General features: G+C 40.2%; 1 protein-coding gene across 5 annotated transcripts; it reads right to left on the bottom strand.

The window, feature by feature from the left end:
* Positions 1-16,249: 16,249 nt before the first annotated feature.
* Positions 16,250-116,074, bottom strand: BCAT1 (branched chain amino acid transaminase 1). Of its 5 annotated transcripts, none has more exons than XM_011219782.3 (11): positions 115,700-116,074; positions 82,925-82,996; positions 73,338-73,538; positions 63,247-63,357; positions 60,501-60,620; positions 47,168-47,331; positions 39,779-39,921; positions 34,800-34,885; positions 31,978-32,118; positions 29,823-29,897; positions 16,250-22,504 (listed from the first exon to the last, which is right to left on the bottom strand). In XM_011219782.3, exons 1-11 carry the CDS (start codon positions 115,703-115,705, stop codon positions 22,463-22,465), a joined length of 1,161 nt encoding a protein of 386 aa, XP_011218084.1. In that variant the 5' UTR covers positions 115,706-116,074; the 3' UTR covers positions 16,250-22,462. The 5 variants fall into 5 exon arrangements, with proteins under 5 accessions (XP_011218084.1, XP_034502437.1, XP_034502436.1 ...); XM_034646546.1 differs by lacking the exon at positions 115,700-116,074 and adding an exon at positions 84,073-84,658 and having other exon boundaries at positions 47,216-47,331; XM_034646545.1 differs by lacking the exon at positions 115,700-116,074 and adding an exon at positions 84,073-84,469.
* Positions 116,075-144,179: the final 28,105 nt, after the last annotated feature.

The following is a 144,179-nucleotide window of genomic DNA, read 5'->3' on the forward strand; positions in this document are numbered from 1 at the left end:
ACCAAAGGATAAACCAAACCATGTCAGCATTAGGGAGAGTTTCAAATATACTTAAGAGCCTAAATGCATAAAATGTCCATATAAAAATTTCTAAGATCTGTTTCTAAAAATTTTCACTAAATAGTTAAAATATAGAAGCATTTCTAGAGGCATGTGCACACAAAGCCTGAGTACTAAAACTATCAAAAATAATTATAATGTCATATGAGGTGTTTCAAATTGTTAAAATCTAATGTAAAAGATTTAATAGTGGGGCACCTGGGTGGCTCAATCAGTTAAACATCAACTCTTGGTTTTGGCTCAGGTCATGATCTCAGGTTCCTGAAATCAAGCCCTGCATCGGGCTCTGTGCTGGGCATGGAGTCTGCTTGAGATTCTCCCTCTCTCGCTACCCCTCCTCCTGCCTTGGGCACCTGCACACACACCCTGCATACATATGCTCGCTCGCTCTCTCTCTTAAAAATAAATAAATAAATAGATAAATCAATCAATAAAAGATTTAATAGTAACTTTAAGATCATTTAAATGCTGATAAAGAAACAATAAAAGAGAACACACCCATCTTGAAAACTAGCTAGTGGGAGGATTCAGAGAATGTAATTATTTGTGAGGACCACTCTATGCTATTTTTTAGATGTTTAACTGCTTAAAGCAAGAAACATTGCAGCTCATTCTTCAGTCAAATGCAAGAAATAATGCTTTTTTGCACTTAACCATTGGTTGCTTCGAAGATGATTGGTGATTGCATTTTCTTTGGTCAAGTTGTCCTTGTTTCCACCCCAAAGGTTAAGCTTTCTCAAGTCACTTGAGAGGAATGATCTCATCCTTTGAGAATTTGTTTTTTTTATTCTTCTTTTTCTATAAGCTGAGCAATATTATGCAAGTTTGTATATTTATCACCAAATTTAGCTTAAAAATAACCAACTACTAAATCTAAATAAGTACAATTATTTATGTAACACCGTTTTCAAGTTTGAATGAATTTCCATTTGTTTCTATGTAATAGGACAATGGCTATTACATTGCAATGATCACAATGAATGCTTCCTGGGAACCAAAGAGGAATCCTTAATCTTTCCTTAACAATAGTCAAATGGGTTCCATTTTTCTGCCTCTAGAAATTTATCAATGCTCTTGGTGTTTAGTTGAAATACTTCTAAAACTCCCTTATAAACCAATTACTCATTTTAAAAAATAAGGCAAAATTAAGGCCATGAGAACAGAGATAATACATTGATAAGCCCTGGACTTGTTTGCTACCTAGTATGCAAAAGGTACTCAAAAGCAAGTCAAGAAAATGATATGGGCCTTAGGACATGCAAGGAGAGAAGAATACCAAAGAGAGAATTTTTTAATTTTTATAAGTGAGCCACTAAATATCTCAAACAGTGCCTTAGTCAAAACCCATTAGAGAAAATACTTTCTTTTTGAAATATTTATCCACAAAACTTGTGACTTATGGGCATTAGGCAAACATTCTGTGCAAGGATGTACTCTTTCATTTTGCATGGAAGTAAACAGTAATTAGGTTAACACCTAAACATAGCCTAAATTAAGTAAAAATAAAAAGTACCTCCTCTTTGCAATCCATCAACCACTTTATAGAAACATTCTTTTCACACACTTGGCCCGGCCTCTTTGTTACCTATTGCTTCATTCCTCCTCTGCCCACCCTCGCGTCCATTTGTTCATTCTCACCACCTATGTGTGTTGCATGTGACACCTTCTGTGCTCCCTGGTTTACTGCTGAGAATTTCATGTGGAACATCTGTTGCTCAGATGTTCAATTCCTTTCTGTTTTAATCACCTCTCATTCAAACCTTGAAAGAAGAGAGTTCACCTCACCTCACATGAACTCATAAAATCACATTGATAAAACTACATCTTCTGAACCTCTTTGCTTTTCCCAAAGGAGGGGAAAAAATGCACATCCGTTAAACGAGAGGGTCGCCGTATGCAATCCACAGCTATAATCATATCAGTTTCCTCCAGTGCCATAGTAGGACTATAAAGTCAAAATTGATAAATAGAAGAAATTGGCTAAAGAAGTATTCTAATATTGTGAGGAAGTGAGAAATCTCTGGGAAGTTGTCTGTCCAACTATATTCCTGAACTACAATAGTGAAGCCACATAATCTAAGCATTCCCAAATTAATTCTACCCATTCTTAACAAGCTCAGGTAATGTTTGACCTTCTCTAGCGTTCTTTCCTGCATAAAATTATTAGTTTCTTGAGGAAAATATATCATTTTCTGTTTACTAGACTGTAAGAATTCTCAGGGACTTACTGGCAAAGACTAGGACTTGAAAGGTAGAGAGAAGATGTTGAAAGAAGTCACTGATGAGGAGGCCTGAAAATACACAGCAGGAGCAATACTCCTTTGTATTGGGTAGAAACAAGTCAGACCTCAAAGCTAATTTAAGAGAGGAAGAAAAGGCCTACATGGCTTTTTGAAATTAAAAAAGTAATTTGTGTCTACTTCAACCACAACAAAATACCCTATGCAAAGTCTGATGTAAAGAATCACCTTGAGTGATTCTGGCAGCCAAAATCAATGAGGACCACTTTAATAGCTGGAGATAAGACAAATTTTAAACGTTAAGTGAAATGAGTAGGAGTTGGAAAGTGCATTTTATCAGGAAATGTATGCTCAAGCTACTCAAGCAATGAAAATTAGGTTATTTTAGAAAAAGCCAAAATAAGGACAAGATAAAAGTGAAAATAACAGAGGTTGCCTGGAAAGGCTTCAAAATAAAATATTAATTTACACTCTTATTGGAGGAAGGTACAGAAACTATACTCCAAAAAATTGTTCATCATCTTCTTCACATTGAAGAATGCTGATTTCTCTACTAAAGGACCGACTTTGTATGAGGACAGATTTTGCTCTTTGAAGAGAACAAAGTTACTCTTTTACCTTTAAAAAGCCCAAAATACTGAGCCATGAGATAAGTTACAGCAGTACTAAACATGGTACTTTTTAGGACCATGCTGAAAAGCACAAGCGTTTAGGAGCTTACATCCAAAACCAAACTAAACAAATCTAGTAACACTTAATGGGGGGGGGGGCACTTATGTATGACTAACTGTCATACAGCTATAACAATGGATAAATGAGAGCAAGCACTTCAATTAAAGTCATAAGGGCCAATATTAAACAGAGAGAAATAAACCAGTTTATATATTTTTAAAATATTTGCTTGTTTGTTTGTTTATATGGAGGTATAACTGCCTTGGTCCATAATTTTAAAACTACCAGTGACACTCTATTAGGTTATATCTATCTACCTATCTGTCTGTCTATTCATATATTTTAATCCAGGTATTTAGTTTCTAAGTGATACTACTGAAGGGGTGTGTGTGTGTGTGTGTGTATGTAGGGAAAGCACTCAAATTAAATGCCCTCAATGAAAGGATCTAAGAGAAAGCTATAGCACGATATTCCTTACTTTCATCTTCCAAAGACAGATTTACTTTAAAGAGCCATATTTTTCTTAGCATAACTAATGCTGCTGCTATCATTTGGCAATTTATTAAAATCTTTTTAACTTAATGTAGTTGTAAGTTGTACTTTTTCCCTCTCTCAAAGTAATGTTTCATGTTCACTTACTCATAGGAAAAATTATATTTTATTTATCAGAAAATATTTGCCTTCAAGCTCCAATGGGTTTCAAGGTAAAGCAAGCTACAATTTACCAAAATGACTTTAACTTCGTGCCAGGAAAAATTTAAGTTTGGGGAAAGCTAAACAAACTGGGACATTTCAAGTTGAGAAAGGTAATTTGGAAGATAGAAATTATAATTTTTAAACAGATATTAGATGGGATAGTTTTCTGAGTATTCTTCTGGACGAATACTGAGTTGATTCTTAGAACATGGGATCTGAGGAGGACTTGGAAATTACTTGCTTACAAACTCCCTACACTCCCCACTTTTTGTTGGAAGAAGGAAAACTGTGATGGCTAAATCACCTAAACAAAGACCTCCCCATTCTCAGGATGTAGGGAAAAAAACAAAACAAAACTTTAACGCATGAGACAGTTTTATCATTGAGAACAAAAGAGGGATAACCCATAATATATACTTGAAGCTGATTAAAGAAATGATATCAACCGAGAGAAAAACTAAATTCAGTGGCTCAGGTTACTTGTCTGTGATTTAACTGTTCTATTTACTCTATTAAAAGTGACTCCATGAGCGTTCAGAGCTACTACTGGGGCGACAGAGGGGATGGTACCTATCATAAATATCTGATCTGTAAAGCATACATTTAAAAACATATATTATAATTTTTAAAATGGGAATAGAAATACATATATATGTATATTTATACTCAGTGAACAAACCTCACGGGAGCTTATTCTCACATTTGATGTCAAAAGACCCTTAAAATTTTGGTTTAATGTAACAGTTGCAGGAATAGCACAGGCATGTTCATGCTGGTAACTTTGTCAGAAATGATCAAGGAGAGAGAAGTCTGGTTGACAAAAGCTGTTTAGCGAAAAAATGCATACATTTTTACAGTTCTTTGAGCAGACATAGAAACTTCTAAGCAGTGTGAGTCTCTTCAGTAGGTGAAAAGGCATTCCCCAAACTTCCACACTTGGAAATGCTCACATGAATTGCAAGAACTAGAAAGCTGGACAATAAGGAAACTCCCAAGACACAGCTGTTGATGTGAACAAAGTGTTTTACAAACAGGAACATTAAACGCCTCTGCTAAAGTCAAGTCGAAAGGAAGCTGTCTACAATACACAGGCCATCGCTGTGCTGAGCAATAATTACTCATTCATTTCTCTTGTTGGCAATATATGGGTGGCATTTAAATTCAAGGAAGCCGAATGCTCAGTAGGGCCTGTTATTCTGTTTCATATCTGGGTAGTTCCTTTTGGGAGAAAGCCTGCACATGATGTATGATTAATAATCCCTTGTTGAGAATGTGTCCTGGAGAGCTGGTGACCCTCTTAGAGAAAGACTTTTTGTTTGCTGTATCTGAAGGTTTAGGTCTTGGGCAAAATCACGGCCTGCTGCGGCTTATTGAGTCTCTCTCCCAGAAAATTCGAGCAGACACCGTGAGCGTGGCAGTGGTTATAAAACCCTAAAGTGAAGAGTATGTTAGGAGGTTTCCTAGTAATCAGCTTGCCGCAGACTGCAGCTCAAGGCCACGGAGAGTTGAGCAGCTAAATTCATTTTTTCCCCTTCTATAACCATAATACCTGGACCACTCCTAACAAAATTAAAGAAGAAAGTTCCCTAAGAGCATTTAATTCCCATTTCATATTCAAATTTCTCCAAGTTTTCCCAAAGGTCTTGACAGTCAGTCAGTTTTGGTTCCCAGCCAGAGTGTGACCGATCATTCCATGTGACCGTTGCTTTATCTCTAATGTCCTTATAAATCTTCACCAATACCTCCAACACCGCCCCACGTCCCTGCTTTAATTATTCTAAACTGAAATTATTATTATTAATTATTATTGAGATGATTGTAGAGTCACATCCTACATGTAAGAAACAACACAGAGAGATCCTGGATATACTTTACCCACCTTCCCCCAATCATAGATACTATGTTACAATCCTGGGGGATTCGATCACAACCAGGATATTGATACAATCCACTGTGTTTATTCAGATTTTCCTACTTTAACTTGTACTGGTGTGTGTGTGTTTTGGTTGTGTTAAATAGCCATTTCAACTAAAATGTATGGAGTGCCTGTTACCTGCTTGGCACTGTTCTAAATGCTTCGCATGTGTAATCTCATTCAGTACTTATGAAGTACAGTTCTTATCCCCATTTTACAGATGAGAAAGGCTAAATGACTCACCAGTGGCAGAGCAGGGCCAACTTACTTGACTATCGTGCCGTGAGTCTCATTATTTCAGAGCACTTCTTGGTACACAACATACAGCCTGGTACAACTAGACTGATCCAAGGGGAACGAGGCTGGGAACACACTTCTAAAATAGCCATACAGTCACTTTTTCTCACAGGGGATTTTTAGGACTGTGAAAGTATCCCGTATAATACTATATGGTGGATGCATGACATTATGTGCTTGTCAAATCCATAAAACCATACAACACAGAAAGTGAACACCAAGTATAGAGTTTAGTTCATAATAATGTATCAATATTGGTTCATCAATTGTAACAAATGTACCATACTACTGCAATACATTAATAATAGGAAAATTGGGGGAAGGAAGAAGTACATGGGAACTGTAAACTCAGTTTCTGTAAACTCAACACAGCTCTAAAAGAGAAAGTCTAATAATTTAAAATACAGTTTTTAGAAAGTCAATGGCTCTTTCAGATGGACTCAACAAAGTCAGTGAAAATGCTTTATTGTTGGAAATCTCCAAACCGTGGTCACTGAGCATTTATATTTCACCAGCTGCCTTACATTATCTGAAGTGGCAGGAAAATAGTGACAAAAACTCAGGCACTTAAAGGGCACCCTGGGGATACGGGTGGCTTTTTTTCCCTTCCACATCTTCCCCTGCACCAACCTCATCAGCTGAGCAGAACAAAGGCAGACAGAATAAAGCGTCTGCAATTCCCATCCATTCCTGGGCCCTGTGGAATTTGAACTTCTGCTTTTTACATTGTCACTTGAACATTAACTCTTAAATGTCAAAATATTCCTCAAGGCAGAGGGAGGACTTCACCATGGTATCCCCAGATCTCTTTTCCATACTCTTTTTGGGAGCTCTGAAAGAAAATTTTGCTACTGCTTTCAAAAATATTGTTTTTATGTTCCTGTGGAAATTCACAAAGGGAATATTATATTTTATCCTTACCACAAGCAGAAATACTTATTTCTGGTGGAAATAATATTAGACATGAATATCATGGAAAATATTATCTGAACTTTTATATGGAGTAAGATATTTATCTTGCACCTCAAGAGTGTTGTGCGCGTAGAGCAATCAGGAAAATTGCCAGTGACTGCCCACTCTGGAGCTTGTTCCTTTGACAAACATGCTATGCTCTCAGGCAATTGTACCACCACACATTATCATATAAAACCAGAGAGACAAATCAATCTTAGCAGCTATTTGGAGGAAGATAACTGAACATGCCTCACCCTCCTCTGCCCCAAATCACAATCCAATATTAACTCATAATCTGTTTCATTGTCTTTGGTAATTGTACCTTTTGAAGACAATCTATGAATATGCATATGGCCTTTAGGCACTTTAATTGTCATTTCATCCAATTAACAGATAACTACAAATGCTTCATGTGAGTACCTCTCCCCCCCCCCCCCCCCCCCCCCCCCGCTTTCTTTTATCACCAAAGAGTGCTCAGTGCCTGTAAGGATGGCGTGCAGGAAGCGGCCCACATCATGGCAGATGCTGGGCATCTCAGAGGCAAACACAGCCAGCTTCCTTCTATCTGACTTTGTTACTTGACCCTCTAGATTTGGGATTTAATGATCTGCTCTTCTCCTATAACTAGTCAACTAGTTCCCATGCGACTAGTCATGAGATCTTCCCAAAGTGTCAGTGTGTGTTCCTGTAGACATTTTCACGTAGAGTTCATACGTGGATTATTTTCACAGAAAACAAGGAGTAAATCATATTTATGGGTAAACTGGTGGTGATATCCTTTTATAGACACTGTAACCAGGCTTTTTTTTTTTTTTTTGCACTCATCAATGGGAAGAAATGGGCATAGCTAGCCTCAAGAAATAAAACCTGACTTGACAGAATAATCAAATAAATATATTTTAAGGGATTTTTCTGTTCTATAATAACCAAGAGGGACGATGCTAAACTACAATAATATACAACTTCAAATCTCAGTAACTCCATCCAGGTTTATTTCTCATTCATGCAACATGTCCAGCATGGGTCAGCAGGGGTCTCTGCTTACTCTGATCTCCCAGGGAGCTAGGATGACAGAGGCTGCATGCGAACTCATGATCCCATAATCACTGAGGTAGGAAAAAGGCAGTTTGCAGTTGAGCACCACCAATTAAATGCTTCCACTTGGAAATGACATGTGTCACTTCCACTCACATTTTATTGGCTGAAGCAAGTCACTGACCAAGTTTAACTTCAGTGGGGCAGGAAATTGCAATCTTAACAGGGGCGCAGAAGGAGGAAAACCAGAATATTTGTGAAGACTTCTAATTATTACCATACTGCCTATTTCCTGTGACTGACACATAGGAGTTTAAGAATACGATGTACTTTGGTGACGTTTGAGAATTTAGCATTGAGTGTTTCAACTACATGTGAGTGACCCTGAAGGTCTGGGATAAGCTCTAACATCATATGAGGGAGCAATTCAGCCAATGAATTAGCTTTGTGGTTCTCTACTTGCTATTACAATCACTGTAATTCAAGGAAGGTGATTAAAACTGTATCTCTCATAAGCATATTTGGCTGTCCTTTATGAGAACTTTTATTGTTTTAGGAACTGAAAAAGTCTTTGTCTTCCTCTGAAGCGTTGGTATGTTTCCAGTTGTAAATCAGTTAGAATCTGTTCATTTTGCACAGAATCAGGTCACAAACTTTGAATTAGCCGCAAGAGCTAATATATTTTTGTATTTGCCTTTAAACTTGTTTTCGTCTTTGTAATTAATTTTAAAATAACGGCATTATAATTGTCCTTTTCATAAACGACCCCGGGTCTTTTGGTGAAAGAGATTAAGAACGAATTTTTTTGAAAACAAAACAAAACTAAACAAAACCCCGTCACTTTGTTAGAAACAATGCTTTTCCTGGAATTAGTACTGTTTGTAGAGCCCTATGTATGTAAATAAAGCACCAGGAACGGGGAAATCCATTTGTTGATATACAGAGGACAAAATGTAAGTATATTATGATTCTCAGAGCTAGCTCATACTAGTGGGAAGGACACCTTGCTCCCCACATGTTCTCCATCTGCCAAAAATTCTGCTGCAGGTATATACAACTTATTTATTTTATTATTAGAGATTAGGCTTAAATATAATATTTCTTGTAGGAGTAACATTATGACTTAAATTTACATAAAAACTATGTAATGATCTTGAAGAGAGGGTACCTCCTAGGGGTATAGAGGGAATTGCTATATATGAGAGGATATCCAGAAGATTAAACTTTCATGGTAATATCTTATTTATTGAAGTTATGATGTGGATTCAAGAATGATTAAGAATTCATGTTCATAATGTTTTGGATTTTGTGTATTTCTTAAGAGTTTTTTTAAGTAGATGATTACCCCAGAGTCTCTCCTAAGACTCACATTTAAACAAGTAAGCTCTTAAAACAGGGAAATGAAGGAGGAGGGAAGGGATGGAAAAGATCATGGAAAAGACTGAATCCTTTAATGGCAGGTTTCTCAGAATTAAGGAGGCTGAGAACAAGAAGGGACTTTATGGGTCCACTAGTGGAAGCCCTTCTTTTTAGAAGAGTTGATCTGTTTGAGATCATGTAGCCAGTGGAGCTGGTGGAGGACACGGGGGTAAGAATCTCAAATCCAGAACTCCCGACTTCAGTCTATGCTCAGCATCACACAACTTCCTTGAGTTTTCTTTTTGTTTATTCACCGGTGGCACCAAATTTCATTTTTGTGACAAAAGAACATCTGTGAGTTAGAAGTACACCTCAAAATGATGTTTATTGGCAACCTGGGGGATGTATCTTAAACAAGGATGCTAATGGACAATGATTAGGATAACCACCAGGGCCAAAAAGAAAAAAGACACCGAAGAAATAACTGCAACTAGTTACCTAGAAGGAGCAAAGCAATGTAGGGAGAGGAGCAGCATATCGGGAAGTACAAAAGGAAAGGCACTTAAAAGGACTGTGTCCTCTCCACTGACAAGAATGTCACTAAAACTCATTGTCCAGGCACAGAGTTCGACGGGTGAGAGAAGCAGAGAGCTTTCAGAGGCTTAATAGATTAGGCACAAAAGTTGAAAAGAAAACATGAGACACAAAGAGGAAAATTAGAATCTCACTGAGGGAAGAAAAATTGTTGATAGCTGAATAATAATATTATATCACATGGAAGGATGTTATATGGGGAAACTTAGATTTTCTTCAGTTTGTAGATGCCTGTCTGTAGATAGAATATGAAAATGTCTTTGGCATCAAAAAAGGCTTAGACTTTAGAGAAAAAAATTCCTAACACTTCAGACATTAGAACGGTCTCCAAAAAGGGCCAGCTGCTTTTCCTGTTCTGGCAATAGTTATAAAGGAATAAATTCCTCATATCTTACTGGTTCAGATGCAGTCCAGCCCAATCTAAGAATTACTTCTGTTCTACAAATATAAAAAGGAACCACGTTTCTGGTAAGAGCTAACCCTAACTGACTTGATTCTCCACATCCTAATTTCAGAGTCTCGGAAACCTAGACTCAGAACTGGGAAGGCTAACTCCCTGGGATCCCTTGGGCCAAGTGCTATACCTGCAGTGCCTCGCAGGAACACTTGAGTCCCTCGGGTTATCAGGCAACCGTCATTGGCAGAGAACTGACTTTAATATAAAAGGAAGCACTTATCTAGCTTAGTATTCCAAGAAACTTAAGAACAGCTGCAACTTGGCTGGGAATCTTGTTTATCTTTTTAATTGTGTATATATGCCCAGAGGCTCTCCAATGGCTCTAAATATAAAGAATAAATAGTGTGCAGGAATTCAGTAATTAAGAGTCTCCTGTTGTTTCCTGTGTGGTAATTTTCAGAGACCACCATGATAATTTACTCACTTGAGGCCGAGACAGAAAGGAAGTGCCAGGAAAAAAGTCAGAAGGCATTAGCAATTTAGGAGGCACATTTCATAATCAGATCTGTATATGTTGGGTTTTGAGCAAACTCAAGGCTACCTTGAGCATAGTGATGGAAAATCACTTCTTCAGAATGAATGTCTTTCTTTACAAAATTGATTCTGCCTTTTAAATGAATCTTGTTTCTCCCCTTGCAATGATTTCTTAGTAGTAACTCCGTTTGATGTGACTCTGTTCATTGAGAAGTGTTAGGATCAGTGCTTTCAAATTTGAATGTGCGGATGAATCATTTTGTTAAAACGCAGCTTCTGATTCAGTAAGTCTGTGGAGGGGCCTATGATTCTGCATTTCTAACAAGGGTCTAGGAAATGCTGATGCTGCTGGTGGTCTGGTAATGATGCTTTGAGTAGCAAGGCTTTAGATAACTTCTAAACTCATCTGGCAGTTGCTATTTTAGATTTTACAAGACACTCTCTGAAAAAATTAAATGAAATTAGATTAAATTAAGCCCAGGCAACAGGAAGCTGGGATGATTTTCAGTGCTAAATGGTTATGTCTCTTCGGGGCAAGAAGGGAGCTTTTGCAAGTTGAGACCTCAAGAGCAAGCTGGCAGACAAAGCAGTGCCAGGCAAGCCTCTAGCCTGTGGAGGAAGTAGGGATCAGCCTAAATCACCATGCCCAAAGGGTTATGGCAAACTCAGGGCTAATCAAGGCCATTTTTCATAACAAAGAGTTAGTCTGGTTGATGGGGTCCAGCAATAACTGTAATTGAGCCAAGAGGCAGTGATTTTGTTCCAAACGTGTCAATCTATATCGAAACTGGGTTTGTCTATGTTGGGATGGGAAGAGACAAAGTCCAGGCTTGAGATAATAACTGGGCCTGGTCAAACAGGCTGAAGCTGTGAGCAGGGTGAATACCACAGAGAAGAACTATACCAGGGCAGAAATCCAGTTAATCAGGATGAATGGACATGCAGGTTGAGAGTTAAAAAGAAAGTTGACTGGGATCAGGGGTGCATCCAAGAGACACCAGATGCTGGGATCAGGGCAGTAAAGCTAATTTCATGCCCCTGAACTGCAGCTGTAAATGCACTATCAGACACATTCCCAATGAACTCAGGAATTGGTTGAGACTTAGCCTTCAGACAAGAAGTCTTCAATACTTGGAGCTAAGTGGTGCTTTGAGAAGGGAAGGTGTGAAGCTGCCTACTGGATGCTAGGCACCATCCAAGATGCTTAGTACATATTGCTTATGTATGATTAAAGATTTTTTCCTCTGGGAAGATAGGAGAGTGCGTTGTAATCCTTTGAAGAGTTACTAGTCAAGTGGGAGAAGCAAACATTGGCATAAAGAATTACAAGTTCTCATAGCCACCTAGATGAAAGGGGAGGCTTAAATGCAGAGCTGTGGCCTTCATACACTTGACTAAAGGCTAACCATTCAAATGATTAGCAAGAATAATTGTTAAATAGTATCAGGAGGGGGAGGACTATTGCTGTTAAAGAAAGTTTGCATTAGACTTGGGGGTTGGAGGGTGGGGATACCCTTACAAAAAATGCAAACGTTAACCTCACGATTATGAGAAAAGCAAGTCCAAGAAAAATACTGTTCCTTCTCATATGAAATATGAAATCACCTTCTCCTCTGTGAGAAAAACCAAACTGGTGAGGAGCTATTTTGGATGATCTCTGCCCCCATCACTTAACCTCATTTGGCTTCTTATTGCCTTTTAAATTGCCTTGTCAAATCTCACTGGAGAAGCAGACCTATTTATTCTTTTTATTCAAGAGTTTACAGAAATTGTCTTGCGAAATATAACTTTAATATATTGGGAAGATAGGTAAATAAAAGTCCAAGTGACTATAAAAGATGACTCTTAAATTAAGCGTGGTAGTGAAAGCATCAGTAAGTATGGGGTTGAACCTGGTTGCCATGCTGTGTGAAGTCAGCAGGGTCCAGAAGACTCTTGTGATAATCACGGTAGCCATACAGCTATTAAATCTATGAAGCTGTTTTATCATGAGAAGCCTATTTACCTGTCAAAATAACACCATCCCTCAATTATAGCAGACAGGAGTTCTTTCCATCTCCTTTTAGCCATGTTGTATTCTCAGGGCATAGATTCAGGCCAGAAATGCTAAGCTAACAACATTTTATGGGGGCATTTGATGGCCCAACACTCAAATATTTCCCTCCCTGGTGTCTGATGTTTTTCACTTGTGATAATCTGCCTTCATTTAGTTGATTTGGGTTGTGCACCATTGCTCGTCCTGAAATTCTTACTTTCTCCTAAGTACTGTTTGCAATTAGAGCAGGCTATTGTTGACGCCTCACGCGATCAACAATTTTCTCAATGATAGGCACGCCTTAGATACCTGAGTCAAGAGGGAATAATACAACACATGACTTTCTTTCTTAGAAGAAGAAACTTCTAGGGGTGCCTGGGTGGCTCAGTCGGTTAAGTGTCAGACTTTGGCTCAGGTCATGGTCTCAGAGTCCTGGGATTGAGCCCTGTGTCTGAATCCCCAATGAGCAGGGAGTCTGCTTGTCCCTCTGCCTCTGCCCCCACTTGTGCTCTCTCTCACTCTCCCTCCCCCAAATAAATAAATGAAAAAAAAAAAAGAGGAAACTCTAAGAATGTTATTTGTTTTTATATTATTTGGGGTTCTGCAGAGGATCAGAACCCCGAATAAGATATAGATTATTATTATTATATAGATTTTATATTATAATATATAGATTATTCTATATATAGATAATATATAGAACCGATAGAAGTATAATATGCAATATATATTATATATTTTGAGAGATACATCTCTCATGAGAGGTTTATTTTAAGGAATTGGCTCAAGCAATTGTGGGGTCTGGCAAGTCCAAAATCTGTAGGACAAGCTGTTAGGCAGAAAACTCAGGTGAGAGTCAATGTTCCAGTGTTGAGTCAGGCTGGTGACTCAGGCACAGTTTCTACGTTGCAATCTTAAGACTGGATTCCTTCTTTGGGAAACCTATGTTTGCTTGTAAGGCCTTCAACTGGATGAGGCCCACCCACATGGTGGAGAGTAATCAACTTTACTCAAATTTTACCAATTTAGATGTTAATCACATCTAAAAAACACCTTCTGCCCAGCAACATCTGGGCTGGTGTTTGGCCAAATAACCAGGCAAAATAGCCTAGTCAAGGTGACAAAATTAACCATCGTAGTTGTATTCCTATAGAACATGGATCTGAACTTACATTTCTGAAAACTAAAACCATCTAAATACTTCTCAATTTTTCATCAATCGTTGCTTGGTCTAGCCGTGGATTTTACCTCCAGGCTTGACTAGATCACACTTAACTAACCCTAAACAGTCTGGGAAAGATAGATTATGCCGCTTGTCCTGTGCCACTGGTCTGGATCTAGGGACTTTCACCACCTCCCCCAGGCACGGAGGGAAGAACTGATCACTGCACCCTCTTTGTACATTTTTGTGAAGTATCTATTAGCTCCTCCCTGTCTTTGGGTTCACTCATTTATTTTTAATAAAATTCCATTAGCTCACACTTTACACATGAACTGTTGTAAACTCTTTACAATATTAACTCATTAATCCTTACAACCCATGAAGCTGGTACTGCTATGATCTCCTTTTTTTTCATGAATTTAAGTAACTGGTTTAAAATCACAGGGTCAGTTGATGTCCCTTAACCATTCTCTTAATTATTAGGCAACCTGAATATTAATAAAGAGGTTTTGTTACCTTCAGCAATGGCTTGGAAGAAGCCAGAGATTAAAAGTATGTACCACCTCCATTTATGATTGTATCATGAAGATCAAGAAATGTTTACTAGATTGTAGCTCTCTTTAAAACAAATGCAGTTTAGGGGAACCTGGGTGGCTTAGTCAGTTGAGCGTCCAACTCTGGGCTTTGGGTCAGGTCATGATCCCAGGGTGCTGGGATCCAGCCTCGAGTTAGGCTCCGTGCTCAGTGGGGAGTCCGCTTGAGATTCTCTTTCCCTCTCCCTCTCCCCCTGCCCCCGCTCATGCTTTCTCTCTCAAAAAAATAAATCTTTAAAAATAAAACATAAATGCGTTTTAATTGCCTATTTTCAATTCAATCAGTTCAGTTTAAAAATAGCTACACTGCATTTGGGGTACTTTCTGCCTGAATCTTATAACCCTAAAATTTTTTCACGAGTTACTCTCATAGATTTTTCAAAAATCCTATTGATGTAGTGACCACGGAGCCTTAAGTGACTTTGGAGAGAATGACCATGGATTTCAGTCAACACTGTCCCTGTTGCTTATAGATATGACTAGAAAAGAAGCCCAAGGATTGTTCTATATACACGGAAAAAGCATCCTCATCTTGGCTGTGGGTTTTCTGGGTACAAGAATGTGATCCTGCAAGTCATCACCACCATAAATAAAGTCGGGCTACCATAGAACGTCTCATCTAAAGCTAAGTTATCATGGTGGAGGGCGACGATGATATGCCATGCCGTGGAATCAGATTCTTGATTTTAAAAATATGCTTACAATCAAACTGAATCAGCTTAGCAGAAACATATAAAGATTGAAAATTCCCTGTTCCTTCTTTTTTTTTTTTTTAGCTTGTTAGTAAACTGATGTAGCAGAGACTCTTCCTCCCCTGAAGGAGACTGCTGTCTACACTGATAAATCATATAAGCTCCAGTGAATGTATGTCACCACCCTCAGGAATGACAGCGCTATCTTTGTCACTCTTGCGGGATTTGAGCATTGATGCTGTAAGAGAACTTGACTAATAACCTTCACCTGGACCTTCCAAACTCTGCACAGAACTCCTTGATAAAGGCTAGTATTTTCACAGGTTGACAGGGTTGGGAGAAGAGGGTCACTGAACACTTTGACACTTTTAAGTCAGTTTATAGTAACTTGAAAAACCTTAGGTTTTGTTGTACTTGGCAATCATCGGGACAGAGCACAAGAAAATGAGTATATGCGACCTTCAGAACATATTTGGCTTCATTCTCCCAGATAATGTGCATACAAGGGCAGTGTATGCAAGGTCTGGTTTGACTAAAAGGACACATCATTGATGTTCTCTGAGTTTCGATGGAGTGCCTCTCACTTTGTATTTATAGCGTTTTTAATTCTAAAGCTAGTTAGCCACCTACGGGTGTGTTGTATCAATGAGATAGACTCACTAGGACAGTGAATAGAAGCAGCAATCTATTCCCCTTATTCTGTGCAAAATTTAAGAAAAAGCTAAGTTTTACTAAAGACAGATCCATACTCAGAGGAAAGGACAATTCTTAAAAGCATTGTATTTCTATCCAAATGACTGAAAATAGATCTATTTAGACTCTAATCCGGGTGTATGGTTTCGGGTCTCTCTGGTGTGCTCAATTCTTCTTCCGCTCTCAATGTCATTTTGGTTTAAAAATACACTACAAATACATCCCATGACCAAAAGTCTTGGAACATCATGAAAATGGTAATTAAGCGTTATATTTCATGCATCCAACAAATGCCGGTTTCAAGAGACTACACAAACAGGATTCTCTTAAGTTGTTTTATTGATGACAGAAACAAGTGCGTAATTAAAGATTTGATGAGGAATCGGCAAACAATAAAGAATGTGTCTATTGCCAGCAAAATACAATTATTCCAGGTCCTTTAACACTACAAATACAGAGTTCTTTCACACCAGATGGTCCATATGTGACAAAGACGTTTTAGGAGGTTTGATTGTACTTCTACAAAACCTTCAAAGAGTGAGGTAGTTCCCTTTACCCACGTTGCTCTCCACATTTCCACTACACTTCCAATGAGCTTAAATCCTTTCACACAACCTGTAAACAATTTTTCCAGAAGGCCAAGCCTTATTTACAAAGTGTTTCTTTCTTTCTACTTGATTTTTCTTGGAATTTCAAGAACTACTACCCAAGTAGAGAAATTTGAGACAATCAATGGCTGGGCTTTTTCACTGCAATTAGATTTAGATGCAAGAGAACACATTCTAAAAGTTCCGGAGTTGAGCTGATATTCTCCTGTTTCTATCTGCAAACTCTGATTTAAAAACGACTTCCTATAAACTACTTATTTTCTCTCAGCCACCATTACCAAGTAGGTGCAAATTCTTCCCAACAGTGGGTTAGGCTTTCTTTATTAGCTACTTGAGTCACTACACAACCATCATTCATTCTCAGAAGTCACCAGGGAAACATCTGCAGAATTTACAGATACATACAGATTAGCTAGCTTAATTTATGAGACTTCATTCAAAATCTACTTACAGCCATACACTTGAGAGAATTCCTGCACTCTTCAAAAACTCATCAATGAAGTAAAAATTGAGGCAGATATTTGCATTCCTGTGTTAACCCTGAGAATGACTTTGATGACCACTGTGAAATCAACTTCGGGAAACTGCAGCATGATTTTAGTTTAAAACTAAATGCCTATATTCAACTAATTTCCAAATCAGTTAACCTGCACCAAGGAAAAGAGGATGGTGGTAAATTGTATTTCTAAGGGGGGTGGGGGGCAAGAGTCACAATCTACTCCTTGTCACCTGTTTTTTCAGCCTCAAGAAGCTTCACAAATCTTAAATGGTTGAAGAAATGACACAGTAGATCTTACAGACTACTGCAATTATAAAATAAAGTCTTACCTAAATTCGTAGTAATGTGGTTTCCATGTAACAAGACCATCAGATTATTACCTCAAGATCAAGGCTGAATTCTAATGTCTGATGAACTGGCCACTCTATTATCCCCTTCCTAACTGGCATGATTTGTATTTGGCATCCATGTTGAAAGCAGAAGGTGCCTATGGCTGGCACGGTAAGAAAAAGGCTTCTCTGGACAACACAGAAGTATGATCCCCCCCTCATTCCTTCCTGTACCTTCAGTGGTTGTTCTTCTGACATCTCTAACTAATAAAGTTTCTTTCCCCATAATTTAATAATGGGCAACAAGGAACCTAGCCATTGCGAAGTGGATGTGCAGAGAAATCTGTCAATGAAACTGTATTTCAATTCATTCTCATCCCACAGCTTATCGTCAATTCCTACCTGTCCCAACAGTGGATTCTCCAAGCCGAACACTATGCAGCTCAAGTTTCAGGCCCTGTTAATAGGGTGTACAGTGGTATGAAGAATACAGCTCCAGACAGAATACGAGTACTTAAGACTTCAGTCATTGTATCCGGCAGATTTTAAAGACTGCTTCATTTCTAATACTGAATTCCATGCCTTTACCATTCACAAAAGCAAATATATCTACTTATATCTGATCCCAGGGTATTATTTTCCCACAAATGCTATTATATGTTGTTGACCTTTTTTTTAATCAAGTCCCCCAAATTAATATCTGAGAAGTCTTGTCATAAAGTATGTATGCTGAGGAGAAAAATCACTTTCTTCTACCTTTAAATTTTTTAAAGTGTTTTGGCAATGATGAGTAGGATAATCTTGTTGCAATACTCTAAATGGCCTTTCTTTTAAAACCTCAAACCATGAAAAATCGTTGTTATATTAGTCTTCCGCCTATGATTTTCTGAGTAGCTAGCTCCATCGTTTTCAAGCCAACACTCTAAACAGTTTGATTCATAATGGATATTTTCCAGAAAAACACACCCTAGGAACATTTTATTTCAGTAATACCTGACTTTGAGTTTAAGATCAGCAAAGATGATGTAATTTAAGGTGATCTTTTGTTAGATGAACCATGACAAGTTAACATTGCTCCAAAGAAGGTAGTTAACAAATGTACTAGGTAGGTTGGCAGTAAGCGGTAAGCCAAGAGGGAATTCACACCACATAGACTGTGGCTGAATAACCTCTCAATACTAACACCACTGAGCAGTTTTGCACGAGAAAGAAGGAAGGAATGAAAAAAGGGACCAATTTCCTTAGAAAACATGAGATGAAAATGTTGTGATTTCTTGATAAGAGATGTGTTCTGGCTGTCATCTCCTTACTATCTAACTGCATTATTTCTTTTTTTATCTAAGAATTTGCTTACGTAGTAGAGTATCAACTCCATAAATGTGACGTCTATGTACCATTTATTTTCTAAAACTAACTTCGTAATCTCTACTGCTAGTTACGTTAGATACAAATTTGTGGGTACTCAACACCTATCAAATTAACTGATCGAATGAACTATAATCTTTATGACCTTGGTCAGAGGTAATGCTTATTGAAAAGCTGGTACTCTTTGTCTCCTTTGGGGGGAGATATCTGGAGGACAGGTGAACAAATCCTGCTTGTGGTAAAACAGAGTGACAGGTGTTGTGATGTGTCCACCAAAACTATTTGTGAGCTTTACTACTTATAACTTAAGTTTCTGCATATCCACGTAAGAAGAAATCCACATTACAAAGACTTCTTTTCTCCCATTAAGCATCAGAACATGAAATAGGGGATCCTTACCATGCTTCTCCAACCCCGAAGCCCTTTGCTTTAGTCCATCTGATGAATACTGATTGCCCGAAGTATTTTAGAAAAGATACAGTGAACAAGTGTGGTCATTTTCTGCTTACGATAAACGCATTTTCCCAATCGTAACGGTAAACCGAACATAGACTTTTTAAACAGGAACTTTTTAAGGAAAAAGAACACAGTGACTGGGCGCTGAGTGGGAATGGGGAGAATAATAAACTTATTCTGGCAGCTGATCGTGTAGCACAACTCCCCTAAAGTGGAGGGGGCTGATTCTACCACCTTAATAAAAAGGCTCCTACGATCCTTTTGACCAAGATACGCTCATTAATTGCCACAGTGCTCAAGGGCGCTGATGTGAGGAAAGCAAGAGCCCGTTTAGGCACAATTACATCAAGCAGTGAAACGGATTCAATGAGGAATTTTAACCTACGGCGTCTAGCGTAAGGCTCCCCCTAACTCTAGGAGCATGGATGCCGCCTGTCACGGAGGTGGTGGTGCACTGCACTTTCTTGCTGCTACTGGCTGTGACCTTTTTTTTCCGTTCCCCTTATGGTAATATTCTGAGAAAAGAAGAGAGGGTGTGTACCAAGTAGAAAAAAAATGATGATTCCCTAACAAGTTTTCTCTTTCCTTTTCCCTCTTCCTTTGTACTTTCAAAAGCAAAGGTAAAAACAGGTATTAGTGTATTCATTCCTGCCAGTTGCAGGTGCTGGAGAGAAGTCTGCTCAGCCCTCCAGCTGATGCTTCTTTGGGTGCATCGGGATTGGAATCCTTAAAAAATGACTATAACCAAGAAACTTTCTAATTGCAAATATCTTTAGGAAATGCCCAAGTTTTGTTTATGTCTGAACGCTTCATTTTAAAATCGTGGTTTCTCCCCACGTGTTTCGGAAAACGCTGACAGACTTGGTCTGAAATGTAAAAACTGAAAAAAAGTGGGAAGAAGAGAACATGCAAAATAAGTTAATCATTATCATTCTAAGTGCCACCAGTTCTGTTTATATTCATGCACATGTGAATTGTTGAATCTCATTTGATCAACCCAATTAAACATTAAATAATTGCAGCCAATTATGCAAATATCAGCAACAATATTAATTTGTTGATCTTTTTGAGCAGATTAGCCTCACATGTTCCTAATGCTAGACTATCTTACGCCATAAATGATCAATTAGTGTTAGGATAACTAAGTCTTGAAGAATGGATAATTGCCTAGTTATAATGTGTCACTCTTGCTGTATTAATCCACTGCAATTAAACAAATAGTGCACAAGGAAAAAAGATGTGCAGATGTTCCTTTTAAATCTACTTAACAAGTTAGTGTCAAGGTCAATTTTCTGTCTTATTACTTAAAAGAGAATGGCAGATTGTGTTCTCTGTTTTAGGAGACCTCCAGTTTTTTAAAATGTATATCCTTAGTTTTCACTCCATCTGGGAGAGAGGGCTTAAAATCCTCTTAAGGTCTGATGAAAGAAATCAGAGAGACATAATGTCAAGACATATTGTTCTCTAACTTCTAGAACGGACATGTGTTGCCACACTCAATTTAGAGATGCAAAGTATAAAATGTATTTATGGCAAACAAATGATTTCTGTTTCTCACAGAAATGTGAGTCTAGTTATTAAGTGCTACTTGACAGGTTAGAATTACCTTTAAGTCTCTTCTAGACTACTCTATTAAAAACGAGGTCACAGGATTTAGCCGAGGCAAAGAATAGTACTTGATGAATATGTGTAGAGGACAGTTAAAGCACTTGAGCCCTGGAAAGAAAAGACTCTTCCAAGACTTCAGATCACCAATTAAAAGCCCCCTAAAAGATATTTTTTACTATTCCTTTTCATCTTATACTTCTCTAATTTTCATTTTACCATTCCTATCTAAAAGGACCCTATGGCCAAACAAAAGTCTTGAAAAAGAATCAAAGCCCCTTTTGCTATGTGCTGCTAAATGCCTTAAGGAAATTTTTCTAACACATCAAACTTTTAGAAATGTTTTTCCCTTGCTCTGAAGAGAATGAAATATGATCAGCAAGATGAAAGTTATTAGAACTGAGGGAAACCGAAATATAAAGTCTCAGAGTTGACCTTCCAAGGGTAAATGTTTTCTAGCAAGATCTGACTTTCCCCTAGATAAACCAGGATTTGATTTTAACTCACAGCTCCTAAATGAGGAAAATAACATCCAGAATTGCTCTCCCTCTCCTAACCACGTGATCACCCAATCCCCATTCAACAGAAATGAACACCTATACAAGCAAAGTATACACCTCTTTGCTTTCTACCAAAAAGCTAGATATGAGGATTTATTTTGTATTTAACACTTAACATATGTCATTTCCATTTGGTTGGTGTGATATCACAACCTCGCTAGAGCTGTTATTTCAATTCCAAGACAGTCTTCAAATACAAAATAATCCCTCCAACAAGTTATGTCTTTGAGTATCTCTAACGATTTAGCAGTCCCTGGAAAATAAAGGCAATATGAGGTACATGTGCACAACATCAGAATCAACCACGAATTCTAATAAAGAGGTTTCATAATATAGAAACAAAGGTGGTACACTTCTATAGAAGCTAAATGTTCATTCATTACTTAATGAGTATCTATTATGTGTCAGGCAGGGGACTACAAAGATCTCTAAGGCACAAGACCCTCAAGCTTGTATCAGAGCCTGACAAACAGCCAACTACAATACAGTGCAGAAAGAACAAGGGTGGAAATGTGCACAGGTCTTGCTGATGTGCAAGGAGAACTTGGAGCAGACTGTGACATCAGGAAGAAGGGGAGAGATTTACCTTAAGATGGACATAGTGCGGGGGGCCTGCAAAAAAAAAAAAAGTGAAGGGAAGGAGACCAATTTTTGAAGTCTTAATGATAAGAAACCAAAACAAAACCCAACCATTTTCTGAAGATGACGATACATCACAGGAAATGTTACCTATGAAATTTACTCAGATCAGTTTTCAAACACAAACTCGTTTGGTTGAGGAGCAGAACATAATTTATGCTAAGGAATAAACACTTCTGTATCTGAGTAAAGTAATAAGGGAGGCACTAAGATTACTGAGGAAAATTCTATGCTCTATGGCTTACACGATCATCTTTCCAAGAGAAGGTAAAGTAAGTTTCTACCACCAAGTTTACAAAAGACCACTTGATTGCAATTCATTTTCTCTGGTGTGAGGAAACAATGACCCCGGTAACACCGATAATACAAACTACATTATGCACAACTAAAAACAGGTAGCTAAAGAAATCTATCGTAATTCAACTGCAATAGTCAGTCTCCACAGCACACAGATGATAGCCTGCATTTTCCATTCAGGACACTATGATTGTCCAGTTGCTCTCTTCTCTTCCGTACTACAACAAAAAAGCAAGAAAACATGTATAAGTGTAAAAGCTCACAGTGCAGGGATCGCTTAAAAACTCAGTAATACAACCAACATTGTACAAAAGGTATGCTCCTGTTCTGAATATTCTGAATATTAAGAGCATGTTCACATTAAAAATATGATTAGAGACAAACAATCAAATACCTGGAAAGAATCACAAATTTTCTAATTATGGTCTCAAAGTAACGCCTTTTTATTACCATTCCGTATTTAGCTTCTGCTGTCCACATAAAGTATCTGAGTGAAATTTAATTATTGTCTTCTTTACTCTAAAAAAGTGATGCTCAAAGTATATTCCCCAGGTCAGGAGCACCAGCATCACCAGGCAACCTGTCTGACATGCAAGTTCTCAAGGCCTATCTCAGACTTCACTGAATCAGAAAAGTCCAGGGGTGGGTCTCAGCAACCATGCTTCAGCCAACACTTCCAGGGGATTCTGACCTTAGTGTCACTGCTCTAAAAGCTATCTTCTCAAAAGTGTTTTGTGTTTGTGGACAAAAATATTAAATGGACAAGCCCTGTGGCTCTGAACAGCAGCTCTGTCTTCTAAATTACAGTTGTTCCTGTTATGTTAGCATCCCGATTCTTCTCATTCCTTCAAAAGTCATGGAACTACAGTATAACCAGAATTTGATTATTTGCATTAACAAGTAATTTGCTCTCACAAACCGGAATTTTCACAATTAAAACTGAATTAAATGAAGATATTCCAGATGTCAGAAGTAGAAAGCTAGTTCTGATTCATTTGTTCATTCATTCATTCATTCCAACAAACATCTCTGTGTGTAAATGAGCTCCCACTCTTTGAGCAAGTACTGCAGGCTAATGCCATGGTGCCAAGAGCTTTATAGACTTATTACTAAATTGATCCTCATGGTAACCCCAGATAGTAAGTGCCATTATCAATCTCATTTTATGGATGAGAAAACTGTATTAGGGAGATTAAAAAACTTACCCAGGCAGTTAGTAAATAGTAGAGCCTAGACTCTAGCCAAAGGTCTCTCTCACACCAAATTAACATGTTCTTGGCTACTATCCAGAATTCCTGCCACACGTTCACATAGCCATGTGTGTGGAGACAGACTTGGAACGTATCTTCCCTACCACCTTTGTCTGCCACCACGTGCTTGCCTAAATCACTCAGATGATGTCTTCTTTTCACATGAACTGGCCTTTGAGTTCTAATATAACTTCAGCTGAAATTCATACCAAACATTAGAAGTTCTGAATTGGAAAGAACTTTAATGACCATCTAAAATGCAGGGGATTCGGGGCACCTGGCTCAGTCGGTAGAGCAAATGACTCTTGATCTTGGTGTCGTTAAGTTCGAGCCCCATGTTGGTTGCAGAGATAATGTGAAAGTAAAACCTTTAAAAATAAATAAATAAAATGCAGGGGGATGAGTCAAATAAGTGGGGCTCTGGATTTTTACTTCAGAAAAATTCCACTTTGATCGGTTTTGTATGTTAGGATTCCAGGGAAGATTTATTCTGTAGAAAGTTCTGCTGCTTAAAAATCAAGTGTGGGGGCGCCTGGGTGGCTCAGTCAGTTAAGCGTCTGACTCCTATTTCGGCTCAGGTCATGATCTCAGGATTGTGGGATCGAGCCTCCCATCAGGCTCTATGCTCAGTGTGGGAGTCTCGTATCCCTCTCCCTCTGCTCCTCCCCCGCTCACACTTACACTCTCCTTTCTCTCTCATAAATAAAGAAAAATAAAATCTTAAAAAAAAAAATCCAGTGTGAAGAGCAATGAACTTTTAAGCCAAGCTTCTCGTTTTACATATAAGGACATTAAGGCTCTAGAAAACTCTTAGTCCTAAGCCCTCGGCTCTTACTTCTGTTTGATGCTATTTCTCCTATGTTACATTGTCCATGTGCTGTGTTCCTCTTAAAGAGCTTTAAGACCTCAGAGAGTAGAATCTCTCAAATTGGTAAAAAAACCAGAAGCCAAGAATGGTCTACTTACAACCTTCTGGTTTACAGGAAAAGGAGAATGAAGGAAGCCCAATAACTGTAAGTGACTTGTTGAGTCCTTATCAGAAAGAGTTGTCTAAAGAGTGTGGCTTCCCACTATTAACTGTTGATTCACGATGAACGCTGGATAAGACATTCCCAAATTCTGTTTATGTATGGTGCCAACATGACTTAAGCTAAGATAAAAATACGTGTTTTATTTCTTATACTTGGATTCCCATTAATACATTAGACACATGCCATTAATGACAGTTGAGCGTCACCATATTGACATTTCAGCAGATCTACATTATTGTGATTCATGACCACCATAATTTCATCTTGAATCTCATCAGTTGAAGTAAATTTGCTTCCAATTAGTTGTTTTAGTTTTACCAATGGTCAAAAATCAATTCTGGTTACAATGACAGTCATATCACTCTAAGAACCTGCATAATATATATTAGGATTTATCCCTCGCATCCTGTAATTTACGCTTTTATGTAAAATTATAGCATTCTGAGATGCATCCAAGAGATGTGATAATACAGGTAATTTATAATACCTACACCTAGGCAGTTAACCATCAGACTTTTCATTTGGATGATAGGTAATTCGATTTAATTTTTCAAGGCAAAATAATTCAAAGGCAGAGATGACAGATTTTAGTAGAGAAAGAAATTATCTTCTTTCCTCAGGAGTAGGTGTCCAGAGAAGGAGGGGAAAGAACACATGTCTGCTGTGTGAGACTGTCATTATCCCATCGTGAGGGTGACTACAAAACCACAGCAGCAGGCCCACACCTTCAGCATTTGTCAGGTCTTCTCTAAGTCACACTGACTTGACTTTGTTCACTGGAACTGAAGATGAAGTGAAAGCAACGTGGCAAATCAGACTGAGCCTGTGGGGTGATACTCTGAGCCTAACAGTGTGATGTGCAGAAACTGTACCTTTCATGAATTCCAGGAAGAAAACTACACCAAAACACGACTAATGACAAGTTCATTACTTCACATTCAATGCACATACGGCAAATGATTTTACATGGCCTTTGCTAAAATGCCTTGTACCTTCAGCAGAAAGATCTTAGCAACATAAAAGGGCCATCTATGTGTCATGCACTTACTCTCCGCGATGCCAATCAAAATATCATCAGAGCTGCCCACCAGGTAACAATTTGCTATTCTTGTTCTAAATCCTATTCAATGGCCTGCAAAGCTCTGTAATCCTGTAACGTGGAGAAGTGTGTATTAGGAAATAGGAGGGGCTGGCAAGCTGGTCAAGAGACTGAGTCATCAAGGCAATCTGCAATGCTCACTTAGTATGCACACAAAGAGAAGGGTAACTCAGGACGTTAGCAGGGGAAATTGGTGGCGCTCTTTAACTTACGTAACTAAAACCCATCAAGCTGTTCCACTGAAAACAAGAAAAAGGCAAGACCGTTAATGGTCATTTATTCTCACAAAGCTGTAGTTGTGAGTGGGGAAAACAGATTCTTGAAAGAAATTCCATCTGGGGGCCTGCAATCAATACAGATCCCCCTCCTGTCTCACTGGGCTTTCCTTTTCCTAACCTACTTAAGACCTCTCACGTCCTACAATCACTACTTCCCGCTTCCTAAAACTTCAACAGCAGCACTGCTAGTTACACAAACATACTGTCCTGATATCTAAGACCTGGATTCCAGCTTTTATCTGATCCTGATAGCAATCTTGGTATGTGCATTTCACTTTCTTTAAAAGTGAAAAATCAGATCCTCTGAAAGTTTTCTTGAAAAGTAATCTGGCATTACTCAAGAGCTTCCTCCCACCTCTCCTCAGATTGTGTTAATATACAAGAGCAACATGTTTTGTTCTTCAGTATCTGTCTGGTATATCACCCACTTATTCATTCCTTTATTCATTTACGCAAGAAACATCACTGAGCAGGTTCCATAGCCCAGGCCCCGCACTGAATATTGGGGTTACGAGAAGGGAATAAAATAATCCTTACATTCAAACGACCCTGGAACAAAGACAAGTGTGTGACTAATTAAATATAATTTAAAGGCCATATGTGATCATTCCAGGTGCTATGGAAGTTGGAGGAAGAACTAGTATTTGAATGAACGAATAGGTGTTTATACTGGGGGAAAGGGATGTTGTTCCAAAGAGATTTTAAAGGTTCTTCAAGGAGATGTGCCTTGAAGGACAACCAGTAACTTCTCACATGGGCAAACTGTAAAAGGTGCAGAAAGGCAGGAAGAAGCAGCAGAGAGCAGAGAATACTGAAGAACAGAGAAGGCCCCAAATGGCAGGCACATAGGTGAGTACGATGGTGAGTAAACAGATTAGCAAAGAGGCATGGGAGAGAAAAGAAATATTGGCAATATGGCTAATGTTCTCCAAGTTTAAGTTTGGTTAAGTAACATAAAAGTAGTTTTGTTTGTTGCTTAAAAAACAAACAAACAAACAAACAAAAAACCAGACTGTCATTTGAAACGCTCCTCTCCTAAGAGGTATTTGTAGGGCAATCTAAAACCATGGAATTACATGGAAAATTAGCCAAATGGAATGAATGCTTAACCCCAGAGATTCTTACTCAGATACAGAAATACACAAGTTAAACGAAAAGTAAATCTGTGGTTAAGAAGGAATTTCCCCCCTAGGTCACAGTGGCAAGAATCTTGAGGGTTTTTTGGTGGTTGTCTCTCTCCTCTTCTTCAATTTACCAGAGCACTTCGTAGGAAATATCCATGTTTCCATGCAATGTCAAAGAGATCAAACATAAAACATGATGCAATTCTATGCTCTTCTCCTCAATAATCACTTCAGTTATTTTTCTTGGAGAGAAACAGACACCCGTAGCTTCGCTGACAGCACCAATTTGCCATCTTGTAAGAGAATAATTTTGAAACTTTAGGTTCCATGCCCACAGGCATAAAATAATGGAAAAAGGATGTGGTCTTAGATTCTGAATGGATGGTCCTTTGTTACTTAACAATTTGGAGGAGAGATGGTCCTGCTGGTTTGTGGTTTAATTCAGAATCATTGTATTATTTCATGTATCCTGTGACTATCCCTTTGTTTTCTTGTTCCTAGGGAACTCTGAATGTATCAATTTTCAGTGTTACTACCATTATACTTTACTACCTAGGGTAAAAAGAGAAATTATAAATTTCTTCTTAGCCACAATCACTATAGAGAATATATACAGGTAAGAGGAAAATGTTGTTTCTTCTCATTCTCTGCTTCATATATATCTCTTATTTTTGAACATATTCATGTGGTCTCACATTTAAGTTGAATATTTATTTTGTCTTTCTATAGCTTTGACATTTCTAATTTTTTTTATCCCTTTTATCACTATTACATCACCAGGACCTAGAATAGCTTCTTGCATACTGTTTGTGCTCAATACGCATATTTATTGAATGGATTAGTCAAAAACATTCACTTCAGTCCTCATCTTACTTTAAAAAATGCTCTGAGAACTTTTGTAATGGCTTGCTATCTTGCCAAAAAATATGTCTTTGGGCTTCTCTCTTACTTATACGTTAGGGTTCTGATGCATGGATTTTGTCACTATCGCACTGGGGATGACACACATTTCTGCTTTTGCCTGCCCTAGCCAAACCTTCATGATTATGTCCGTCAAACACCTCCACTTAGATCTTTCTTCCAATTCAAATTTAATACAGTTTGATTTTCCCCTCAGCCTAGTTGACTTTTCCTTTTCTTCTAATCCATTACAACCAAATCAAATTAAGTGTAAATTTTCTTATTTCATATAATCTCTACAAGGTGACTCTGAAATCTCTTGTTTTCTGTATTAACTTCAATTGAATGAAACATTCTTTTCTTGTACAACTTGTTCCAGAAATTTTCCCAAAGGGATCTTTTCTTACCACGACACTATCCCCCTTGTTAAAAATCTTTCAACTTCTGTTTTGGTTAAAGGGTTTCATAATCTAGCCAATTATATATTTTTGTTCTATTTACATTTTTTATTTGACCAAAACACTTATAACTTATTACTTTCATCAGATTTACTCAGACAACTGTAAAAAAAAAAAATTCACATAACTAAAACATCCAAATATTTTTCATTAAATTTCTATTTAATTTCTTCCAAATTGTTTCTATGTACAAAAGTAGAAAACAACTCAGTAAATTATATGTCTCCAGTATTAAGAAATTCCTTTATGTCATTTATGGAAGATTCTTTTATAGAAAGCCTTTACTGAAGAGGAGAAGAGTGACAGTTCATTGATTCAAAAACCACAATCATTCTTACCATTTAATATTATTAATTTTGTATAACTGTTGCTGAGTAAGTCTTCCCAAAACATCATTTTTATCAGTAACCTAGGACTTCAGCCCTAGGGGCCTCGAGGGCCTACTGCTTTGCCAACCAACTTTTTTAGCTTGGAGACCTGGCACTGTCAGCTGTCACCTAAACTATCAAACTTTATTTCACATTTCAGTATGAATCTTAGCTTCCCTTGGCTATGTTCAATCACTGGCAATGATGATATGTGGGCTCAACAAAAGCATCCAACAATTTGTGAGGGGTTTGCAAATACAGAACAATCTCTTTTATATGACCAGCATTCATTACCTGGTACTTTATATGCACGCCTAGAAACATGCTTAACTGCCCAATGAGACACTATGTAAACTGCTGCTCAGGAAAACATAAGCAGAACAAGGTTAACAGTATAAAAAAAAAAAAAAAAAAGGTACACACACTCTTTGACCCAACAGTTACAACCTCATGAACTTATCCTAAGGAAATAATCAAAGATTGCATTGTGCGTAACAGTTAAAAAAATGCTAAACAGCATAAATGTTCAATAATAATATCTCTTTAAAAGTTGTGGTGCTGGGTGTTATACGCAACTAATGGAGCATCGAACTTTCCATCGGAATCCGGGGACATACTGTATGGTGACTAACATAATAAAAAATCATTAAAAAAAAAAAAGTTGTGGTGCACCCATATAATGGAATTCAATTACATGGAACTGAGAAATTGATTGATATGAAAAAGCAAATGATTTAGCAGGTTAAAAAAAAGCAGGTAACAAATCATATACGACCCTGTTTTGTTAGAAAAATCATCTAAAAGTATATAAACACAAAATATTGAAAGTTGAGACATCAAAAATTAACAGTGGTTATATCTCAGCATTGGAATCACAGGTAATAATTTTCTTCTGTGCTTTATTCTACAAATTTAATTTGTTAACCTCAAATGGCAGTGTTTACTACTCTCTTCTCTCCACTGAAATATGATTTGGCTTTAAGCGCTGATTGAAATAAGATGACACTTTAAAAGAAAGAAGCCCTTACCTGAATATCAGTCAATTTGTCCAAGATCCGACTTGCAAGCTTCGGACCATTCTCCATAGTTGGGATGTGTACAGTCTACGAAAGAAAACCACATGCAGTGTAATTGGAGGAGATCCATGGAGTCGGCGACAGTAAGACAGACACTCAGCAATTCCAATGAGATAAGGAATGGCCCGACAATGACCTCGTGATGCACACCAGCTCCTTATGCCAAAGACTCTTTTCTGCTCTGAATTTGAATAAAAACAAATGAGCCAACGACAGGTTGTTTTTTGTTCACCAACTAATTTTTAGGGCACGACTGGATTCTATGCCAGTCTTCAGGCTGATAGGAGGAACCAAAGAGAAGCCAGGAGAACCTAAAATAGTAGTGAGACATAAAGAATCCTACCACTTTCAGGATTCTGCAAATCTAGGGGACGAATGATTGGCCTCCTTGCCTAACCCTTCTGCAGGGAATGAAGTCAAAAACATCTTGGCACAAGGTAAAGCAAGTCATTGCAGGAACATAAACTAAAGCAAATCTATGGCTTCACAAAAGGGGTTCTAAACCCCCACAATGCTGGATAGCGTGGTTACACTGGGCACCGAGAGTCTTCATGCCCTAATTTACATTTGCGTCATGCCCATTCCTGCCTCACTGGCTTGCAGGCTTTTGATGGTCTGATTTGAGCACATATAGCCCATGCTGTCACTTTTCTCCTTACACTCTTTAGGTTAACAGGATAAATAGATGTACCCGTTAAATCCGAATGCCCTGTGAAACGAGACTATTAAAAATGCATTGGATTGAATCAACTTCTTATTTCTAGAGGTAAAATAATTGGACTTAAAAAAAGAATCAGACTTAATGGCAGCTTTAGTTCATTAAAAAAGTGGTCCAATAATGCATTTACCTAGATACTACCACAATAAAATGCAAAACAGTAGCTTTATAATCAGTGTAAGTATTGATAAATAATAATTTAATTCTTCTCCCTCGAAACAATCAATCTGTAGATGGAATCATGTCAAAAGCCATTCCTTACCATCAAGTTTGAAAATTTCAAGCAATGAAGCAGCCACTATTAAAATCAGAAAGGAAATCACTGAGGAAAAATAATGATGTTCAATTAAAAAACCAATCAAATTTGTATTAATATGATTAATTAAGCCAATTTTCACCTTGTAAGAATAATAACCACATGCCTTGAAGCTATAAAGTTAGACAATGATGTTAAATATTGGAGTTTGGGGCACCTGGATGGCTCAGTTGGTTAAGAATCTGCCTTTGGCTCAGGTCATGATCCTGGAGGCCCGGGATCAAGCCCCACACTGGGTTCCCTGTTCAGCAGGCAGTCTGCTTCTCGCTCTGCCCCTCAGCCTGCTCGTGTTCTCTCTCTCTCTCTCTCAAATAAATAAATAAAATCTTAAATAAATAAATAAATAAATAAATAAATATTGGAGCTTTGTCATAAAGGGGAAGCCCCCCCCCCAAACACCCAAACCAAACTAAAACAAAGAATCAAACAAACAAAAAAAACCCCACAACCCCTTCCCCTCAACAAGAATGGAAATACAGCACATACAAAATTAGACTAATTTACTGGGAGGGGAAAATTTCTTCCAACCAACTGACTGAATTCGTTTTGGAGGATTTTAGCAGGTGTACCAACCTTGCCAAATAAAAATTTTTCATAAAATGCTCTAAGTAGTAACAACAGCAACAGCAATCATAATAACAATAAATGTAGGAGTTGATCATTCAAATGAATTTCCCATAGCTGTTTGCCATTACTATTCCAGTAGTTTGGGAGTTCTTCTGGAAGCCAGAAACTGAAACCTAACTACCTGTAGAAACCTCTTAGTGAGCTAGTAGAAAGAAATAAGACTGGAACCTCATTGGCACATCTCCAATCCCTAAACTGACATGAGGCAGATGCGATACTTGTCCACGGACAAAGCCGACTCCCCCTAAGACTGGAGCTCATACAAAATCACTGTAAAGATGACAGTAAGTAATTTGGTAATACACGTTCCTTGGGACAAACTGCCAAGTTATATTAAAAAAAAATCCTTTGCATCTTGGGTCCAACTAGCATTTCATTTACACATTTAAAGAATTAAATTATAGGCAAACGCTTGGAAATGACAGGAGGTGAAGAAATAGTCTTACCTCACCCTTGTACAGTATATCAGAAACAGGGCAAACCACGCAGGCTGTCCCAGAGCCAAACATCTCCCTCACTCGGTTCCCCTCCAGGGCTGTTGTCAAGTCATCCATGGTGAGGTACCTCTCCGACACCTTAAATTCACCCTGTTTGGAATATAAAAAATAAACACCTTAATATTTTCAAGGAAAAGGCATGCCAAAGAAAAGAACCCCTGTGGTACTTACCTTCCTACTTTACATTCTGATTGAACTCAAAAAATGTGGGAATCATCCTCTCAGGGAAAGCGGAAGAGAGCACTGCCACCTTATAGGTAAACACATGGAGCTGCTGGGTTACCTACTCGATGTCACAGCATCTCTAAATGAGATGATCAGAGAGTATAAACTAGGACAATCACTGTAAAATACATGGTATATTTTAATAGTTGCCGGCTTTTTTGGCCTTTTATTTGTTGCTATGCCTGAAGTCTCTCTCACAAGGTAAGGCACCCCAGTGCTAATTAATGTGTTCTCTATGTTAACAGTGTCTCGAACCCTACTTATCATAAAAGAGTATATCAAATAATATTAATAATTACAGCTACCATATATTGAGCACCCATTGTGTGCCAAGTTCTCTCACTTTTAAGGTGGGTATTATAATCCCCATTTCACGGATGAGGAAATTAAGGTTCAAAGGGAGGCTAGGTGACATCCCTAAATTCACACAGCTAGTTAAATGGCATCAATGGAACTTGAACTCAGGTCTGATCTGACTGGCTCCAAATTTCCTCCTTTCTCTACCAGGTCTTTCATGGAGTGAAAACACAGACTGAGTTTCACTATCTGAAATATTTCATTATTTTTAAAACATAGAAAGTATATTTGGACTTTGAGAAATTGAGCTGTATATTTCTTTTCTTCCTAAATTCACTGATTCAGCTAACTTCATAGCAGAAATCCTCTTCTTTCTCTTTAGTTCCCCAGTAGGTCAGATTTCATCACAGAATTATTTGCATAACCTCACTGACTTCTGCTAAACCCTTTGAATATTTTATTTGCTTGAAGATAGGAAAGGGAAAAAAATCTGATGTTTTTAAGCTATCTGCTTAAATGATCTGCTTAATACTCATTCTTTAATCTGTTTCATTCTCATTCTTTTACGTTAATGGGTAAAATTCAAAGTCTGTCTCAACTTATTAAAAAAAACAATCCATTCTTTGTTGCTTTTTTTTTAAATAAGATGAGAGTTATTTTTTAAAACTTACAGATCCACAATAGATAAAAATGAAAATCACAGCCCTTGGCAAGATTTAAAACATTAGAAAAAGGCGGCATCATGCTGTAACTATGATTTGGAAGAGTAGGAAAATATGCCTGCATAGAAATATGGCTTTTTGCAAGTTTCAATTTATCTCAGTCTGCAATTGCAATTATGTTGTTCAAAGGTAAATAAATAAATAAATAAATAAATTCCAGAAAATCAGCCAAGTTAACTGAAAACAAGATGAGCTCTGTGTTCTGGAAAAGAAAAAAAAAATCTCTTGTAAATAAACAGAATTGTTTTTACTCTGCTCACCCTTACTTATCTTTGGACAATTTCCCCCGTCTGGCAAGTAATGGTAACCCCCCACATGCCTCTTGGCATTTATGTCTCACTGTTTTAAAATAGCTTTTAAAATAAATTACAGCTAAGGAGTCAAGGAAAAACTTCCTCCATAATAACCTATTTTTCAAGCTAGCAAATCATTAGTGTGGGAAAGCATTTTCACTTGCAACTTGTCATCAAACCTTCTGTACTTGGTTGATTTTTTTCTTTAATAAAACAAAAATTACTGAGCTTCGAAAATACATCTTTCCAACTGCAAACATATTTAGGACAGGGCAAGCTGTTTGAAATTATACCAACAGTTTGTAAATGTCATGCCCAATGTGCCAGCCAGCATGTGGCAGTTGGGTCTTGTCTACTTCAGGGTTTTGTAGAATTATTTATAGCACATTTCCTTTATTTCCAAAGCCTTTTCCAGAGAAACTACGCTAGTCCTCTCCTAGATAATATGAGCATTTCTAAACATTTGTCCTATTAATACTGTTTGACCACAGTGTGTTCAAAGTCTTTTCATGTCCCTTGGAGACCATTTTAACACATGGGTCAAAAGTTCCATCCAAGAATCTTTGCCAGATAACCAACTCATCCAACATTCATCTTGAGTATGTTATAAATGTCATTTCAATACCAAATGGTTTAACACGCTTGCCCATGTCACATGGATCAGAAACTCTACTGAAAACAACTACATTTGCTTGAGTGTTTTGACTTTCCAATAAGCATGTATGGGAATTGGGGAGGACAGGGGGCAGGAAGGAGGGAGAAAAGAGGCAGCCAAACTAATAATGTGATGTTAGTAAACATTTATATGTCAGTAAAACTCCTTAATTTCTCTGACTAGCATGGTTACACTGGAATAAGTAGCGGAAGGGAAGAACTACAAATCACGGCCAATTGGAAAGAAGACACTTCGATTTGAAAAGTTCAGGACTGGCGAAATGGGAGCACATGAAGTACAAGCCAGGTGAGCTGGTAGGAGACACCTGGGAGAGAGTTTGAGATTAGTCGTCACTAGGATAACTCGCCAAACTGTCTTCTCTCCGCCCTTCCTATAAACAATACTTACTTAGTGGTGTTGCCAAGACAGTCCTTCTGGAAGAGTTATTTCCACTCAAGTCAGGATTTAAAGATTAGAGAACACTGGATGGAACTACAGAGTATTAGTTCAACACGACGCTGTGCTTATTTCGATTACTTTCTGTTACATGCTTATGAAGTTCGTGTCTAAGGCACCCACCCACTTGTGTGCCAGGTCCAGAATGCTCCGTCTTGTCACTCCTGGAAGAATGATGCCATCTAGCGGAGGAGTTGCAAGCTCTTCTTCTGTCAATTAGAAACGGGAATATTTTCAAGCTTGAACTACATTAGCCATGCCTTATGGTGACAGCCATTTTTAAAAACTGTTTCTCGCAACTCTGCTAGTAATAGACATGAAGACGGTTTACTGCTCTGCGTTACCTAACTTCCCAACTCAATTCACACTTCGGGTAAATTTTTATTTCAAAAAAGAAAAAAAAAAAGAGGAAGAGAAAGAAAAAAGAAAGAAAGCCACTCATCTAATCATCTTCAATTTACCCTTACCTAGGAAAAACTGAGACGATGTTCCACTAACAAACAGTAAAAGGAACACGTTGGAGTCAAAAATTTACCTCCGTGGATTAACGCTGGTTAGTAGTTAGAATCATGTAGACAGAACATGTAGACAGACGCAGGAACACTGGTCCAACCCTCTAAGAACACTGGAGGAACCCAGCCTCCGGAAGTATCATGCCTGTTCAGGTGGTCACTCCTTCTACACTGCCCTCTACAGACACACTGATCTGTAATGATTTTCAAACCTGGAGGAGTATTCACATCAAATATGGAGATAACTGACTTCACCCTCTGCAATTGAAATGTTAACGGGCTCAGGGTAGGCTCAAGCATGTATGTGGCTAACAAAGAAAAAAGAAAGAAGAAAACAAGAAATCCAAAAAATCAAAACAAAACTCCATGGATGACTGCTGGAGAGCCAAGGCCAAGACATTGGTCTCCTATTGAGATGATCACATGCCTTCCTAACCAACGCGAGGGCAGGTACGATGATCTGTCTTTACAAGAGCCAGCGTGATCGGACAACCGTACAAGCTCTCCTTACAGGAAAAGTCTCTGGTACTCAATATCCCCTTCTCCTGCCCACATCTGGCACCCAGGAGTCTAAATCTAGGGAGCAACTGAAGCCTTAAATCATCACTTTATAAAGATGCTGAACCTTGTAACAGGTGTGCTGCTTATCATGTGTTTGCAGAGCAATAAACAAGGTACACTTGAAAGGATCACCAGGTAGCAAGAACTGTAGAAATCATGCCAGTCTCTGTAAGCTCCCCCAAGCCATTTTAAGCAGCTAAAAAGGACTTCAGAAATCACCCCATGCAATAATTACTTTACAGAAAAAACAGAGGCTCTCTAAACATAAATGACTTGCAAGACTGCGGACACTGGGGGAGAGTCAGAATCAGAACTTAAGTGTCCCAACACTGGGGCCACTGTCCTTTCATTTAGTATCCTGTGGTCGGGGCTCCCTTACTCCACCATGGTTCCACCAGACATCCCCAAAAACCAAGCTGTCTGGGAGACCAAAACTCTACATTCATTCCTGTGTCCCCCAAACTTGGCATTGTGCCTGGCCCAGTGTGGTACATAATAAGTGTTTCTGAATTAAAAAATAAATACATAAATGAATAATCCTTTTTGCTAGGAGACAGAAGCATGATTTTTTTTTTTTTTTGAAGTTTGTTTCTAAAAATCATCTGCTGAAAACTACTTTCTGGAAAGGAGAAAATTTGTTCTTGGCAATGTTCTTAGGGCTACTTTTTGTCATGTTTAGAAGTGTTGATCTCAAAATAAACCTGTGTTTTGCAATAGGGCTAACTAGCTGGATACATAAATGTAGGATCTATGTGTGTGTATGTGTGTAGACCCCACACACAGAGACAAACATACTTCCAGTGCCTCCAAACTGGACCTTTCGTAAAGCCTGCTGAGCTCTAAGACTACATAAAGTTAAATAAAAAAAGAGGCCTTGCATGTGCAAGTGAAGTTTTGTGAAATACACTTAACACCCAAAACTGTAACCACTAGCCTAAGGTCAAGGCACAGAACATCTGTTTCTCTGGTTGCCAGACAGAGATGATGACATGACAACATTTGGGTGAGAAATATTCATTTTCCTCTGCAACCACAAACATGCTTACAAGAGCCAGAACTAGCTCCAGATTGCCCAACATGAGGAAAACAGAGCCTACACATACAACTTGTTTTTGACAAAGAAATCATTTGTAGGAGATGAAGAATTTAGAAGCAGTAACGGCAGAAGTCATCTGTGACATGCCCAAGTCAATTTCCGATAAAAACCAGGAATGTGGGTTTGTATAAGTGCGCAAACACCGTAAGCATAATTACTATTTATTCAACAAATAATGTATTGAGTGCCTACCACGTGCAATTGGCTTATCTATGCACTATGCATAGCGCAGCAAACAACACTTATATAACTCCCGTTTACTTGCTAGGTAGAGGCAAACAATTATTATGTTAAATAGCATGTTAGACTATGGAGGAAAAAAAAAAAAGAAAAGAAAGAAAAGAGGAAGGCAAAGGGAAATGCTAGAGTGACAGGGGAGGAGTCTGCTATTAAGTGGCTTGGAAGGAAAGCCTTACTGAGAAAGGGCTAGGTGGGCAAAGACTTGCAAGCAGGGAGCGAGCCATGCACACATCCCCGGGAAGAGTTTGCCAAACCAAGTCCATAAATGCCTGATGTCTGAGGAGGCTCATGGGACCAAAGCGCACTGAGCAACAGGAACGCGCATTGCCACGATCATTCTCCCCAACGAACCCTACGCTCAGCCGCACAACTGGGTCTTATTCTCGGGGGAGCTCCAGAGTCCAGTGCTAGGTAAACTGGTTTGCTGCAGCTGTAAAGCACAAGCATGTATGGGAAATTACTCAGCAACACAGGAAAGCAGAGAATCAGTGCTGTGCGATCTTGCTCCCAGGGTCGCTGTTACTAGAATCAAAACCACATGAGTTGCAGGCCACATGCCACAGATAGCCATGGTGCATAGCACCGAGCTGGGAACACAGATTATTTACTTTATACACCTTTCTGGAGCAGCCGTTTTGTCCAAAAGGGGCAGTGAGTGTGCTCATAGAAAGATGGCAGGTTTTCACTGAAAGAACTCTACTCATACCTGTGAGGGGTAAGGTTTGTGAAAATCAGTATTTTGTTGATTTTCAACTCATTTTTCTTTGTATTTTCCAAAAGTCACATGGTATAAATCAAAGCTATGGTAGATTCCCTTCAATGTTTTCTTTTGTTTTTAGCCCAAAGGTTATTCCTGACATTCTAGTGACTTATCTCATGGTACTGTCCAAACATTTATTCCACTTCTTTTCCCCATACTTCAAATCTTATTTGCTCTGTTAGGTGAACACCCACATTGAAAAAGCATTAAAACTAAAGCTATCTCAGGCAACCATAATCTGTAGTAACTCTTAAGGTCTGATAAATTTTGTAAGAGCCAAAAGACAAATTCACTCATGTCTACTTTGACCTTTAAAAGTCATGGTGGAAATGGCTCATCATTATTGTTTGGATAAGGGGTAATTTTTCACCAGGACAAGTTTCTAGTGTTTCTGGTTAAATCGTGTAGCTCTGATTCAGACTGTACTTAAACCCTGACATCTCCCATCCATAAATAATGATGGTACCATTTCTGTATGATGTAATTGTTTTTGTGTAGGGTTGGGTTTTTTTTGGGGGGTGTGGGGGTCGGGGGGAGCAGTGGGCAGGTGGAAAGAATGAATTGAATCAATCTATTATCTCCTAAATACAGAGTGCAACACTGGCTGTCATCTTTCAAGCATAGTTTTCAATATATGTCATATGCAATGACTCAAATTTAGAAATCACAAATATTCCAGTATAAATTTTGTTTCTAACCAGTGCAAAGTACAAACAACGGGAATGGAAAAACCAGCATGATCTGCATCTGACTTTTCAAATGTCAAGGATTACCAATGGTCAACCCTAGGACAAGGTGTACTCACCACACCTTCTGTTTATCCTACATCTGACTGGAATATAAGGCTCATCTATTAGTCTCTGCAACTACTGCTCAAATTAGTGCATAGCTCTGAAGTCAGACACATCTGAATCACCATTTTCCTCTATTAGTAGCCAAAAAACAAAAGAGTAATAGAAGTTACTGTAGCTACTTTAAAATAAAATTTCATTTAAAATTTTAATTGAAATGAATACTCAGACTTTATAAGTATTTGGAAACTTATATTTCTAGTCTCTATACTCAGTACTGTGAAATGAACAGCCTAAGAACGTAAACAAGCCTAAAAAGATGTTTTTTTAAACTTCTATGACTATTAAAATTCTAATGGAAATAAATGCATATATCTGTATTGTTCCCCATTATTGGTCATTTCATCTAATACCACAGACATTGCCAACACTTTGCTAATCCCCTATGGTCTCTGCCAACTAACTGAAAAAATAGAAAAGAAAGATAATGAGCATTCAGGATATTTAAGGCAATGAAGAAATACAGACTTTTATAGTCGACACATATTAACAGTCTCGAGTGAACCAGGATCTAAGTGCAATACCAAAATGGACCAATTTGCCCTTAAAAAAAAGTGTATTTTAGTCAAATTGAGCTTCAGAGTAAATCTAGAAGATTTCTGATGTATTACCAAAATATGTAGAAAGGGCAAAACTGTTATACAACTTTTAGCAAGAGAATACACTAAATTTCGTATCAGTAGAATCAGCAGACTATGCTTATCACTACAGCAATTTATACACCAGCCTACGGTGAACGACCACTGAATTGATCTGAGACCTATCTCCCAATGCAAGGGATTTCGGAGAGGAAAATGGGTAAGATGGCAGAGGGGATAAGGCAACAAATCTTCAAATCACGGAGACTTAAATTCCTTAAGTTGACACCTCAATAATAACCATATCTCGAGCCAACCCCCAAAACAAAACCTTTATAAATTCTGTGAATTTAAACGCATTTCTACTTGAACAACAAAAGCACAGTAGTTCTTAGCCTTGGGCTCATGCTACTTAGTCCTTATTCTAAGGTCCTCGTTCTTTTTTCTCCAGCCCTACTGAAAATGATTGACACACTGCAAAGAGCTAAAATCTAGGTGGATTACCTCCATCTTCATTTATCCAGTAAAGAAAAAGATTCATAGTTCCAACTTCTGTTATCTGATCATCCTCTCCATAGAGCCACAAGACCTGCTGACAGCCGTGATCCGCTGCTTCACACTGGGCAAAAAGGGATGAGCCGTAATTCCTTTTAAGAAAGAGGAAACATATTAACTATGAATATACTAATCCCCCGCCATCTTCCATACTGAAATCCTCCGGTCTTTAATCTGTATGTGGATGTAGTCAATGCACCATGCCCTTTATGTGCGTGTGTGCGTGTGTGTCTTCTAGTTAACTGCATGACATTAAAGGAAACTCATTAGACAGACCAAATGATCTAACTGCAGTCACGTGAGAGAGAGAGAGAGAGAGAGAGAGAGAGAGAGAACACAGCAAAATCATGGAATCCTAAACTGAAAAGTAGAGATAATGAGTACAAAGGTAAATAGCCAAGTTAATGATAACAGTTCAAAGTTCTTAGGTATTTTTTCACATTCCAAGCAACTGTCCATGCATTATTTCATTTAAACCTCACGCTAATTCTCTAAGTTAGCCAAACATGTATCAAATTACGTGAAGTAACAGAGCACCAGGGTGTGCTGTTAGCTGAGACCTTTCAACATATCCAAGAAATACATTTTCTTTCTAATGCCCAATGTCTAAATTCTCCAACGGGTGGACAAAATGTTAAAAATGTTTAAAGAAATCCTGATTTTAACCAAAAGTATTCTAAAGTCCCATTTGTCCTCAACCTGCACTATTCATTCTAGATGATTCAAAGTCAAAGGAAGGGAGCACATCTTCCTAGAATAACAGTTCAGTTGAATAACATTTTAAATTTGTTATCTTTTATTAAACTTGAATGAGAAAACTATGGATGAATGTTTCAGATAAAACATGAGTCCTCAAATAAATACGATGTTTGCTTGTCTCCCTAAGCCCCTGGTTGTATAACTCACTTTCCTCGGCTTTCCGAGGACATTAGCAAACAAGTCTGAGAAGCACCACCATATGACAATCCAGGGCTTAGAAAGAAACCCTAAACCCATCCTTGGATTATGACGCCCCCAAACAAACATTCAGAAACAATCAAACATATTACAATAACTCCTACAAAGCATTAATGTCGGCTTCCACAAAATACCCAGCTAGGCCTTTTAAAGTACCACTTTTACATTTGCTCAAGATCAAAATGTCACGTAAAAATATTAAGTTAAGCACTAGAGCCAAATTCACCATGGCTGTCTGTCATTTTCATCTTCAAGGCTCCCCTTCCCACTATCTTCTCTTTGGCCCTTCCTTCGAGCCAAGTCACTCTGCTTGGGTTGACAGTCATTATACCTCACCCTACACAACTGAATTAAAGGGGGGCATGTACCCTAAGCTGCTCATGCGAGCCCTTCTTTGCAGGAGCCCTTCACTCATTCGTTTTAATGCAGGGAACCTGAAAGATGTAACTTTACCCTCTGGGGTAGCGGCAGCGTGTTTGCTGTGACAGAAACCTGGGGTCTACTATGTTCATGATCCCCACCTTTCACAGGAGAAAGCATCTGAAGTAGGAGAGCCCGAGGCTAACACACAGGCAGAAGCTACTCCAAGAGATGGAGGGAAGCGGGAAGGAGAAAGGATAGGGCAAGCGAGAGAGAAGCAGATTGGGGAGAAGGGTAGCGGCTGAGCAGGACTTGTGCAAGGGCAAAGGAAACTTAGCAACAACGACTTGAGCCCCTAGTAGGTCCACTGCTACCATCCTACTTACATGAGCCGCTCAATTCATTTTCTGCTTAAGGTGGTTTGAGCTGGTTTCTTTTTTTTTAATACTTTAAAAAAAATTTTTTTAAGTAATGTCTACACCCCATGTGGGGCTCGAACCCACAAGCCAAAGATCAAGAGTCACACGTTCCACTGACTGAGCCAAGCACCCCTTGAGTTGGTTTTCTGACTTGCAACGCAAAGAATATTGACTAATAACTAAAACATTCTAGAAAAACTATGGGAAATAGGCATTATGTTATATGGCTACAGCAACATGGGTCATGAGGTTTAGTCACATCAAGGTAATGTAAGATTCATTAAAAGACCTTCAAAATGGGGTGCCTGGATGGCTCAGTCGGTTGAGTGCCCAACTCTTGATTTTGGCTCAGGTGGTGATCTCAGGGTGGTGGGATGGAGCCCCACATCGGGCTCTAAGCTCAGTGCAGAGTCTGCTTGCAATTCTCTCTCCCTCTGCCTCTCCCCCTGCTTGTGCTTGCTCTCTCTCTCACTAAAATAAATAAATGTTTAAAAAAAAAAAACCTTCAAAATGCAGATGATAAAATGTAAGTTATTGGCCAATCTAGAGAGGATACAATTCTTTTTGTAGGAGGCTTTTGTTTGATGACCATAAAAAGTTGGACCACCCAGATTCAGAATCAATGGTAAATAAGCAATAATGGAGTTAAAATTAGGAATACTTTTTAATAATGAGAATAAATGAGACTTCAGGGGGGAGTCCCATAGAAAGAGCATGGGCTGGGGGCCAGCAGACCGAAATACAGCTCTCGAACTATTACTATTTGGCTATGTGTGAACTTAAGCAAGTCAGTATTTTCATATTTTTGTCTTTTTTTTTTTTTTTAATTTTTTTTTAATTTTATTTATTTATTTGACAGAGATAGAGACAGCCAGCAAGAGAGGGAACACAAGCAGGGGGAGTGGGAGAGGAAGAAGCAGGCTCACAGCGAAGGAGCCTGATGTGGGGCTCGATCCCATAACGCTGGGATCACGCCCTGAGCCGAAGGCAGACGCTTAACCGCTGTGCCACCCAGGCGCCCCCATATTTTTGTCTTAACGAATTCATCTGGCAAATGCAAATACTTGCCTTATACACTGCATAGGGCTATTTGGAAAAAAAATGAAACAATAACCATAAAAGCTAAGAAATAGTTTATGTGAGCCTCTTATATCCTAATAAAATTAAGTTTTTTTAAAAAAAATAACTATTCTATTTTAATTGACTTTTGCTTAGTTCATAGACATGATCATTGAGATCTTACCATATCTGAAAATAAATAATTCCTCTCATAAAATGCTCTTTATGAAAGGAGAATTTTCATAGCATGAATAATTAGTCTTTCCAAGAAGCTTCTAAGAACACGCCCATACACACTGTTGAGAATGTTAGCTGAAGGAAAATGGTGGTTCCTAAGCATCATGAAGGTACTTGGGCCAGAAAGACAGAGACCTCAACCGTTTCAGTACACTGAAAGAAAAGAGGTTTTTATTTGTTTGGTGCTTATTTGATTGATTAATGACTATATTCCATAGATGGTGTTTTTCCCTAAATGAGTTCTTCCTCAAAATTCTCTCAGGTGTAAACTGTATTATTAATATCCCCAGGGTCATTAATATGCTGATAATATGTTCAGAATATTCAATATCCAGAAAAGAAACACATGATCTTGGGAGAAAGAGAAAAATGAAAAATTTGGACAACCATCTATACAGAAAAACTTTTGTACATGGAATAAAAATCTGGGAGAAGATATATTAAATACATCTGTCCAAGAGAGTAAATTCTATTGTGTGAAATCCAACTGATTGCTCCTAAGGCAGGGTCCAAGAGATGGAATGAGAAAGAAAGAAAGCCTCGTAATATCAACTCTTGTCTGTTGAGAGGGTACTTAGTACTTGCCAGGCAGGGTACTGAGTACTTGAGTCCATTATTTCACCGAATCATCTTAAAACAACACCATACTTTATTATACTTTGGAGGACTCATAGAAAGAGGGTACTTAATTATGTAAGATCACAGAGATACAAGTGTAGGCCTCTCAGATATCTGACTGCCAAGCCCATGCTGTTAACTGCTAGGTTATAGCACCACATGCACTTTATATTATCCTGGTTCATCCTCACAGGTAAGATGGGTATTACTGCCCTAATTTTATAAACGAGGAAACTGAGGCTTAAAGCACTTAAGTAACATCCCAAGACAGTAAGGTTTTAAAGCCAGAGCTATCTGACTTCAAAGCTTGTATTCAAGTACACAATGAGAGTATAAATTAATTAATTAGCTAATTAATTAATTTAGAGTGGGGGCAGGGCCATTCTTTTCATATTAACAATGAAACTAACAAACTGGGAATAAAGATGTTCCTATGATGAAAGACCTTCTTCTAACTCAGTGCTTCTCAACTTTAGCTTCATATTAAAAAATTCTGATGCTCATAGAACTACCCTGTAACCCAGTAATTGCACTACTAGGTATTAACCAAAGGATACAAAAATAGTGATTTGAAGAGCACATGCACCCCAATGTTCATAGCAGCAATGCTCACAATAGCCAAACTGTGGAAGGAGCCGAGATGCCCTTCAACAGATGACTGGATAAAGAAGATGTGGTATAGAAATACAATGGAATATTATGCAGCCATCAAAAAGAATGAAATCTTGTCATTTGGAACAACGTGGATGGAGCTAGAGAGCATTATGCTAAGTGAAATAAGTTAGAGAAAGACAAATACCATATGATTTCACTCTTATGTGGAATTTAAGAAACAGATGAACATAGGGGAAGGGAAGGAAAAATAAAATAAAAACAGAAAGGGAGGCAAATCATAAGAGACTCTTAACTATAGAGAACAAACTGAGGGTTGCTGGAGGGGTGGTGGGTGGGGAGCTGCGGTAACTGGGTGACGGGCATTAAGGAGGGCACATGATGAAATGAGCACTGGGTGGTATGCAATTGATGAAGCACTAAATTCTACCCCTGAAACCAATAATACACTATATGTATATGTAATTTGAATTTAAATAAAATTAAAAAAAAATTTCTCATGCTCACACTATACACCAGACCAAATAAACCAGAATCTCTAGCCGTGGAACCCAGAGAGGAGTAGCTGGTAAAGCTGATTTCAATTTGTAACCACAGGCGAGAACCACTGTGCTAGAACTCTCCTTCAGCTGTGTTCCCTCGTGTTACTTTTCTCACTTATGCATATTTAGATATAAAAGAAAAATATCTCTGATGGCTTCAAAAAAAGGTGAAATAATCTTAGAATAAAAAAAAAATCCTTCTCTCTCTTCCTCAGATTTACTGAGAAAGCAGAAAGTTCTTGAGCTGAGGAGAATCAATAGCTATTTAATAAATGCCAATTGACTACAGAGGTTCTAAAAAACTTGGAAGGTAATTGTGGAATTAATTGGTTTAGAGAGGAAGCAATGATAAAATCTAAAGGAGCTGCCAATGTCTTTGCCAACTAAATAGGTTGGTACTAAATGAAGAATCCTGTTTCCCTCTCACTTCCTTGGTTAGAAGTCCACCCTCTGGGTTACTGCCTTCCCACTTGCCATTTCTGCTTTATTTGTAGGATCCAATATTCTCTTCTCCGAGAGATTTCACGCCAACTTCCACTGCTCATGGTCCACCTGAGCCTAATGAGTCAAAGTGTTAATTTTTTTATAATAGAATTTATTTTTTAAAGCAGTTCTAGGCTCACAGAAGAAGTAAGCAAAAAGAGTTCCCATATGCCCTATCTCCCACTTCAGTTTCCCCCATTAACCTCTCGCATTAGTATACACTTGTCATGACTGATGAGCCAACACTGACAGGCTAATATTAACTCAAATCCAAAGTAACGTTAGGGTTCACTCTTTGTGTTGTGCAGAAAATAACAGTTTTTAACTGGCCTCTAGTGACCATGTATTCTGTTGATACTGCATCATATAATCTTTATAATAAGTAACAACCTGTCCCCAATACTAAAACTACAGATTTCCCTGCAATTTCTCAATGTCCCCCATGTTATCTTTACCCTGAGCAGGTAGGGGGAGCTAGAAAGCAAGATTTAAAGAGCAAAACCAGCTGCTTACTACCTCTTCATCAAGACTGATTTACTGTACCGTGAACTCTGGGGGAAGTTCTAAGGATGGGATACATGCGGTGTCGGGTGCTTATGCTCTGTGAAGAAGCCTGAACAGGTGAAGAAGGTATCAGGAGAATAAACAAGAGTAGTTGTTTCAACCTGGCTAGCATAGCACATGGTCAGGAAGGAGTGCTCCACGCCCAAAGGAAAAGAAAGGGACTTTCTGGTTTATTGGACTTCATTCGGATTTCTCTAGACAGAAATGAGAGAATGCAGTGCTAAAAGTGCAGGGAGGATAGGACACAGAATTTTCTAACCTTTTTTTTGGCAGAAAAGAAAAAGAAAATACAGAAGGACTACAGAGGGTTCAAGGCCAGCTGTCAACATCTCTCTCACATCCTAGCAGCCCGTCACCGGACACTCCCAGGGCTCCCTGAAGCTGCATGTTTCCCCGAGCCCAGACGTTGGCACCGCGTCACCTCCCAGGACTGGGGCCGCCTGCGTATGTGATACATATCAGCACTCGATGGACACAAAGGAAGAGCCCACTGCTTAATCTGGCTATTCTTGCTCACCCGTAGGGGCATTCTCATATCACGGCCAAGTCCACCCCTGAAATTGTCTAACACTTTTCAAATGCTCTTTTATTTCCAGCCAGCTACATATGGCCAATGAGACCGGCCTGACAGAGCCAAAGCAGGGCTGTCCCTCAGCCAGCTGGCAGCAGGTATGGCTACAATCTGTGGCAATGAAGACAGCACTTGAGCGAAGCGGGCACCTTCCCCAGACAGGACTCCTTGGAGCCAACTGAGAGCCTTGGCCCCAGCAGCAGATGCTCTTCAAGGCCACCTGTCCGCCTGCAGCCAGAGCACCAGCCTCCAGGGCCAGTGAATTCAAGCACTAACATGATTCCCGCTTTAGTTACTTATTCTAGCTCTTGCCTCTGTATAACATTCGATGGTTCAGTCACAGGTTATCCTTTGAACTAGTGCAATTTTTTTTAAAGATTTTGAGAGAGAGAGAGTGAGTGCATGAGCAGGGGGAAGGGGCAGAGGGCGAGGGAGAAGCAGACTCTTCCTGCCGAGCAGGGAGCCCGATGTGGGGTTCGATCCCAGGACCCTGCGATCATGAGCTGAGCCGAAGGCAGACGCTCAAATGACTGAGCCAACCAGGTGCCCCCAAACTATCAGCTCAATCTAACACTGAAGAGTCAACAGAAAACCAAAAAAAAGGGCATTTCAACCTGAATATTAACATATGGGGCACCTGGGTAGTGCAGTCGTTAAGCGTCTGCCTTCGGCTCAGGGCATGATCCTGGCGTTCTGGGATCGAGTCCCACATCGGGCTCCTCCGCTGGGAGCCTGCTTCTTCCTCTCCCACTCCCCTGCTGTGTTCCCTCTCGCTGGCTCTCTCTCTGTCACATAAATAAATAAAACCTTAAAAAAAAATGAATATTAACATATGTACTTGGACTGATTTGAGATGGCGATAACTCAATGGTTGTGAGGGACTCTTTCCTTTAGACAGAAACTAATATTCACTTACCCTCCCATCTTGCAGTCCCCAGTCCCACCTTTCCAGGCTCTCACGTACTTCGGATTGGCCCACAGGGACACCGGCTTAAAGGTTCCACTTGAAAAATAAGGCCCCACGGGGCTCAAGATTACAAAGAGCAGGGCTTTGGTAGGCTTCTTGACTCCTAGAGAAGGCTGCGACAGAGTAAAAGTGCACACAACTGTTAATTTAAATGCAGACACCAGTCTTAAAGACTAGAATAGATCCGTAACGAGATCTCCCGATCTCCCGGAGGGGCTGTCTAAAGCACAGGAGCTGCTACTTCTCAAGCTGAGTTACACAAAGCCAGATGGTCTTTTAAGAACAAAACACAAAGAATGCAGTGCTGAGGATTCATTCTGCTTTGCCTTCTGAGTTATGATTTTAGGGGAGAAGCAAATTTTCACAATTTTCTGTGAGTAGGGCTTCGAGAAGAGAAATGTATTTTCGACAACCAGCTATATAACACCTTGCATTGATTGGGAATTGAAAAAGGGAAGAACGCAGACATGATTTTAGTCTTTGGAGAGGAAATGCAATATTTGCTTTTCTAACTTCCCCTTCTGTGTTCACAGATTACTAACCACTTCAAGACATGCCAGGGCCTCCCGCAGGTGGTGGGTGTGGGTGTGCCATTACTACACCTGACGGTCACAGACAGCAGACAGCAAGAGTGGACCTTCACTAGACGCAAAGACACCAGATGAGATCAATATTCCCCCCAAAAGCCAGAGGATAAAGGACTCAGAAACTTGTGTCATGAATGACAAAGATAGAACATGGTCTTTCCCCACAAACACTGGGAAATCATAAGCCAACAATGCAAAACTATGTTTTTGTCTCCAGCACAAAACAGTTATAAGTAAATACTCAGTTGTTTACTAAGGAGGAAAACTGAAAGACTGAAAATTTTGAGGGTTGTGTATTATAAAGGCAAAAAAGGCCACTGTGCTATTCTATGCGATTCAAGGCCATCAAGAATGAGAAAACAAGTCCAGGACTATTACAATGAGAGTCTCAGGCTATATATCCAGTCTTCACCAGAGTCCTGTCTGACTAGACAGTGGTAAGAGTCTGTCACAGTAAGAAGAAGAGACTCAACTCCAGCTGATTTTGTGGCTTTTATTTTGTTTGATGAACTCGCTAAAGTGAGTCTGGGGATATTTTTTTCTGAATTTCATTGTATCTCCCTCTACTAACTATTTGCCCAAGGCCCTCACTCACTACTTATGTCCATGTCATCAAAAATCACGTAGGTAAAATATTCACGGGCATAAAAAAATGTATTTGTATACATGCATATTGATGCCATCTGAAAGGCACGCAACCCTCGGAAAATGGGAAGATGATTCCATTGGCATTCCGTGTGAACATGAGACCAAGAAAGGCTTGGATGGCCAGAGTCAGCAAGCAACAACAGGTTCTGGTTTTTCACTTGTTTGGATTTGTTCTTAGTTGGGGCTGAACAGGACTCCCCTACCAGAAAAGAGTGAAGAGCCTTAAAGCTTCATTTGCCCTTTTTTTTTTTTTTTTAATTTCACTGTTTGGGAGAAAAAACTTCAGAATAATAATACATACCTGTCTTTCTTCCCAGCTTTGATAAAAATTGACTAATTTATCTCTACACTTTTATGTACCTACCAGTTAAGTAAATACAATGGTACTTTTTGTATCAGACGAGCTTTGAAGCTTAATACTTAAAAACAAAATGTTTCTGCACCGTCATATTGAGTAATAAAGAGAAGCTTCCCAGCATAACTTAGAAATACAATCTGCAGCACAAAGCCTCAGTAATTTATCCAGTTTCTAACGTTCTGAATAAAATAGCTTATTTGCGGACAAACTGGTAAGCATTTTATTGGATAGCGCACAAAAGTTGGACTTTTTTCACCCTGAACTCATGTATTTTTCACAACTTGCATTAGGCTAAAAGCAGTAACTCATCATCGTGGAAATTTTGTTGTGGGATAAATTTCATCTACTCATTTCCTTCCCCTGACTTTAATTGACAGGTAAACTTGCATTTACTCCACTAGGTGGTGGTATAGAGAGCAGAGATGGAAAAACGGAATAATATGCATTAAAGCTCTTTCTGGGGAAAAAAACCCAATAAACCTTTAAGTAACACTTTTATTCTTAGCAAGCAGGTAAATTATAGATGAGAAGTTTTCAATGCTGAGAGAAAATGTGTTTATATGTACTAACATTTTATTTTCTGAAATTTAAGCGAAGCCAACTCACGGTTTTTTTTACAAGTACTTCAAGTACTACTGTCAATCACAGCGTGGTCACTTTCATCCTTAAATGATCACTTATATTGATTGTCTTCTCATGAAAAGAACTCTGACTTTACTGCAAGTGGTCACACTGCTTCAAGAGTGAAATAAATAAAAGGTAACTGAATCAGGAGGGGAGCTTGGGGACTGGATCTGTTTCTAACCTCAGGAACCATTATCTGCTTTGTCTTAGTTCTCCCTTCTATCCTGGAAAGCAATTTAAATTTGGAGCAACTTCTTCAATAATATTAATTAAATGGCAGGAAACATACTTCTATGGTGACATGGTCAGGCCTCTGTTCAAATAAAGCAAAAGCTACATAAATAGAAAATATGAACATCTGATAAGTTGTATAAATCAGTTTCTATACGTCTCATTTCCTTATGAACATTTTCTTTCTTTTTTCTAGTTTCCCGGATTATTTCAATATATAAGGAATTGAAGAGGGCTTTAAAAAAAATAAAAGCCATGGGAAATGAGGAAAATAAAATCTCACAGATGCAAAGTATATAACTTCTCAAGGGACCACACTGACTTAAGTTGAAATTCTGATGTGTACAAAAAAATACTCACCTTACTTTATACTACACCTCACGGATACATATATAAAGGTATTAAGTACATGCATATTTTGCACAAAATACAAGACCCCTGGGTATGATGGAAAATAAAGTGACGTGTTCCAGTGAAAATCACTACTTCTGAGTCAGTCAGAAAATTAGCTATAAAAAGGCGGAATTTCAGGTTATGTGAAGCATGGCAAGAAGTGTCCGAGGAGCTGAGAAAGGTACTAGTTAGTTAGTCCTTGTTTTGGCGTGGAAGACAGAGAACACAGCAGCCGTGTGGAGGCTTGAGAATAATTCTGTTTAAGCAAGACAATTATGGGATAGAAGAAGGAAGATCATTGGGAATAACAGAACATTTTTCAAAAAGAGTGGTGTGACTTTTTTTTTTTTTTTTAACTCCAAGAAAAGCCTACTTTGTTTTACGGGGGAAAACAGTAAAGAATACTGGACTGGGGGCGCCTGGGTGGCACAGCGGTTAAGTGTCTGCCTTCGGCTCAGGGCGTGATCCCGGCGTTGTAGGATCGAGCCCCACATCAGGCTCCTCCGCTATGAGCCTGCTTCTTCTTCTCCCACTCCCCCTGCTTGTGTTCCCTCTCTCGCTGGCTGTCTCTATCTCTATCGAATAAATAAATAAAATCTTTAAAAAAAAAAAAAAAGAATATTGGACTGAGGGGTGCTAGAAGAGATATGGAGAGGACCAGAGTCCATGCAGGGCCTTAAGTGTGTGAGTTACAAAACGGAGGATAACAAATTCAAGCAGTTTTTGTAGGAAAAACCTGTTGGTTCGGTGAATGATTAAAAAACCCTCAATAGTTATACAGTTTTTGGTTTCTAAGACATTTCCCCGTTATTGCCTCATCTAATCCAACAAGCCAGGAAGTTAAGTGTTATAATTCCTATTTTTACGTTGAAGACACTGAGGCCCGAGGCCTCAGTTATTAAGCTCTAGAACTTTTACACCTCATCGAGACCTCTTGTCGGAATATCAAAGTTTAAAACAGTAAGTCAACTATCCGAGATTTCTTACTGTGGGAAGAGTTCACGCCGGGGCTTCACTTTCTTCTACCTCAGCCTTCAGCACGGCCCCTCACACCCCAGGCACCCCATGTTCAAACCTCCTCACTTCCCTGCCTCTACATGTTTTCTTTCTTTTTTTTTTTTAAGATTTATTTATTTATTTGACACAGAGAGAGAGAGAGAGAGAGAGACAGCGAGAGAGGGAACACAAGCCGGGGGGGGGGGGGGGGGGGGGGGAAAAAATGTGGGGCTCGATCCCAGAACACCGGGATCACGCCCTGAGCCGAAGGCAGACGCCTAACGACTGAGCCACCAGGCGCCCCTCTACATGTTTTCTTCAACTACTCCCCCTACCTGGAACACTCTCCCCCGCCCCTGTTATGGACTGAAATGTGTCTACCCCAATTCAAAGCCCCAACCCCCAATGTGACTACATTTGGAGCTAAGGCTTTTAAGGAGGTCATTAAGGTCAAATGAGGTCAAAAGGGTGAGGCCCTAATCCAACAGGGGTGGTGTTCTTCTAAGAAGTGGAAGAGACATTAGAGCATGAGCTCTCCCCTCCCTCCCCAACCCACTCTCTCCACACACACAGAAGGCTCTGTGAGGACACAGCAAGGTGGACGTCTATGTGGAGACCTTATCAGAAACTAACTCTGCTGGCAATTTGATCTTGGAGTTCCAGCCTCCAGAACTGTGAGAAAATAAATTCTAGTGTTTAAGACATTCAATCTGTGGTATTCTGTTATGGCAGCCAGAGCCGACTAAGACATCCCCTCTCCTTCCTAAGTAATACAAACCCCCGATCTCAATTCAAATGTCATTTCAGAAAATGAGCCCTCTTCACAAAGTACTTGTGTTACATGCTATTACAGCACCTGCACTTCCGTGCATTTAGATAAAATGTCCATCACAGTTGCTTACAAATGCTTCTTTAATTCTCTACCTCTCACTAAACTACACACTCCGTGAAGTGCAAGGCCATCTTTGTCCTCTACGCAGAGCACTGTGCCTTATTATACCAGGTTTGCTACCTATCTGTTGAATGAATCTTCATCTTAGTAAGAAGTCGTTTACAGAAACGAAGTGTGAAAACAACCTAGATGGCTTATTTGCCAAATCTGAACTACTTTGATTAAAAAAAAAATCTGATACCAATCCTCCTATGTTGCACTGACACCAGAGAAGATGCTCCTTTGTCCCCTGCCTTATTTCCTAAACAGAATTCGTATGTAGACATTCAAAGAATACCATGAGGGAAGCTAAAGTCCAGAATTTTCTGAGGCTTGCTATAAAATGGGTAGGAGATCTCAGGCCTGTTCAAAGAGAAAGACAGTATACACTTAACACTTGACAAAAAGAGAGCTAGCACTCTTTTTTAGTGACGGCTTCCAGTGTCATTGTAAGGGTTAAATTAGATAAACTGTGGAAAGCACCCAGAACCTCCTCTTTTTCAAGCATCCAACAAACAGCAATTCTTTTTGTTTTTATAAATACTCATTTGTAACAGTAATGGTAAAGAAATTCAATATGTGCCAATACTCAAAGCATGAAGGCGACATTGGTTAGGATGACTGTAGATGGGACCAGGAACTACCTTCAACACTCAACGTTAGAATTGTAGAGAATGAACACTTGGGAAAAAGACAGGATTATTATACCAACATTCTGGGAAATACAGCTTGGCATATTTGAAATCAACCCTAAACAGAAATTTTAGCATGGATTATTAAACAAGTGGTCAAGAAAACTTGATAGGGAAGTACCTAGGAAGAGCCAGAATGAGTCACTCTTAGAAAAACCATGCTTCATTTCCCTTTCTGAAATGACTAGATCAGGGGTCAGCAAACTTCAGCCTGCTTCCTGTTTTTTTAAAAAGTCGTATTGGAATACGTGCATTCATGCATCTATGTGTTGTCTATTGAGGTTTTTGTGCCACAAAGGCAGAGATGAGTAGGTGCCTGGCTTCACAGAAAAAGTTTGCTGACCCCTTCTCTAGTGGACAGGAAAATGCTACAGGAGCATTTTCCTTGTATCAAGAATGGCCTCAAAACCAGGATCTCGTCACTGACCTAGCCTCGCCGCTCAGACTTTGACTTTGTGATTCCATCTAGTCTGGTTCGGTTGACTGGGCTGAGCACACAATGGGCCTGGAATAGAGAGACAACTTAGACCAACACAGGGAGCTGATAACTGCAATGAAGATGCTCTCCCAACAGGCAAGTCCCAACCCAGCCGACCAAGTGAGATCCTGAGTGGGCTGGTGCAAGCGAAAGGATGTTACACGCAAGGGAGCCCCAAGAACTGACTGCTGGATTTGGCAACGTGGAGATCCTTGTTGATCTTGACAAGAATATTTCAGTGGGAGTAGGGTGGAGGGTCAAAAGTCTGAATGTGGTGGATTCAAGAGAGAATGGGGGGAGAGGAGGTTATGAAGGTGAGTATGTACAAATCTTGTGGGCATTGTGCGACACAGTGGATCAGAGAAACAGGTGCACTCTACTTCTGTCCCCTCCATCTAGTCACACATCACTGCCTGCCTGTACTGTCACCCTCAGAAGTTGAACCATGATAGAAGAAGAGCTTGGGAGATCTTTTCAATATTTTAACAATCAACTTCCCTTTTCCTGTGGATCATTCCATCAGCTTAGAAATATGTCGCAGTATCTCCCATCTAAAACAAACACACTCCCTTTACCACATGTCCCACTCCAGGACAACCATCTCACCTTCATGTTGCCAAATCCAACAGTCAGTTCTTGGGCCTTGACTCTCTGATCCTGTGGGCAGGATCTGCCACAGCTGGTCACTGCTTCCATGTCCCTTACCAGGCTTCTGGTATACCAAGCCCTCTTGTTTTTCTTTCTACCTGAAAGGCTGCTACTTCTCAGACTTCTTGGCTGATTCTTTTTTATCTCCCTTTCTTCTAAACATTGGCCTGTCCCAGGGCTTAGTCCTCACCTTCTTTTCATCAGTATCTAGATTTCTTCTCTTAAGAAATCTCTTAGAGTCACATTCCCTTGACTCTAAAGGCGTTACATGTTAAACACTAGAGGTATTACTTAAATCCCAAACTCTCCCCTGAATTCCAGACCTGTAGATCTGCCCACCTACTTGATAATTCAAGCTTAAGTTATCATGCCCAAAACGAACTCTAGATTCTACCCATCACCGCTCCAACAAATATGCAAGGAAAACCTTTTCCCTCACTCTTCCCCATCCCAACAAATGGTCACTATCCAGTTGCTCTGGCCCAAAGGAAACCTTGACCTTTCCCCTTTCATATTCACATCCAATCAGTCAGAAAATTTTGTGAGTTGCAATAAATATCCTTCAATATATGTCTTCATGTGAACTAGGGGATTTGTCTACAACATAAATTCCTTGAAGAAAGCCTGCATTTTTAAGATTTCCAAATTTAACTGTCTCATTTTATTCAATTTACTAATAATAGTTCTTATATTCGTTCTATCAACATAACAGGTGATGAACAGGACACTGGTTGCATAAATTATGCTACCATAGTTCATTGATTCTAAGATGTCCATTTTTTCTCACATTTAACATGTCTGAAATCCAGACTCAGCATTTTACAATTGCTATTCGCTAAGTAGCACTCATGGGAAAGCTGGCATTACCAGATTTGGAATTAGCTGTTCGTACTGATGGTACTTCCAATGGCTTATGGGCATTGGTGATGCCATACATGTTGAGTTTGACATTAAAAATGTCTTTAAAAAGTTACGGTATGATTTGGATAGAAAGTGGAAAAACAGGAGCCGGACACGTATTTGATATTAGTGAAACAAATATTTGTAGTAACACTGAACAACTGCAATTGAATATTTTCCTGCAAAGCAGTAACCAGTCTTCTCATGGGACCTCTGGTAGGAAGAAATCGATACGAAGATAAAGCTGTGTTAGCTTTTGTTATTAAGCTACATGCAAAAATAAAAATGCCTATCACAAGCCAAGCAGTGCAAATGATGGCAGGAAGGAAGAATTGCAGATGTCCTCTGAAAACACACATTTAAAAAAAATAAAACGAAAGGCTGGTATGATTAACTCAAGAATCAGTCAGGACTGTCAGAAAAGTACTGCATCCTAGTTTCGTTATGTTTTTCCATTTCAGTGCATGAAATAGTGGGTGACTTATAATTTATGGCACCCTGTATTCAATTAAGAGATATATATGTACGATGGAATACCTACTGCTAAGAAAATGGGTAAAATAGAGGTAGATCTGTATGTACTGATGTGGAAGAATTTCTAAGACAAATTGTAAATGAAAACAATAGAAACAAAACTGTTCATAGTATGGCTGCCATTTATGCAAAAAAGAGACACGAAAACACAGGCAGATAGATAGATAGATAGATAGAGAGATAGATAGATAGATAGATAGATAGATAGATAGATAGAGGGAGAGAGGGAGAGAGGGAGAGAAAGAGAGAAGGTTCACCTGGGGAGCCAAAAATAGCCTTCATCTATGGAAACTTAACATTTCAACAGCTGGCATTGTAAATCAGGGAAGAAAGGATAGACCACGTGATAAACAGTAATGGAATAATGTGGTATCCATATGGAGAGAAATAAAATTGAGTCCTTCATACAAAGTTCACTTCCAAATGGATTTCATTTAAATGGAAAAGCAAACCTCTAAAACAGAAGTATGACCTTGGAGTGAGGAAGAATTTTTAAAAAATATATAAAAGCCACAAAATACACAGAAAAGAAATTTAACTACATTAAAAATAAATACTTAAAAAAATATATTTATTTATTTACTTTAGAAAGGCAGGGAGGGGCATATCTAACTATCTATCTCAAATAGGATTGCAAAGGAATATATTAAAAGTGTGAACAAAACACAAGTTACAGGACCACAAATTGTTGCTATACCTAGTTTTCTTTTTTTTTTTTTTTTAACATTTTATTTATTTATTCGACAGAGATAGAGATAGCCAGCGAGAGAGGGAACACAAGCAGGGGGAGTGGGAGAGGAAGAAGCAGGCTCATAGAGGAGGAGCCTGATGTGGGGCTCGATCCCATAACGCCGGGATCACGCCCTGAGCTGAAGGCAGACGCTTAACCACTGTGCCACCCAGGCGCCCCTATACCTAGTTTTCAAATCTGTACAGATTCTTTCATTTATAAAGGCTAATTGTGAAGAGAAATGACAGTAAGATTCTAGATGTATCAGCATAAATAAGGGCAGTGAATAAAGGGAATTCTTTTCATGGGAACTGTTATGATTACAGGTTACATTATATGTGTAATACAAAGATTTTACAAGGCGATAAAAGGAAAAGAAAGACATGTCTATGAAATTTATGTCCTTAAGCTCCCCATGCAGTGAACCAGAAATCAAGGAGTGGACCATTTGGCAGCAGGAGTTTTATAAACGCAAGTTCTCATGAAAATGTCATACTGAAAGATTTCCAGAAGTTGTGAATGGGGAAACTGTTTATGTGAAGTGACTGAAAATGTTCTGCACTGTTCAGATTGTATTCTGTGCATCTGAGGCTGGAATTAACCAAAAGCAGACTGCTTCCCTAGTGGAGCTCAATCCAGAAATTTATTTAGGGGTGCTCTGAATGTAGAAGTTAACTGAATATGAGGGATCCCTCACCTTCCACACGGGCCAAGGTCAGTCTGTCTAGGAGTGCAGCCGAAAAAGCCCAATCTGCTGGGAACCTGCAGAACGGAGGCCTAGGCCTGAGACCTGATCAGAGGGACTGGGTGGGCTGACTCTTGACCATCAGACTTGACACTTCTCCGTGACCCGGCTTCTCAGTCCTGCTACTACACAGCCTCACTCCACCACCTCTCCAATCATAGCCAGTAGAATGAGAGGATGACACTGAGAAAACCTGGAAAAGGGAAAGGCTGAACGCCACGATCACACAGGGGATTTCAGAGTAAATGGTTGTGCCTATTTCACCATAGATTGTGGTCGAAGCACCTGTCCGCTTACTAGAATCACTGAGGAAATAAAAGGTTTGTTTGTATGTACGTTCATACAGCTGTACCTGTGTGGAGTTACTCAACAGAGTGAAGTTGGATACAGCAGATGTTAAAATCAGCAAAACCCAGCTTCTTTAGTTGTAAGGTTGCTCGGTATCCAGTATTGAATGTGACAGTCGTGTAATTTTAACTTCTTGTCTGGTAAGGTGAAAATCTAGAAACTGTTCATGTAAATGTTCTTTAAATAGTAAGCTTTCAGATTTTATCTTAATTTCCAATTGACACAGAATCAGCAGTAGTCTGAAGCACTCCAGCTTCTAGATTCTCTTTAAGTTTTTAACTACCTATAAAAAGTATTTCCAAAGATAGTAAAGGGATGCTGAAATTCTTTTTTTTTTTTTTAAAGATTTTATTTATTTATTTGACAGAGATAGAGACAGCCAGCGAGAGAGGGAGGGGCTCGATCCCACAACGCCGGGATCACGCCCTGAGCCGAAGGCAGACGCTTGGGCTCGATCCCACAACGCCGGGATCACGCCCTGAGCCGAAGGCAGACGCTTAACCGCTGTGCCACCCAGGCGCCCCTGAAATTCTTGTTTTAGTAAGAAATCTTGCAGTAACATGAATATTTTACTCTCCAAACTTTTTATGAGAGGTTTATGCATTAATGTTTAGTATTTTGTTTAATAATATGAACCTTATAGAAAAAATTTTTTTTTAAATTTCCACCCACTGGCAGGCTGGTATTTTTTATTGGCAAGCTCTACCCACTCATTATATATTAGTAGCTAATAATAAACATTCCAGTAAAATACTATTCTGTTTATTATAATCCTAAATCTAAAAGGATTTTGTAAGAGATCTAATTTTTTTTTAAGATTTTATTTATTTATTTGACAGAGATAGCGACAGCCAGAGAGAGAGGGAACACAAGCAGAGGGAGTGGGAGAGGAAGAAGCAGGCTCATAGCAGAGGAGCCTGATGTGGGGCTCGATCCCACAACGCTGGGATCGTGCCTGAGCTGAAGGCAGACGCTTAACCACTGTGCCACCCAGGCGCCCCTAAGAGATCTAATTATTACCAAAGGCGGTTGGAAGACACATGAAGAATTGCACAAAAGCATTCATACATAGGTACTACCTACGTAAATCAGTAAAAATGAAGGGTCAGTTAATTATAAAATGTGTAAAGAAGCAGAACGCTTTGCAAATATAATGAAATTCATACATTGGTATTAAAGCCACTCTCTTATCACATGGCTGCTACCAAATCATCCTGGGCGTGAGAAGCAATAATTAGTATTAGACTGTTATATCACGGCCCCTGAAAATGAAAACAACACCCTGCCCTTGGGATGAAGATGAGCTTTCAAAGATATAAATATTTCTACCTGGTGCCAGTTTGCAATCCCAGGAGCAGAGAGAGTATTAGAGGCTGCTAGACATATATATTGAATTCTTTCACAAGGCTTGAGATAGTGATACTCTTGAAAGTAGTTAAGAAATCCCTGGAGAGTTTGTTTACATGAAGAGTCTCTGGTCCTAGCTCCACAGATTTAGATTACCTGGATCTGGGCTGGAGCTCCGTGCAAGTAAGTTTGTTGTAGAATACTGAATATTCTATACACACAAGGGAGTGCCATACTCAGGAATAGAAACTGGGCACATGAGATCAAAGAGGGAATAATATCGCTTAATAAATTACCCTGACATATATTTATGTGCTCATGCAAAGAAATCAAAATACCTCTGGATTGACGACCCACTTAATCAGTTAATCTAACCATGAAAAGAACATGAAAGTAAAATGTGGATGTTAGCCAGCAGCAGACAAGACCAAAACATCAGATAACTGATACAGAGGCGAACATGCAATTATTCTGTGATGCCAGTGATGAACCCAAGTAACATAATAAGGCCAGCAAAAGTTAGCCATCCCCGATGAAAGAGCCCCAGTGAACCGGAAGCCACTGGGCCTAGCCCTCCAGCCAGCACCTCACTTACCAAACGCAGCCACCATGAAAAGACAGTGCATGATAATTTACCAGACTAGATTGTATAACATCTGTGCAGTGTAGTGTACAAATGTTTAAATCCATATGCTTTATTGAACATTGTTTGTATTATGCTCATTTCTGAATTATAAGCAATTGTTTTCTGCCTGTACTTTAATTAGAAAAATTCTAGTTGATGTAAATATACCAAATATAAATAATGTTGACTTACCAAATGATATCAGTTATTTACTTCGATTCTTAACTTACTACTTGTAAAGCAGATTTCAAAAAATTCCTGATTCCAAAGCATAGTCAAATAGGTAAGTTGATAAAATGTAGTAGGAGAGACTACTTGGCAGGGCTTTTACCACTGAGATTCTTAAATTTGGGCAGGTATCAGAATCACCATTCTGATCTACTCCATGAGAACCTCTGGGAACTGGGGTCAATGTGTGTATTAAAAAAAAAAAAAATACCCAGGTGGGGGCACTTGGGTGGCTCAGCGAGTAGTCAGTTAAGCATCCGACTCTTGACTTCGGCTCAGGTCATGATCTCAGGGTTGTGAGATCGAGGCCCGAGTCAGGCCCCACGCTGGGGGTAGAGCTTGCTTAAGATTCTGTTTCTCCCTCTACCTCCGCCCCTCCCCCCAACAATCAATGAATTAATCAAACAAACCTGGGCGATTAAAATGCAAAAAGTTGAAGACCACCAATAGAGAGGATTATGGTGACAACATGCTGGACTACAAAATCAGGTTTAAAAGCTTGTCGAACTCTAGGTTATGGGATTCCGGGACTCAGAAGAAAGTATGCTAGGAAATACCTTGTAGGGTCATTGACATGGGCTTTAGCTTCTCTGGCAGGTCTTTCTTTTGCAAGGGCACCAACCAGTAGGCTGTGACCTAAGCAGATCATATGGACATGATGTGTAAAGCTATGACTCTAGCTCGCAAGTTCCTTCCTTAACTCTCGTTGTGAACTTCATTTTCAACATTTCTGTGGGGGAAGAGGGCCTTCTACTCCCACTCCTTGGTAATCCCAGGACTTCAGGAAAATGAAAATAAAAAGCAGCAGCTCTCCCTCCTCCAAATTTCAAAACCGTTACCACTTCTACCTTGGAGAACTGCTGCCAAGACAAGAGACATTACACCGAGGAATGCCTTTGAGGACATGCAGGAAAATACGAGGAAATACTGGTGAATCTTGAGTTGGAGAAGGCAAACAGCCTTGCTCACTGCTCACTCTTTGACTCATTACATTGGTAACTATGGCTGTATCACAATGGTGGAATTGAGTCGTTGTGACGGAAACCATATGGCCCACAAAGCCTGAAATATTTACCATCTGGCCCTTTAAAGAAAATGTTTGCTGGCACCTGGTCTTGATAATCGGGAGGAAGGAGTCATTTATGTTATTGGGGGCTATTTCAAACGATATCCTAAAAGTTTTACACACGAATAAACGATGATAAGCTGCCCACCCAGACACAGGGAGTCAGTTTGTACCTCAGTTCCGATGAATGTAGGACGGATATACAGACTAGCAGATGTTGAATAGGGGACCCATTCTTGATCCAATTTCACAAGCTGTTTAATACACTCTAAAAGCTCTTCCTTGTCAAATACCTGAAAGAACGGAAAACATAATGAAGAGTGGGATTTTCCTCCACTGTAGCAATAAGAAATGATCCTCATGAAAGCTTTAGACTGTTTAAAAAAGAAAAAAAAAAAAGTAGTAATGGGGTGCATCGGTGGCTCAGTCAGTTAAATATCTGCCTTCAGCTCAGGTCATGATTCCAGAGTCCTGGGGTCGAGTCCTGCACTGGGCTCCCAAGGGAGCCTGCTTCTCCCTCTCCCTCTCTCAAACAAATCGATAAATAAAATCTTTAAAAAAAAGTAGTAATAATAAAACCAAACAAGAATCTTTTCCTGTCATTTTTTCCTCCAAAATTGTGATGGGATGTAGAGGAGATAAAAATAGTGGATCCCTACCTCTTTCCATAGCAAATATCAACTATTGGATTATATATGCATTATAAATGCAACAAAACGTTAAGACTTTTACAAAGTAAAAATTAAAAAATAGCTCTGTCACCTTAAGGTAGAAAAGAGGTTTTTTGTTTGTTTGTTTAGATTTTTTTTTGAGAGACAGCATGTGCATGAGAGTGGAGGGGAGGGACAGAAAGAAGGGAGAGAGTCTGAGCAGACTCCGCACTGAGAAATACAAATTGCGTGAAGTTATTCATAACCCATAACTAGGCAAGAATCATAACCTGAATATGTTAAGATATTCTGAAAATGAGTAAGAAGACACAGATGACCCAACAGGAAAATGGACAAAGGCAAAGAGCAGTTTATTGCTAAGGAGAAAAAGGTTTTCATATACTAGATGGGTGACAGTTTGTAAAATAAGTTTCCACTCACTTAACGGGGCAAAGAAGCATACTCTCAGAGATGTATGTCACGGGTTATCCAAGGTTGAAATGAGTCAGAAACCCACATCCAAGTAGAACTCATGACAGCAAGAACTGGCTACTTAAACAAGAACTTAGAACAGAAATCATAGCACAATAATACAGAAATCAGGATTGCCAATCATATAGGACACATCACCACCCTGAGTCACTGAAGATTTAGTGGAAACAGAACTTGACTAGGAATTAAAAAGACTTGCATCCAATTTCTTGCCCTGTGCCTTTATTCTGTGACTCTAGGCAGGTCATTTACGCTCTGAGTTTTCTTCTAGGAACAAAGATGCTATTAACATGTACAACACTTTTTTTTTTTTTTTTGAACACATTCCTTCTTGAGGTTTACCGTTAGTATTAAACAGAGAAGGAATGTAAAACCACACAACACAGTTTATGGCAGAGCTGAGGTCCAACAGATGTTACTTCCCTTTCCTTCTGTCCCCACTTTAAAGTATTTCCTGGTAATTTGTCTGTGATGGCACAAGAGTGAAACTGTCCTAAAGAACTTACCTTCACTTTTCTTCTGGCACTATATTATGGCCTCTGAAGGTGGGGGAAGCACGAGTTACAAAAATAGGGAGGAGAAGGAAGAGCCTGGCTAAAAAGGAGTAGTTACTTGGGCTTCTTCACAGCACAGCTTGGGCTAGGCTCCTGCAAGTTAGGTACACAGAATTTGCAAAAGAAGAAAAAGACTCCTTCAGCTCACAAAGGCAGCCTGGTTACATCTCAGGGAAGGGAAGTAATCTAAGACACCTCCTACCTAGACGTGAGTCTTAGGATCTAAATCCAACGCACCATATAATGAATTCTGCTCTTGAACAATGTTACAGACAGTCACCAATGGCCATGACAAACCATTCTGATATCATTTTCTTAAAAAAAAATAAAGCTTGGGGTAAAATATCAAAATAATTAAATCACTGCAAACTTGCCTGTGTCCCAAGCAATTAGGCAAAATACTCCCAAAATATCTGTGTGGTACACCTTATTTTCCATTTCACATATTATAATTTCATAGCGTCTTCAAATTTTATTTCTTTAAAGGAGGGCACGTATTGCATGGTGCACTGGGTGTTATACGCAACTAATGAATCATCGAACTTTACATCAAAAACCAGGGAGGTACTGTATGGTGACTAACATAATATAATAAAAAAACTTTAAAAAAAATCAAATTTTATTTATTTTAGTTTGAGATATATTTTTCTTCCTTATCCTATAATCTCCTATATACACATTAACCTCCCCAGACATTCATGAAGAAACAGAATGTGGAATTGCTAATTGGTATTGATTATTTTTGTATTTTTACCTCACTGATTACAAAGTAGATCAGAAGTAACTAAAGCGTTCTTACTGTTTCTACTGAATATTGACCTAACTACAGTTGAACCTTGAACAACACGGGTATGAAATGCATAGTTCCATTTGCATGTGGATTTTTTTTAATATAGTACGTACTGTAAACATATTTTCTCTTCCTTGTGTTTTCCTTATTAACACTTCCTTTTCTCTAGCTTACTTTGTTATAAGAATCAAGTCTGTAATACATATAACATACAAAATGTGTTAATCAACTGTTTATGTTTTGGTAAGGCTTCCAGTCAACAGCAGGTTCTTAGTTAATTTTTCGGGGGATTTTCAACTGCCTGGGGGTCAGCACTCCCAACCCCTGCATTGTTCAAGGGTCAACTGTAATCAGAAATGATTTGTTTTGTGGTACATTCACAGTGACCCATCACATCAAGAGAAACACAAAAGAAACTCCTAAATTTACATACCGGCAAAGTGGCCCTCACAGCAGATTGATGCATTCTATCCATGTTGAGGTTTGGCCGAAACAGTCGAATTTTATTATCTACTCCTCGAAATGCCTTCAATCCTTCAAATAACTAAAGAAAAGAGAAATAAATCTTAGGGGATAAGTAAATGAAAACAATCTCTGTGTTTAAAAGACTGACTTTTCTATGGGCGCTCATCTTCTTCATCATGTCAAGCTGTTGACAAAGACCAAAGATCTCCAAATCGAGACAAGTAGATAGTAGACAACAGTAGGCAGGCTGGTTATTATAGCTGGGCTAAAAAGAAATTCTTTCAGTACCAAAATCTGATAGAAATTCAAAGTTATCCTTTCCTTAGCAGGAGCCATACCGCCAAGTAACACGTCCATGGAGGTGGGAAGAACACATCTCCAATCACGCAACGTGGGCTAACTGCCCAGGCAACGAAAATGGATGAACAACCCACCCCTGTTGCCCTAAACACGTATGCATCCTTTCAGTTAATCTGGCTCATTCAAACTCTGGATAGTAGATAATCTAGATGGGAACCAGGGCTGGGTTAGTCCCCAAATCATAGAAGCCAAGCAGCTCAAGACCATCCTATGGTAGGGCCATGCCTCCGTTCTCAAAACGCCATGCCAGACAAACCACTGGGCAGGGATGTTAAGACCCTGAAGTAGCTACATACTGATAAACACAGAGAAGAGAGAAAAATCAATTTTAGTGGGAAATTTTAACACTGGTTCTCTAAATAACTGACAGAACAAACAGGCTGAAACTCAGTAAAGATATGGAAGATTTGAACAACAGGAACAACAAACTAACCTAGTGGACAGACACCACCTGCAGAAGGTATGCCTTTTCACACATTTTCCAACCAGAAATCAGTAACAGAAACAGGACAACAAAATGACAACATTTTGGAAAGGAAGAAATTCATCACTTAGTAAAGTATAAGTCGAAGAAGAAAAATAATGGAATTTAGAAAATCTGTTGAACTGAATGATAGTTGGGCCCTTAGAAGCTTGTAGCCTTAAAGCTTGGGTCACATGAGAAAAGAAATCTAATCATGTAGCATAATTTCAAAGCATTACATTAGATTTAAGAGCAAATATGGAACTTATTAAATGGAACAGGAATAAAGCTTCAGTTAAAAGAGAAGTTTGTCAGGTTGGACTCAGCTGAGAACATCTGAAACACACCTGAAACAAAAAGATACAGAAAGCAAAATATCATACAAATTCTTTCTAAAGTAAAGGTGGTGAGGTTACATTATTAGCAAATACAAAACAAAATTAAATTTTAATTTTAAGAATATTAATAGATTTTAATTAGTAAATACAAAACAAAATTAGTAAATACAAAATAAATTTTTAATTTAAATTTAATTGGAGATCATAGGGTTCCATTTACTTCATTTACTTCACTTTAATTTTAAAATTGTATGCACCTGATGTAGGTTCAAATATATGTAAAAATTATGATAATCTCATTAAGCAACACAGATCCAAAAATACAAAAGGATAACACAGCATGACAAAATTGGATCTATCTCAGGAACAGAGGTTGATTTAACATTAGAAAAATCAATTACCAAGATTCACTATATTAACAGCCTTGGTGAAAGAAACCTATATGATCATCTCATTAGATATAGTAAATGCAACTGACAAAACTAAACGTTCATTTGAAATATTTTTTTAAAGTTTCCCAGATAACTAAGAAGGAAACTTTGGTAAGTGATAAAGAATATCTACAATGACCTTGCAGCAAACATTATACTTAATGATAAAATTTAAAGCTTTCCTTTTCAGAGTGGGAACATCACAAATTGCCTGCTATGACTACTTTAATTCAATACTATACAAGTGTAATAAGGCAAATATGTCAAATATATAATCAAATAAAAAGCAATAGGTTGAAAAAAAATAAAACTGTCATAGATCATGAAACATAAATAAGATTAAATATGTAGAAAATCCAGGAAAACCAACATCTTCTTTTGAAATCATTTGGTTAGGCAAGGTAACCAAATGCAAAATTATATTCCTATGTAATAGTAACAGAAAGTAAAAACACTATTTACGATAGAATTAAGAGAGGAATATTTGGGGGCAGGGAGGGCCTAAGAGAAGAGAAGACCCACAAGGACAATATAAAACTTTATCAAGTCATTAGAGACCTAACCGAATGCAGAAAGCAATTGAACACTCATGGATCCAAAGACTCAACATCATAAAGATGTTGACTCTCCCAAATTGATTTATATATTCAATGTAACCCAAATGAAAATCATGTCAGGGCAATTTATTTTCTTTTAACAAACTAAATTACAAAAGTTGATTGACTCGATAAACTGAGTTTAAGAGTTATATGGAAAAGCAAATGGCCGAGAACATGCAAAACACTCTCGAAAGAAATAGGACTTGTCCTAGGCAGATACCAAGACTCAATGATTTGGAAATTAACATAGTATGGCATTTGTGCAGATAGCCAAGTAAAACAACAGAACAGAATAGAGATCCAGATAGATAATGCTATGGAAAATGGAGATCAGGAAGCAGACCCATACAAATGTGGTAGAGGTGGCATGGCATATTTCCCTTTATTTGAGGGAAAGAGCGCACATATATGTGGGGGCAGGAGGAGAGCAAGAGGGAGACAGAATCCAAGCAGACTCTGCACTAGGTGCAGAGCCTGATGTCGGCCTTGATCTCATGACCCTGAGATCACCCACCTGAGCCGAAACCAAGAGTCGGTCACTTAGCTGTCTATACTGTGCCCCAAAGAACAGTCCTTTTAAATGGTGCTGGACAACAGGGTATCCGCTGGGAGAAAAATACAAATCAGACCCCTATTTCATACAAAAATCATCTTTGAGGATTAAAGACTTCTATGTGAAAGACAAAATCAATAATATAGAAAGACGCCTTTATAATCTCAGGGTAGGAAAAGAATCTTTAAACAAGACCCGAAACTACCAAATATAAAGCAAAGATTGATAAATTCAGCTTAAAATTTAAACACATTTCTTGTCATCAAAAAATTAGAGACTAAAAGAACAGAGTATAAAAGAAGATACTTAAAATACTCAAAATACATAAAGCACTTCTACAAACCAAAAGGCAACACAATAGAAAAATGAGCAAACGATCTGAAAAGGCACTTTAAGTAAGATACTCAACTGCCCAACAGACGTATGAAACGGTGTTCAACCTCTTAGAGTAGTGGAAATTAGTATCACAGTAATGAGATGCCATTACACTAAAGTAGCTAAAATTTTAAAATCTGACTATATTAGGAGTTGGCCAGGTTTTGGAATAAAAATGCTTATTCATGGCTGGTGGGTGTAAAAACTGGTAAAACCACTACAGAAAATCGTTTCCCTTTTCTTGTAAAATTCAAGATACATCCGATGACCAGCAGCACTATTCCTCGGGAAATCCTTACACACTACTTCTCCAATCTTCTGCGTTGGGATGTCTTTAGACTCTTAAAAATTATCGCTTCTCAGCCTTTTGGCTAAGATCAAGTGTAAACTTTTAAAAATTATGAAGGCTCCCAAAAGCTTTTATATATGCAGTTATTCTATCAATAATTACCATAGCAGAAATTAGAAGTGAGCCACTTAAATTTATTTAACAACAATAAACCATGACACATGTTAACATATTTTAATGAAGACTGTTTTCCAAAAAGCTTATTGCAGCGTGTGGCAATTTTTCATTACTTTGAATCTTTAATGAGTGGCTTCATCAAAGACAACTGGATTCTTATACGGGCTTTTGCTCTTGTGGTGTGCTGTTTTGGTTGAAGTACACAAAGAAAATCCCAACCTCACACAGATACGCAGCTGAGAAATGGAGAAGTATTTTTTGATAGCCTTTTCAGATACCTGGGGTTATTCTTCTCTGATACCACTTCAAAAGTTGACTAGTGGTAGTTCCTTGAAGGTGAGCTGCAATGTGGAATTTGAAGCCCTATCAATGAAGTTTTCATATTCTTGTTAATTTATTAAAATCCAACAGTGTAGCAGAGTTCAACTAAAGAAGCAGAACAGGAGATAGCTATATTATTACCAGATTTATTATAAGAAATTGGCCATTGCAATTGTGGTGGCTGGCTAAGCAAGGCCAAAACCTGTAAGACAGGCCATCGGGGAGAGAAGACGGCAAGCAGGCTGGGATGCTCAGGTATGAGCGGCAGCTCTCCCACCAGTGGTGATCAGAAAGGGAGAGACAAAGGAAAAGCAAGCTAGGTCTAGCTATGTGTGGAGTCTCTTAGCTCACAGAAGTCCTAAGGTCGGGCTCACCCAGGATAATTTCCCCTTTGATTAACTTGAAGTCAGCTCATTAGGGACTTCAGTCACATCTACAGAATTCCTTCACCACAGCACCTAGATGGGTGTTGGACTGAATACCTAGAAGAAGGTTATGTGCATGCAATAAAGTGGTCATGCCTCCCTCCGTCCTCCATCACTCACAAGAGAATATCTTGTCGGTATTCTAACTAGAAGGAGACTAAAAATCAAATCCTGGGACTGCAGTTCAGACTAGCCAAACTGACACTTCAAAAGCCATCACAGTCTGTCTGGCATTTTGAATGGATCTTAACTCATGCATAAATTTGTAATGTCATGCAATGGTTGTGTGGAAAATGTTGGTTCAACTTATGCAGATCTTCCAAAGGTTAACACCTTTTTCATACAATGTATTTTTAAAAATCTGTTAATAGTACCATTAACATCATCAAAAAACTCTTGGGGCGCCTGGGTGGCACAGCGGTTAAGCATCTGCCTTCGGCTCAGGGCATGATCCCGGCGTTATGGGATCGAGCCCCACATCAGGCTCCTCTGCTATGAGCCTGCTTCTTCCTCTCCCACTCCCCCTGCTTGTGTTCCCTCTCTCGCTGGCTGTCTCTATCTCTGTCAAATAAATAAAATAAAATCTTTAAAAAAAAAACCAAAAAAACAAAACAAAACAAACTCTTAAATAGTGGAAAGGCTCAAACTTGTGGCAGTGGATACAAATTTTCCAAAATCCTAATTTTGACTTGAAAGCTGAATTTTATCATTGGCAACAAATATAGTCCATTGTTTTGCACAGAGTCACTTTGTTCATTTTCAAGAAAACACCTGCAAAATGCCCAAGTCTGAATAACTATACTTCGTTCTTTCAAGTAAAATGGTTCTAGGTGAAAAAAACAGCCGATTCAGCTCACCACACACACACACACACACACACACACACACACACACACCACACAATTACGATTCCTCGAGACTACCGCAGTAGTATTTAAGGATGTAGAGGTGCTTTAGGCAAAGTTGCTATTTCATCACATGGATTAAAATGACATTTACTTGAGTCAAAATTTAATATTAAATTAATTACTGCCGCTTTACCAAGAACATTCTTCAGTAAAGCTGATGTTCTTTATACTTGAACACTTGGCGGTATAGAATATAATGGCTAAACAGAAGCTGGTGTCGGAGTCTTACTGCAGATGTCAACACAGTGAAAAAGAAACACACGGTCTTGGTATTAATGTGAAGCATTTTAACCTTGGCGACCTCTTGAAAGGGTGCCTAAGGGCCTGTGAACCACACTTCGAGAACTGCTTAAAGAAACTTATGAACAGGTACGCCAGCATACTATGTACAGGAATGTTCACAGAAAACACCGCCCAAATGTCCACCAACAGTAGACTGAATATATTCACCTAACGGCATACTGTTGTCACAGAGTACATGAATGTGGTCCCTACCACTCTTGAACCCAGGCAACCGGGGCCTCTGCCCTGAGCCCCACCCTTTGGAGAGCCTCTCACCTCTGCCTTGCTCCAGCTGTGACCTTTCCTTGGGGCAAGCAGTCATCTGGACTCTAAGCTCCTTTTTTAGACCAGGCTCCAAGTACCCGCTTCCCTGGAATGTCCTGCCCACATGGCCCTGATCCCATTTTCAGAGCCTGAATCACTCTACGCAGGTTCATTCTACTGAAAAGAGGGAGCACCACTGGTGTGCCCATGCCTGAGACCAACAGACGGCCATGGCTTATCTGTTTACACATGGTGTAGGCATCTACACGTGTGTGTGAGGCTCCTCGTGGCACAGGATGGAGCCAGGAAAGGAAGAGATACAGTGGATGAGCCACTGGGTCTCTGTTTGCACTTTTGTCCCAGGCCCCACAGATGTTTTGCGTTGGTCCAGGATGAATAGATTTTACATAATATCGACCTCAAACAACAGGCGGTGCAAAGCACTCATTTGTAAGTATTCATTAAATAATAGTACACATGTTACACATTTTTTGTCAAATTCCATTTTGACTATTTCAACCTGGAAATGAACTATTATCAAGTTTCATATTTTATCCAAGTTCCCTACCAATGGTTCATACTTCCCTATTTGAAATCTTCACATAGGTATCTATTTAAAAAATACTTTCATGGGGTGCCTGGGTGGCTCAGTCAGTTAAGCAGCTGCCTTCAGCTCAGGTCATGATCCCAGGGTCCTGGATCGAGCCCCACATCGGGCTCCCTGCTCAGTGGGGAGTCTGCTGCACCCTCTCCCACTGCCTGCTGCTCCCCCTTCTTGTGCTCTATCAAATAAATAAATATAATCTTTAAAAAATAAACAAAGAATACTTCCATAATTAATAAAAAAACACATGTAGTTGCAGATCTCAAAATAAAATGCATTCTAAAATCAATAGGGCTGATGAATGGAAAACGATATTTAAGAAGACTGCTCATATATTCACTTTGAAGTTAAAAAAATACAATTACAACTATTATTGAACTGGAAAGTCAGGCTGGTGTCCAATAACGAAGTGTCCATGCATGGGTTGGTATAAGAGAAACAGTCATACCTGTGAAAAAGCCTGGAACACAAATGTTTCAAACATATTTGGGAAGAAAAGTTTTGTAATAAAGAATCTGCCTGTTAGTGGGGATTAAAAGATTAAAAATATATATATTGAGGGCAAGATCATGTCAGTTTGCTTGTCATCCTTTCCTAAGCACACTGCACAGCCCCAGGGAACCAAGCAGGCACTCGACATCCACTGCACAAGTAAGTAAAAAGGAAATCGAATGAATATGCCTCAGAAAATTCCAGGATCCAGCTTCTCTGCACAAGACAATCGCCCTTCCTAAATCCCCATGACAATGTCCTAACATTTTGCCTGCTAAATGAGCCCAATCTGAAAAAGCGAACTAAATGCATTCCTCTACCTTCCCATTTATCACTGATATATATCACAGACTGTATTTCCAAAAACAGCCACACAATATTTTCAGTCCTACATGCTCTTCTGGAACCTTGACATTCCTCATCAAGAAAGTGTAGCTCCTTTTTTTTGAACTGCAGCAGCCCTTTGTCACGGCCAAGAAAACAGTTATGACAGAAGTCATGCTGTGTGATTTGGGGGTTAGGACAGAAAAAGAACTAGAGCTTCCATCTGGGCTGTGTCGTGAGACACACAGCTCAGAGCCCGAGGCACCATGTACCAAGTCTGACTACTCTGAAGCCACCATACTTGAGAGACCACTTGGAGAAAGAGGGAAGCTGGCAGAGCCTAGCTTTTTACCCTCACCCCTTTGAGTCTCTCCCCCTCCGCAGGCACCAGACAGGAGTCAGGAAGGCTTTGAGTTGACTCCAACCCCAGTCACTATCTGACAGAAACTGCATGAGAGACCCCAAGCCAGAACCACTTACGCCATCATAGTCAACCCCCAGAATCATGGAAGATAAAAACAAAATGATGGTTGTTGTTTTAAGCCATTAATCTGTTACACTGCAATTGACAACTGATGTAATATACAATCCACTTCATGCTAAACATTTCTTGTATCTATACTGTAAATGGAACAGTAATAATACAGAAAAGTTTTCCTTTTTTTCTTTTTTTAAAGGTTTTATTTATTTGATAGAGAGAGAGAGAGCACAAGCAGGCAGAGTGGCAGACAGAGGCAGAGGGAGGAGCAGGCTCCTTGCTGAGCAGGGAGCCCGACGCGGGGCTTGAACCCAGGACCCTAGGATCATGGCCTGAGCCGAAGGCAGATACTTAACCAACTGAGCTACCCGGGTGCCCCAATATAGAAAAATTTTCAATTTTATTTAAGAAAGGATAGTAATTTAAAAAAATCTTTAAACTACCCTGGTCACAAAAATCTAAACTGGCAAAACAAAGCAAACTAGCATTCTAACTCCTCTAATTAGATTTCCAACAAGTTTTCAAAAGCCAGTGGCCATCAAAACTGTTTTTAGCTTTCAAGTCACATTAATCCTTTCTCAAGTACTTCCCATAGGCCACCAGTTCTCAAAGTGTGGTTCTATGCAGCAGTGGCATTAACATGGCCCGGGAATTTGGTGGAAATCAGAAACTCTGAGGGTAGGACATGTGCTAAGCTTGAGACCACTGCTCTAAGGTTTGCCATATTCCTTCTTTCAAATTGTTAGGCACTTCCTGTATTTCATTTGCTCTTTATTATACCCTATGACACAGGCAAGGGTGGCTACCACTCTTGTTTTATAGTTGAAGAAACTGAGGCTTGGAGCGAATAATCAAAGAACTGATCCAAGTGGATACAGTGAAGACACAAAGCTGGAATGGAAACTGAAGACTCCACAGCCAGTGAATACATGTGGGCATTGCATAGGTTTCCAAATTATTCAAATTTATAATTCTGAACATGTGAATTGGACAGGCCTCTTTGTAATTTTAGTGTATATGTTTAGGAGTGAAATCACAGGGAGTAGGAACTCAGCATTTGAACCCTGTCTCCTCCCTTAATACTGTGTAATCTTGGGGTGCCTGGGTGGCTCAGTCAGTTAAACGTCTGCTTTCAGCTCAGGTCACGATCCCGGGGTCCTGGGATCGATCCCCACGTCAGGCTCTCTGCTCAGCGGGGAGCTGCTTCTCCCTCTGCCTGCGGCTGCCCCTGCTTTTGCTCTCGCTCTCGCTCACTCTATCTCAAATAAATAAAAATCTAAAAAAAGAAAAAAATACTGTGTCATCTTGGCTGAGAAACTTCTCTTTTCTGAACCTGCTTCTACAACAGATAATGCCACTTTAAGGGTTAACAATAACAGCGAACAACTGGGCTCTCATTAGGCACCAGGCATGGGTGTATATGCTTATATGCTTACACAAATTACCTTACCTTATCCTTATAACAGCGCTATGAAAGAAGGACTATCACTGCCTCATTTTATAAGTCAAGAAATTGGAAGCACAAAGTGATTTGAAATGAGCTTCCCAAGTCATAAAGCTCCCCATGGAGCAACAGCAAACCTGAGCCAGGAAGTCTGCCTACAGAACCTGAAGGCTTAACTATGTGTTCTCACTTAAGATATTAAATGAGATGACCCATATAAGGCGCAGAGCACCCTGCCGGAGTTTAATAAACACAAGGAATTTTGTCATTATTGTTACGAATACCTACTACTTTTACTCCCTCAACAGGTAGGCTCCTGCTTATGTCCAATACCCCAATATTCTGGGAAAGATACCCAACACATGACAAATGAGTAAAATAAAATGCAGGTCAAGGGAATGAGGAGTGTATTGTGGCTCTCGGTGACAAGGACTAGGGAAAGCATTCTCGACATACTTAATATTTTATGCTTATAATTATTCCACTCATGCCTGAAGGATGACATTTAATTACACGTCTCTGAACACATATACCTACACGTTAATGCTGGTCATAAAAACATGCAGTAAACACTAAAATCTAACTGTAATACTGTATTCAGTGACACCTTCTCAGTCGTTAGAAGATCTGAGAAGTGACTCAGTAAAATATTAACAGTCCTGGATTTTCGATTGCATATTTCCTTATCCACTGTCCTTGCATTTGCTGCAAATGGTTTTTTTATTGACATTATGGAAAGTTCAAGATTATCTGAAAGATTAGTTTTTAAGACTTACCTTCAATCCAACTGCGTATGGGAAAAGTTTTAGAGAAGCTTTTGACTTGAGTCAAGGTGATAAAGCCCATACCGCCCAAAAGCTGTTTTAGCGGCAAGAGCGACCACCCACAGTGAAGGTCTGGTACGTCACCATCATTGATTCCTGTGTACTTACCTCCACGGCGTAGTGGAGAGCTGATGAGCCAGGGTGCAGCGACAGGTTTTGAAGAGGCCTGATACGCGGTTTCTCCCATCCAAACTCTGAGGACCACTCTACCGTCAACATGTGATCTGTGAAAACGGTTCCGAAAACCAGAGTGCTTGGGTCTGGTTTTTCCTTTAAAATGGTGGCTGGTGTGATTATTAGATCTTTCGCCTGGGGAAGAAAAAAACGGCACCATGAAAAAAAGTTACTGAACATCCACTGGCTAGATGATACAGCGGGTGAAAAGACAAAATTTAGGTCACTGGCCAAGAAAAAGTGAAATCATTTGACTTTTAAATGCTGGCAACTAACTCAGAAATTTAACAACACTATGTGAGCCAAACAAATCATGTTGGCATTCGGAATCTGGCTTGGTGTTTGAAATCTCTGCACTAATAAAGACCAGAACCAAATTCAGTGATATTTAGAAACAGGGACAAAAGAGCAGAAGAGGGAAAACAATGGAAAAAAAAGAGAACCTTCTCCGCCCTCACCACAGGACTCCTATTGAGCACTCAGGAATGAGGTAAGGAGTGTCTTCTAGAACAATGACAGCAACACTCATAATGATTTGTTAAACTAAAATTAAAGTCATTAAGAACTGAATCTCTTGTGATGGCTGTACACTAGCTCCCTCAAAGAATTCCTGGCACAAGCCTTCAAAACCCCCTGGGTGCATTATAGAAGAAAGGAGCAGAATGAAACAAATGTTTTCCTCTTTGAAAACAGAGAAGTAGAGAATGAACACCAAGATATAAATCCTCTATTCTGTGTTGAGGAAACAGTGACAAAGGACCTCTTATTGAAAGAAAGATAAATAAGAGTAACGGGAAACAACTTCACACAGCAGCATTACACCAACTCCCCACAAAGCCAATCACAGTGCCATCACTAACTTCACAACAGCTGTAGACGGCCGACAAAACCACAGAGGAAGTAGCTTTCTGATCAGTTAAAAGACGGTATTAACCAGGGGCAGGTTCGACTTGTTAACAGGTTGTAAGGAAGGTCAAACTCCACAAAAGTACTCATTACCCCCCAAAATCAAGTACAGGAGTCCCCTTTAGATCATCAGCTCTTATCCTTATATTTAAAATGATCCAGGGGCACCTGGGTGGCTTAGTCGGTTAAACATCTGACTCGATTTCAGCTCAGGTCATGATCTCGGGGTCATGAGATCCAGCGCCGTGTCAGCTCCCCACCGGGCATGGAGCCTGCTTAAGATTCTCTCTCCCTTTTCCTCTGCCCCTCCCTGCCTCGTGCACACACTCTTAAAAAATCAATTGCTTCTGATTAATTCACTGCCTTATACACACCTTAGTCATCTGCTATATTATGAATGATAATCAGTTTTATTTTTAGAATAATATTCAGCTGAATGTATTCTAAAACAAGAAAGCCCACATTACAGGGAAGCCTAAGGCACTAAAGACAACATATTACTGTAATTTTCAGGTTTAGTAATGCTACTTTGGAATATGCCAATAAAATGCCAACTTTGGGGGCAATTGGACTTTCTTCTACCACTACTTAATCCAAGTAAGTAGATTAAGTTAAAAACCTTTACTCAGTGCAAAAAAAATAATTTAAAGGGATACACTCCAGCTCAATTATTTTGTTCCAAGAATCCCATTTCTCTCCCTTTATCCTCTAGATCTCAAACCCCAAGTAGGATGTGGGACAAATTTCACCTGCAGGCTAAATGCAGCCTTCTGGCCTGTTTTATAAATAAAGTTTTACTGGAACACAGTCACACTGTTCTTTTAGCTTTAATGATGGCACAGTCCACTAATAATGACAGAAACCTTCCGGCCCTCAAGCCTAAACTATTTACTATCTGACCCATTAAAAAGTTTGCCAGTCCCTCTAGACTGTTTAGACAAGAACGGAGAAGATACTCCAGTTAAACCTCCGACCCTAGCACAGTGCCTCACACACACAATACAGTACAAGTATCTTAAATACTGAAAATAACATTCAGCTAATTTCAGGTGTTCTCCCTGATGGATGACACACTCATCCGCAGAAGATGGCCAGGATTTAAAGTGAGTAAAATTCTAACAAACTTTTCATTACATGAGTGGTTTCACAGTGTTCTTGCCCAATGAAGCACTTGGGACTCGGCTTTAGTTAGCTTTTTTCAATGGCTTTTCTTAGTCCTGGGCTAAGAAAAACCTGTAAGCCTATCAATATACTAACAAACAATGCAAATTTTTACCTACTAAAACTACTAATAAAAGTTTCTCAGTAGCAGGGGAGGGTAGTAAGACCCCAAACAGAAAGATGAGAGTAGGTAAAAATGGAGAAGTGAGAGGGTGAGTAGAAGACGTGCATTTTTTCTACTTGCCGAATAGGGGGTATATCTTCAATATCGCAAAGGCAACAGACCCTAGCCTTTCCCCCCAACGACAGAACCAACACTTTGCATGGTTCTTCAAAAGTGAAATAAAAATCACCTTCCCTATTATTTGTATCATTAGCAAACCAATGCTCCCATGAGCTAATCAACAAGAAATCAACTACACATGATCCTTGTAACTTTCAGGATTTCTAAGCTCTCCAATCAATAACCACCTGCCGTGAAACCAACAGGCTATGGATACTTTATATCAATAACAACCTACATATATATTTAAAAACGAAACTATGGCCTCATATCAAACAACTGTAGGGTAATTTTTTTTTCCTTCCCTTGTTCTTTCTTCCTTATCTGCTTTATTATTCTTAGCCTTCTGCCTTTTAATTCACTCAGTGAACACTGACTGGACCAACACAATGGCCCAGACACTGCAGAAAGCAAGCACAAGAGACACAAAGACCTCTTCTGGCCCAGCCCCTCCTTCTCAGGCAAGCTCACGGTCAGCCGTGGACGGGAAGCAGCCACTGCGAGCAAGTATTACTCAGTCAACCTCGATCTGTTGAGCTACTGTGTATCTATTGCTATAGGCCCAAAAGAATCTCAGGGAATAAAACAAGTCCTGTTCTCTTAGTGCAGAGAAAACAGTACAAAGAAATAAGTGGATAAAGAGAGGTCGGGAGGTGATTAGTTCTATAAAGAAAATGAAAGCTGCTTAAAAGGATGGAGTGGGGAATAAAAAGCTTATTTTTGGTGGAAAGGGTGGGAATGCCCTCCCTGATGAGGCGTCCCTCCAGCAGAGACTTGAATGAAGGCAGATGGCAGTCCGTGTAGCTATCTAGAGGCAAAGTATTTGAGTCAGAGGAAGCAAGGGCCCAGCGCCTGGGATGGGAATAGACTTGGCATGTTCAAGGAACTGGAAAGGCTCAGTGTGGCAGGAATTCAGGAAACGTGGGGGAAATGGAATGGCATAAGAGGTCACAGAGGCACTGTGGCTGCTGGACAGGGGAAAGTGATGGACCAAGAGAACAAGTTACTTCACACTACACTGACCAACATACCAATTCTCCGTGGGTTCTAGCTCTGTGCAATTAAGAGCGTGCACCGTCTGGGGCTCCTGGGTGGCTCAGTCGAGTGTTTGACTCTGGATTTTGGCTCAGGTCATAATCTCAGGCCCTACAATCAACCCCCACATTGGGAGTCTGCTTGAGGATTCTCTCTCTCCGTCTCCCTCCCCCCCCCCCCCAACTCGTACACACTTTCTCTCTTTCGTAAATGAATCTGTTAAAAAAAAAAAAAAAAAGACCGTACCCCATCTCCCTTATTTCCCGGGCTGCTAGCAATTACAATAACCCCAGCTTACCCCTTTACTCCAGGCAATTTGAAGTAGCCATCAGGGATAATAGTAGAGACATGGCCACTATGCTTTAATTTCTTAATTTTTTAAAAGTATGAAGGAGCAAAGCAGGAAGGGGGCAGAAGATGGTTTGACGGAGGTAATATACACGAATCTGGGTAACACTGAGCTTTTTCCTTGAGCCTCTACATTTCCTCTTTTGCATCAGGGATCCTCAGCTCTGGCTATGAACTGGATTTAACTATGAAGCTTTTTAAAAACACTAAATCACACTCCATTCCAGAACTGAACCAGAATCTCAGAGGGAATAGGGCAGGGGAGTGGTTGGTTGGTTGTTCAAAGTTACCCAAGTGATTCTAACCGGGCACTCAAGGCTCAGAACAATACCCACTATCTCCCTTGAAGATTTCAGCAACCAGAAGAACAATGGTTTCCAACACTGGCTGCCAAATTGGTTCACCTGGGAAGTGTTTTTGTTTTTTTAGGAAATACCACTGTCCATGCTGTACCCAAGATGCACAAAAACTCAGGAAAAAAAAAAAAAAAAAGAAACTCAGGTGTGGGACTTCACATCAACTTTCACTGAAGGCTCTCCAGGAGATTCCAAGGCACTAGAAGGGCTGAGAACCACTTAAGAGATTCAAGTCTCATTTGTGAATTCTTATCAAAAGCCATACATTATTCCATAATCAAAGGACCTTGGTTACCTCAAACTGAACGTATCTAAAATAGAGAATATATTTCCTTTAAAACTTGATCCCTACTTCTCATATCATACTACATTCTACTTCTTTACTTCTTACTCCTTAATTCATCTAAGAGGAATGCATGTTTATTTTAAAATTCTACTGTAAAGGGAAGAAAAATGAAAAGTATAAAATTCCCAACTTTCAAAAAATAAATAGATCAATAACAGTCCCAACTAGTCCCCTGACCACCACACTCCCACTTCCCAGACATGACCTCCATTAACAAATTCATTGTGCATGTTTTCCTTTATTTGCTTTACATCTTCATTACTTCAAAGATAACTTACCATTCTTAACAACATTCTCCCAGCCCTCAGTTTCCCCTATCAATAACCGAGACACCCGTACTTTCACAAATCTCTGTAATAAGTCTGATTCCTCAATTTCTACTACCCCCTCAGTAGCAACCATCCTGTATCTCTTCCCTATCATCTCTCTGAACATAATCACATGCTTGATCATAATGTTCAATGTCCACGAATAGCTAAATGGCTATAGATAAGTCCAAATATTTTAGCTGTAAAGTCAAGTACCCCAAGTATGGCCCTAACGTCTTTTTTTCAATTCTACCTCTCACTAACGTCCTGCACTAACCTTTTACTTATCACCTAGCAATGCATTCAGCTGCAAGTAAGTCAAACACACAAGTAGGAGTTGTTTTCTCACGTTAACTCTGGAGAAACCAGGCCTGGCATAGCCCATAATCTCAAGGCCCTGTGATTTTCTTAGCCTTCTCCTCAGGGTCAAAAGAAAGCACACTACAGCTGTAGCTTCAGCTTTAATGAGGTCATCAAGGTCTAAAGATAGGAGAGGAGGATAACAGCAGAGAAGTCTGTTCCCTCTGATTTCAAGAGCAACATTTTCCCAGGAATTTCCGTATGCCTTATTGGTCAGAAGGGTGTCACACTGATCTATCTAACTGCAAAGGAGGCTAGCAGGGCAGGTCAGAGAACTGCAAACAGAATCCGTCAACAAGGAACATGGGTGGGCTGCATTGGGGGTACACAGTGACCCAGTGCCTGAACACTGACCAGCTCTTAAGCATTGTCTACATGCCTCTGTCTAACATGGAAGGACTAAAACGTGGCTACAGATGCCTTCCCATCCTCACCGCTTTCTTCTTCCCCATCATTTCCTCCGCCTGTAACACGGGACACATGGTGCAACCAGTTTATCCCAACTCCTTTCTTCCTGGAGGAGGAGGTGTGGAAACTGTAGCACCCCATCTGGCCCAGCAGTCTGGTGGTATCCTCAGTTTTTCAAACTGCCTAGCAGTTGCTCGTACAACATCTCTATTCAGACATCCCAGCCCCCAAAATGTTTGGTTTGGCTCTATAAAATCTTTTAATTAATTTGAACAATTGGAAAAGGGAGTCATTTCTTTGGATTATGCTGAACTCTGATTTAGCACAGTAACTGTGATACACATCAAATATGGGCTAATAATTCTGTTCTAAATTTCACTAAACATGGATTGATCTTCATAATCAATAAAAATTTTAATTAAAATTATTTTATAAATTAAAAATTTTATAAAAACTGTAGTTTTTATAAAAATCATGTGTACTTGTTGTAGTTCATAAAAGACCGTTTTGTTACTACAAATCCTTAACTAATTTTAAGAATGATCATGGCCCAGTATATAATTTTTACTTTTCTACTCTCTCCTTAAAATATCTCCAGGACCACCCACAGTGATCCACTCCTGTGAGATCAAGTTAGTTAATGGCAAAGATATAGAACAAGGTGTTTTTATGCTGGACTTAGTGCTCTTGTAATTATAACTTGGTACTACTAGTTAAGTTTCTGGAACTGAATACAAATGATTAAATTAACAGGTATTCTATTTTAGTAAACCACTACATCCTTTTGTAAAATGTGATTTATTAATGACAGGGATAGCAACCCTCTTTCTAATTTGTAAATAAGGACTGCCCTACATGCAGTTTTCAAATACACAATCGAGTGCCTTCAGAATTTGATCAAGAAGTCTAATTTCCTTCATTTAAAACAATTTCTGGGGCTCCTGGGTGACTTGGTTAAATGTCTGACTCTTGATTTCATCTCAGGTCATGATTTCGGGATCGTGAGATGGAGCCCGGGCTCCATGCTGAGTGTGGAGCCTGCTTAAGATTTTCTCTCCCCCTCTCTCTCTGCCCACCTGGCAACTCCCACCCCCAACGTGCATGCACTCTGTCTCTCTCAAAAAAAAAAAAAAATTCTGCAAATCTGGATACTAAAACTAACAGCTTTTAACCTGAGCTCCAAGAGAAATTACCTAAGACTACTAAATCAAAGCAATTAGTACAACAAATGAAACTCAAAAGTAACCAATATCAGCTGAAGGTTTGTGACTGGTTTTGAGTAGATGTGAAATCTAGTCCTAAGGGGAAAAAAATCTTTGGCATAAAAGAAACAAATTTTGCAAACAGTTTTTATCACTGTTTAGAAACCATTTCCTTTCCAAAGATGGATAAAAATAACAGTATTTGTAAAATGATACTTTCTCCTGCATAATTAAGCTGTCTCCTTCCGATGTTCCACGTTCTCTGATGACTTCAAAGTCGGGATGTTTCATGCTTGTGGAAGAATTTGGAAGGCCACAATGACTGGATTGTGAAATGACAAGAAATATTGACAAAAACAAAGCATATTAAAAACAACAACTTCCTAACTCAAAATTCATGCTTGGGTAACCATCTGCTCTGAAACGGGGAAGCCCGGAGCAGGCTAATGCAACCTGGTTGCACCTGAGGGCTGTATCCGCCAGCATTCAGGCCCCGTCTCTTGTTTACCACTTGACATCGCATCCTACTTCTCTGCATTGGACATAATACTTAAATGTTTAAAAGCTATCTCTGCATTACAAGTGTATCAGAAAATGCATAACTTTGTTCTACAATAAGTGCATTTTTCTTACTCTATTTGAAAATCCTTAGGTGCTATGTTCATTATCTTTTAGAGATGTTCTTTTAAAATCTAATAGAGGGGTGCCTGGGTGGCTCCGTAGGTTGAGCGGCCAACTCTTGGTTTTGACTCAGGTCATGATATCAGGGTCCTAGGATTGAGCCCTGCATGGGGCGGGGGGGGGGTCTGCTTGTGGATTCTCTCTCCCAGTTCATTCTGCCCCTCATCCAGCTCCCTTGCTCGCTCTCAAGTAAATAAATAAATTTTTAAAAAATCAAATCTAATAGAAAGGTATGAAGAAGAGAATTACAGATTTGGAGTGTCACATTCTGTGGAGATCTATAAAGCGGGGGAAAGTGGAAGAAACAGACAGCTAATCTCTTTGAAACAAGGAAGGCTCTCGAGTCCATAGAAAGATTCTGTACGGTTCCCCAGTAATAAGGCATCTCATTTTTGGGCCTTGTTGGGAAACTGCATCCTCACTTTAAAATGACTGCATCAAAATGGGGGAGAGGATGCAATATGAAAACTACCCATGAGAAACTCAAGAGGCAATTTAAAAATACAAATGGAGTAAATAAAGAAAAAAAACTTTGCTTTTTGTCAAAAGCAAAAATGGTCCTATAAAACCCATCATTTCCCCCAAATTATCAATTTCATTTTTCATTTGCCTCATTACATATGCACTGTGAATACAACCACCATTACATGTTTTTATATGTAAATACAAGTGTAGAATGTCAGTACACCCCCCTTTAACTCAAACCTAATATACAGAAATCTAAATTCAACAGATTATTTATACTATGAATTAATTTTTTGAAAGATTTATTTATTTGAGAGAGAGAGAGCGCGCACGGGGAGGGGCAGAGGAAGAGGGAGGAAGAAACTCCAGCAGACACCTCACTGAGCTCTAGCCCGAAGCAGGGCTCAATCCGCGCCCCCCCAACCTTGAGATCATGACCCAGAGGTGAAACCAAGAGTTGGACGCTCATCTGACTGTGCCGCCCCAACATTATGAATTAATTTTAACTTTGTAAAAATTCCCTATGTTTAAAAATACAAAGACCTTTTGGGGAAAAAATCACATTTGTCTATATACCCTTTGAGGAATATACCTATTGTATATAAAATAACCCTGAGAGTTTATCAAATAGTCCACTTTATCTCATTCTTTCTAGAATCCATATCTCAATATCTAAGTCCCCAGAACATATCAGAATTTAGTCTTCATAGACTAGGTGAGCAGATTAGATCAGCTACAAGGCTATATAGAGGATATTATCTTTAAAGGACCCAGGAATATTATGGGCAAATAAAATTCAAAAACTTATTCTAGTAAGGAAATTACTATATTCTAATTTATTTATTTTTTTAATCCTGAGAGCAGAGACCTTATCTTGAAATTATCTTCAGATTTCCAATGTCTACCACATAGTAAGAGCTGGGTGTGTGGGAAATTGATGAGTCAAGTTTCCACTCCCTCTCTGAACCCTGCCAGGACGTGAGATCATTAGGACACTCTGTGCTATGGATGACAATTGACAGTGACTGAAATAGGAGAGTAGAGCGAGACATAAAGAGAAGCAAAACCCTCCATGGCTGGTGGGAAGCAGTGGGGTGGGGAGGAGATAATGATTCATAGAGAAAATAATAATACACCTTATATTTGCATTTTTATGATTTTCAAAGTGCTTTTACAAAATTCTTTCTCATTTACTCCTCATTAGTTGCCTGGGAAGTTATGAGATCTAATATATAAACCCCATAATTCAGAGAGAAAGTAAGGAAACACAACACATTGACTGTAAAATGTTAGGTGTTGCTTTAAAGAGAAAAACTGTAAGTGTAACTTCTTCCACTAGTGAAAGGTTATACTTATTTATACAATCAGATAAACCTCTAGGTGAATATTTACAAATTAATTATTTCCAAGAAAAAATTATGATTCATGAAATGAATTAAACAATTAACTTCCAGGTAGTTTTATATGTAAAGACATTACTGCTCCCCAAATGATTCCCTGCCACTCCCACCCGCCCCCCCCCCTCAAGAATGGAATTTAAAATGTATGGCAGCATATCCAAATTACTGTATAACCCACACGGTGAAAACCGCCCAAATCTCAACAAGAAATGGATTTATTCAGTTGACTGCTATTTCACTTAACCTCTGGCAAATAACTCACCTTGAAAGTCCCCACCACCTCCTTTGATCCCGCTTCTCCGGTACATTCTGGGGAGCATCCGTTATTGCAGTCCTTAAAGAAGAATTAAATTCATTAAGTAAAACCAGGTGGGTTACTGCGGCCTGGGGTAATCAGTATCACTCACCATCATGCCGGGGGCTCGGCTCAGGTACCCAAGCAAACAGGAACAGGAGAGTCACGAGCCCAGGCACCAGCCCCAAAGGAGAGCGTCCTGGGAGTGTTGTCCTTCACTTTCTACCCTTCCAGACCACGCAGCTGTTTTCGTCCTCCACCGCTGGCTTAGGGCAGACTGGTTAAATTCCAGGGTTGCCCTACAGAGCCAGGGTTCACCAGCAAAGAACAAGAAGGTAATTGTCCCCCGTATATCCGAGTAGAATAGTCTAGACTAGGGTTTTAAGCCATTTATAGAGAAATCTCCTGAGCGCGCTCAGCCTCGTGGTCTTGTCAATCACTGGTGCACAATAGCAAGACTGGAAAGGGATGAGGACGAGAATGAACCATTTTCTCCAAGGGCAGGGTCCTGCAATGCAGGCGCATCGACACCAAACCTCACAGGTTAAGGACAAAACCTCAGGGAATTACGGAGTAATTTAAAAGATACTTAAGGACACAATGGAAGTGGGACGAATTGGGAAAAGGTGCAGACCTTAAAAAAAAAAATAAAAAAGCCTGATCTGCTAAATAGCTACGTGCGAGAGGGGGGGAAATGGGGGAATCCAGGGAGGCAGAAGCCTGCGGTCAAAATATTTTGGGGTGGCGAAAGCACGCAGGATGTGGCTGTCAGTTCCGGCAGCCCAGAAATTCCGCTTCCCCCTCCTCCCCCAAAGCGGCTTCTATGGCGACCCTCACGTTCCCGGTGGCTGTCCGCGCCGCGCTCCGGAGCGGGTCACCGCCTGGGCGCTAGACCTGGCCGGCAGGGACCTCTCCAAAGAGGAGTTCGCTGGCGGGAGGTCTAGATTTCTGTTAGGGTTGGGGAGAGAGGAAACGCCTGGGTGGAGACGGAGAGGTGAAGTGCGGCAAAGCAGGATGGTGCAGAAAACGCCAGCAATGCGCCCGACCAGGCCGGCTGGCTTCGGAGACCCGGGGTCCAATCCGCCCCCCTTCCACAAACGCCCGGGTTCGGGTACCTGGCGGGCGAGGGCCGCAGCGGCGCGGGTCGGGCTGGCCATGGGAAGGCTCCCGGAGCGCGGGGCTGCGGAGAGCGGCGGCGGCACGCAGAGCGCGGCTGGACGCGAGAGCGGGCGGCGCGGCCAAGCCCCGGCGCACTGACTGCGCGGCGCGGGCTGCCACCGCCGGGGGCCCGGCGCCAGGGCTAGGCGCAGGGAACGACGCAGTCCCTCCAGCATCCCTGGAGGAGGAGCCTCCACCAGTCTGGTCCTTCTCTCTCTTCAATGGGTAAAACCAAAGCCCTCGTCCCCGCCACCTGGTCCCGGGCTGGGGCGCGAGAGTGCGCGCCGCAAGCGAGCGCCTTTCCAAACGCAGGTACTTCGGGAGCATCCTTATTTACCAAACAACCCTGGGTAAATGGCCCGGAAACGCCCCTCGGCCAAGGCGAAGGCAACCTCCGGGAAATTAATTTACATTAGGGGAGACTTTCCTTGGACGCACCGACTAAGGGCAGTTTCAACCCCCGAGTTTGTAGCCCAGGATTGGCAGTTGTGCACTGGCTCTCATCTGCCACCGACCCCCACGCGCAAACTGATGAGGAAAGACGTGAATCTGGGTTTTCGATTTCTTTGCGCCACGCACTCGAGTCGGATTTGTTGCGGGATGTTGCAGGGCTACCAGGCTCACATCTCCTAAGAGCACCCTCTGCCCAGAGACCTCAATGCTACTTAGATCCACCCACCCATTCAGGGTTTTCAGGCAAAACAGACTGTCAAGAGCTCCCAATCGAAATGACCGTTTTCTGATGTAAGCCCGTGAAAGCAATATTTAGAAAGAGAGCTGATAAAGCGACCTTTGAAAGGGAAAAGGGAGCTACTGCCTCCTCTGCGCTCTCTCAGGGCAACGTCAGCCTAAGTTAGGAGCTTTTCTGGGCTTTAAAATTAATAGGAAGTGGTGACTTGGGCTGATTTGTTCTTGGAAAGGGGGAGGGCCATTTATTCTGGGTAAGAGCGGTTAAATCTGGTCTGGTTTTAAAATTATTTCATACAGACTTAAAGACTATATAGTTCTAATCTTATCAACTCAGAAAACATTCCTTTCTCCCTTCCTCCCTTCCTTTCATAAAAGGCACAGAAAAACCTCTTATGCTTGGGGTGGAGTCCAAAGCTTCGAAGACCATACAGCCCGGGCAGGTCACAGGTCCCTGGAAACCAGTCTATTTGAGGAAATTTAAAATCAAATAAAAAAAAAACCAAAAACACTACAGACTAAGTAAACTCTAGGGCTGCCATTTTCCAACCTTGTCCCCATGCCTAAAAATAAGAAACCCTCAGTTGAAGAATTAACAATTTATTTGCATTCAAAAGCTTGGTTTAACTGACTACACCAGACATGCATTAAAGGCCTGTTATTGTTTTAAAGGTAGATACTATACAGCTCCAATTTTCTTGCTATTTTAAATGTTACTTGTAAATCCTTGCTTTTCAGTCAAGAAACCATATATAATACAAGAATGAGGTTATTAAAGAATTACCACAGTGCCACTTACACCTCTCATCTCTTCAGAGTCAAACTTTGTCCAGGTGTCATCTGTATTAACAGCTTCTATTTCTTCCCACTTCAAGTGGCTGAAGTTTGACTCCTGTCCAATTATTCCACCTGAACAAGGTTCCTAATAGCCTTCATTTTGTTCAGCCCAATGGTGGTGTTTCCTGTGCATTTTCATGGCTGACCCTATATGGTGATGGCTCTCAAATATATGTTTTTTTCAGTCCACCTCTCTCCTGAGCAGTAAGTACTTACGGCCAAAAATCTGTCTAAAGTATTTATTGTGTATGTAACATCTGCAAAGGCGAAGACACTGGTGACACTGAGCTAGGTGCTGAGGATGCAATGTGGGCACACCTCCATCCCATTATCACACATTGCCTTTAGCCATATAGAAAAATGTTACCTGTGTTAAAAAGCATCAACTAATCCTACAATTGTAAAACTGCAAAAATAACGCGTGCTACCTGTGTTTTACCAGCCTCCAAAAATGGAATGTATCCCGCTCCGAAACGTCTGGAAAGGCTTTCCAGCTAGGGATCCTTCACTAGAGACCTGGAGGATAAAAAATATTCACTACAAGGGATGACAAACATCTGGGATGAAAGTGAATTCCCGGAAAGGACATCTCTGAGAAGGGAAGGAATGTGGTGCTTACAGGAGACAAAAGAGAGTCCGGGCTGGAGTGGAGACAAGCAGAGGGTGCTTGGCCAGGGTGAGACTGGGAGCATTGGCAGAGAGCCAACCAGGTGTAGTGCCTTATAAAGAGAGTTAAAGGATAATTTCCCTGATAAAGGTAAAAGTATGACTGTCATATACATATAAAATGAACTTGTATTATAGTCTATAGTCTTGTATTAACTCCTATAATGAAGTTACCAGGCAGATGTTAAACCTTGTTGGAGGAACAGACACATTTCCGGGTCAGAAACGGTGACATGAATTTGCAATGGACATAAAACTGGTTTCGCCCACAACTGGGAAGCTAAATTAACTGAACCCTGACTTTCAGAATTTATTTCATGTGTATTGACAACAATTGTTTCGCCTTCCTATCAGTTATCTGTAGAGTAATTCAAAAACAATGAAACAACATAAAAGCATAATGAAAAAATGGATGGGAATCCTAAGAACAAGAAAGGGTAGGTTAGGTGGGGAGTGAGGGTGGAGGCTGAAAGGATTGAAGGTGCACTCTGGCTGCAGTTTGAAGATTGGAGAAGGGTCTGGGTGGAGGGAAATGGATTTATGAGAAAGCTATTACAGAACCCTCATAAATGATGGTCCTATTAATAAGGTGGACTTGGCAGGTGGCAGGTGATCCAGATGAAGAGAAGCAGCCAGATTTCAGCAATCTTTAGACAGAATGGACAAGAGAAGGAACAGGGAGAGACAAGTGCCAAGGAGGGGTCCTTCAATTCTGGCTTGCGCTTCTGGTTGGCAATATTCGCTAAGAAAAATGGAACACTGAAAGATGATGTGGTTTCAGGGGACAAACAGGAGCCTGGTTTGGGGCATATTGACTTTTGGGCCATCTCTGAGACTGGGTGTTAGAGATACGCCTGTCTGAAGCTCAAATGAGAGGTCTGGCTTAGAAGTCAACTTTGATGAGTCCCTGGCATGGAGGTGGTAACTGAAGCTATGGGTGTCAGTGACAGTGTCACATCTGTGCCTCTGTAAATGGGACAATAGCAACACTTCATGTTTGCCAATTGGGATGGAGTACCATAACATATGTATCGAATGAAAATTATTTAGAGTATTGTCTGGTAAATGTTAATACCTCAGTAAATGAAAGTAATGATCATTTATCCCAGTTGGCATTTTCTTAAAGGGCCAGACAGTAAATATTTTAGCCTTTAGGGCCATGTGGGCTTTGCCACAATTACTCAGATCTGTCAATGTATTTCAAAGCAGCCATGGATAGTATGTAAAAGAATGTGCATGGCTGAGTTCCCATAAAATTGTATTTATAAAAGTAAGACAGAGCAGATTTGGCCGGTCGGTTGCAGACCCTACTCAACGCAGAAACCTAACTAGAAACCTAAAGGTTGTCCTTCAAACACAACCAAGTGATCATCGATGTCTATACATCCTAACTCCAAATATCCTGACAGTCGCCATTTCTCCAGACATATTTCTGCCATCCTAGTACCGAACAGCTTAGAAGTAGCCTCCCCATCTTCAGCTTTGCTTCCTTTTAAACCATCCTTAGCATGCAGAAAAATCCTCTCCATAGGCACATCTGAACATATCCCTTCTTGGCTAAAAAATCCTCAAAGTTTTACATCACCCTTATGACAAAATATTTTAGCAAGCTCTCCCACCCGTCTCAAATTCTGATTCCTGCCCCAACTAACTCCCTGGCTCACCTTTTGCTACTCTCCCTCTCTCCAGCCACACATTTAACTGTTTCAGTCCTTCGCATCAGGCTTCTCACAGCTGACCATCTGCCTGAAACACCCCCCTGCCACTGGATGGTTGTTTCATCCTTCCTTTCTCAGTTTATGTGGCACTTTGTCCTCGGGGAGGCACCCCTGAACCCTATCAAGGCTACCAAGAGCTCCTCTATTTATTTCCATAGAATTTTTTCCACTTCAAAATAACTGTCATACTTTAATTATTTGATTAACATTGCTCTAATTTTTATGATGGTAAGTTAGGCCTATTTGTCCACCTAGCAGTCTACCCTCACTTAATGCCAGGCACACAGTTCAGATTTATCTGTTAAACTGTAGCTCTCAAATTTTTAAAAAGTATATATTTAATATGCTTTGGAATTTCCACTGAGAACATTTACAATATAACAGACTAAAAATGTCCTCAGAGCCCACCCTACCCCTATATCTAGGCTTCCTTCTCCACTGAAAGGCTCTCCCTCACCCTAAATCTTTCTCTTTCCTTTTCTTCTGTTCTCTTCCTTCTGCTATTCCTTCTTTTCCCTTAACTGGCTGTAACACGGGTTTTCAATGTATTCTGTTAAGGAATTAGACCAGTGCTTTCTAACAGAACTTTTTACAATGATGAAAATGTTCTCTACCTGCACTAAGCCACGTGTGGCTACTGAGCATTGAAACATGGTTAATGTGACTAAGGAACTGAATTTTTAATTTTGCTTAATTAATTTTCATTTATATTTTAATAGCCAATGTGGCTCTGGTCTCAGTGCAGATTTGAGCATTGTCATATATTTGGTCTTAGTGGAGGGTTGGTACCCTGGCTCTATCACTTACCAGCTCTATGACCTTTGGCAAATAACCTATTTTGAGTCTCACATTTAAAATCAGAGTAATAAGGCAGTGATCAGATTCAGCTAAAGATATGTAAAATGGACTCAGCAGTACTTAGCTTCTTGGTATTGCTCAATAAATGTTAGCTATTGTTATAATTCTATTTTATAATTTTAAAAAAATCATGATTTTTCTTCACTTATAGGTAGCCCTTTGGGTATATTAATGATCAGGACAATATTATATGGGGGAAAACCTTAAAAATATCTATCTAGACTTTCAAGCCTCCCCCCCAAAAAGATTTACTTATTTTAGAGAGAGAGAGAGCGCATGCGCCCATGGTCGGGGTGGGTGGGGAGAGGGAGAGAGAAATTCAAGCAGAGCCCACACTGAGTGCAGAGCCCCATGCAAGGCTCAATCTCATGACCCTGAGATAACGACCTAAGCTAAAACCAAGAGTGAAAGCTCAACTGGCTGAGCCACCCAGGTGCCCCAATTGCTTTTTTTTTTTTTTAAATAAGTTTTAAAAGGCTCAGTTCGGTTCATCAAACAAACTGCATCACTATTATTTACATGTTTCTGCTTGCCGTTGGGAAGGCACAGATGGAAGAGGCACAGCTTTACCTGCCCTGAGAAAGCCCCTTCTCATGTCTCTGGAAAGGTGAACCAGAAAGAAATCTTGACAAAAGAATTAGTTGGGCTTATTTAATGCCAAGCCCCTTTCACCAAGTAAAATGAATACATTTTCATAGTATGCCTATAGTTACTGTACCTGTTTCCCAGGGCTGTTGTAACAAAGTACCATAAACTGGCTAGCTTAAAACCACAGACACAGGGGCACCTGAGTGGCTCAGCTGGTTAAGTATCAGACTCCTGATTTCAGCTGTGGTCATGATCTCATGGGTCATAATCTCATGGGTTGCAAGATCGAGCCCCAAAATAGGCTCCATGTTCAGTGCGGAATCTGCTTTCCCTCTCCCTCTGTCCCCCCACCACTAAATAAATAAATTAATATTTAAAACACACACACACACACACACACACACACACAGACACTTACTGTCTTGCAGTTCTAGAGGCTAGGCATTCCTTTAAAACCTACGCTGGGAAATCCTTCTCTGCCCCTCCTCCAACTTCTGTTAACCCCAGGTGTTGCTTGGCCCATAGCTCCAGCACCTCAGTCTCTGAGGGGAGATTACAGGTGTCTCTATTTCCCTCTTCTCATAAGGACAAATCATACTGGATTCAGGGCCCCTCCTAATTCAGTTTCACCTCATTCTAACTTGACTCCATATGCAAAAACCCTATTTTCAAATAAGATCACATTCACAGGTACTGGAGTTTAGGATTTCAATATATCTTTTTGGGGGACTCAATTCAACCCATAACAGTTAACTAACTATATTTTAAATTTAATGATATGACATCTTTAATGTCATGTTTCCTACTTTGAACAATAATTTTTCTTTACCAGTAAAATGAACTGAATTACAAAAAAAAAAAAAAAATGACCTTCACACAATGTTCCAGTAGGACTTTACGATTTTATGGGACCAGATTCTTATTAAAATTTACTGTCTACGAGGAAGCAATCACAAAAGCATAAAAGCATAGCTCTAGATGTTTCCCTTCCCTTTCTCACCCCACTCAGTAAGTCACCAATTAACACTGAGACTTCTGCCTGCACATTTCTCCTCCTGCTTCTCTCCTTCCTTGATGGTCCTCACCTGATGACAGTCGCCCTGGTGGTCCCCTTGGCCCCATCCTTGATCTTCCACCTTCTCCTCTATCTGATATATCCTCCATGCTGTCATCAGAGTGCTTGCTCTGAAAAGCTTTTTCCAAACCAGTCACTCCCCAACTCAAAACCATAATAATATCTGCTAATGATCCAGCCAGTTATGATATTCTGGGCACTCTGGGTACACATTTTCTTATCCAATACTCAAAAGTGACCCCACCCCATCCCATAGATTCTATTTTCTCAATTTTCAGAGAGGTCAGATAAATTTCCCAAGATGAAACAGCTCTAGGTCAAGTCAGTGCAGCCACAAGGTATATGATCTTACCTATAATTCTGAGTTATTCCAATAGTCCAAAGTTTATGATTATATACTCCATAGGGAAAAAATTTAGCATTTGTGGCAGACTGTATTTTTCAAAGATGGCCATAATATTATCTTCCATTTTATATGCTCTTCTGCCCAACCCCATCACGAGGTGGTTTATGTTCCCCACCCTTTTGCAACTGGGTAGGCCCTGTGACTGTTTTGACCAACAGAATATGGCACAAATGTAGAAGTAACACTGTTCCATTTTTAGGGGCATCCTTTAATTGGCCTGGCAGCTTCTGCTCCTTCCTCTTGGAAGGCATTTGGGTCTCCCCCATTTGGAACCCAGACACCATGCTGTGAAAAGCCCAAACCCCGTGGAGAGGCCATGTGCAGGCTCACTAGCCAACAACCCAGATGAGCCCCCAGCCACCATCCAGCATCCACGGCGAGCCATGAGTGTCTGTCTTGAACATCCAGCCCCACAGAGCTTTCAGAAGACTGACTGAACCACATAAGAAACCTCAGGTTAAAACTACCTTGTTGAGGGGCACCTGGGTGGCACAGCGGTTAAGCATCTGCCTTCGGCTCAGGGCGTGATCCCGGCATTATGGGATCGAGCCCCACATCAGGCTCCTCTGCTATGAGCCTGCTTCTTCCTCTCCCACTCCCCCTGCTTGTGTTCCCCCTCTCGCTGGCTGTCTCTATCTCTGTCAAATAAAAAAAAAAATTAAAAAAAAAAAAAACTTAAAAAAAAAAAAAAAACTACCTTGTTGAGCCCAGACACCCGACAGATCATGAGAGATAACAGTACGTTGCTGTTTTAAGCCACGAAGCTTTGGGTTGGCTGGTTAGACAGCAACGTTAAGCAAAGCAGCATACAAGCCTAACATGTTTGCTTAGTTATTTATGAAAATAACCGAATACGTACTAAGTCATACAAATAGGAGTGAAAAAGATGACCTAATCATGAAATAATTCATATTTTAAAATGTTCCTTCTGAATTACGGTTGTTTTCTTCTACCATCCTTGGCTAAAGGCCCGCAAGACCCAAGTAATCATTAATGACAGTAGATATAAATCCCTTTTAAACAGTCTTCTTGATGATACCAAAATTCTGTGGCCTACTGCTTGTCAGTTCTGATTTAAATCATTAATATTTTTATCTTGGAACATGGATAATGGGAAACTTGTAATAAAAACTGAAAAAATATTAGCTGTCTTATTTTTGTTAGATCCTTGTTTTTATGTTACCGGTATTTTCTTTATTCTGATTTTATGCTTTTAATTTTTTGTTTGTGTTTGTTTTGTTTGCAGAAATCTTTTATGGCCAGTCGTCCCTTTTGCGAGGATTACCAAGTAACACTGGCTGGTGTAATCTGTAAAGCTTCTTAACCGAGCTCACATAAATTGCCACCATCACAGCCTGCTGAAAGAGGGCAAATGCAGAAGGCCGCACAGGTGGCCCCGTGGAGCGGTGACGCTGCCCTGCCTCTCCCCGAGGACTTTTTATGACAGCGTGATCATCTGATGCACAGCCTACGCAGAGAGTGCCCATGTCAACCCATGCGCGTTCAGTACAGGTAACTTTTCCAACCTACTAAAACACACACATGATCAGTGCTTCTGACACCCCAGTGTTCTCTGTTCACCACAGCCTGGGTGCACACACTCCACTTTGAAACCACTGGGCTCGAAGTGCACACTCCTGAGCTCAGTCTGTGTGTGGGGTTCTGCACGTTCCAGAGATGCCCGTCAGGACTCTTTCTTCATCTCTCCCTTCCTGACCTTCCCCTCACCCTCCTTTGCACTTCCCATTTTTCCTTTGTACACAGAAGAAATCCTCAGCGTGGCAAATCGCTGGGTCATCTTGCAGTACCCTAAAGAGAAGTGACAGATGGACAGAGAGGAACAGACAACCTGAAGATTCCAGACAGAATCTAGACTAGAAATATCATTTCATGTCTGGACATAAGTAAGCTCGTAATTTTGCTGTTTACCAAAACAGAATCACATTTAATTATCAACTCTGAGAGGGAGAAATTAATCCTAATTAAATGAGGCTGGTTTTTTAAAATCCAGAGTATTATATCCTGGATTGCTTTAGAGAACATTTTGTTTTACTCCAGTACATAAGGAGATGTTGTGCTGGTAAGAGTCCAGGTTAATCTACTTGGAGGAAATTCACAACAAAAAGAAAAGGCACTGGGCTAAACCCAGATGTATTAAGTTTTATTCATGATTGTTCAGTGCACTATTTACAGTGGAATCCACAATATACTACCACTAAGAAACTAATTTTAATTATGTGGTAAATAGGGGGAAAAAATGAGAAGCGGTTGATGATTGACACTGAGGGAAAGATAAGCACAAAGGAAAATTTGGTATTTGGAGATACAGTAATCTTTTGGAAAAAGTTAATGAACATGCTTTTCCTGGGGTGCCTGGGTGGCTCAGTCAGTTAAGCTTCTGCCTTCGGCTCAGGTCATGATTCCAGGGTCCTGGGATCGAGCCTCACGTCAGGCTGCTTGCTCAGTGGGGAGCCTGCTTCTCCCTCTCCCTCTGCCTGCTGCTCCCACTGCTTGTGCTGTCAAATACATACATAAGATCTTTAAAAAAAATAAATAAAATGCTTTTCCTGTGAGTGTAATACATGTTCAAGAAAATATAAAATACTAACTTCTCTTAAATACATCTCTTTTGCTCTTAGATATGCCATTCTCCATCAGAAGTAAACAGAGCACTTATCGTCTCTTTGAGAACCTTCTAAGTATGAAACAGAGATAGATGGGAAGAGAGTCTATCAAGCTTTCTCCTGCTGACAGTACAAGGACACACCTCATAGATTTGTCATTCCCGCTTTTTTATAAACCTCAAATACTCTAATTTTAATATGGAGAGAAAAGGCACAAAAGCATGTCATGTGTCTGTCACCTGGCTGAAATATGGGCCCGTCCTCTTCAGTGTTCCTCTCCAGCCCCGATGATTCACAGACCAGAAACAGGGCATGGAAGAGGCAAAATTTTTAAACAAAACGGCACTGCTCCTGCGGCTTCCATCTTTAACGTAGTCTGAATGTAGACCATGGCAACGCACACCAAAACTTCCGGTTTCTAATACTGTCCTAAACCCAGAGTGGGAGAGAAGTAGTAGTGAGACAGACAGGAAGCCTGGCAGTGGGTTTATGGTGACTTGAGAAGAAGGTTTTGCTGACTCAATAATCTGAACGGTCCATTTCTTTATGACTGGTGGTTTGTTGGACAATTTGGAGTGAATGAAAGAAAAGCTTTTCCTTTGTAGACTGGGAGAAGGGCCACTGGGTAATGGGAGGTTGCAGAGAGAACTGGCAAGATGCTTCCTCCTTGGATGTTTTCCTGCAGGCAGGGGCTGGGAAAGACTTAAAGAAGGTTAGGAACCTGGAAACTGTTGGGCTTCCTAACTTGCCTGCCCAGTGTACTGCTTGAGGAAGTCATCCTGCCTCCCCAGGGCTGTGACTGGAGGTTGGAGATGCTAGTTTGGCCTTACACTTGCCGGAGCAGTTATGACACTTGATTACTGCCTGCTTGTCTGTGCACCAGTCTCCACCTATCTGGGCAGTGACTTCCTTTTCTTTTCTTTTTTTTTTTTTTTTTTAAGATTTTATTTATTGAGAGAGAAAGAGCACGAGCGGTTGGGGGGGAAGAGGTAGAGGGAGAGGGAAAAGCAGACTCTCCACTGAGCAGGGATCCAGATGTGGGGCTGGATCCCAGGACCCTGAGATCATGACCTGAGCCTGAAGGCAGACGCTTCACCAACTGGACCAGCCAGGCGCCTGTCTTTGGGATTTCCAGCGCATAGTACACAACCAAACAAATGTGCGAACCTCAAAAAATATTTTCTGAATAAGCTGTCTGAGTATATAAATCCACCATGTTTTTGTTTAAAGTAAAAATTGATATGATGGATGTTAGCTAAACTTACTGCAGTAATCCAGAAACAACTGATAGACAAGCTGGTATGTTTCTCTCTCTCTCTCTCTCTCTCTCTCTCTCTCTCTCTCTCTCTCTCTCACACACACACACACACACACACACGGACAGAGGGAGTGTGAGAGCAGAAAACCGATACCTATATAAACTCTATTGTGTTAGGAATAGAAGAATCAGAAATAGATTTCCAATAAGGTGATTTGTTCAGGCTCTGTGTCATAGATATATGGAAACCTACTTACTAAAACTGCCTTTATCTATTAACAAGCTATTTTGCTAATCCTCTCTAATTTCTGGGTAGTCCCCCTGGAACTTTTTTCTGACTCTCATTAAGCCATGAGTTCTGAATTCATTACAAAATCTTGTTTCAAGCTCCAGCTCCATTATCTAGTAGATATGTGACCTCGATGTCTCTAAAACTCACATTAATATCCCTGAACTTCAGTGACCTTCCCTGTAGAGGTAAAAATGACACATGTAAGTGAGAGCATCTTGCAAACCATTGACTAGAATACGTCACAGTTGTTCCTTCGTTCTAACAGAAGTTTATCAAGCTTATAAAGAGGCCCTACAATACAGCAGTGAAGCACACAGACTCTGGAGTGACATTGCCAGACTGCAGTGTGGCAAGCTTGGTCTAGTTACTGCACCTCTCCGTACCTCAGTGTCTCCATTTGGGAAGTGCTATTCATGAAGACTGAATGAGAAATTCACATAAAGCCCAGGCCAGCACCCACTGAATTCTCAATTTATGTTAGTTATAATTAACAATTACAGTGAAGATTCATCAATATGAATCTGAAGGTATTTAGAGAAAATGTGGCATCTGTGAAATTGGAATTATTTATAATTGTAGAGAGAAGAAAGGATCCATAGATACTTCACTTTTCTATAAACCAAACCTTGTGGCATGGCTTCTTTAGAACCCGGCTGCCTGGCTGGGAAGTGGTTGTTTGACCTCAGATGCTCCATAATCCTCATGGCAAACTGACCACTCCATGTGGCCAGCACTTCTACCATTGTACTAGGAGGTCCACTGTTTTTTAAGTCTTCCTTCAGTTTACGGGAGCAATTCTCTACTGGAGATCCTTTACTGTTTGGATTTGGTACAGTCCTCAAGTGAGTTAAAATTTGCTTCCTCAAAAAGTCTGGTCAACTTATTTCTCTACTTTAAAAAACTGGTATGGAAGCTCTTTCTCACCAAGGATGATGGCAAATATTTTTTTCCCATTGTAAGTAATCCCAGTAGATGACAGTCTCAATTTACAAAACAGATATAAGGTTTCTAATATGCCAAAGTTTTGCCACAGATGGCTTTTAAATAGCAATTCGCGTTGTGCATTGGAATGGGATTAGCTTAGGGGCACCTGGGTGGCTCAGTCATTAAGCGTCTGCCTTCGGCTCAGGGTGTGATCCCAGAGTCCTGGGCTCGAGCCCCACATCAGGCTCCTCCGCTGGGAGCCTGCTTCTTCCTCTCCCACTCCCCCTGCTTGTGTTCCCTCTCTCGCTGGCTGTCTCTCTCTCTGTCAAATAAATAAATAAAATCTTAAAAAAAAAAAAAAGGAATGGGATTAGCTTACAAAGCAAAAGCAGAAATTATGACTTTAAAATAATGTAATCACCTATTCAGTAACCATAGGCTCAACAGTAAAGAACCGCACTTCTCTCTACCAGTCTATCTTCTGCCATTAAAAAAAGACAGTTTTAAAAGTGTTAGCGTACGTGTGTTTTATGTTTACCTGGTTTGCTGTGGTGAGTCCAGCTACTTCAAATCATCAGAATAACAGCCTATTGGTCATCAATTATTTCTGACCAAATAAAATAGGCTGTAGCAGGTCTACATAGCAACTCAGCATCACCAGACAACTCTTTAAAGCAGACGGCAGTACAAAGGAAGCATGGTTTGGTCACAGGAAGTTGGGCGAAACAGAAGATAAAGGAGATTAATGAGAATTATTTGGGGGAGGCAGTGTGAGGATTACTAAAGAACATCTATGCCAACAGTTTATTCTACAGGCAATGGGGAAGCTTTTTAAGGCCCTGGATTCAAGAAGTTACAGGTGATAGCATCCCCCGGGGAATGTACAGCATCGGATGAAGCAGGAGGGACTGGAAGAAGGTACCTTTTTGGGAGCGTATTCCAGCCCTCTGGGGCCTGACACAGGAAAAAAGGAGCAGACAGTGAGCAGAGCGATTCTGCACCCAGCCAAGATGGCAGATGGCAGACAAGGGAAGGAAGGCCAGTTTTCACTCTAAAGCCTCCAGTCTCCCCGCATCATGTTTTACATATGGAGGCATGAACGGACAGTTCTCAAGGACGGAGGACCCTTTCAGTGTGCGACTGTTCTAAGTCTGGAGCCACAGAGCCAAGAGCCAACACCCCCTGGGGCCCTGCCTTTAGCGAGTATGATTTGTACTCTTCCTTCTAGTCAGCGTCACGCGGTGTGGCCCCTGTGGTGTTGAGGCATGTTCCGTCCCAGCCGGGCAGCGTCCTCAGTGCTTTGCTTTCTTGATCCTAAGAGATATCACCTACCTTAGAGATCTTTGGATTATTTAATGAGACGTTCAGCAGCATTCCCTCCACCTCAAGACAGCCAACGGACAAACTTTCTAAGAAATATCATTGTAGGGGCACCTGGGTGGCTCAGTTGGTTAAGCGTCTGCCTTTGGCCCAGGTCATGATCCCAGGCTCCTGGGATCGAGTACCACATCGGGCTCCCTGCTCAGCGGGAAGCCAGCTTCTCCCTCTCCCTGCCGCTCCCCCTGCTTGTGCACTCTCTCTTCTCTCTCTCTCAAGTAAATAAATAAAATCTTAAAAAAAAAAAAAAGGAAATATAATTGGAGAGGGAGTGGATTTATGTTATATCTTTGGTACCTTTTGTTTTAATAGCTCCCATTAGCCAAAACTTGAGAACCTGCAAAGCTTCTCTCCAAATCCACTCCATGCCACTTCCTCACCTCTGTAACCTTCTGCCATGAATGTAGTGTGTGTTTACTGTACAGACGCCAGGGACACATCAAAGGAAAGCATGAAGAGAAGAGGGGGGAAAAAAGGAAAACTGTCTTAGTCCATCTGGGCTGCTCTAACAGAATACACAGACTGGAAACTTATAACAACAGAAATTTCTTTCTCACAGTTCTTTTTTTTTTTTTTTAAAGATTTTATTTATTTATTTAACGGAGAGAGAGACAGCCAGCAAGAGAGGGAACACAGGCAGGGAGAGTGGGAGAGGAAGAAGCAGGCTCCCAGCGGAGAAGCCTGATGTGGGGCTCGATCCCAGGACTCTGGGATCATGCTCTGAGCCGAAGGCAGACGCTTAACGACTGAGCCACCCAGGCGCCCCTCTTTCTCACAGTTCTAAAGTCTGGAAATCCAGAATCACAGTACCAGCATGGCTGGTGGGGGCCCTCTTTTGTTACAGATTTCTCGGTGTCCTCACATGATGGAAGGGGCAAGGGCTCTGTCTACAGCCTCTTTGATAAGGTATTAATCGTAGTCATGAAGGATGAGTCATCTCCCAAAGGGCCCACCTCCCTAATACCATCCCTTTGGTGGTGACAATTCAACATGTGATTCTGAGCGGGGACACATTCAGACCAAAAAACAAGTCCCAAATTATTTAATACTTGTTAGGTAGTCACACACACACACACTTTAGTGAAAGAACCAGGAGTCCTTATAAACTGGCCTGTGAACTTGTTGTTCCCATCAAATGAGTCATCAAAGACTTGAGAGTTAATTCATTTGCAGGTCGGTGTTACCTGACGAAAAGACATGAGCACACACACCAACAACCACAAGATGTTCTTTATATGCACAGTCAGCACACTCCGTAATAACCACCACCCTCTATCAGAAGCATCTTCCACCAGGCCCTTAGTGCCACACACACTTTACACTCATAACACTATAAGGTAGATATTATTACTATAAACCCTACTCTACAGGTGAGAAAATTGCAAGAGGCTGGATGATCTGATGACTTACAGGACGCCGTGCTCACAGTTATGAATTATTATAGGATAAAAGAGAACACATGGCAAAATCAGCAAAGGGAAATGGCACATGGAACAAAGTTCAGAGGAAGCCAGGCACCAGTGTACAAAAGTCCTCTCCTAGCAGAATCACACGGGACGTACATCAGTCCTCCAGCAACAAGTCGAGACAACACAAGGAAAATGCTGTCTACCAGGGAAGGGCTTTGAGGGTCGGTGCCCAAGGGCTTTACTGGGGGCTGGTCATGTAAGCACCTTCTACCTAGCACATACCAATATAATTTATACATAAATGCATGATACAGTATCTCTCTGAATAAGTATTTATAAAATGTATAAATCTAGATATAAAAATATATAAAATGTATATAAAATATATATAGTTACACATGCATATAAAAACTTCTCATCTGTAAAAGGGGAGACAGAATAATCAAAAACCATTTACAATCACCAAACCCCATTTCAACTCTAAGTTATATCTTCATTCCCTTATTAAAATTCTTATCTGAAACAACAGTCACTCATTTTGAGTTAAATTTCATCTCTTTGATGATGACGAAATGACAAAAAAATCCCGTTGTGGAGGAAAAAAGGAAAGAGTTCAAGGTGATCTGTATGGACAAACTAAGTAGTGGTACTGGAAACACTGAAAATGTTATTATTTCTCCTTAAAATATTTGCCTGGGATTCCAATTAAACGTGGTAGACTGAACACATAGCTTTCTCCACATCTTTCCAGAAACTCACTGAAACAGCATTATTTTTTAAAGCTTAATCCACAGGGAAAAGAGAATGGGACACACGGCAACGGCAACGACTGACATCAACACATTTTGGAAGGCAGAAAGGTGATCGTGGACAAATAACTCCGTAGAAACTGGAACCATACTGCCCAAAGGAGGAGATATGGATGAAAAGCTGCTTTCTCTCACAGAATCTCAGAAACACTCAGAAGAGAGGCACCAGGGATTTTAAAAGGTGCGGCGGAAGCCAGGAGTGTTGATGGAAATCTGTACAACCATTTATGAGCAGCGTTCACTTGAGAGAGTACAACCAGGAAGAGTTTTATTTTTCTCTCATCCCTGCCCTTCAAACCCACTTCCGAATCTACCTCCCCCATGAGCTGATCAGACTGGCCCAGTTGTGTTTCCAGTCACTTTTAGGTATCTTAAGCATTACTATCACGGTCTTGTTTCCAAGTATGTCAAAGACCAGCCTGATCTGAAAGAAAACTTCCACCTCCTATTGCAACTGAAAGCTGTTTCTCTCGGAGTGGCCCCCACCCCACCGCCCCCAGCAAGCTCGGGATGGGCAGGTCCAGCGGGAATGGGGCCTCGTACCCCCCCCCCTTCCTTGTTCTACTTCCTCTCCAGCCCCCCGCCGCTGCTTCTGCACCCCCCCCCAGGATGATGTGTGGACCACGAGTGAGAGGAAATGGGAAGGCCTTATTTATCTGGGACCATTATAATCTGGCATGCCTTCCCCTCCAGAGGCAAATGCTCAAATGCTGTGTTTTTTTTTTTTAAGCATCATGGAGCATGTACGGATTCTGCACACACCCGTCTTCCCTCAGCCCCACCGCCAGAGAAGGCCTCTGCCCTACAGTTCCCTACTGCAATGATGCACGAGCTCCCTCACCTCTGATGATGCCTCTTCGGCTCCAGCTCTGGCATTAGGCCTTGCACAGCCTCTGACAGCTGGGCCCTCCTTGCCCCAGCAAGCAGCCTTCTTGGACAGGGTCCTGTCTAGGTGATTCCAATATGGCTCCTTTCTTCAGAGTCCACAAAGTTCATGGGGTTGACAAACCCTTTCTTGACTCTCCCATCACAGGCAGCAACAGCCAGCCTTGACTGTCCCAGGGGAGAGTCAGAGCCCAATATTTCCCTGACACCAATAGGCCACGGAACACAAATCAAGTGCTCTCAAGAGTCTTCGGGCACCACTCCAGACCCTTAAGGCAAAGGAACCTACCAATCTCCTCACAAAATGTCTGGGGAGTATTGCATTGGAGAGATGGAAAAATCACTCCCTCCCTCCTCTGGGGTAAAGAAGGGGAAAGGGCAAGCACACTTGCTTGGCCAACAATTTTTTTTCCCCAACTAATACTCTTCTTCCTTGCCTGCTCCATCTCCAGACTTCTTCTTCTTTTTTTTAAGATTTTAATTTATTTTTACATATTTATTTTATATATTTTATTTATTTATTTAAGGGGGAGAGAGAGAGAAAGAGAAAGCAAGCACGGCAGGCAGAGGAAGAGGGAGAAGCAGACTCCCCACTGAACAGAGAGCCCAATGTGAGACTTGATCCCAAGACCCCAGGATCATGACTTGAGGGGAATGCTTAATCTACTGAGCCACCGATCTGACCATGCTTAACTGACTGAGCCACGCAGGAGTCCCTCTCCAGACTTCTTTTAAATATAAATTAGAGATGAGTAAGGAGTTAAAGTTTGCAGAATTGGTTTTGCTATTGTTCAGGAAATGCTTTGGGTATACCAGACCTGTCTGCTTGGAACGTGGAGGTATCTGTTGCTCTGTGCTCCGCACTGGGGCCCCCGTGGAGGTCACTGTCTCATTCAGCACCTTCTGTCACCCACAGGGGCTCACACACACCTACCTCTGGGTCTCTATGCCCACCAACACAGGGTAACCACCCCTTCCAGATTCCAGAAAGAAATGGCAGGTGTGGTAACCAGAGAAATGACCACAAAAGAGCCAGGTCTGAGGGAATCCAAACACTTAAGCAAAAACCCACTTAATGATGAAAATGATGAAAGCTCCAGTCACCTACCTCTGCTGGCCCTGTACAACACTGGCAGGAAGTCCTGTGCAGATTGGATGATTCTTCTTGCAAAAACTACATAACACCCTCAGAAAATACCTAGAGTTAAGACTATTTGGGAGTGCTCCAATAAAATGGCCTAGTCACTTCCATGTGATCATGTAACTAAAACAACCAGAGAAGGGGCCACGCATGCCACAGAGCTTCCTATAGGATTCTTCATTCCTCGTTCTTAAATATAGATTGCTACAAGTCACCAGATATTCAAGGAAAGCCTACTAACATGAAAGGCAACCTCCCCGAAACCCCACCAAAAAACACAGAAACAAAAATGGGTGTGGGGGAGGGGCAATGCAGACAGCAGAAAAAAACATTTTAATTAATTTTCTCAGAAATATAGAGAAGATTTTTCATCCATGAAACAAGAACAGGATGTTATTTTTTAAAAAAGAGTAGTTAGAGGGGTGCCTGGGTGGTGCAGTCAGTTAAGCATCCGACTCTTGGTTTCAGCTTAGGTTGTGATCTCAGGGTCGTGAGATCGAGACCCACATCAGGCTCTGTGCTCAGCACAGAGTCTGCTTAAGACTCTCTCTCCCTCTGCCCCTCCTCTGTATGTGCATGTGCTCTCTCTCTCTCTCTCTCTAATAAATAAATCTTTAAAAAAATTTTAAAAAGGAATAATTAGAGAATTTTAAAAGCTCTTAGAAATACAAAGGCTAAAATATTAGAAAAAAAGGTTGGAATATAACATTGATGAAATCATCCCGACCCAAAATATTGGACACGAGGAGAAAAAATTTAAAAATTAGAGGATGGGGCATCTGGGTAGCTCAGTCGATGAAGCATCTGCCTTCAGCTCAGGTCATGATCTCTGGGGGGCGGGGAGGGTCGCTGCTTAGCAGGGAGTCTGCTTCTCCCTATCCTTCTCGTCTGTCCCTCTTCCCTGCTTGTGATTTCTCTCTCTCTCTCACAAATAAATAAATTAAATCTTAAAAAAAAAAAAAGCCAATAGATTGCTTGGAAAATCTCAACTACATATCCAACTTCATCACGTACAAGTTCTGCTTTCCACGTAAATGTAATAATACACAATTCCACTAAGCTTTCTCCCACTATGTAACAAGGATCCCCTTTCCTCTGGTTTCCATGAACACGTTCTTCAATGTTTTCCGAGCCCTCATTAGCAATGCTTTAACAGCCATGTTTCTACCAATAGTCTATGACTTTTTAGGCATTCAGTAAGATTTTATATATTTTCTCTACCATGTCCTGCACTTCAAGTCTTCACCAGCAGCACCTTTAATTTCCATATTTTTTACCAGCAATCCATGTCAAAGCAATCCAGGCTTTTTCTACCAGCTCCTCAAAGTTCTTCCATTCTCTGCCCAGTGCTCAATTCAAAACCTTGTCCACATTTTCAGGTATTTGTTACGGCAGCACCCCACTTCCAGGTACCAAAATCTGCATTCATTTCCTATTGCTGCTGTAACAAATTACTGCAAATTCTGTGGCAAAAAAAGAGAAATTTATTATCTTACAGTTTCGGAGGTCACAAGTTCTTTTTTTTTTTTTTAAAGATTTTATTTATTTATTTGACAGAGATAGAGACAGCCAGCGAGAGAGGGAACACAAGCAGGGGGAGTGGGAGAGGAAGAAGCAGGCTCACAGCAGAAGAGCCTGATGTGGGGCTCGATCCCATAATGCCAGGATCACGCCCTGAGCCGAAGGCAGATGCTTAACCTCTGTGCCACCCAGGTGCCCCATCGGAGGTCACAAGTTCTAAGTCAAGGTTAGCAGGGCTGCATTCCTTCTGGAAGCTGTAGGGTGAGAATCTATTTCCTGGCCTTTTCCAGCTTCTAGAAGCCATAGACGCCACTTACACTTCTTGGTTCATGCCCCCTTCCTCCTCCATCTTCAAAGCAAGCAGTGAAGCATATGTAAACCTAACTCTCTCTCTCTCTCTCTCTCAGACACACACACACACACAGACACACACACACACACAGACACACACACACACACACACCGCCCTCTGCTGCTATTATCACATCTCCTCCTGACCATGACCATCCTGCTCCCTCTTGTAAAGAGCCTTGTGATTACCTTGGGTCCACCCAGATAATTAAGGATAATCTCCCTATCTCAAGACCCGTAACTTATCCGCATCTGCAAAATCTCCTTTCTGGGGATTAGGACACGAACATCTTGAGGGGCCATTATGCAGCCTACCACAATCACCAACCACATATAATGGACCAGGCATCAGAATGCATACAGTTGCCTGGTAGTAAAAGTAGTATGTTCGTTGCCCTTAAGAAATATATGATCTAGTGGGAGAGACAGACATCAATCCCCAAATCACAATGATAATCACACCAGTGAATAACTGTAGATTGCAGCTAGTGCTCTGAAAGACTGGGAATCACAGGGGGTCATGAGGGTCTCTCTGAGGTGGCAACATCCAGTCTGAGGCTGGCAGGGTGATAAGATGCTGGTTAGATGAGGAGTAGGAAGAAGACCTGAGCAGAGGGATCAGCAAGTACAAAGGCCTTGAAGAAAAAGTTTGGGGGATGAGGGGTGGCAGCCACAGTGGTAACAAGATGAGGCTGCAAAGGGGAGAGGAGCCAGATCCCTCGGGGACTTCTAGAGCATAGTAGAGACTTTGAGTTTTATTCAAAGCATAACAGGTAGAGGCTCAGGAATCCTGTTAAGCAGATGAATGATGCCATTGCTCCATGGAGAACAGATTAGGGGTAGGAGACGGAGGTGAGCAAGAAACATACATACTCAGCGAAGAGAAGACAGTGGCTTAAGCTGAGCACATGGCAGCTAAAGTGGAAAGAACTGTACAAATGTCAGCTATATCTTAGACAAAAATAACCCACAGGACTTGTAATTTAGTGTGATTCAAAAGTCAAGGGAATGGCCATAGGTGTGGGTGGCATCTGGGAAACGTAACAAGTTAATGGAGATGAGAAATTAAAGGGACTGAGATACCAGAAAGGAAAATACGCCATCCAAGCACCTTGAAATAATACAGGAAAACAAGTCTTGTGCTGGAAGAGAGAAGCAGAAGCCAAGTACTAAAATCTTCAGCGGATAATGGGAGCAAAGTGACCAGGCTGTCTTTCAACGACAGTTACAAGGAAGAAATAGGGTTTCTATTTGCTTGGGGTTTTACGGGAGGAGCCTGACGTGGAAACAGCACTGGGCAGTAAAGGAGATCAGCACCCCTCCAATTCTCAGAGAGGAAGGTGGAGAAAATGAGCAACATCCACTAGAGGTTGGTAGGGAAGTGACCTCACCTAAGGCCAAGAGAAGCAGGATATATTTAGGGAAGGTGAGGAGGAATGCGCTAATATTGACTTGCAAAGGGTATTTTGGACAAATCTAGGTGGGAGGTTCCAGTGTGGGCTGAGTCAAGACAGAAAACACAGAGCATCAAGAGAGAGTGAAGGTGAATGAGAGCCCTGGGAACAAGGCGTAACAGGACGCATTTCACTGGTTGCCAGGTTGCCAATGTTGTGACTTCCAACAGTTCGGTCCCTGGAGGACGCTGGACACTCAGGGCTGTGTTGACCAGTGGTCTGGAAGGGAGGTTGGGCAGATGTTTCCTCATGGTCTTCTATGGTAAGTAAATGCGTGGTTGAATCTACGTCCAGAAGTCTGAGGTTGGATAGAAGTGGAACATGTATGTGTCTAAGATGCACTCATGTCCTCGTTCATCTGGCCTTCTTTCATGGTTCTGCTCAAACTTCATTTCCACTGGAAAGCCCTTCCTGATTTCTCTGACTCATCTTTGTTACGCACCTCTGTACCTTTCACAGACTTCTACTGTGGCAACTATTATTCTTCACTGCATTCGTTTTTTTATACATTTCTTTCCCTGAATAGTTATTTCTCAAGAGTAAAAATAATGCTTGAATTACTTCCATTTGCCTATTAACCTAGTACAAAGCCTGATAGCCTTAGTAAGAGCTATGTAAGTATTTAACCAAATGGAACTCGAATCAGTCATTGTTTGCTGGTCACGACTATATAAATTTTAGTTTAAAGTAGAGTTTATATACTCTTAATATAACAGTTACTGTAAAGTTGAGTGTACACATTATATTTAACTTGCCCTCTCAATAGATCATTTTCAATTGGTTAAAATTAAATACAACAGTTTGAAATTTTGTCAAAATATATATATATCCTTGGTCTTAACTGAATTATGTGAATTACCCAATATTTCTGGTATTTCTGAATTTCCCAAAATTTCAGGTTTTCTTGATAATGGCTTTAGAGTCAAGTTAAGTCCACTGTAAGGCATTTCCATTTCTTTTTTTCATTTCAATAAACTCAGGTGTCAAAAATCAAGCAATGTGTAAACATGTACAGTGAAAAGTCTCATGGAGATTTTCCCTTTTTTTAAAAATTTTCCTCTTGTATACATAGAGAGCCTACTCATTCTTCTCTCCACTGATTTTTTTTACCTCATTCTTTTTCACACCTAATAAATACGTGGGTGAGTTCTAATCTTTAGTTATTACAAACACTGCTGCAATAAATACTCTTGTTCATACATCATTTCACATATTTACAAGTACATACAAGGCATTTCCAATTAAACTAAGTATTAACAATGATGTTGAACCATTAAATCTATCTCATGCGGGCACGTGATGTAATGAGCACTGGGTGTTCTATGCAACTGATGAATCACTGAACTCCACCTCTGAAACTAATACATTATATGTTAATTAATTGAATGTAAATAAAATAAAATAAAATTTCCAGCAAACATAGAGAAAAAATATGATCTTAATTTATTTATTTTGAGAGAGAGAAAGAGAAAGCAGGTGTGCAGTGGGGAGAGGGCAGAGGGGCAGAGGGAAAGGGAGAGAATCTTGGGCAGAATCTGCCCTGAGCATGAAGCCCGACGCAAGGACTGATCCCACAACACCAAGATCATGGCCCAAGCTGTCAAGAGTCAAACATTTAACGAACCAAGCCACCCAGTGCCCTGATCTTACTTTTAAAATAATTTAATGATCCATCGTTTAGTAAAACATTTTGATTATATTGATCCCAAAGGATGGATCATTAAATTATTTTAAAAGTAAGACCATATTGTTCCTCTGTTTACTGGAAAATTTTTCCTCAATAGAAAAGACAGAATTCTTATTTTCCTTGTTACACCAAAATTACTTAAGGCTAAGCTAGTGAATCGCGTAAGTCCTAAAACTTATCATACATATATTAACATATTAACCAAATATTTCAATCCTAAATCAGTTTAATTATACAGTTTAATTTAGCTTAAATTATCTATTTAAGCTAAATTAAATTGATTTAGGATTGAAAAGGATATCGGTTCTTTTTAAAAAATTTTTGCTGCTGTTGTTCATATTTGTTGTCAACTAAACAGATAAATAAGAAATAAATGTAACATGATGTATTAGATGGTACGTAGTAAATTTACCTTGAATTTAAGATACCAACAGTGTGATCCTACAAAGAATGACTGGTCTCTGAGCTGTATTATTTCAAATATTAAATATTAGAAATAATATTTTAAACTGATATTAAAAATAAATAGGTTACTAATAACTACTAATTTCTTACTAAAAAATTATCTCATGTAATTAAGTTCATACGGTTGCAAATGACTCATCGTTCCCAGCTTCAAAGTGTTGTCCTTTAACAGCAAGTCGTAGACCGATGGGTTACTGTAAATCATGTTCTCGGAACATTGGTCAAGAGGAAGGAAGGTGCCTGGTTGACGAGCAGGGATGACGTTAATGTTAAGAGGCATGCATGAAATTATTAAAGGCACATAAAACTCATTGACATCCTTTACCTACAAATCCACGGAATGACATTACTAATAGAGTATTTGCTCTAATGTTACTGAAAAAGAAAATGCCAATATAGTTAATAACATTGTACTTTATGGGGCACCCGGGTGGCTTAGTTGGTTGAGCGTCCAACTCTTTGTTTTGCCTCAGATCATGATCTCAGGGTCTTGGGATCAAGCCCCATGTCAGGCTCTGCCCCCCTTCCCCTCGAGGTGTGCACTCTCTCTCTCAAATAAATAAAGAAAGAAATCTTAAAAAAAAATAACATTGTACTTTAAAACCAAGCAATGAAAACATACATAATGTTATATGATATTTTTTTTAAAAAGCGAAAAGACTCATGGCAAATGAGTCAGCATAGCCAAGCATAATTGGTTGATGTGTATAACCAAAAGGAAAAAGAAATAAGTTAATTATCAGGAAACTTTAAACAGTGACTATACTAGCTGGCGGAACTGTCCACAGAAGATTTGAAAAGTCTTGGTTGTCGAAGTATTTAAGTGGAATAGAACTGAAAGCTAGAAAAATAAACTCGAAAGAACAATCCTTCTTTGGCAGAAGTAAATGCCTAAAATGACCTAATAGATTTTTTTCTTTCAAAATTCCAGTATTCAATGAACACTGCCTCTAAGTGCCTCTTTTGTTGGATTTGTTTGTCAGTGTATGCATTAATTAGATTGCTTAAGAACTGCATTGTTCGCAACAACAACAAAAAAACATGTTAAACGGTATTGGAATTGGTTAACATTCCCAGACACATGACTTTGTTCTATATTCTAAGTCAGTTCCTTGGGATATGACGGGGGAGTTTCCCGTTACAAACTGCCGAAATATGAAAACAGAAGTGATTTAGCAGAGTGTCATTGCTGGGTTTATTGGAGAATTTCATGGTTTTCAGTTCATATTGCTATGAATTTTCCCAGAAATATTTATAATCTGTTTTCGCTTACAGTCTATTTGCAATCTACATAGCTTCACCACTGACATTCTGTAAAAAATCAATCAGGAAATAACAGCTATATAAAATGGGTTTGGCAATAGGCATTAAAATATATAAATACTTAACTGTTCTCTATGTGTTTATAAACCTTTATCTTTTGGGAGTTGGTTAAAGTTTTGACTCCAAACAAATCCAGATATGGAAAGATGTAGCTGCTGTTTGAAAATGAAGAGGTAAAAAACACAATCTGACCTACGAAACCTAGAAATAGTAGATGATTTAACTCAGCTTATATTTGTAAAGCACTAACGATGGTGCAAGGTTCGGGACAGAGGAGAGGAAAGGTGAGTGCGGAGACACTGCAGGGTATGATAAGTGTCTGATATAAGATATCCTAACTTCAAAATGTAACCCTACTCTTACCTCTCCACCTTCCACCCATGTTCATTTCACTGTGAGAAAGTCAATGTTCTCAAAACATTGTGAGTGAGCCACAGAGCGAGGGGTGTGCCGGAGGGTATAGACGGGGAGAGGCATAAATGGGGAGAAAGGGGTTAGGAACGAATATGTGGAAATGTAAGCGCTCATTCTGAGATACAGCAACACCCCCATTATGACTAGAGGAGCGCACAGATAGAAAAGTGATGGGAGAACAGATTAGAAAAAGACCTCACGCACCACGCTCAATTCAGTAGACAATTGCGAAGTCATAGAGGTATTCTGAGTGATGGGATGACAGAATTAAAATAGTGCCTTAGGAAAATTCAGCTTGAGACCAGTCAAGAAACCTGAAATAATTCAAGCAAGAAGCAACGAGAGCATGAATCAGTCCATTAGCAATGGGAAAGAGAAAACCTATAGATATGGAGAAAATAGAATCCACAGGGCAGGATATCTCATTGGATGGGGTGGGGGGGGGCAAGAGAATAAGAAAGAAGTAAAAGATTGTTGACACTGGATCAAATATCCACCCTTGCTACAATCAGCTATGGCTGAAGTGGGGTCACCTGGTAGGAACATGGCCTTGTAGGTCTGCTCCTTTGACAGGCACTACAGGTAGGGAATTATATCTAAGAAACGGGAAAATGAGGCGCCCAAAACTATAAAACTCTACTTAAAAATTATGTATTAACCCTGTTTAACCAAACAACCATGCACACACTTCAAAACTAGATCGAGACCAAAGCTATTAGCGCGCAGATTCTATAAATCAAGTTCCGTTCTCTGAATAGTGTAGGGATCAAAATATGCCCCTTTGACGTAAGGATTACTTTGAGCTAACAGCAGTTGAGATCCAAGAGCTGCAGAAAGAAGCCTTCCTTGAGTTTCCCTTCGGACTAAAAGCAGATACTTCTGAGTACAGCATTAAGACAGAAAGTCAGCAATGAGATGGACCTGCCCAAACAATCCTTACCCCCCTAGATTCCCCCAACGTATTCACCTGCCCACAGTCTGATGCACTTGGAAGCCTAAAACCTGTGCCTTTATCCTAGTTGCTTTCCTACAAGTTTATCAATCTTCATTAAGATGCTGTGTAAGAGCCAAGTCCTGATGACCCTTTTGTGTTTCTCATCATTGAATTTCTCTCATGTGCATGTATGCTGCATGAGCTAATAAAGTTTTTCTTCTCTTGTTAATCTATCTTTTGTCAGTCTAATTTGCACCGTCCCAGGGACAGAACCTAAGAGGGTATCAGAAAACAGTTTTTATTCCTCTCCTACACTATACACCTTAGATCTTTATGAAATAAAACATAAAGAAGAAACTGATAACTCACATGCTGCTAATAAACAAGCAGACTGCCTTTCTGTTTGAGCTAAAGGCAGGTGATTATTTGGGGTTTTTCAATATTCAAAGGATAGCACGGATCTTTTATATATTTTCATACCTCAGCTGATTACAGAGGCAAGAGCCAATAGCTCTCTACTGCTTTTAATAACTAGATCATTTCAGTGTTTTCCATCAGTTTCCCATGCTATATGGACTCTACTGTCCCGGTTTCAATAACAAATAACTGAGATAAGAAATTGTATGCCTATGTGTGTGTGTACATTTTGCTGGAGAGATTGTTTATACTTCTCATAAGGTTTCCAACATGACATCAGACACAAGAGATCCTAGAAGCACTGGTAAAGTGGATAGCACACTGGACTAGGACTCAAAATATCTAGTTTCTATTATGCTCTGCTATTTGTGATCTTAAGCAATTCTAGTATTCTGATCTTTATTTTCCTTGTCTGTAAAATGAGGTTAATAATAGCTGCAATACAAAACATACATGTTTTGAGGTTACAATTCAATGTTATGTAATTTATATGACATTTAGAAATATTAAGCATCCTTATCTTGGTTTAGCAAAGAAGTCCTCCTTCAAGCTTGGATGTATTTCTTCTATAAACACCAGCACTAACCTTGCAAGTATACGTAACATTCACAACGTTGAAACCCACGGAATCCCTGAGGTATGCCGTATGCTTCCACCGTAAACGTTATAGCTCCATTTTAACTCTACTTTTTATCGTCAACATTCAAATTAACATTTACTGTGATTTCAGATTCCTGAACTAACATCTAGTACTAAAATCAAAACAATATAACTATGAATCTGAATCAGCTAAAATAAAATGTACTCGGCAAATTCACCCTTAAATGTAGCGGTGGAATGCTAACAGCTGCTGAGCGATCACCCTGTGCAAATCCAACCTTGGCCTCATGCCCAAACTTTGTTGAAATCTTTGCTGGTCACGTAAGAGATATCTGTGGCACGTTTGGCCTAGAACATCCCAACAGGTGCTCCTTCTGTCTAGACTTATAAGGAGCCAGACAAGATTCGAACGTTCTAATTACATCCTAGGCTTCTTAGCACTTTCTACGGCAAATAGTTAAAATAGTAAAAGCATTTCTCGGATTAGGTTAGACTATAAATGCAATTGATCAAATATTCAGATCTACATATCAAAATAAAGAATAAGTTGGTTCTTTTTAGCTGAACAAAATGACAAGTGTTAAGGGAATTAGCTGGGTTTTACAAGTATTTGACAATTTTTCCATGACAAAGAATCATGTGTTTTTCACTACAACTTCTCCGGATTATTGCTTGTGGTAATATAATTTCCTCTATTTTTTTTTTTTAACTTGTCTTCCCTTTTTCCTCTCTTTGACTTTTTTTCTGCATTTTTGGAGCATGAATATCTCTTTTAAGATTTTCTCTCTCCCATTAATCGCCAAACACAAGAGAAGTATTTTTGCAAAACAGCTTTTCTCACCAAAAAGGTACAGCCAGTATGACGAGAGAAAAATGTTTATGTGATGGGCTATGCTGCATTAATATGGTGATTTAATTTCTAAGTTATTTTTAAAATAAAAATACTCAATTTCTAGAGGTAATATCTTCAGCTTGTGGACTTGAGAGAACTAATCAGAAGCACAGGTGCAATTCGCACTTGAACCCTGGTGTTATCGATTCTGCTTTTGGCTTTGCATTCACCATTGCTGTGGTGAATCAGACCAGATCTTAGGATTAAAATGTTTGCAAATATTTGCAAAGTAATATTTGTAAATAGAGCATCCCGAGTGCTTAATTTTGAAACACTTAAAAAACCTGAGTTGCACCTCACATTTATGCCTCAGTTGATTTATGCAGAATCCAATGTCAAAGGCGTTAATTGAAGGGGCACTGACATGCATTACCAAATGGGCTACAAACACTCAGGAAAGCCTATCACTTGGAATGCTTACCATGTTATGTTAAATGTTTAGAGCATTTGGACAGCTGTTGAGGGAATAAAGTTACAACGAAGACTGCCCACATTTACAACTGCAAAGGGAGCAGACCAGACAGTTTCCTCCTGTGCTCAGAAAGAATGATGGTGCCATATACAAAGGAGAGCATGCCTGGGATAATAATGTCTATAGTGGAAGTTCCTAGATTCTTTCCATCATATGATAACCAAATCCCCTTAGGCATAAGGGTGAACATTCATTCCACTGGGTTTCCCTACGGTGGCATCTATTATTTATGGGAATTGTGGTTGCCAAGTCTAAAGGGAAAAAGAGAAAGCTCTTAATTTCCATCTTCCTACATCCAGTGAAGTCATTTGAAAAAGCGGACAAGGTGAAACCCCAAAAGATATAACCAACCCAAACACTCAAGATGGCCAGTTTAGAAACAAGTTTTCACTGATGCACAGAAACAGTTACTCATAAGCCCAGACCTCTCAGGTTAATAACACTATTATCGAACTGTTCACTTCACTGGTTTATATCTTGATATTAGAAATAAGATGTTTAAGGGGAGTAGAATATGCCACGCCAAAAATATGCCTCTTTGGCATAAAAATTATTTTGGACTGGTTATTTTTGAAAGGTGTCAGACACAGGACAATCTCTGAAAACAGAGTGGGAGTTGCATTTTTCTGAGGCAAATTTACATTTATAAGGGTAATCTCCATTTTTCAGGGCGACTCCTACCTCAGTACAGGGTGTCTCTTCTCTGAAGAGAAGGATAGCTAAGTGTCAAAACACTTACCAATGGGGACGGTACTGATTAAATCTGCAACCTTACCCTTATTGTGCTCAGCCTGAAAACTTTCCACCTTGGTTCCCCCTCTCACCACACCTCCCAGCATCTTTCCTTTGTCTTTAGCTGAAGATGATATTTAAGGTGGTAGCTTGGGCCATTTTGGGGAGTTACTTTTCCTGGATATCTCCTATGTATACAGGAAGTACACATGTTATTAAACATTGTTTTTGGTTTTTCTCCTGTTAATCTGTGTTTTATTACAAGGGGGTCTCAGCCAAGAACCTCGAAGGGTAGAGGGAAAATTATTTTTCACCCTACAGAACTAAAAGTCCTGACCTGAAATAAGGGATAAAATCTAAAATTATGAAACAATGGGAAAACACACAGCTACTGAAGGAAACCACAACTTGTTTTTCATTCTTAGCATAAATCTTTGTAATATCAAATGACCGTTTTCAACTTTCTTTTGTAAGGTTTTAAACCCATTTCAAGTCATTGGACCTTCTCAGCATTCAATGAGCTGATTGGGCAAGAGAAATTCTCATATACAAATGGAAAATTTTCTTTCCTTCCTTTCTCTCTGTAGTTCTAAAATCAAATGAAATGATTTATTATGGAAACTCACGAAATGAAATATAAGCCCAAATTAAATTCTTGTCTTTTTTTTTCCCCTCCCTTTTTTCCTTTTTTCTCACCACCAGTTTCTACCAATGCCCTTTTGTTAGGCCTGCTGCACTGGCTCTGCATACCCGAGCCTGGCCTGAGGGGCCACATTCTGTGTCTGGAAAGTAAACTCCTCTCCCTGCCAGGCCCCAGGTCCTGCCCTCTGCACACACACAAACAGCCCTCTCTACTCTTGCTGCCGGTCAAACCCTCTGGCTTCCTTCACTTAACTACACATCCCTGACAATGACTTCTCTTGTCTCTATCTCTTTAGATATACAGCTCTTTCAAATCTCCACCTTAATTCAGTCAATCATAATAGGCACTACTCTTCCTATGCATATTCCATTCAATGTATATGCTAGTTTTCTTACTCAGTTGTGCATGCTGTACGTGTCCATCTTAAAACAGAAGCTCCCAGGGAAGGGAGCCATGTCTGGAAAATGTGCCAAGATCAGAGCCTATCTTGGTGCCATGTGCAAGTAACATTAAAAAAAAAAAAAAAAGGTGAGAGGAAGGTAGAAATTTTTGGTAAAAACAACAAACTTAAAGGAACCTCATGTACTTCTTAGATCATACCCAGAAAACAATCTTTTCTTTCCCAATATCAGTAAAATATCAGAAAAGAGATATAAGACAACTTGAAGATATCTTCTGATTCCCTGTGTTATAAAAGTGCCTTGTAGAAGGGACAGGGATTTTTGGACTCAGGTTAAAGCATCCATGAATTTACAAAAATGCGTAACAACTACAACTCCACATAGCACAGGGAAACCTGGGATAGCAAGTGTTTATTCTCCTAATTTTCTCCTTTTACTCACTAACCCTATACGTGATCAAAGTGTATTTTTCAGTTGAAATTAGACAGGAATGAGCAGGGCAGAAATAGAATATGTGACTATGGAAGGAAAGGCTGCTAGATTTTTCACTGCAGCACACTTGCATGATCTCATTTTAACAAGGAACAGTGGTTCTACTCAGTTCCCGATTATCTTAGTAGAAATTTTTGTTTCGTGTAAGTGACACCATTTACATTATTTCTTGTAAATGGAATTGTAGATTGGGATGGCTTGTGGGTAAATACGTGCAGCTGAGAACCATCCTTCAATCTCCCGCCTTCAAAATGCTGAAACATGGGCTTATTTCTCCCAAAAGTTTAGGCTGCATATCTCTTCTTTCCAAGGTATTTTTTATTCACTTATTTGAGAAAGAGCACGAGCCTGGGTGAGGGGCGGAGGGAGAAGCAGGCTCTCCGTTGAGCGGGGAGCCCATTGCAGGCCTCGATCCCCGATCCTGGGATTACGACCTGAGCGGAAGGCAGACGCTTGAGCGACTGAGCCACCCAGGCTCCCCCTCCCATGATATTTAGGTGACGGGGCTACCTGCTCATCCTTCACTTTCCTTTTTTAATGTCACTGCAGTTTTCCAAGGCTGTAAGAAGAGGAAGACACCAGCGTCTTTCCTACACCTAATCCATCGGAAGTAATAGGCAGCTGGGCTAATTATCCTTGACTAGCATAAGAATGAAAACCATTAGGGCGGCTCCCTCAGTTTAATAAAAGAATGCCCCTAGGCTAATATGACTTGTATCGGGTAGAAGCTTTTAATTCCCACAAGCAAAAGACTAGCCTTCCGCTTTTAATAGCGCTGAGGCAGTTTTCCCTCTCCTCATCCCCTGGTTCTGCACCTCCCTCCTTCATTCCACACACCCACCAGGAAACCCCTGTTTTCAGGCAGAAACACCCCCAAGACCTCTTCCCCCCACATCCCCCACCTCCTGTGCATCTTAGCAATTGAAAAAAGCTTCCTCTTCCTTTCCAAACTTCAAAACAGGTAGGGGAGGGAGCTGCGAGCAGCCTTTCATCTCCGCTCACAAATGCAGTTGTGAAAAAGCCTGAGGAGGCACATCCTGTGAGCAAGTTTGAAAAGAAAAGAATGGAAGGTCCCGACCAACGATGAGCGACAAAGAAGGTACGAAAAACGTCCCGAAACACAACGGTAGTCTTTCTTCTGTCCCCTTTCTGCCAGCCGTGTCTCTGAGGAATCGCAGCCTCGATCCATACACACGTTTTTGTAAAATACAGCCCAAATCGTAAGCAGTTACCTTCATGGTTCGGTCGGCCGTGGGGAGCGCCGCAACTGCGCGGAGGGCAAGGCCGGTGCGTCCCAGGCCCTCGTGGGGTGCGCGGGCTGGCGCTGCAGTGCGCGGCGGCGGCGGGAATGAATGCCGGGGGAAGCGGCCCGAGCGGCGGCTGCTACACGTGGCGGGCGGGAGTGCAGCCCGGCCCTCTCGCAGCGGAGATCGCGGGCTCTCTGGCAGATTGCATCAGCAGGAAGAGTCTTGAGGCTGTGTTTCCCCCAGACCGCCCCCAGTGGGTAGAGTCTCTCCCAGCACCGAGAGTCAGACCCAGCGCCCGTGCTAGCCTCCCCCACCACTCACTCCTGGGTGGTGCCACTGTTTCCCAACACGTTTCCACACGTTACCCCTCAGTTACTGACGGCGAGTGCCGGGATGCCAAGGACAAGGAGGAAACGATTATGATTGCCACTCCCTTCTCTTAGTCTGCTGCCTACCCGCCTCACTTCCCACTATCCCCGAAGTAACTTTGGCGCACGTCCAGTTCAAAATTATACAGCGGATTCCCATCATCGAAAGCAGAACATTTTAAACGTATTTTTTTAATGGAAAGAACATGTGTCTGGTTTTTAAAACTTTGCCAGTTTCTCTTTCTGCCACTCTTTGTTTCAGTTCCACAGCCCACCCTCGGGTTTTTGCCAGTTTCTTTTGGATCTGGAAAAATAATCCTTAATCCTTTGAGTATATAGAATTCGTTCTGATTTGAACATTGCCTGCTGGCCCAGTTCATCCTCTGTGGGATGCCTCCCCACTTCACAAGAGTTCCAGCGCTGCTACTTTTCCAGGTTAGGCTCCGGGCTTTGCTTAAATACCCTTAAATACCCTCCTGGTTGATGGCTCATTCTGGCAACGTCCTGTTTTTGTAAATCATTTTAGATTTACATTCTAGAGCTTTGCTAGGAAGTCCTCGCTGAGTCTCTCAAGCAAATCTGAACCTTTTGGCTATACGATGTGCTTTGTCCATACCCTTTATTAAAATCCATTTTCTTTTAATTATTTGTTTGCACGGAAGGTACATCATTGGGTTATGAGATTCTTGAAGGCAGGTCCCAATGTTGAGCACAAATGTGTGTAGGGGGTACTTAGCAATGTTGGTTAGGTGAATGAATGATTAAATCATTCAACAAATGTATTGACCTCTTTACATGTCAGATTCTGGGCAAGATTCTAGGCATAAAGTGGTAAAAAATGTTCTTATGCTCATAGAATGCATATTTTAGTGTGGGAAACAGAAAATAAACGTTAAGTCAGATAGCAAAATGTTCATGCACTTATGAATGGATTTATACAATGAAATATTATTTAGCAATAAAAGAAATGAAATACTGATACATGCTTACATACATGAATTAGCCTTGAAAACATTACGTGAAATGAAATAAGACAGTCACAAATGACCACATATTGTATGATTCCGTTTTTCTGAAACGTCTAGAATACAAAGATTCACAGAGACAGAAAAGGGATGGTCGTTGCCAATCTAGGGAAAGGGGGTAATGAGGAGTGATTGCTAATGGGTACAGGGTTTCTTTTTGGGGTGATTAAAATGTTCTAAAATTGGATTGTGGTATTGGTTACACCACTCTGTGGGTATACTAAAAACAATACCTTTTAAATAGGTGAATTGTATGATACATGAATTATATTTCCATAAAAATGTTATTTTTTAAAAATCAAGTAGCAAGTAGTAAATTTTATGAGAAAATAAAGCATGGTAAGAGAAAAGAGCATGCATGATAGGGCAATAGACCTGAATGAATTAATATGTAAATTCTAGAGCATGCCTGTCAATGACTTCCCAAGGATTCTTCTGATGTTACAGGATTAGAGCATTCTTGTCCAGCAGAGTCAGAGTCCAAGAATGAATCTCATAGAAACAAAAGGGTGAAGTGACAGTTTATTAAGGGAAGATGAGAACAGAAAGAAGGCTCTCTAAAGTGAGATGAGTCCTGAGTGGGTTGCCACAGAGGGCTTTTCTGGTCAGTCTTTTATAGAAAACTGACCAGGGAACTTAAATCTTCTTGATGTCACCACTGATAGCACCATGATTACTTCTCCTTTCATCTTTCATGTTTAAGCAAACCAGGTGATCTGGTTATGTTGCCTTATCTCTGGTTTCATTAGGCCTCAGCATTTCTGAGATTTCTGTGAGCCTGATCACATAGCTCCCTACCTCTCTCTCCCTACCTAGCCTGCCCTGTCCCTTACTCATTCCTCCCCCTGCAATAGTAACCCTAATCGCCCTTAGGAAATGGGATGATGAGGGCTTTGGGTGACAGGCATATGGGGGATTAATCAGATTAAAGTAGTCCAGGCCAAAGAGCCCATGAAAACCCTAGATTTAAATGCAAAATTGGCAACCCTCTCAAGTCTCTTTCTTCTTAGAGAGCTTTGTACTTTCACTCAATAAACTTTATTATAGCTCAATAAACTTTGCTTTTTTTTGTAAATTCTTTTTTTTTCATTTTTTAAAATTTAAATTCAATTAATTAACATATAATGTATTATTGGTTACTGAGCTAGAGGTCAGTGTTTCATCCGTCTTACATAATACCCAGTGCTCATTACGTCATGTGCCCTCTTTAATATCTGTCATCTGTAAACTTTGCTTTGCTGCCCACCACTCTGTCTGGTCTACCTCTTCGTTCTTCAAAGCGATGTAACCAAGAACTATGGGCACTAAAGGAAAAGAAATCCTGCAACACCACGACCTGAGCCAAAGGTAAGACACTCAATCGAATGAGCCACCTAGGCGCCCCAAAACCTTAGAAAGTTTTAAAGCACATGCCTAAATAGGATTAGGGATCATTAAAAAACCTGATAAAGGCAAAATAGAGAAACTGGTTTTTCTGGGCAAAGAAAAGAGAAAAAGTTTACATTTTCTTATCGAGAACAGTCCAACAATTCAACAAAACGTCTTTTTAGCGGAGAAGAAAGCAGACTTTCAGTCTTATTACAACGTACTTTTAAAATCCATTTACTTCAATCTTAATCCATCCTGACCACACCTAAAATTCCAAAGTTTCCCTTCACAAACCTTCTACAGTTTTCCTTTGCATTCAGGTTTCATCCCAAGCCATTTCTTTCCAAACAACCAGTCTCATTTAGGACAAAATTACTTTCTTTTACCTTCAACAAAAGTGCATTCCCATTCCTTATATCTTTCTTACATATCTCCTGCTTTTCTGCGTACAGAGTTGCTTCCCTTATTTCCATCAGCCTTAATTCCATTTATCAGAGTTTTAACTCTTAGAAACCTTAGTCTCCAGTGAAAACTAAGTAGTAGCCCATTGGCGGCAAATTTACGAACTGGTTACACACAAAGCATGTTTACCAACAGACCCAAATATCCTTAATTTCTTTGCAATAGTAAGTCAAAAACACAAACCTACATCTAGTAATCAATGCTTTAGCACTTTATCCTCTTTGCAAAAGACCAATGAATTTAATCCCACTTATCATCCAAGCAAAACTTTAAAGTTTCAGGTTACCAAAGACTTTGAAAGCTATCTTAACAATTACCTATGAAAACTTTGAGACAGATAATTAACCATCGTCTTAAGTCATCTTTTTGTTGACAAACTGCAAAAAGGTAACACGAGCTTATTTGACCCACAGTAAATCTTGATAGAATAAAAGTTTCACATTTAATACTGCTAACTTTAAAGATATATCTATCTTAATTAAACCAATAAACTTAAGTCAGTTTAAATACCAAATTATATTCCACCTGGATCCTATTTTAAAAGTCTGTTTGTTCACCATTGTTAATTTTTACCTGAGACCCTACCCTGGTGGGCAAATCTGAAGTGGGCCGTGTATGCAGGCTGCGTCCAAGGGGGTGCAGAAACAAGAGGGGGAGGGGGAGACAGAAGAGGCAGAGTGCTGCCAGAAGGCAGAGAAAGAAGGTTCCTGGTCCTAAAAACCTGTCAGCTCGGACAAATGAACAGATGCAGATTTTCGTTAGTTTGTTTTTCCACCACCAAGTGGAATTAGGCAGTCCATGTCCAGCCGGAGAAAACAGAAAACATTTCCCCAAAACAGAGGGAATTTCGGCAGCTGCTTGGTAATATTCTGTGAAGTCCCCATCCTGAGGTAGACTAACCAGAGACAGTTGGTTCCAATTATAGCCTTTAACCCAGGAAATAAATGAGGGAGAAGCCCCCACATCTATTGGGAGGAGCAGTGAGAAAGAGAGAGTAAGTGTCCCCTTTGTTAGGGATGGCCTGTGTTTCCTCCAGCAACCTGGGTTTATTCTGAGGAGGCCAGTTTGGATAATTATCACCCCATAGGTCAGGAGGGCATTTACTAGTCAGACATGTTTGGGCAAAAACATTCTGCAAGAGGCCCTTAGGCCAGGGTCCTGGTATAAAGCCTGTTTTTTGCTGAAGAGATCTAACTGATAGATCCCACAGAGGCCATGTAGTGTTACCTGAGTTCAGTCTTTTCCTAAATTTTGCAAACCAAATGGTTTCCGGTGGGTTAAAAGGGATAAAGAAAGGGGGAGTAATCAGAAGGGAGAATGAAACATGAGAGACTATGGACTATGAGAAACAAACTGAAGACTTCGGAGGGGAGTGGGGTGGGGGAATGGGATAGACTGGTGATGGGTAGTAAGGAGGGCACGTATTGCATGGTGCACTGGGTGTTATACGCAACTAATGAATCATCGAACTTTACATCGGAATCCGGGGATGTACTGTATGGTGATTAACATAATATAATTTTAAAAAATCATTTAAATAAAAAATAAAAATAAAAAAAAAATAAAAGGCATCCCATAGGGAGAGTCTTTGGGAACTGAAGAAGACGCCTGCCGTGGAGGTCCTGCCATAAAGGTCACACCTTATTTTATCTTGCCTTGAAGAACCTGCCATTTTTAACCCATAGAAGACAATAGAAAAATTTTACAGGGGCATATTACCCAATTTTGCAGTACACAGTCCAGAGGAGTCCCTGTGAAGGATAGCCTATTTCCCATGTCATGATTCTGGTAGTATACCTGCACCTGTTACAGAGAGGTGACTATGAAGGCATCCCTGCGTATCAGCTCTCTGTCCCTTAGCCAAGGCATCCCTTGGTGACCTGCCTTAAAGTGAGAGAGTTACCTAACGCCCTAGGATGCTGGAAAGTCCGGCCAGCAGGAATAGCCACTCAGACCTGCACCCAGCACCCGACCCCCCCCCCTCCTCTGGGCTAGCCCTGAATGAAAGATGTTATAATCTTGTAGGTAGCTCAACCATGGTCAAGGGTGCAAACTGCTCTCTAGGAATTTGTGGGCAGGTACCTGCTGCTTGTGGAGGAGGCTTCCCTGGGCTGTGACCTCCAGGGCTGGTTTCCATCCTTTTATGTGTCTTGGAAACCCCATGGTCGTTTATGATGTCCAGGGGCAGGCTCAGAGCACTGGATGACCAGTCCTTATGTGCACTCCCTGGATGAGGCCTGTAATTAGTTAGGGGGAAGTCTGTCACGTGTATCTTCGAAGTTCTCATATGGAGCTCTCCTTCGTTGTGTTTGCGCCCGAGGCTCTAGTAAGCAAAAGCCCAATTAAATGTTTGGTTTATTTTTGGCAGTAAAGCACCCAAGCATCCTTTCTCCTATATACTTGATGACCTATCAGTAGACGAGGCCCTAATACAGAGTTCCCAGAGAAAAGGAGAAGCCATTTGAGAAAAAAAAGTATGAAGTAAGAGGATAAGTGAGCTGGTTAGGACGGGGCCAACATTCCCTTCCCACAAGAGAGGGGGATTGACCAAGAAGTTCCCAGAAGCCTGTCACTTGAGTCTTTAAGACCAGGGGCCACGCTAGTTGCTCTTACATGGCCAACAGGTGCCCCGTGTTTTACGAAAGAAGAGGGCTAAGCAGGGGAGATAAGTCTCTCAGAACAAAAAGACAGAGCCCACATTACTCATCTACTGATGGATGAAGTGGGATGATTTTCCCAGCCTATGCACCAGGAATGTTGCACAGTTCTTGTCTCCCGGAGTCGAAGAATGAATCTCTCGGACACAAAAGGGTGAAGTGATAGTTTATTATGGGAAAGTGAGAACAGAAAGAAAGCTCTCTACAGTGAGAGGGGTCCTGAGTGGGTTGCCACAGAGGGTTTTTACAGTCTTTTATAGAAAACTGACCAGGGAACTTAAATCTTCTTGATGTCACCGCTGATAGCACCATGATTACTTCTCCTTCAAATATCTCATCTCTGGTGTTTAAGACAAAGCATGGTTTGTCTGGTTATGTTCCCTTATCTCTGGTTTCATTAAGCCTCAGCATTTCTGGTATTTCTGTGAGCCTGATCACATAGCCCTCTACCTATCTCTCCCTACCTAAGCCGGCCTGTCCCTTGCTCAATGTTAGCAACACAGGAAGAGAGAAAGGGGGTATATTGAGCTTTAAGAGAATCTAAAAATGAAAGAGGAATTAGGGAATAACTAACACCCCCAGAAAAGTATGAGAACAATCTGGCCATGTCGTCCTCCCTTTTCCCTCCAATGTTGAGAGGAGGGTCCCACAGTTCTCCCTCGTTGTTACATGTACATCTCCCAAAGCTTCCCTCCCAGACACCAAAAGTGCTTTTTTCAAATGAAGAAGGTCATCATCAGCCAAGATTGTTACTCTGCCAGCAGCACTAAACTTCAAGACAATCACAGTTAAAATTTTGATATTAAAGGCAGCTGAATTCTCAAAATTTGATGTATTCCATATCTTTACCAGGAGGCAGTGCCTGTGACTGCACTTGAGGAAGACAGAATGTCTAACAGTCCCCAGGGACACTAACTTTGAGATTGACTTCAGAGCCCCAGAGAGCTCAGCTCCATTTTTTATCACTGTTATGAACAAAGTCTGTTGTAATCATTACAAAAATTATATAACAACTACTTGCAGAATTTCTCTTCTGAATCTTACAAAATCTTATCTAGAGGAAGAAAAATACAAATACTCTCAGTTCCTCAGACTTGGGAAAGAGAATTAGCAGAAGGTAATGTTGCTTTCTGTCATAAAGAGTAGAGGGAAGTCTACTCTAAAATTCCACTCTACAAATTTAGGAGGAGAAAATCATTCCTCTCTATTTCTCAAAATGAAAAATACTGCAAAGTTTTATTTTTTTGTATTTCATATACATATGAAATATATGTACACGTATATGTACGCATACACACTCCAAGTTCAATATTCAAAAATCATTTATACTGTATTTTATGGGAAATGTAGGTTTTTCCAGGATGTTTTGGACCCATTGGACTTATTTTTAGCCTACTGTACATCTTCTAGAACCTAATTCCCATGTAAAATTAGACTCACTAATCAGAGAGAGTTGGCTACTCCATCAAAAATGGAAGAAAATCAAGTTGGATGATCCTAGGAGTCGTGGTAGCCAAGGAGGGAAAGGGTAAATACCCAAAGACTTCCCATCGACCATGGAAGAAGTAGTAATTTCCACTAAGTAACTGCCACTAAGTAACTTAATGATCTTTGGTTAAACTATTTCTAGCTAAAGAGGAAGAAAAGGTTAGTGTTTTTACAACTCTTTCACACTTTTAGTTTGATTCTTTGTTTAGGTCCCTCAAAGAACAAATCAGACTCAAGCCTAATCCTACAGCAATCTGCAGACTAAGTTAAGAGAAGACCAGGGAGCTATTTAATAAATGATTGTCAAACAAATGACATAGATTGGGGAAAAGCACTGGCTTTAGATTCAGATCTGAATTTGTATCCCCAGTTGCATTGATTTGTAATGTACAACCTTTAACAAGTTGTTTAATCTCTCTGAAACACAGATTGAGTTTTTTAAAAATCACTAATATAAGGAAAGGAGTAGCTAATTTGGAAGTATGTTATAAAAGAGACACGAGTTAATACACACACAGTGCCTAGTATTAGAGGCTTCCTTTGTATGCCCCACATATTTCCTACAAATCCTTCAACCCCAGTCACCATAGAACAAGTACCAGCCATTCATCTGTGAGTATTAAGCAAAGGATATAAAATGAAGGTACAACAAAAGATATTCTAGAATATTAAAAACATCACTTATTAACCAAGAACAAAATCTGGGGTGCCTAGCTGGCTTAGTTGGTGGAGTGTGTGACTCTTGATCTTGTGGTCATGAGGTCAAGCCCATGTGTGGCATTGAGTATACTGAAAATTTTAAAAATTAAAAAAAAAAAAAAAGAAAAAAGTCTGAGGAGAATTTATGGAATCTTTCTTTCAGATTGTTTTTTTTTTAAGATTTTTATTTTTAAATAATCTACACCGAATGTGGGGGCTCAAACTTACAACTCCAAGATTGAGAGTTGCATACTTTACTGAGTCAGCAGGCACGCCTCTTCCAGTTTCTTTTAAAAAGAAGTTAGTTCCCATCTGTGTTGAAAGGATGTTGTAAATCTTCCCACTAGTTCTCTATAGTCTCTCAGGGCACCTCCCAAACTGACTCGTAAAGCTGGCCACTTTGTCCTTGAAACCCTTCCCTTCCATGACACTGTGCTATTCTGAATATTCTCCAGTCTCTCTGGCAGGTCCTTTTTCCTTAATTATAATCCCAACTCTTTTTTTTTCTCATGCCTTCTAGATGTAGGCAAGATAGTGATCCCACCTGTATCTGACCTTGTCTCTCCTTGCTTTATACTCTGTCCCTAGGTGATTTCAACTGTCACTTCTAGTCTGGTAATTTACAAAACTATGCCTCTAAATCTTTTTTTTTTTTAAGATTTTATTTATTTATTTGACACACACAGAGAGAGAGAGAGCGCACAAGCAGGGGGAGCAGCAGGCAGAGGGACAGGGAGAAACAGGCTCCTTGCTGAGCAGGGAGCCCAATATGGGGCTTGATCCCAGGACCCCGGGATCATGACCTGAGCCAAAGGCAGCCACTTAACTGACTGGGCCACCCAGGCACCCTATATGCCTCTAATTCTAATCTCTTTCCTGATCTCCAGAACTTTATTTCCAAAGGCCCATATCTGGTTCATCACTGTATTTCAAGCCCAACTGGTCCAAATTCAAGCACATAATCTTCCCTCTTAAGCCTCCTTCTCCTGTTGTCTTCCTTCTTTCTGCTGATGCCACCAACATCCTCCCAGTCATCCAGGCTCCAAACTTTAATACAGTTCATGTCTTCATGAGTAGCATTTAAAGTAGGAGGGAAAGATATGAGCCCTCCACATCTATCTATCACCAAGACTTCCCAATTCTATCTCTGCAAGGTCTCCTAGCCTTCCCATCCTGTCCCCACTCTCACTGCCCTACTCTAGTCATTTTGTTATGCGTTCCCCCTGAATTACTGTTATCCCTCTCCAACAGCCTTCAATCTCCCCTCACTCTAATCCACCCAACACCCAGATGGCCAGTAATCTTCCTAGTCCTCAGTTCTGATTAGATTTCCCCCCTACTCATCAGAATGTTAAACTTGCGCTCAAATGCTTTCACATGAGCCAGACCAGAGCGCGTGCTGTGCGCCTAAGCACATGGGAAATCTTCCATCATTGCTTTTACATAACACTACTTGAAATTTCTTTTCCCCCAGGTTGCTTGTCTCAATGATAGCCAGTCTTCAAGATCCATTTCAACTGCTGTTGTCCTCTTACAGGCTTTCCTGAAGACTTGCTATAGAGACTTGTGGTTCTCAACGGAGAGTGGACATTTTCAGACTATGCCTTTTCAATACCCTTTTAATAACTCTTTAGATATTGTTCTCCCTCGGGGTTTCATCCTCTGTCCTCAACTTTTTTCCCATTGATTTTAAATGCTCTCCACGGGTGAGTTCCTCTTCGGCTGATACTGTTATTTAACTACCCAAACACCATTCTCCCCCCTCTTTCTTCTTCTAGCAAAACCCTTATTTTTTTCTAGGGTGGGGGCGCAGAATATGCTTAGTTCTGGGGAATGAATGATTATTAATCTAAAGTAGCAATGACAATCTCATTTTACTTTTCAATATACCTGTTTTCCCACACTCTTGAGCTAGGGAGGACCAAGGAACCAAGTTCAAATCAATAAGACCTAAGGGGAAGAATCTAAGTGCTTCTAAGAAGGATTTTACCTTCTGATCAGAAAGCAACAAAAAAGTCAGGCAAGGAGAACATGCTGGTGCCATTCCCTTCTCCAGTTTTAAATTTTGTTTATAGATTTGTGTTTCAGGGAACTGCCAACAGCCATCCTGCAATCATGAGTGACAAACCCAAAATCAAAAGCCAATATATTGAAGATGGCAAAGCAGAGAGCGAGGCTGGGCTGTTGAGCCACCTTCCCAAACCCGGAATTGCCCATGTTCAAGACGTCTGTTTTATGATATAATTCGGTGTCTTTATTGCCTTGTCACTATTGGTCAGCTATTTTATTACTACCATTGAAAGCATTCCTTGACTTTAACAATACCTCTACTCCAGTGCCACTTGCTTCAAGAACTCTTTACTCATATTTCCCATGTATATTCCCATGTGTTTGATCCAGAGGCATCTCCAACTCAGTAGGAAATTTTTATCTTATGTATAATTAACTTACATTTACTCTCAAGTCCTTTTCTCAACAAGTACACACACACACACACACACACACACACACACACACACAGGCCTACCACATGTTGCATGCTTGGTAGGCTCCTTTTGCATTTCCTATCTTTCTCAGTAGCAATACTCTAACTAGTAGCCCAAACAATTGCCAGTCAACTTTAGATCCTATCTTTCCTTCACTCTCCACCAATTTCATCATTTATAATTTCCATAATTTTTTCTCTTTACTATTTCTCAAATTTATCTTTTGTTCTTAATGCTCATTACAATGTCTTACTTCAAACCCTCATCATCTCCCAGCTGGACATTAGCATCTTAACTGGTGTCTCTGTGACATCTTATTTTCTTTACCTATAAAATGGAGACTAAAAACCCTACAGCTTTCATGAGGACCAAAAGAGCTAATACACATAAAGTAATTAGAATGTGCCGGGCACATAGTTAAATGTTCAGTATACATTAGCTATTATTATTACTTTCAATTTCTCCCATCTAATGTTGTTTTGTTCTTTTTATTATTCGGTAGGATGCTTTTCTATAACCGAAAGGACTTTTCACTAAATCATCACTGCCCAAACATTCTCTACTTTAGCCAAACCAATTGACTGGTAGTTCTGAAGATCTTGCTTAGAGCACATAAAGTTAAGTTCAAGTCATTCTCCTATAAGGCTTCTCAACGTTACCATTTACCACCTGCTCAGATGCTCCATTTCAAAATGCCTGAAGACCTCCTCACATGGTTCACAAGTTTCTCTCCTTCCTAAAATCTTATCATTTCCTTAGGCCTTCAAATGAAGACTAACACCCTAGGGTCTAGGTAATCTTTATTTTTACTTTAAGTAAGCCATTCATGTACATAGTTATACCCTTGACTCCTTTTAAAGGTGCTCACCCCAGGCTGCATCTCAGATCTGCAGAATCAGAGCTGCTGGGAGGGAAGCGTAGGGGTAAAGCTGCAACATTTGCATTTAAGAAGTGTCTATGCCACTATATGCGTACTGCCCTTGGACACAACTGACCTAGACTTTCTCATCTTCCAGAGCTACTACACCTCTAAAAATTTTTTTTTAAAGATTTTATGTATTCATTTGAGACAGAGAGATGCAGAGAGAGAGCATGAGCAGGGGGAGAGCAGACAGAGAGGGAGAAGCAGGCTCCCCGCTGAGCCGGGAGCCCTACATGGGGCTCCATCCCAGGACCCGGAGATCATGACCTGAGCCGAAGGCAGATGCTTAACCATCTGAGGCACCCAGGCACCCCTACACCTCTAAAATTTGGATTAAAACAAGGTTAATAGTGGCCTAATGCTACATCACAATGCCACGTATTCATCTTACCTATCTCATCATATAGCACATTATCATCTGACATCATCACAAGAAGAAGGATGAGGCAGCTCTTTCTGCCTACACGTCCTGTCCCTGTACTTTAATAAAATCACATTTTTGCACCCCCCCCAAAAAAGGAGAAGGGTGAATACAGTACAATAAGATACTTTGAGAGAGTGTACATTCACATAACTTTTATTACAGCATATTGTTATAATTATTCTATTTTATTTTTAGTTATTGTTGTTACTATTTTACTGTGCCTAATTTATAAATTCAGCTTTATCATATGTATGTCTGTATAGTAAAAACAATGTAGGATATGTAAGGTTTGGTTCTGTCTGTGGCCTGGGACATCCACTGGGGGGTCTTGGAATGTATTTCCTGTGGATAAGAGGGGACAACTGTTTTTAGTTTCTTCTTTGATTTTATTATCAGAGTTTTGTAGTTTTCCTTATGTAGATCTTGTACATATTTTGTTAATTTTATACCTTAGTACTTCATTTTGGGCTGCTAATATAAATGGCATTATGTTTTTAAATTTCAAATTCCAGTTGTTCATTGCTGGTATGCATTGGTTCAAAGCAATTGACTTTTTAATGTTAACCTTGTATCCTAAAACCTTGCTATAATCACTTAGTTTCAGGACTCTTTTTGTAGATGCTTCTGGATTTTCTACATAGATGATCATGTCATCCGTGAACAAAGATGATCTTATGTCTTCATTCTCAATCTGTATACCTTTTATTTTATTTTCTTACTGTATTATCAAGGTCTTCCAGTACAATGTTGAAAAGGAATAGTGGGAGACAACATCCTTGCTTTGTACCTGGTTTTGGATGAGAATTCTTTAAGTTTCTCACCATTAAGTATAATATTATTTGAGGATGGTATTTATCAAGATAGTAAAGTTCCCCTCTATTCCTAGTTTCCTGAGAGGTTTTTATTACTATTATTACGAATGGGTATTGGATTTTGTCAAATATTTTTCATGCATCTATTGACATGATCTTGTGGGCTTTCTTGTTTTGTCTACTGATATGAAGGATGATATCAATTGATTTTCAAATATTGTTACCAACCTGGTATACCTGGCATAAATACCACTTGGTTGTGCTATATAATTCTTTTTATGCTTTTTTTTTTTTGGATTTGATTTGCTAATATTTTGTTGAGGATTTTTACATCTATTTCATAGGAGATATTGGTCTGCAGTTTTCTTGTAATGTCTTTGGCTTTGGTAGTAGGGTAATTCTGGCATTATAGAATGAGTTAGGAAGTACTCCCTCTGTTTCTATCCTCCAAGAGAGATTGTAGGGAATTAGTATAATTTATTCCTAAAATGTTTGTTGGAATTTACCAGTGAACCCGTCTGGACCCATAGTTTTCTGTTTTGGAAGGTTATTAAATTTTATTCAGTTTTTTAAAATAGATACAGGCCTATTCATATCATTATTTCTTCTAATTGAGTCTTGGCAGATTGACTCTTTTAAGGAATTGCCCCAGATCCTATTTTTAAGGACATTATAATCTAATTTATTAATGCTTTATAATCTAATTTATTAATATTTCACCTTTCATCAAAATAGGCAAAGACTATTCTCAATGATAGACACACAGTCATCAGAGAATTTTTACTTTCAGTTCTCATTCATAGGTATGGTCAAAAGCCAACACAGAAACACAAATCTCTTTGGTCAGTTCTCAAAGAGCTGTTCTCCTTCCCAGCGGGTGTAAAATACTTTCTTAATTGATTTGTGCTCGCAAATAGATGAACAGAGAGACAAAACAGGCTAACAGACCATATTCTCTGTCTGTCACATTTCACCCAACAGAAAATTGATCCTCATCTTCATGAGAGAGAATACTAAAGGAGCAGGTGATAAAACCAGACTGTCAGTTATTACAATAATTACTGCCAATAATGAGTAAATCATCAGCCATGTGTGTCACAGACTCACATATACACAGGGTGCTCTCTTGACCAGCCTCGAAGTCCATTACGCACTCACTTCCTGGACCATATTGTAGAAGAGAATGTGGCCCAACCATTATTTTCTAAGGACTTGAGAATATACTCAGGAATATGACCAGCTTTGTGTGGCAGCTGGCTGCACTGGCTTACAAGATTGTGCTTAGCGCTTCCTAACTTTGCATTTAGTGACATCACATTGCTAGCTTATCATTGGCCATATTGGAAGTATTTATAACACAGAAATCAATAGACACTGGAAAATCAGTCCCTATGCCACCTCAAAGAACCAATTGTTAAACATTTTCCAGCATACAATTGTCCTTTACCCACTAGTTCCTGGACCCAGTAATGAAAAGAGAAATAACTCCAAATGCAAGTTAGACAAGATGTGGACAGATTAATAGATTTGGCCAAGAAAAGAAACAAAAACAAATATACAGAATGAAAAGAAAAGGAAACAGAGGAAGAGATTCAGTGGAGGAAAATTCCACTGACATGTGACTAGTCTTAAACAGCCCATGTGGTGCAATTCTAAGGCAGTTTAATTAGTCCCAGCAAGTGACTCCACTTGGACATCTCAGTGACTTTCCAAGTATAGATTGCAAACTTTCCATCCATCCCAAACTTTCCAAGTATAGATTCCAAAAGCTAATAATATGACTCCCACACAAATATAGAATAAACATGAGTCAAAAAACTTATTTAATTCATGAATGAGTGAGTCAACATAAGAATAAAGCTGATTCAAAGAAGTATAGGAGAGATTTAAGTATTTTGTAGTCAGTGAAAGATGGAATGCAGAACCACAATGGGAAAGTTCAATATAAAGTGGATTCTGGGAAAGGAAAGAAGGAAAATATCCATTCTGACATAGGCCAAAATAATAATAGGAAGAAGAAGGAGGAGGAGGAAGAGTAAGAAGAAGAGGAGGAAGAAGAAGAAAGAGAAAGGAAGAAAAAAGAAAAAAGAGGAAGAAAGAAAAATAGTTTAAAATGATGTGAATACTGATTGGGATATAATAAACAAAAATCTAGTCATAATTATTTTTCCTCATCCATTTATCTCGTCTCTGTTATGTAGATCTCTCTTATTAACAGTGATCAAGATTACAATCAAATTGATCAAATTGAATAGACCAATATTTATCAGACGTTGAGTTCATAGAATACATGAGCTTTAGGAATATGTTATTAAAACTTAAACATTGTCACCTCAGGTGAATCCTTGACTAATTTGATTGTAAGTACATACTCAAATGTGGGCAGTGAAATTTATTATCTCTTTTGGCTACAAGATGGCCTTCAGAAAATTTAAGGGGTAGTGGGGAATATATATATTATTAGAAAATGCCCACACATCCCAAGAGTCTGTACCCTGTGTAGAAACAGAGGGGCTAAACTAACCAACAGCTCTGTGTGAATGAAAACTTCTAAGGAGGTGGTACTTGCTTGGAAGCGAGAGTTCCCAAAGATGACAACATCCTTGGAGTGTTGACATGAGAACCAGCAAAGCCAGCAGCAGGCCAGCACACGCAAGGGCAAAGGCTCTCAAGACTTGAAACCCAAAGTATCCTTTTTATTGCAAATGTTTGATAATGCTTCCTTTACTATCCTAAAGTCAAATCCATAGATAAGATGATCTATCTACACACATAATTTAAACACACACACATGATAAAGGAAAGCCAAAGGAAAAGTAATTTATAATAAAATAATCAGTGTTTCCATATGTAAATGTATAGACACGACTCTTCAGAAAGGCACAGTGGAGCCAAATGCTTACACCTGTGTGTGGTATCAGCATGAGGAGGACGGCTTCAAATGCACACTCATCCTGGGGTGTGGACTGATCACTCAAAACCAAGTGTGTTGCCTTTAAATGATGCATCTTTTCCAATAGTGAACACTTCTTCCAAACTCCAAAGTTCAAAATTAAGGTACAACTTGTCCTCTATTTACATGGCTATTGCAATTCAAAAAATTGTTTATTAAGCTACGTGTGTGCATGCATGCTTTAATAGAGCTTTTTTTTTTTTCTAAAGACTTTATTCATTTATTTGAGAGAGAGAGCACAAGCACGGTGGAGGTGCAAAGGGAGAGGGAGAAGCAGGCTTCCTGCTGAGCAGGGAGCCCAATATGGGACTGGATTCCAGGAACCTGGGATCATGACCCAAGCCGAAAGCAACTGTTTAACCAACTGAGCCACCTGGGCGCCCCTAAATAGAGCTTTTAAAAATACGTCTATATATACTTATTCATTTTAGAGAGGGAGAGAAAGGGTGAGAATCTCAAACAGACGCCCCACTGAGTGCGGAGCCTGACCTGGGGCTTGATCTTAGGATCCTGAGATCATGACCTGAGCCAAAATCAAGAGTCAGATGCTTAATCAACGGAGCCACGCAGGCGCCCCTGAATAGAGCTTTTCCACGTTGGACTTTCAGTGTCAATGGGCAGTTAAAATTCACTCTAGAAAGCTTGTAAGTTGGAATTCAGTTATCTTCCAACTTTATATTTCCTGAACTTGAGGAAATTGCTATGGCAAGCCACTTCCAGTCTCAAAGCAAATCCTGCCTATTAGTCCACAAGCTGAAGTTCTTGAGAACTCGACTGACCAGTCTATACACCACCCATTCCCCGGGGGCCACACCAGAGGTTTTGGAAGAATTTGAATTCATATTACGATCTCTGCAGCCCATGTGTGGCTATTTAAATTTAAATTTAAGTTAATTAAGATAAGATAAAAAATTCACACTACCCACATTTTAAGTGTGCCATAACCACATGTGACTGGTGGTGACTGTATTGAATAGAGCAAAACGTAGAACATTTTCACCATCCCAGAAATTCTATTTGACAGTGGTGCGTTTGCCTGTAAAAAGGTTGCTTGGAATCAGAAAAATCTGGTCACTTCCTTTCTGACACAGATGTGTACATAATATGGAAGTTGTTCTTATCTCCTGAAACTGAGGATACAAACAGGAATATGTATGGATTAAGACCTTGGGACTGCCTTCCAGAAGAAGATAATGTCTAGCACGATAGTGATAAATTGCTATAATCTGTTTCCTTATTCTTCACTGACTCTCCAAATTTCCCATAAACCCTCTCAGTTGTGACATTGGTGGAAAACAGAAGAGGGCCTTCTGTTGATGCAGACATTTTCCCACCATTTTGAGAAAAACAAATTGCTCTCTTACTCAGGATTTTGTTCTTGTGGAAATATTTCGTTTAAAGGCCACCTCTTCCATGTAGAATTCCCCGATTTCACTTCCTTCTGTTACTCTCTTCCTTGGCAGCAGAGTATGGAGGCTAAAGAGGCTGGCACTGGAGCTAGACTGCCTGGTTTCAAATGCCAGCTATGCTACCTATGAGCTGTGTGACCCTGGGCAAATTGCTTAACCTCTCTGTGCTTCAGTGTTATCATTGGTAAAACATCAATGATAATACTACCAATTTTAGTTTTGTTTCAGAAAAATAGAAATTGAAGAAAAGCAAAATTTTATCACTCAGGCTTTCTCTCCTATATTTGAGATTATAGCATGGAAAATATGCTTTTGTTTACTTAAAACCTTTGTTTTTAAACTTAAATAAAATTTTCATGTTGCTCCCATTTTATCAGTTTTGGACGCCTCCCTTTTCCTCAGTTGTATTTGAGAGCTGGTGGAAGACCAACTCCTCAGATGTCTCTGAAGCAGAAATGCCACCTCGGCTGTTTGAACTGCCAAAGGGAGCTTTATTAAGTCAACAAAGTACTTTCTCATCTTTGAGCTGCTGTGCAGTGAGATTCAACACAGACATTCCACTTGTCTGGATTTTCCATTCTGAGACTCACGTAAGTTAGAAAAATATGTAAGGTCTACCGTTTACTTTTTATATTTTCTTTTATGCTTTTACTTACAGCCATATTTTTTAAAATTAGGGGTTTTCGTAGGTGTAGGACTTTGGTAGGACTTACAGAAAATCTCAGAGAAAGGTGTTATAAAGTCTATATTTTATTTTTTTATTTTTTAAAGATTTTATTTATTTGAAACAGAGGATGAGCGTGAGCAGGGCGAGGAGCAGAGGGAGAAGCAGGCTCAATCCCAAGACCGTGGGATCAGACCTGAGCTGAAGGCAGATGCTTAACCGACTGAGCCACCCAGGCACCCCTATAATTTACTTTAAAAAACTTCAGTGTTGGAGCACCTGGGTGGCTCAGTCAGTTAAGCATCTGACTTTTGATTTCAGCTCAGGTCATGCTCTCATGGTGTGAGATTGAGCCTGTGTTGGGCTCCATGCTGGGTGTGGAGTCTGCTTGGCATTCTCTCTCTTCCTCTTCCTTGCCCCCCCCCAAAACCAAACCAAACCAAACCAAAACTTCAATATACTCGGCATCTTATCATGTATATGCCAATTTGTTTAAGTTGTATCTCCAGGGGTGATCTGTTGACGTGCTGTTTCCCGGGTATTCCACAGTGGTCATCAACACTGTCTGGAAAAAGCCAGGTTTTCTGCTGTCCTCTCTCCTCCATCAACCAGGCCTTGGCAAATTAGCTTCTTGGTTGTTAAATATGGATTTTTATGGACAAAACTCATGTTTGTATGTTTATCAACCTGTTTAGAAACCTGTTCTCATTGGTAAAAATAATATTCTTTCTCTATATGTAGAGGCAAAATACTTTAGGGCCACTTTCTAGATCAGTCCACAGTCGGTGGTATGGTAGACCATCCCCGGGTCTTTCTGCTTTTGTGTAATCTCTTACCTAAGTGTGGGCTTGATGTAGCGGCTTGCCGATAATGAGTAGGTCATGGTAGAGATGGATATCACCTCCCAAATTAGATTTCAAAGACCGATGCTATTTTTGGCCTCTCTCTTTCTCTTCCTCTCAGGATGTGTGTGTGAGAGTCTTCTCTTTCTCTTGGATTGCTCACCCTGGGGGACGACAGCTGCCACACTGTGAGACAACCCCGTTGAGAGGCCCACGTGGAGAGGGATTGAGGCCTGCCAATAATCAGATGAGTGGTCTTGGAAGTGGAACTACCTAGCTAAACAGTCCCAGATTCCTGACTCGTAGAAACTGACATAATCGATGTCTATTGATCTGGGCCTCTAAACCCTGAGTGATTTGCTTCCCAGCCGTAGATAACTGATAAAAATGTTTAAGACATAGAGACGCCAGGGAAAACTACTCCATGTCTGATATATTTTTGGCAATAAGATAGCTGACTCTCAGAAAGCCTCCTAGGAGCTAGGCAGCCTTCTATGTATTTTACTGTTTACTGATACTGTTGTATGGTCAGTTCTCAGATAAGGAAAATGCCATAGAGAGGTTAAGTCACTTGTCCAAGATGCAGACTTTTGAGAAGCCCTCTGGCAATGCAGGTACTGAGCCCATGCTCTTCAGGGCTGTGCTGCATTGTGGGTCTTGTAGTTAATTATAGCAGGAGGAGTGAGCCAAGTGCAGTCAGAAGGCCCTGATGGTCAGGGTGGAGGGAACACGAGCAAGACAAGAGGTTGAAAATGTTCATGAAAGGCTAAATTTGACTTTATTAAGCATAATCCACAGGCATGAAATCACCCACCCCACTCCCACTAAAAGCAACTAGCAGACTCTGAGGACATTGGCCTATTTTGGCAGGAGGGGCATTTTTCAAGAAGGGAGGAAAGCCCAAGTCATAGATACGATAGATACGGTCACCGTATCTATCTAGGGTTTCTTTGTGATGCTGTTTGTTCAAATAAATGAACATCCCAACTGATTCACTCAGAAGCAATGAATTCATCAACAGATTGTCCCAAAGAGGCTCCCTCCAAGATAAAACAAAATATATTGCTGTGATTTTCACCGTGGAAGTAGCAGGCTATTTTGCGTTCTTTTTCTTCTTTTCTCACAGTGCCTCTGTGCACCTGTATTTGGCATTTAGGATGACATGAAGGGAGCAGGCGCCTGGGGGTCTCCACAGGGTCTCAGGTACACTTCAGCCTCGTCTCGTCCCTGCAGAGAATGCCAAGAAATCCCATGTGTGCTCCGTGAGCACCTTCTGACCCGATTAGTGAAAAGAATAAATCTCAGCACCCCGTGGTTATTGCTGATTATTAAAAAAAAAAAAAAAAAAAAGAGCCATGTTGAGTGTCAGGAAATTTAGCCCAGTTTTGTCCCAGCAAGATTTTGTAGGCTGTGGAAAAACAAATGAAGGAAAGACATTTAATAAAGATATAAATAATGATGTCTCCCTCTTATGACCTGTTGAGTGCTGGTATATATTACAGCGGTCAGGATCATTTTACCTTTGTAATAGTTTCACACCTGCTTACTGATTTTCAAGAGTAGACGCACTTGCCTGAGAAACTTAATTTTTCCCATAACGTGTCAAAGCCAAGTGTATTGATTTAGGTAAGCGGAGAACGCCTAGGTTTTACATTGAGTGTTTGATTTCTTGTTCAACTCTGTGTGCTGGTTACTTCGTGAGCAGTTTTATGGGGGAAAAGTAATGGTGAATAAGTGATTCCATTTTGTAGACCATAAAAACAAAAAAGGGAACGCAATATTTATGTAACACAACCCCAACATTAATTCTTACCTGCCAGGCAGGAGAAATAGAAACATGTTTGCCTTGCAAACTAAATAGGGCTCTAGTTCAAGTATTTATGATCGCACATTTGGGAGGAATGAAATACCTCTTCCATTTAAAAAATACTTGTGTGTGTTCTCTTTGGTTTTCTCGTGTATAATTTGGAAACGTGAACCACTCAAAGGGCTTTTTTTGGAAGGATACGCAAGCTAGATTATATACAGAGCACCGAAGTCAGATAGCTCAGTCGTTAGATGTCAGCTGAGCCCTTCTCTTGGAAAAAGAATATAAACTTGGGCTTACGTAGTTACTAGAGCACGCTGCCACAGCCCCACACTGTCCTGGCCATACCCGTGGTCTTGTCATTACCAGTCACTGCAGCCCTGTCATACCTCAGATTCTGGATTCTGTACTTGTTGGGTGCCATCTTCTAACTTTCGAGCTCACCCCTTCCGGTACCCCAGCTTCACCGTTCTCTGACCCTACCTGGATCTTCTACCCACTGGTCTACTCCTGCTGCACTGTCCCTCATGCCCATCGTTAGGTCCCTCTGTTTTCTCCCTACCTAGGTAAGCCCCATGTTCACTGTTGAGTCACTGGTTTATATCCACTCTCAACTCTGTTCTTTCTCACATCTCATGTGGTACTTGTTAGATAAATCACAACCCTAGTTAACTCCAGCGCTCCACCTATTCTAAGGCAGCCCCCAGGCAGCTAAACAGCACACGACCACGCTAGCCGGTCTCATGTGAAACTGGGGATCACCATCTTCATACTGTCTCTTAGGCAATACTGTCCAGCAGTCACACTGTGCTTCGCGAATGCAGTCTCTCACGCTCTCTTCTACGTTATTTTATACTTTCTCCTCTCTTCTCGAACTTCCAACACTCCCTCCTTTTTGGTTTTGTGGAGGTCACTGAAGCATTCAGAAGAGAACATTCACCGTCTCTCCCCTGTACCTACCTGTCTGTGTCTGTGCCCATACGTGGTGCCTTCCCTTGGCCTGTGGGTGGGCCACCTCTGCAGCCAGCTAAGCCTGAGCGCACAGGACTTAGGTCTCACCCCCTGACACATGCTCAGGGACGGGTCGACCATTCCCAGCTCTCTCTTCTGTGGCCTCCTAGTTTCGCCTCTGGGTTGGATCATTCCCATAAATGTACAGATGTGATATTATTTCTCTCCCCTGTAAGAAAAACTGCAAAACCCAAAACTCCCTTGACTCCACTTCTCCCCCTGGTGTTGTCCATTACTTTTCTTCCTTTTATAGCAAACTCCTTTATTTTTCCTTTTTTCCCCCCATCATATTGATGTATAGTGAATATACAAACACTTCACATATTTATTTATTTAATGTTACAATGTGATGTTTGGACATATGAATATACCATCACCATAATCAAGATAATAAACATATATATTACCTTCAAAAGTTTCCTTTTGTCCCTTTTCTTTAATTTTTTCTTTTTTTAAGATTTTATGTGTTTATTTGAGAGAAAGAGAGCAGGAGAGAGACAGAGCATGAGCAGGGGGGAGGTTCAGACCCGCCACTGAGCAGGGAGCCCGATGCAGTTCTCCATCCCAGGACTCTGGGATCATGACCTGAGCTGAACGCAGACACTTAACTGACCGAGCCACCCAGGTGCCCCTCAAAGATTTCATTTTATTTTTATTTTTAAGTAATCTCGACACCCAACGTGGGGCTCAAACTCACAACCCCGAGGTCAAGAGTTGCGGGCTTAACCAACTGAGCCAGCCAGGCGCCCTTCTTCTTTTTTTTTTTTTGTCATCAGAATACATTACATGAGGTCTACCCTCCTGTATTTTTTTTCTCTTTCAGACATTTCTTTTTATTTACAGTTTATGTTCAATGCAAATCAATTCTAAAACATGAGAAGTTCCTATGAATCAAAGCATAAATACACAAACACAATATATAATCCAAAATAGATTACAGCATTCAGGTGTGAAACAAAGCAGAATGCTCATTCACAACAGCTTGACATCTGTTGGATACAGTTGTTCCGGTGTAGGTTCCTAAAGATAGGAAAAAAATAACTTTGGTTATCGAGGCTCCTGTGGCTGTATTAAGATATTGGAACATCTAAGCATCAGTGCGTACAAAAGTCCTTACAATGTCTACTTTTTAAAAACTGTCTGTGCATCGAGGCAGTTGTGAAAAGATTTACTTTCCAGAATCAAACCCACTTTAGACTTAGGACCTGGTTCTATCTAAAAATACTGACTAACAGAAAGTGTTCCAAATGTGGCTATTCTGATTCAGAGTTTAAAAAAAATGTATTTACAGAAAGAGCATAAACATTTTTAGAATTTAATGTAAGCAAGCTTCCAGTCTTTACTTCCAAATACTTGATTTACGATTTTGTTCCTGCACATATTTTGCCTTTTTAATTTCAAGATTTGTCAATTTTACCTTCGCAACAGATCATTTTTTTAATTGTAAAAAGTATTCAACATATACAGAAATAAAAAGCATTTTGAAATTTCTTGAGGTCAATGTACTTCGACTCTTTGGAATCAGTTCAGCTAAGTGAATCTGGCACTGTTGTTGAACAGGAATCAGTGATCAGTATATACGTACAATGTACTTGTTATACTTCGATCTGGGGTAGATTCCAATCCATCATCGCCCTGGCTCATGTCAGTTTCTATATACAAAATTAAATGCAATGTCAAATCCGAAGTCTCAGAGGAAAGATTTCAGTTCCCAAAAACAGTGATAGCTTAACAATGTAAAACTATCTGGAGTACATATGCATTCAATTAGGACTGCTGACACAGTGCATCCAGGATTTATAGCCACACCTGGAAATTCCTTCTAATGTACATATAAATAGAATCATGGAAGCTTTTTCTATTACCTGTTTCATGGCCTTAAGGATTTCATGAACCAAATGAAAACTGGATCTGTTCACATCCCATCCTTTATATCTAGGTAAGAAAAGATGTGTTCTCATTTTCAAGGTAGAATTTTACATGTCCATATTTCTTAAGCCACATTTAAAGAAATCATCTCTCTCCTTTTTTTTTTTTTTTTAAAGATTTTATTTATTTATTTGACAGAGAGAGACAGCAAAAAAGGGAACACAAGCAAGGGGAAGTGTGAGAGGGAGAAGCAGGCTTCTCACCAAGCAGGGAGCCCTATGGGGGGCTCGATCCCAGGAGCCTGCAATCATGACCCGAGCCGAAGGCAGACGCTTAACCGCTGTGCCACCCAGGCGCCCCAAGAAATCATCTCTTAACTAATCTTGGATGTTGTCTCTTCATCTTACACATGAAACTCCAGTAGATTTAATAGACATTCATCATCTGCACAATTGACCCTTCACATGTTGTTCAACCAATCAAATCTGGGATCCTCAGTATTTTCTGTGTCAGCAAAATAATGGAATTAGCAGATTCAATGAGGACTGGATGTCTAGACACCATTTGGATTGTGTTTAGAAGATGGGGAAGTACAGATGTTTCTTGGCCCAAGTCTCTTGACAGTAGAGATGAGAAGAAAGAAGGAGATCACGGAGAGACTGGCTGTTGACTGCAGAGAGCTCCCAGTTGGCATGGTGGTGGCTAGCTGGACTTGGGGCAGTCCAGGTATTTTGGGAGGAGTTCCTTTGAAGTATTACAACAGTTGTTGGGTTTGAATAAATCTGCATGGGTAGGTTCAGTGCCTGAAACAGCAGCCCCATCCCAGCCTGGCCACCAATGCTCTGTCCATGTCCGCTCTGTCTGCCTCCGAGTGCAGTGCATCTCACTGGATGGAGGTGAGCAGAGAATCGCCGGCTGGGGTGGGCGCAGGCAAGGGTAGCCTCCCGTATTTTTAAGTGCACAGCACCATCTCGTTACCTATAGGCACAGTGTTGTATAGAAGTCACAGCAAATGCTTAAAAAGCAGTGTCCAGGGGTGCCTGGGTGGCTCAGTCAGTTAAGCGTCTGCCTTCAGCTCAGGTCATGATCCCAGGGTCCTGGAATCAAGCCCCACATGGGGCTCTGGCTCAGCGGGGAGACTGCTTCTCCCTCTCTTTTTGCCCCTCCCCCTGCTTGTGCTCTCACACTCTGTCTCTCCCAAATAAATAAAATCTTTAAACAAAAAAAGAAAAAGCAGTGTCCGTACTCAGACGCTCTAACTTCTCTCCTGCCATTTACTTTGGGACACATTATAATGAAATTTCTCTTGTCAAGTCACCAATAACTTCCTCCCTTACTGCTAATTGAAGGTCATTTCCTAGTCATTTCTCTTTCTTGAAACCCTTTCCCTACTTGGCTTCCAGGACACCACACTCACTGGATTTTCCATTCTCTGCCTTCTACCTTTCTGGTGCTCCTTTTCAGTTTCTTTTCCTGGTTCCACCTCATCTCATCACCCAGGCTGTTAAAACTTGACATGCAGCAAGGCTCAGGCCTCGGACTTCTTTCTATTTACCTCCACTGCCTGGCTCATCTAACAGAACCCATAGCTTTCCATGCCATGTTTATGCTGAGGACTCCCAGACTTATACCTACAAGCTGAACCTCTCCCCAGAATCCAGACCATACATCCACCACCTATTTGACAACCCCCAACTGAATATTTAGTAACATCTCAAACTCCACATTCTGAAACTGAGCTTCTGAGATTCCTTCCTCCCTCTAAACCATCTCAACTAATGACAGCTACAGTCCTCCAGTTGCTCAGTCCAAAATCTTAGACATTCTTGACTCTTCTGATATTCTTGTACCCCATGTAGGTCTGAGTCTGCCAGCATGTCCTGTCTCTTTTAGTAGGGTTTTTTTGGTTTGTGTTTAGTTTTTTTAATTAATTAATACAGAGTGTATTATTAGTTTCAGAGGTGGAGTTTAGTGATTCTTCAGTCTTATATAATACCCAGTGCTCATCACATCACATGCCTTCCTTAATGCCCATTAACAGTTACCCCGTTCCTCTACTCCCCTCCCCTCCAGCAACCCTCTGTTTGTTTCTTATGATTAAAAGTCTTTTATGGTTTGTCCCCCTCTCTGATTTCATCTGGTTTTATTTTTCCCTCCCTCCCCATATGATCCTCTGTTTTGTTTCTTAAATTCTGCATATCAGTGAGACCATATGATAATTGTTTGTCTCTGATTAACTTATTTCACTTAGCATAATACCCTCAACTTCCAACCATGTTGTTGCAAATGGCAAGATTTCATTTTTTTGATGGCTGAGTAATATTCCATTGTGTGTGTGTGTGTGTGTGTGTGTGTGTATGTGTGTGTGTGTATACACCACATCTTCTTTATCCATTCATCTGTTGATGGGCTCTTTCCATAGTTTGGCTGTTGTGGCTAATCCTGCTATAAACACTGGGGTGCAGGTGCCCCTTCAGATCACTACATTTGTATCATTGGGGTAAATTCCTAGTAGTGCAATTGCTGGGTCATAGGGTAGCTCTATTTTCAACTTTTTGAGGAACCTCTGTACTGTTTTCCAGAGTGGCTGCACCAGCTTGCATTCCCACCAACAGTTCAGGGGGCTCCTTGCCTCCCAAGATGTTTCTCCACATCCTTGCCAACATCTCTCATTTCCTCACTTGTTAATGTTAGCTATTCTGATTAGTGTGTGGTGGTATCTCATTGTGGTTTTGATTTGTATTTTCCTGATACCAAGTGACATGGAGCACTTTTTCACATGTCTGTTGGCCATTTGTTTGTCTTCTTTGGAGAAATGTCTGTGCATGTCTTCTGTCCATTTCTCAATTGGATTATTCTTTGGATGTTGAGTTTGATAAGTTCTTTATAGATTTTGGATACTAGCCTTTCTTTATCTGATAAGATATTTGCAACTATCTTCTCCCATTCTGTCAGTTGTCTTTTGGTTTTGTTGACTGTTTCCTTTGCTGTGCAAAAGCTTTTTATCTTGATGAAGTCACAAAAGTTCATTTTTGCCTTTGTTTCCCTTGTCTTTGGAGACGTGTCTAGGGAGAAGCTGCTGCAGCTGAAGTTGGAGAGGTTGCTGGCTGGGTTCTCCTCTAGGATTTTGATGGATTCTTGTCTCACATTTAGGTCTTTCATCCATTTTTTTTTAAAGATTTTATTTATTTATATGGACAGAGAGATAGAGAGAGAGAGCAGGAGTGAGCACAAGCTGGGGCAGAGGCAGGCAGAGTGACAGGGAGAAGCAGGCTCCCTGTTGAGCAAGAAGCCTGATGCGGGACTCGATCCCAGGACACTGGGATCATGACCTGAGCTGAAGGCAGATGATTAACTGACTAAGCCACCCAGGGGCCCCTCTCTCATCCATTTTGAGTCTATTTTTGTGTATGGTGTAGGAAATTGGTCCAGTATCATTCTTCTACGCGTGGCTGTCCACTTTCCCCACACCATTTGTTGAACAGACTGTCTTTTTTCCATTGGATATTCTTTCCTGCTTTGTCAAAGATTAGTTGACCAAAGATTAGTTCTCTATTCTGTTCCATTGATCTATGTGACTGTTTTTGTGCCAGTAACATATTGTCTTGATGATTACAGCTTTGTAATAGAGCTTGAAGTCTAGAATTGTGATGGCACCATCTTTCGTTTTCTTTTTCAACATTCTTTTGGTGATTTGGGATCTTTTCTGGTTCCATACAAATTTTGGGATTATTTTTTCCAGCTCTGTGAAAAAAAGTTGATGGTATTTTGATAGGGGTTGCATTCAATGTATAGATTGCTCTAGGTAGCCTAGACATTTTAACAATATTTGTTCTTCCAATCCATGAGCATGGAATTTTTTTCCATTTCTTTGTGTCTTCCTCAATTTCTTTCATGAGTGTTCTATAGTTTTCTGAGTACAGATTCTTTGCCTCTTTGGTTAGGTTTATTGCTAGGTATCTTATGGTTTTTGATGCAATTATAAATGGGATTGACTCCTTAATTTCTCTTTCTTCTGTCTTGTTGTTTGTGTATAGAAATGCAACTGACTTCTGTGTATTAATTTTATATCCTGCCACTTTGCTGAATTCTTGTATGAGTTCTAGCAATTTTGGGGCAGAGTCTTTTGGGTTTTCCACGTGGAGTATCATGCCATTTGCGAAGAGTGAGAGTTTGACTTCTTTGCTAATTCAGATGCCTTTTATTTCTTGTCTGATTGCTGAGGCTAGGACTTCTAGTACTATGTTGAACAGCAGTGGTGACAGTGGATATCCCTGCCATGTTCCTGACCTTAGGGGAAAAGCTCTCAGTTTTTCCCCATTGAGAATGATATTGGCTGTGGGCTTTTCGTATCTGGCTTTTATGATATTGAGGTATGTTCCCTCCATCCCTACACTGTGAAGAGTTTTAATCAAGAAACGATGCTGTCCTTTTTCAAATGCTTTTTCTGCATCTATTGAGAGGATCATATGGTTCTTGTCCTTTCTTTTATTAATGTAGTGTATCACATTGATTGATTTATGGATGATGAACCACCCTTGCAGCCCAGGAATAAATTCCACTTGGTCATGGTAAATAATCCTTTTAATGTACTGTTGGATCCTATTGGCTAGTATCTTGGTGAGAATTTTTGCATCCATGTTCATCAGGGATATTGGTCTGTAGTTCCTTTTCGGTGGGGTCTTTGGCTGATTTTGAGATCAAGGTAATGCCGGCTTCATAGAAAGAGTTTAGAAGTTTTCCTTCCATTTCTATTCCTTTAAACAGCTTCAGAAGAATAGGTATTAATTTTCCTTTAAATGTTTGGTAGAATTCCCCAGGGAAGCCATCCAGCCCTGGACTCTTGTTTTTTGGGAGATTTTTGATTACCTATTCAATTTCCTTGCTGATTATAGGTCTGTTCAGGTTTTCTACTTCTTCCTGGTTCAGTTTTGGTAGTTTATATGTCTCCAGGAATGTATCCATTTCTTCCAGATTGCCTTAGTTGTTGGTATATAGTTGCTCATAATATGTTCTTATAATTGTTGGCATTTCTTCAGTGTTGGTTGAGATCTCTACTCCTTCATTTATTATTTTGTTTATTTGGGTCCTTTCTCTTGTCTTTTTGATAAGTCTGGCTTGGGGTTTATTGATCTTATTAATTTTTTCAAAGAACCAGCTCCTAGTTTTGTTGATCTGTTCTACTGTTCTTGTTTCTGT

The sequence above is a fragment of the Ailuropoda melanoleuca genome, chromosome 16, assembly GCF_002007445.2.
Source record: "Ailuropoda melanoleuca isolate Jingjing chromosome 16, ASM200744v2, whole genome shotgun sequence".
Classification (NCBI taxonomy): Eukaryota; Metazoa; Chordata; class Mammalia; order Carnivora; family Ursidae; genus Ailuropoda; species Ailuropoda melanoleuca.

What these genes read in the sequence shown, in the direction of transcription:
- BCAT1 (XM_034646545.1), bottom strand. Translation starts at nt 84,291, where the DNA reads ATGCTGGAGGGACTGCGTCGTTCCCTGCGCCTAGCCCTGGCGCCGGGC. An exon ending in CTCTCCACTACGCCGTGGAG is followed by an intron (nt 63,358 to 73,337) that starts GTAAGTACACAG and finishes TCTTTTCTTTAG; the next exon opens with TTATTTGAAGGATTGAAGGC. An exon ending in ATATACTGTACAAGGGTGAG is followed by an intron (nt 29,898 to 31,977) that starts GTAAGACTATTT and finishes TTTCTTTCGTAG; the next exon opens with ACTGTACACATCCCAACTAT.